Source organism: Chiloscyllium punctatum, chromosome 36 (genome assembly GCF_047496795.1).
Source record: "Chiloscyllium punctatum isolate Juve2018m chromosome 36, sChiPun1.3, whole genome shotgun sequence".
NCBI lineage: Eukaryota > Metazoa > Chordata > Chondrichthyes > Orectolobiformes > Hemiscylliidae > Chiloscyllium > Chiloscyllium punctatum.
In genome coordinates, this window is record NC_092774.1 from 59,879,115 (window position 1) to 60,023,293 (window position 144,179).

The window sequence follows — 144,179 nt, forward strand, 5'->3', positions numbered from 1 at the left end:
GGCTCGGAGGGCGATGGCCCCGGTGTAGGAGAGCTCGTTCCTCGTGACATGGATGTGCCTGCAGATGGTGGGATCAGACTGTCCCATGTCTCCATAATGAATGTCCAAGGCTTTATTATGGAAAAGTAAAACTGATAGAAGACAATGGTAATTTTGGGCGGGGCGGGTTGAATTATGAATAGAATAGTAGGTTCCTCAAAGACACTTTGGCGGCAGCGTGGGGACCTGTCTCTGTGGCGCAATTGGTCAGCGCGTTCGGCTGTTAATCGAAAGGTTGGTGGTTCGAGACCACCCAGGGACGGAGTGTCTCTTGTTCCCGCTCCTACCGCTTTCTTGGCTCCGGAGATGCACGTTTTTAATGGTTTCAGGAAAATGTTTCCCAAACGGAAATCTTTTCCACTGAGGCAGCACAAAGGGGTTTCTGAATTTATTGAATTTCTAACGTAAAGGACTGCGGATGCTGAGAATCCGAGACAGAAAGAGAAACTGCTGGAAAAACTCAGCAGGTTTGGCTGTACTTGGATGAGGAAAAAAACGAGTTCTGAAATATTGTCTCTGATTCTCTTTCCACAGATGCTGCCTGACCTGCTGAGTTGCTCCAGCAATTTCTGTTTTTAACTGAACGTCCATTTCATCTTTCGGGATGAAACACCCAGACTCGCCATTTGCAGATATTTAACCCTTTCGAAACCTGTGAAGTGATTGGATTCAAACAAACTCTGCAATGATTTACTCTTTCGCAGCTCCACAGGCAGAGAGACCTGGGAAATGCAGCTGTCAGTGTGGTTCTGTATTGGTGGGCCGATTGGTGAATGCGATGGACATGAAATCCATTGCGGTTCCCCCACGCAGGTGTGAACCCTGCCGACTACAGTTGAGAAACGACATCAAAAGAAAAGGGAGATTGCTCCACGGTTTTTTTTAAAATGCAATCAGTGGACGGGTTGAAGTATTTCAATCACATTGGGACTGGTCGGGAATCTGTAGCCCACTCCCTGTCAGGATGGAACAAGCAGATACCCACAGAGCTGCCATTGAGGCGATGAGCCAAGAGTTTGGAAATGAGACTAGAACAGTGAGGGGCGTGAAGTCGTGATCGAAGTTATGCAGGCACCTGAGGACAAAGGTGTTTTATTTGCCAGTGAAAGATAGTGCTTCACAAAGTTGGGCCTGTGGAAGGGAATCAGTGACGGTGATTATCTTTGGTTGTTCACTTTGTGAATGAACCCATTGCTGCGCATGTCCGTAGTAACGTCAGAACTCTGCAGCATGGTGGCGTTAGATACGCACAGGGCCGGGGCGCAATGGATGATGCATCTGACTCCACCTCCCTGTTTGAAATGCAGCTCAAAGTTTCTTCACACACCCCAATTAATCTTCTCATTGTCCTGAAGCCGGCATACGGTTTGAATTCCTGATCTGCGGGAATGAGAATCCTTTCACTGTCTCGCATCAGGAAATGTCCCTGAGAACATCAGAGTCAAGTCACAGCGCTGTCAGAGGAGGGGAAGCTGAAATAGCCCCACACGCTGCTCACGGGCACATTTCACTTTCCCCAACTCACCGCCCCAACCACTGCGGCTCCTGGGAGTGGAAAGGGAACAAACACCAAAACTCAGTCTCACCTTTGTAAATCTTCAGGAAATAAGAAAACTGTTCATCCCTTCGGATCTTCCATCCTGGGCTGACAGCGTTGATTTTAAATGGCTGTCCAGTCAGTGCCGATTCGTTTTGGCTGAAAAAAATCTTCCTTATCTCATCCCAGCATTTCTTGCCACAGAGACCTGTGTGGCAGAGTTCATGTATATATTTCCTTGTATGGTATTGTGTAAATAACATTCGTTTGCTGGTTGTTTGTATCGGGTATTTCAGGTTCATTAGCCGCTGTTTAAGTGTGTTGGGAGGTTTGTGGGCTACCATGATGCTGAGAGGGTTGAGTTGTCTGGACATCATTTCCCAGATGTCTTTAATGTAAAGTAATGTGCTAGGGTTTCTGTAGACGTTGTGTCTACTTGTGTCAGTTTGTTGATGTGAAATCGGCACACTGGGTTTATTGGGTAGGCAAAAGTGAGGACTGTCGATGCTGGAAACCAGAGTTTAGATCAGAGTGGTGCTGGAAAAGCACAACAGGTCAGACAGCTTCCGAGGAGCAGGAAAATCGACGTTTCGGGAAAAAGCCCTTCATCAGGAATAGAGGCAGGACGCTTCCAGGGTGGCGAGATAAATTGGGGGGTGCTGGGCCAAAGGTAGCAAAGAGTACAATAGGTGAATGGGGGTGGGGATGCAGGTGACAGGTCAGAGAGGAGGGTGGAGCGGATAGGTGGGAAGGGAGATTGACAGGTCCTGAGGACAGCGCTGAGCTGGAAGGTTGGAACTGAGGTAAGGTGGGGGGAGGGGAAATGAGGAAACTGGTGCAGTCCACATTGATGTCCTGGGGTTGAATGTATCCGAGGCAGAAGTTGGGGCGTTCTTCCCCCAGACATCGGGTGGGGAGGGAGGGGCGATGGAGCAGGCCCAGGTCCTGCATGTCCCAGGCAGAGTGGGAGGGGAGGTTGAAATGTTGGGCCACAGGGCGATGGGGTTGATTATTGCGGGTGTCCTGGAGATGTTCCCTCAAACGCTGTGACTTGACTCTGCGAGGAGGCTCCAGTCTCCCCAATGTAGAGGAGACCGCATCGGGAGTAATGGATACAAGAAACAACTTTGGTGGAAGCCTTCTAAATACCGTGACCCGGGTTCGATTTCCGGGCAGGGAAGCAATTTTCAGTAGAGCTGTCAAACTTCGCTGCCGTCTCCCTGGTGGTCTAGTGGTTAGGATTCGGCGCTTTCACCGCTGCGGCCCGGGTTCGATTCCCGGTCAGGGAAGCAATTTGCAGTGTGTTTTTTTGGCTCCCCATTCTCCTTAAATGCGCTGTAGAGTTCCTCATTGGTCTTCGGAGTCACTGGGTGCTGCACTGTGTTGTGGTTCGTTGAAACAGTGTCCTCGTTCAGATTTGTTTGTAGGTGTAGGGATGATTACTTCTGTAGCTAAGTACTTGGTTCGCGTGTGTTGCTTTCCTGCAGAGGCTGTTTTGAATTTACCATTGACTGTTCGCTCTACTGTGACATCTAGAAATGGCACTTTGTTGTTGTTCTCCTCTTTTGTGAATGTTATGCCAGGAAGGAGATTGTTGATGGTGTTGTAGGTTTCCTCTAATTTGTTTCATTTTTTGATGACAGAAGTGTTTCATGGGCGTTTCGTTGATTTGTTTGTAGGGCTTGTTACTGAATATAAAGTGGGTGGTAAGGCACAGTTCCACGAGGTTGACAGTGTTATCTTTGCTGCTGACGTTGGTTCTGTGTTTTTGTCTTTAGTTCTTCGAGTAGTGTCTTCAGTTTTCTTTGGCCACGTTGATGTTAATGGATGTGAACAGGGCTGTTATGTCAAAGGACAACATTATTCCATCCTCTTCTATCTTCGTGTCTTTGGTGTTCAGGAATTCTTGGATGGAGTAAATGGAGTGGCATGAATCTTCTACTCGGTGTTTTAGTCCTCAGTGGAGGCCTTTGACGAGTCTGTATATTGGTGTTCCAAGTAATGAGACTATGGCCTGACGGGGGCTCCTAGTTTGAAAAAGAGGAGAACAGCAATAAACTGCATTCTTAGATGTCACAGTAGAGCGAACAGTCAATGGGGAACTTCAAACTAGCATCTACAGAAAAACAACACACACAAACCAAATAACCACAGAAGCAATCATCCCAACACCCACAAACGAAGCTGCATCAGGACATTATTTCAACGAGCCACTACACACTGCAGCACAGAGAAACTACGAAGACCACAAGAGAAATACGTATATAGTGTATTTAAGGAGAACGGGTCCCCAATAAACCCATTCCGCCGGTTTCTCAGTGATGCTTCCAAGCTCACTGTCAAAACTTCGGTTTGTCCCTCCATTCTTTCCTGTTTGTTTTTTGTGGGTTTTGAAAGCGTTCCCAATCCTCTGACTGAGTATTGGAGTTGGGAAGGTAAAAACAATGACTGCAGATGCTGGAAACCAGATTCTGGATTCGTGGTGCTGAAAGAGCACAGCAGTTCAGGCAGCATCCAAGTAGCTTCGAAATCGACGTTTCGGGCAAAAGCCCTTCGTCAGGAATAAAGGCAGTGAGCCTGAAGCATGGAGAGATAAGCTTATGTCTCCATGCTTCAGGCTCACTGCCTTTATTCCTGACGAAGGGCTTTTGCCCGAAACGTCGATTTCGAAGCTGCTTGGATGCTGCCTGAATTGGAGTTGGGAAGTTATGTTGTGGCTGTACAGGACATTGGTGAGACCACTTTTAGAATATTGTGTGCAATTCTGGTGTCCCTCCAATCAGAAGGATATTGTGAAATTTGAAAGGGGTTTGAAGCACCAATGGGTCCACAGAGGGGAAGAGGCCCTTCTGCTGCCCTGAGTGTGGGAAGGTCTTCAGTGATTCCTCTGCCCTGCTGACGCACCAGTTGGTCCATACCGGGGAAGGCTGTTCTCCGGCCCCAAGTGCGAGATGGCCTTCAGCAGTTCTTCCCACCTGTTGAGACACCAGTGGGTCCACACTGAGAGGCCGTTCTCTGCCCCAACTGCAGGAGGGGCATTGCTCTTTCCTCCGACGTACTGGCCCATTGGTGTGTCGAAATGGTAGAGAGGTCGTTCAGTTGCCCTATGTGCAGGAAGCCCTTCAGCAGTTCCTCTGCCCTGCTGAGGCACCAGTCCATCCACACCGGGGAGAAGCCGTTCTCCTGCCCCGAATGTGGGATGGTCTTTACCTGCTCTTCCACACTGCTGAATCACCAGCTGGACCACACGGGGGTTTGGGGGGGGGGGGGGGGGGGGGGACAGTGGCGGAGGAGGCGAGGCCATTCTGCTGCCCTAAGTGCGGGAAGGCCTTTAGCAATTCCTCTGCCCTACTGAAGCACCAATGTGCCCACACCTGGGAGATGCCCTCCAGCTGGACCGAGTGTGGGAAGAGGTTCATGTTTTCCAACAACTTGTGGAAGCACCAGCGGGGGCACCAGCGCTCCCAGCAATCTGATGCTACCAGTGATGATGCCTTCAGTCACCTCCCAGGACTCAACCTCCTGCCAGTTCTGACAGTGGGTGCAGTGGGAGAGTAGGTGGGCTGTTTTAGTCTTCTGCTGGACTGCAATTGCCTTCCTGACACCCCACAATCACAACTCCATGGTGGCTCAGGGTTAGCACTGCTGCCTCATGGCATCAGGAACCCAGGAATAATTCCACCCTTGGGGCTCTGTGTGCAAGTTATGGAGGGTAGGAAAATGGATCTGAGTGGGTTAGTTTGCGGAAGATCAGTGCAGATGTGTTCGGCTGAAGGACCTGTTTCCACATTGTGGGGGTTCTATGATTCTATAAGCTTTGCCTTCAGTGGACACTGTTGCTCATTGAGCCCGGGACTGCACATTGCCAATGAAATGATCCAGAGAAACCTAAGACCGCAAGACCATCGGAGAAGAAGTTTGGCCTACTCTGCCATTCGTTCGTAACAAAAGTATTGGATGAGATTAGCTACAGTGTGGAAACACGCCATTTGTCCCAACAAGTCCACATCGACCCTCCGAAGAGTAACCCATCCAGACCCATTTCCCTCTGACTAATGTACCTAACTCTATGGGCAATTCAGCATGGCCCATCCACAGGACCTGCACATCTTTGGTTTATGGAAGAAAACAGGACCACCCAGAGAAAACTCACTCAGACATTGGGGGAAAGTGCAAATTCCTCACAGACAGCCACCCTAGGCTGGAATCAAATCTGGGTCCCCGGCACTGGGAGGCTGCAGTGGTAATCACTGAGCCACTACATATTGCAACCCGAAGTTGGCAAGCCGGGGGTTGGGAGAATACAGCAAGCCAGGCAGCACCAGGATGTGGAGTAGTCAGTATTTTGGGTATTAACCCTTCTTCATGACTGAAAGAGTGACTTATCTATGAGAAAAGATTTACATGAACGTTGCTGGGGGTTGGAGGGTTTGAGCTGCAGGGAGCGGCTGAATAGCGTGGGGTTGTTTTCACTGGAGCATCGGAGGCAGAGAGGTGACCTAATACCGGTTATAAAATCATGAGGGGCATGGACAGGGTAATAGACAAGGTCTTTTCCCTGGGCTGGGGGAGTCAAGAACTAGAGGGCATAGGTTTAGGGTGAGAGGCGAAACAAATTAAAGGGCCAACATCTTCATGCAGAGGGTGGTACATATATGAAATAAGCTGCCAGAGTATACGGGTCAGGTGCAGTCAAATGGGACTAGATTAATATAGGATATCAGGTCAGCATGGACAAGTTGGACCGAAGGGTCTGTTTCCATGCTGTACGTGTCTCTGACTACTAGTCCTGATGTAAGTTTAAAATATAGTCCAAGTAACTTTGAATAGTTCAATCTTGTTGAGCTCACCTCCTGAAAAGTTTCAGATGAATCCCTCTGAGAGATACTGTTTAAACATGCTGAGTTGGACAAAGTATCCCATCAAGTTCAACACAAACCCAGAGTTGAAGAAGTCAGAAGTCGGAACATCAAGGGGACCAAAACTGATCACAATATTCCAGGTGCAGCCTCATCAACGTCCTGTATAACTACAACATAACTTGCCAACATCTATACTCAATTCCCTAACTGATGAAGGCCAGTGTGCTGAAACCTTTCTTCACTGCCTTGTGTACCGATGTAATCAGAGATATAGGACCTACTTTAAACTGATCCACGATCCAGCTGCTGGGAGCACAGAAGTAGAGTAGTGCTGCGTGAGTGTGCTGGGTAGATAACCCAGAGGTCGATGGGTAAAAACCATGTGATTCTATGGCTCAATGTCTCTGTAAGCTACTTTCATATACAAAGATTCTCTGTTCTGCATCTTGCCTTTGTATCTGCTTCCCAAAGCTTCTTCAGTGGAGGCGTGGCCGCTGGAGCCCAGAAGTTCAACAATCCCCCGGCGCTGGAGGAAGGTCCAAGCTCCAAGAAGCGAGAGGGGGTGGGGGGTGGGGGGTTAAGGCTGGAAGCTGGATTTGCTCAATGCTTGTATTTTTAACTCATTTAAATGGTACCTACTGTATGGGGCTATGGTTTACATTAAAACCGAAGGATCATATCAGAGTGTTTATATTTAGCAGTGGTGGTTGGTAAAATGCACACTCTGGGGGAGCACTTTCTATGATGCTGCATTTCTCGCCTTCTGCCCTTCCCCCATTTCTTATCTCCCATCTTGATTTTATATTTTTTTGGTCAAATTTAATTTCAGATTAATCAGACTTGCAATTCACTGTGTGATATTAATTTGTTTGTTCGAATATTTCAAGTCAAAATTAATGCTGTAATTTAATTTCTGATGTCAGAGTTTGACATTGAATGTGCAGATGTGAATACCAGTAAGTTGTGAAAATAAATCAAGAACTTGTGGTTTTAACAAAAAGAGCAGTTCACTGATATTCATGGCATCGTCTCATTTGGGAGTGATGATTCAAATCTGACCAACAAACCGTTTCATGCAGTCATCCAATTGAATAAAAAATTTCTTTAATTTAATAAAAGAAAATAATTCTGGCAGGCTAAGACTTATGCAATCTAATTTATAAGATTATGTCCATTGCTCGCAATATGGTCTCAACCACATTGGGGAAACTGGATGCCAACTAACCGAATATTTCAGGTAACAACTCTTGGACTCTAATTCTAACCGACACACCGCCCTGTGGCTGAACACTTTATCCCACCCTCCTCTAGCTTATCTCTCCACGCTTCAGGCTCACTGCCTTATTCCTGATGAAGGGCTTTTGCCCGAAACGTCGATTTCGCTGCTCGTTGGATGCTGCCTGAACTGCTGTGCTCTTCCAGCACGACTATTCCAGTATTTGGTTTTCAACATATGCAGTCATTGTTTTTCCACTTTAACATCCCCTCCCATTCCACCAAGGACATGCAAGTCCTGGGCCTCCTCCACTGCCAACCTCTTGCTCCCCGAGACTTGTAGGAAAAACACCTAAACTTCTGCTTTAGGACCCTCCAACTTCATGGTATCAATGTAGATTTCATCAGTTTCCTTATTTCCTCTCCCCCACCTTGTCTCAAATCCAACCTTCCAATTCTACACCAACCTCTTGACCTGTCATACATGTCCACCTTGCTTCTCACCTATTTACTTCACCCTCATCTCTGATCTATCACCATCAATTCCTACCTCCATCTACCTATTGCACTTCCAGCTGGCTTCCCTACAGCTCCACTTCCTTCCCATTTATCTCTCAGCCCCCTTGGGCCATCCTTTATTCCTGATGAAGAGCTTCTGCTCTAAACCAAGACTGCGATGAAGCAACATCCTCAACAAATAGGAAATAGCTCCCAAGTCAGATTTCATCCCCTCTTCTGTTTCCCAGTTCTTTCAGAAATAAGGAATGTCTTTTTCTTCCACTAGAAAGTGGTCTTCCACTTTGTGCTGTCTGAAGTGTTATGCCACACCATTACTTCAGCCACCTTTCAACCTGTTTTTCCAACAATTGTGGAGGTGACCAAAAGCAAACATTTCACTCCTCCTCAATGTCCCATTTCTCCTCCTATGAGCCATTTTGTCCTGTTGTCTATGTTACAAGCAGCCGAGTGCACTTGGTTTCTGAATTGAAATTTGGCCATTGAAGTGAACAGGATTAATATTTGTCGATGGCTAGCTGTGTTTGCACTAACTGTAATTATCCACCAATACGATGTCTTTTGTTCCACCAAAACTGGAAACAATGATCTGTGTTTATATTGCAGTCGGACGTAGAAAATCATCCCAGCAATCTTCACGTTATTATAGTTTACTGAGGCCAGAACATCATTACGTGGCAGTTTGATGTGACTAAAACCTGGATGGCAATCTCTAGATTATGTTGTAAAAATATCGGTATGTTATTCACACTGCGCTGGCACAAACTGAACGAAGCGGTTGGGTGTTTAAATCCGTGATGAACAGTTTGTGTTCGACTTCTCACATTGCGGGGAGCTGAGCATTTCCCCAAACAATGGGCACACCACCTCACCTCCCCGACACAGTGGTCACAAATCAAACTGACAGCAAAGATTCACGTGTGATCAAAAGTTTCCGCAAAGAACTTTCGATACAAGGAGCGAACGTACTCCTTTCTTCATTTGAAATGTTAGATGTTGATTGCAGTGAGCCTGACGTGATTTGAACACGCAACCTTCTGATCTGGAGTCAGACGCGCTACCGTTGCGCCACAAGCTCACGAATAGCTATAAGCCTCTATTCATGCTTAAGAGAAGTGATCGCACTACAATGATTTTACGTTCATGTCTGTTCTGTTTCTCCCCCTTCTCCTTCTGTCTCTCGAAACAATTTCCAACTCTCTCTCAATAAAAATCTGAAAGAACTGCGGATGCTGTATATCAGAAACAAAAAACAGGAGTTGCCGGTGACCCTTCCACAGAACAGATGGTGATTGGGAACATGTCGTTTATATGCAGGAGATATTGTGGGAGGAAAGCGGAGATCAGGACAGAGCCCAAAGAGAAGGAAGAACTGTTGGACAGAAAAAGGAGTTGATAACGATCTGCGTGGAGTGGGGTGGCGGGGGGGGAAATAACTGTTAATGGACACTGTTCGTGTTTGAGGAGTGTGGAATGACAGACTATGTGATAACAAGGCTTGGCGTGTGCGGCAGGGACGAGGATACCATGGAGTTCAGGCCCTAGAATTATTGAATTCGATATTGGGACCGGAGGGATGCAATGTCCCCAAGTGTAATATTCGGTGCTCTTCGTTCTGCTGGTGCTGAGCTTGGCTGGAACACAACAGCAAACCTGAGACAGAGATGTTGGACAGGGAACAGGGTGGGGTGTGGAATTGGCAGGCAACTGGAAGCTCAGGGTCTTTTTTGCAGGCAGAACGTAGATGTTCTGTGCAGCAGTCACCCAGTTTACGGTTCGTTTTCCCCAATGTAGATGAGCCCATATTGTGAGCAGCAAATGCAGTAGACTGGGTTGTGGGTAGTGCAGGTAAAGTACCCCTTCACCTGGAAAGTATGTTTGGCCCCTTGGATAGCGAGGAGGGAATAGGTAAATGGGCTGGTGTCACACATTCGGCACTTGCAGGGGAAAGTGCAATTCAACCTGCAAGTTTACTTTGAGAAAATCCTGGACTTGAACTCCCAAGTCTCTTTGCATTTCGGATTTCTGCATTTTCTCCCCATAATCTTCTGTCCCAACAATGACGATCTATGTCAGGGCAGCACCAGTGATTTCCTGACATATGGATTGTATTTGGGGATATCAAGGAACGTCAGGATCTGTGAGTATCTCAGGAGCAATCGTTATTCCTGGGGGAGGCAGAGAGGAATGTGGTGTGGTCCTGTAAAATCCAGAACTTTGATAACTTCATGAGTTAGCAATAACTCCTTCTGGACCAAGAAACGAAAGGGCCAATGAGAAACTGCTACAAGGGAGTTAACAAATAACATACATTAACTATCGCTGGGAAGGAGGAGGCAAAACAATGAGCAGTTCCTTTGGACAGATGAGATAATGGTGTTTAATAACTGTGTGACAGAAGGACAATTAATTCTGCCTGTAGAAGGAACGCCTTGGCATAAAGGGGTTAATTGCAGGACAGGCTGTTTCAAACAGGTGGAAAACCCTCAAGGATAAGAAGGCAAGCTACAGACCTGAGGTCTCCAGACGTGTGGGGAGGTGGTGTCAAAATCTAAAGCCTAGCACACTCACGCAGCATTACTCTGCTTCTGTGCTCCCAGCAGCTGGATCGTGGATCAGTTTAAAGTAGGTCCTATATCTCTGACAACATCGGTACACAAGGCAGTGAAGAGAGGTTTCAGCACACTGGCCTTCATTGGTTAGGTAATTGAGTACAGATGTTGGCAAGTTATGTTGTAGTTATACAGGACGTTGATGAGGTCGCACCTGGAATATTGTGATCAGTTTTGGTCCCCTTGGTGTTCTGACTTCTGACTTGTTCAACTCTGGGTTTGTGTTGAACTTGATGGGATACTTTGTCCAACTCAGCAAGTTTAAACAGTATCTCTCAGAGGGATTCATCTGAAACTTTTCAGGAGGTGAGCTCAACAAGATTGAACTATTCAAAGTTACTTAGACTCTATTTTAAACTTACATCAGGACCAGTAGTCAGAGACACATTCAGCATGGAAACAGACCCTTCGGTCCAACTTGTCCATGCTGACCTGATATCCTAAATTAATCTAGTCCCATTTGACAACACCTGACCCATATACTCTGGCAGCTCATTTCATATATGTACCACCCTCTGCATGAAGAAGTTGTCCCTTTTTATATATTTCGCCTCTTACCCTAAACCTATGCCCTCGAGTTCTGGACTCCCCCAGCCCAGGGAAAAGACCTTGTCTATTACCCTGTCCATGCCCCTCATGATTTTGTCACCTCAATTAGATCACTCCGCTGCCTCCGATGCTCCAGTGAAAACAGCCCCAGCCTATTCAGCCTCTCCCTGTAGCTCAAATCCTCCAACCCCCAGCAACATTCCCGTAAATCACTTCTCACAGAGAAGTCAACGTTTCAGTCCTGAAGAAGGGTTAAGACCCAAAACGTTGACTACTCCACACCCTGGTGCTGCCTGGCTTGCTGGCTCCCAGCCTCCTGCTTGCCTACCTCGGTTGCAATATGTAGTGACTCAGTGGTTACACCTACAGCCTCACAGCGCCAGGGAACCAGGTTTGATTCCAGCCTTGGGTGGTTGTCTGTGAGAAGTTTGCACATTCTCCCAGTGTCTGCGTGGGTTTTCACTGGATGATCCTGTTTTCTTCCATAAACCAAAGATGTGCAGGTCATGTGGATGGGCCATGCTTAATTGCCCATAGAGTTAGGTACATTAGTCAGAGGGAAATGGGTCTGGATGGGTTACTCTTCGGAGGGTCGATGTGGACTTGTTGGGATGAATGGCCTGTTTCCACACTGTAGCTAATCTCATCTGCACTACTTTTGTCTCTAACTAATGGCAGAGTAGACTCGTCCGGCCCATTGGCCTAACATCTGCTCTGATGGTCTTGCGGTCTTAGGTTTCTCTGGATCATTTCATTGGTAATGTGCAGTCCCGGGCTCAATGAGAAGCAGTGTCCACTGAAAGCAAAGCTCATAGGATCGTAGAACTCCTATAACGTGGAAAAACAGGTCCTTCAGCCGAACACATCTGCACTGATCTTCCGAAGACTAACCCACTCAGATCCATTTTTCTACCCTTCATAAATTGCACACAGACCCCCAAGGGTGGAATTATTCCTGACTTCCTGGTGCCATTAGGCAGCAGTGCTAACCCTGAGCTACCATGTTGTTGGGTTTGTGGGGTGTAAGGGGGGCAATTGCATTCTAGCAGAAAACAATAACAGCCCAACTACTCTCCCACTGCACCCACTGTCAGAACTGGCAGCAGATTCAGTCCTGGGGGGTGACCGAAGGCAGCGTCACTGGTGGGATCTGATTGCTGGGAGTGCTGGTGCCCCCGTTGGTGCTTCCGCAAGTTGCAGGAAAGCATGAACCTCTTCCCACACTCGGGCCAGCTGAAGGGTCTGTCGCCAGTGTGGACACACTGGTGCTTCAGCAGGGTGGAGGAATTGCTGAAGGCCTTCCCGCACTCAGGGCAGCAGAATGGCCTCCCACTCCCCCACCCGTGTGGACCAGCTGGTGCTTCAGCAGTGTGGAGGAGCGGGTAAAGCACTTCCCACACTCGGACAGGAGAACGTCTTCTCCCCGGTGTGAACGGACTGGTACCTCAGCATGGCTGAGGAATTGCTGAAGGCCTTCCAGCACTTCGGGCAACTGAACGATATCTCCCCCATGTGGACCCACCAATGGTAGATTTACTTAGATATAACTGCGTGACTTTACATATTAAGATATCCCTTTGAATGTGCCCACATCCCTTTGAAATGTAATCTCGTCCATTTAAACGTCTTTATTTGCAGAAATACCCATTAAAATGTCCACGTCCGTTTAAAATGCAGATTTCCCCCTTTAGATATGACGCCGTTCCGTTATATGTCGGGATATCTGTTTAAATTGAGCCGTGAGCTTTCCCAATGTAGACAGGGCTCCTCGAAACGTGGTAGTGTCCCCCCTGCAGCTGCAGAGCGAGACAGGAGAGTTTGTTTTTGTGAATGAGCAGTTGTAGCGCGAGGTGGCTGTTGCTTGGTGACGGTGAGGCTCCCCCGGCCCCGCCCATCCCCCTGAGCTGACGTCACGCGGGGGTGAAGGCGGTTGGGAGGAGAAGTCGCTCGAGCGGGGAAGGGGCGGCCGTTAGGAAAATGGCGCCGTGCGGCCCCGGGGCAGACACCCGTCACTGGGCACCGCCGCCTTCCTGGTGCAGCTGCTGTGTCACGGCCACACCGCCCGGCTGTACAGCAGGCAGGAGCCGGTGACCATTCTGGAGGCGGATGGGGTTAAGGGCCTGTTTGGGAACCCGTCGGCCGCCTGGGTGGTGGAGTTCTACTGGTCGTGGGGCGGCCCCTGTGTCAACTCTGGGGCCACCTGGAAGGTACTGGGCCCGGGAGGTGAAAGGTGAGGCAGGTTGGGGGGGGGGGGACGGAGGGGAAGGAATGTGGGGCCTGTCCTGTCATAGTCACATTTTACACTCACTTTCCATCTGATTTTACTGGGGCTTGTGCTGTTTACCCCCCTCACTGTTTGTTTCATCCTTGTGCTGTTTACCCCCCTCACTGTTTGTTTAATCCTTGTGCTGTTTACTCTTTGCTGTTACTTGTGCAATTCCCTAGGGTAGTGTGTAAATACTAGTGAAGGAGATTATGTACCAGCATGTCTATGTTCCTCAGTCATTGAAGGGGCAGGACCTGTTGAGAATGGTTGGTCAAGTATGTGGTGTACTAAACCTTGTTAATATGGATATAGTTATGATTTGGAGATGCCAGTGTTGGACTGGGGTGTACAAAGTTAAAAATCACACAACACCAGTTTATAGTCCAACAGGTTTAATCACCTGATGAAGGAGTGTCACTCTGAAAGCTGGTGTGCTTCCAATTAAACCTGTTGGACTATAACCTGGTGTTGTGATTTTTAACTGGGTATAGTTTGTTATTTGGTAAAATATACTTTATATTATTTAGAGTCATAGAGATGTACAGCACGGAAACAGGCCCATTCGGTCCAACCTGTCCATGTCAACCAGATATCCTAAATTAATCTCGTCGCATTTGTCAGCACTTGGCTCATATCCCTCTAAACCTTTCCTATTCATATACCCATCCAGATGCCTTTTAAATGCCGTAATTATACCGGCTTCCACTACTTCCTCTGGCAGCTCATTCCATACATGCACCACTCTCTGCATGGAAATGTTGCCCCTTAGGTACCTTTTATATCTTTCTGCTCTTACCCTAAACCTATGCCCTCTAGTTGTGAATCTCACCCCAACACTGCGGAAAAGACATAAAAACATTGAGCAGCCACACAAATGCAAAAGCAATAAAATATCAAGCCATATGGGGAAAATAATTATGGCTCTACCCTTTTTGTTCTCCGATAGACATTTAGACATTTAAGATTTGTCAATCACACCAGGATCGCCACAGAGCATATTGTGTAAACTCCTCAATGTCAACAAGCAGGGCACCAGTGTCACCAAAACATTGGGCATGTTCCTCATTGTCGGCAGAAAAGGGGCAAAACCTACTTTTGATGGACAAATAAGGAGCACTGGAGGACCAGAAGGAGACTTGTCCTCCTGCCATTCAGAGCTCCCCTATTGGTGAATGCGGACGTTGGGCCATGAGGTTCTGAAGCTCCTGCTCCTCCTCTCTCTCATTGAAGATTGAGCTTCACCTCAGACTGCAACTTCCTTCCTCTGTCCAACATCTGTGAGTACGGCACTCTTTTCTCACCCCCTTTTCCATTTACGTTTCATTCTAGGGAACAATTGTTGACTTGGAGCAACTGAAAGGAATAGGAGTGAATCCAACGATGGGACAGACTTGGAAAAGTTAGTCCAGGCCTTTGTCTCAATTGGCAAAATAGATAGGCAGGAGATTGGAAGAATGCAGCAAGCCAGGCAGTATCAGGAGGTGGAGAAGTCGAGGTATCTGGTGCACCCCTTGTTCAGGACTGGGGGTGGGTATAGGGAGAGCTGTGGAACAAGGGTGTACTGGGAGCAGGGTGATGAAGTGGGGATAGGTGGAGACAGGTAGAGGGTACGACCTGGTTGGTGAATGGGAGGAAGGAATCTAGTTGGTGTCAGGGAGGAGTTAGAAAGGAGGGGAGGGCCTGGGAAGGGAGTTTGTGATGGAAAGGGGGGTTATTTGAAACTGAACAACTAAGTGTTGAGTTCTCCGGGCTGTGGACTGCTCGGACGGAAGATAAGGTCTTGTTTCTCCAATTTGTGGTTGGTTTGTTGTGGTAATGGAGGAAGCCAAAGATGGTTATGTCAGAAAGGGAGTGGGAAAGGACTTTAAAATGGGTTGAGACTGGGAAGTCCACTTGGCCTTTTATGGATGTTTACGAGGAAGGCAAGAAAATGGTTATAGGACTAGTATAGGACCGAGTTACAGAGCCATACAGCACAGAAACAGACCCTTCAGTCCAACTAGTCCATACTGACTGTGTTCTCAAACTAAACCAGTCCCACCTGCCAGTGTTTGGCCCATATCCCTCCAAACCTTTCCTATTCATGAACCTATCCAAATGTCTTTTAAACGTTGTTACTGTACCTGCATCCACCACTTCCTCTGGACATTCAGTCCACACGTGAACCACTCTGTCTAAAAAAATTGTGCCCATCGACCTTTTTTTTGAAAATCTCTTTCTCCTCTCTCACCGTCAAAAATTTGCTCCCTAATCTTGAAACCCCCACCCTCGGGGAAGGACACCCACTGTTCTCCTCATCTCTCCCCTTGTGATTTTATAAACCTTGATAAGGTTACCTCTCCACTTCCGATTGTCCAGTGAAATAGTCCCAGCATATCTGCCCAGATGAAGGTAGATCCATATCCAGTCATTATCTGTTCAATGCTAGTCCCAATTCTCAGTGTCCAGGACAGCAACAGACCACACAAGACGAAGGAGCAGAAATTAGGCCATTCAGCCCATCAGGTCTGCTCATTCCATTCATTCGTGGCTGATCAGTTTCTCAATCCCGTTCTTCCGCTTTCAGTAAAGTGAAAATGGAGGGAGAGAGTGTGGGATGGAGATTTTCAGCTTCCAGGGAATAAGAGAGGAAAGAGTTCACTATAAATTTGAATATACGGGCTCGGCTGATGAGCCAAAGAGAGTCAATTGGAGTTTAATTTAGAGAAATCAGAGGTTTACATTTTGGTCAAGCAATCCACGCAGGACTGACACAGTTTAGGGAAGTGTTGCAGAATAGAGAGACCTTGGAGTGCAGGTTCATAGTTCCTTGAAAGTGGAGTCTCAGGTGGACACAATAGTGAAGAAGGCGTTTAGTTTGCTTTCCTTGAATCCTCAGAGCATTGAGTTCAGGAGTTGGGAGGTCATGTTATACACCCTTCACTCTCCAGTGTGTTACCTAACTGCTTCATTGTTTTTAGTGAATATAGTCCACACCTCCCGCTGCTGCCATAACGTGGTTTGTTTGGAAGCACTAACTTTCGGAGTGATTAGATTTATTTTAGATTTTATTACTTAGAGTGTGGAACAGGACCTTCAGCCCAACAAGTCCACACCGACCCTCCCAGCAATCCACCCAGACCCATTCCCCTACATTTACCCTTGCACCTAACACTACGGGCAATTTAGCATGGTCAGTTCACCTAACCTGCACATCTTTGGACAGTGGGAGGAAACTGGAGCACTCGGAGGAAACCCACACAGACACGGGGAGAATGTGCAAAACACACATTGACAGTTGCCCGAGGCGGGAATTGAATCTGGGTCTCTTCACTGTGAGATAGCGGTGCTGCCGAGTGCTGCTCCTTAATCAGGTGGTTGTGGAGAATAAGATCATGATTAGACTAAAGGAGTCCAGTGTCATGGAGATGTGATACATTAAACAATTTAAATTAAATCTTCCAACTTTTTTCGAATTGGGTTCTGTTCTTTGGTACGTTAATCCCAGAACCTGTTTCAAGTAACTTTCTCAAGAACGTAATTTAAATGCAGAGCTTTTCTATCAAAAATGTCAGGCTGACTTGACATTGGGACACAGACAGAATTCACACCTATTGAAGGGTAGGCTGGGACTTTTTTCACTGGAGCACAGGAGGTTGAAAGGTGAAGGTGTCGGGTGCCTCATGAGCAAGTTTGCAGATGACACTCAGATTGATGGACTATCAGATAGTGAAGGGGACTGTCAGACGATACAGCAGAATATAGATTGGAGAGTTGGGAAGAGGAGGAGGTTGGGGGGGAGGGGGTACTTGATTGAGGCCTATAAAACCATGAGGGTTGTAAATAGGGGTGGATAGGAAGAATTTTTTTCCCCCAGAGGGGAAGACTTAATTACTAGGGGTCACGAGTTCAAAGTAAGAGGGGAAAGGTTTGAGGGAGATATACATGGAAAATCCTTCACACAGAGGGTGGTGGGCGCCTCAAATGCATCGCCAGCAGAGGCAGTAGGGGTGGGATCGATAGCGCATTTAAGATGTATCTAGACAGAGACATGAATGGGCAGGGAGCAGAGGGATAGAGATCCTTAGAAAATAGGCGGCAGGTTTAGAGGATCTCGATCAGCATAGCCTTGGAGGGCTGAAAGGCCTGTTCCTGTGCTGTAAGGTTCTTTGTTCTCTTTATAGAGGTTAACAAAACTATGAGGGGCAAAGATAAGGTGAATGGCATGTGTCATTTCAAGACTAGAGAGCAAATTAAGGTGAGAGGAGAAAGATTTAAAAACATATGAGGAGCACCTTTTTTTAAGAGTGGTTTGTGTGTGGAATGAATGTCCAGAGGAAATGGTGGATGCAGGTTGAGTAACAACGTTTAAAAGACATTTGGATAAGTACATGAATAGGAAAGGTTCAGAGGAATATGGGCCAAACACAAGCAGGTGGGACTAGTTTAGTTTGTGAATATAGTCAGCATGGGCTAGTTGGGCTGAAGGCTCTGTTTCTGTGCTGTATGACTCTGTAACTGTTCTGTACTGGTCTTAAAATCATTTTACTTGCCTTCCCCCATAAACATCCACTTCTTTGTTGTTCTAAAATCAGATGAACTCAGCCTTGAATAGATTCAATGACCCCCTAACTGCAGGAAGAGTTCTGAACTCAATTCCTCTCACTAATACACCTCTTGCCTTGCTGATTACTTGCTGCATCCGTCTGACAACTGGCGGTGACTGGTGTGGAAGGATGCTGAGGCCACTTTTTACATCCACACATCATTCCTGATACTGGGCTTATGCCTGAAACGTCGATTCTCCTGCTCCTTGGATGCTGTCTGACCTCCTGTGCTTTTCCAGTGCCACACTTTTCAACTCTGATCTCCAGGATCTGCAGTCCTGACTTTCTCCACATCCCAATATATCACCATTTAAACAACACACCTCCTTTCGGCAGTTATTTTTTCATAACCGAGACTATAACTTCACACTGTGGGACTGCGTTTGCCAAATGAGATACAGACCTGGACCAACGTTTCCCGACTCTGTCCCCTCCCTGGGTTCAGTTGCTTTCTTTTCATTTGCTGCAAGTCAACAATTTAACCCCAGAATGAAAAAATTGAAATGGAAAAGAGGTTAAGAAAAGAGAGTGCCGTACTCTCAGATGGTGGATAGAGGAAGGAAGTTGCAGTCTGAGGTCAAGCTTGATCTTCATTCGGAGAGGAGGAGGAGCAGCAGCAGCTTCAGAAGCTCATGGTCCACCTTCTGCATTCAGAAAATAGCGAGGGCTCTGATTGGCAGGAGGATCAGGCTCCTTGTCTGACTTCTCATTGGTCCATTTGAAGAAGGGTTCACGCTGTTTCTGCAGACAGCGAAGAGCATGTGCGGCTTTTGCTGAACCAGCATAGAGTAATAGAGATGTACGGCATGGAAACAGACCCTTCGGTCCAACTCGTCCATGCTGACCAGATATCCCAACCCAATCTAGTCCCACCCCTCAACACCCGGCCCATATCCCTCCAAACCTTTCCTATTCATATACCCATCCAAATGCCTCTTAAATGTTGCAATTGTACCAGCCTTCACCACTTCATCTGGCAGCTCGTTCCATACATGTACCACCTCTGTGTGAAAACCTTGCCCCATAGGTCTATTTTACGTCTTTCCCCTCTCATCCTATACCTATGCCCTCTAGTTCTGGACTCCCAACCCAAGGGAAAAGACTTTGTCTATTTAACTTATCCATGCCCCTCATAATTTTGTAAACCTCTATAATGTCACCTCTCAGCCTCTGACACTCCAGGGAAAACAGCCCAGCCTGTTCAGCCTCTCCCTCTACTGCAAATCCTCTAACCCTGGCAACATCCTTGTAAATTTTTCTGAACCCTTTCAAGTTTCACAACAGGTTTCCAATAGAAAAGAGACCAGAATTGCACGCAATATTCCAACAGTGGCCTAACCAATGACCTGTACCGCCGCCGCATGACCTCCCAACTCCTGTAATCAATACTCTGACCAATAAAAGAAAGCATACCAAATGCCGCTTTCACTATCTTAACTACCTGCGACTCCACTTCCAAGGTGCTATGAACCTGCACTCCAAGGTGTCTTTGTTCAGCAACACTCCCTAGGACCTTATCATTATGTGAATAAGATCCTGCTAAGATTTGCTTTCCCAAAACACAGCACCTCACATTTTTCTGAATTAAACTGCATTTGCCACTTCTCTGCTCATTGGCCCATCTGGTCAAGATCCTGTTGTAATCTGAGGTAACCCCTTTTGCTGTCCACTACACCTCCAATTTTGGTGTCATTTGCAAACCTACTAACTGTACCTCTTATACTCGCATCCAAATTATTTATGTAAATGACAAAAAGTAGAGGACCCAGCTCCGATCCTTCTGGCACTCCACTGGTCACAGTGGAGATCCTCCAGTCTGAAAAACAAACCTCCACCACCACCCTCTGCCTTCTACCTTTGAGCCAGTTCTGTATCCAAATGGCTAGTTCTCTCTGTATTCCGTGAGATCTAACCTTGCTAATTAGTCGCCCATGGGGAACCTTGTTGAACGCCTTACTGAAGTCCGCATAGATTACATCTACTGCTCTGCCTTCCTCAAAAAACTCAATCAAGTTTGTGAGACATGATTTCCCACGCACAAAGCCACATTGACTATCCCTAATCAGTCCTTACCCCGTTTCAAATACATGTACATCCTGTCCCTCAGGATTCCCTCCAACAACGTGCCCACCATCGACATCAGGCTCACTGGTCTATAGTTCCCTGGCTTGTCCTTACCACCCTTCTTAAACAGTGGCACTACGTTAGCCAACCTCCAGTCTTCTGGCACCTCACCTGACATGCGCACTATGCTGTATGGAGATGCTGTTCCTGACGGATTTAAAGTGTCCAATTGCCACGATTTCTCCCTTCGTCACTTGGCATAACCGCGCACGCTCCTCGTTATTTTTGATGTTCATCTTCCCTATAACCCTCATTTTATAAATCCCAAATGAGGTCACCCCTCAACCTCCTGTGCTCCAGTGAAAAGAGTCTCAGCCTCTCCTTATAACTCAAACCCTCCAGTCTTGGTAATATCCTGGTAAATCTTTACTGAACCCTCTGTAATAGTATTCTTCCTATTACAGGGCCACCAGAAGCGTTCTCAATACTCTACAAGTGGCCTCACCAACATCCTGTACAACTTCAACGTGATGTCCTAGCTCCTTTATTCAATGGGGTGTGAACAAATGGTAAGTGTGCTGAATGCCTTCTGAAGCACCCTTCCAACCAGTGCTGCAACTTTCAATGAAGTATGTACCTGAACCCCCCCCCCCCCACCCCCATATCCCTCTGTATAAGCCCTACCCTTCCTTATTTTAGGAAAATGCAATCCCTCACTTTTATCTATACCCCTCTCATACACACACACTCTCTCTCAGACATACACCGCCCCCAACACACTTCCCCTCTCACAGGCTTCCCCTCCATCATACATGCACTCTCTCATACACACACACATATAACGATGGGGTGAATTTGAATTTGCAGATATATTCAATTTAGCAGAAAAAGCGCACAACATGCAGGTAGTCAATCCATGTAATATTTTATAAATTCCAAGTTTGGAAAAAGAACCAGTCCGATTTAAGATTGGGATACTGACACAACTTTCATGCATTGTCTGGGCTGAGATGTCACCAGTTTAAAAATAAAACCTTAAATGATCTCTAGAATATGACTTATTAGTAGCTCTGGGATGTACGCATTAATGAACTAAAACCTGCAACCCATTCTAAAAGATGAAAGACTTAACAGCAATGTACATTTGATAAATATATGAAATCAGTTGCATGACACTGAGACCTTTTACTATAAACTGTGTCTTCTGATCCTGCACCACAGCTTCCCGATGAAGTAGTGATTCCAAATTAACCTGTTGAATTATAACCCAGTGTTGTGATTTTTAAACTTTGTCCAACTTAGTCCAACACCAGCACCTCCACCACCTCGTTTCTAGTGAACACATCCCACACCTCGCCGTCCTCCAATAATCTGCCGATGAAACGATGCAGTGCCTGCACTCCTGAAAAATTTACAATTTCTAACAATATTAGCTAGTAATTCACTGCTTCATCTGATACACGACATTAGAAACTCAATGCAGGAGTCTGCAAGAAATGAGCAGCTTTAAAACAAAAACCGCTTGGAGCGCAAAGCTTTCGATGAGAGCCTGAGCCTGGCAGTATGTTCAGGTAACCTTTATTGTGACCCAAGTTTGTTACAGCTTCAGATCCCCCCCAGCAAAAAGGCAGAGAAAGAGTAGTTGATTTTGTTTTTAAACAGCTCAGGATCAAAGCGCATACACTCCTGCCCCGTCCCACCCGCCACCTCACTTCCTTAACTATTGGTCAGTACAGAGTTGTCCCTTTGTAATTGGAGGAGAAAGTGAGGACTGCAGATGCTGGAGATCAGAGCTGAAAATGTGTTGCTGGAAAAGTGCAGCAGGAATCCTTTGGAATTGGATCCTTCGTACAACCATAACCCATAGGAAATACTGCCTCACTCAGCAATTTGAACCCATTTCATGTCTCCAAGTAAGCTTCTCTCCGTGCATTTGCCTGTTCTGGGGCAGTGTAAAGTCAACCACACTGCTGCGTGTCTGGAGTCACACGTAGGCCAGACTGGGTAAAGGATGCAGTTGGGATGACTGAGTGATTCTTTTTCCCCCAACGGCAGTTTCCTTCACGAAAAAGGATGTTAGTGAATCGGATGGGGGTTTTCTCCCAACACCACACCTCCCTCCATCCCCTGAAAATGGTTTCAACGATAGATTCCGAACTCCAGATTTCTGACCGTATTCCAATTCCGCCATCTGCCACAGCGGGATTCAAACCCGGGAGTCCCCTAAACTGGGTTGACAGTCCAGTTGATTATGGCACTGAGCCGTCGCTCCTTCAATTCCCCTGCAGTGGCACGTGAACTCGCTGGTGCTTCCACAGGTGGGAGGACTGGGTAAAGCCCTTCCCGCACTCGGTGCAGCTGAAGGGCCTCTTCTCCCGTGTGGACCTGCTGGTGGGGCCAGCAGAGGGGATGAAGTGCTGAAGGTCTTCCTGCACCTGAGGTAGGAGAATGGCCTCTCCCTGGTGTGACTGCGCCAATGAGTCTCCAGGGCAGATGGAACACGGAAGCCTTTCCCGCAGTCGACATACTTCCATCTTTTCTCCACGGGGTGGGATTCCTCTGGTTTTTCCATGGCTGAAGCTTCTGCTGCACACGAACACGTATAGAGCCCCTCCACGCCGTGAATTCCTCTGTCCAGGCCGTATAACTGTTTCAGGCTCCACACACAGTGCACTGCAACAGTAGGGTCTTCATTCAGTCCCACTGATGCTGAAAACAGTCAGACTGGAACCAAAAAGCTTTGCTACTTTTCACAGAATCATAGTCCAAAATCCTTGCTGTCCCAATGGATTGAGTGACAGTCAGACGTCAAAGTGAGGACTGCAGACATTGGAGAGTCAGTGTTGAAATGTGCAATGCTGAAAAAACACAGCAGGTCAGGCAGCATCCGAGGAGCAGGAGAGTCGACATTTCAGTCCTCAGCCCTTCATCTGTTAATCTTGAAACTTCTGTCTTCAGATCTTCAAATACTCTGTAAAAAGAGATTACAAAAGTCAACCCTTTCAGACCAGGGTAGAAAAGAAAAGACAAAGTAAAAACAGAAAAGAGATCTACTCCACCTCCTTTATCCTTCCATCCCTCCACAGCCGAGTAATTAAGACACATATCTGAGTTTTCAGAGTCTGCTCCCTCCCTCAATTCACTCCAGTTGCATCAAGTGAACAGACATCGCCCCACCCTTCCCCCTCTCTCTCCCTCCCAGGATGAAGAGTTGCCCAGAGGGAGCAACCTTCACTCCGAAATTCACAGGGCCATTGTGACGCCAACAAGGGGTGGGCAAGAGGGGGAAGGAGCATGAGGCGGGGCAAGGCCAGCAGCAAGCCCTCGCAACATGCCTGCTTTGCCTTGCACAGTTTGCAAAAGTCCGTTCCTCTTCAGAGAATCCCCACAGTATGGAAGCAGGCCACTCGGCCCAAAAACTCCACACCGACCAAACCAATGTCCAGTAAACCGCAACCTGACCTCCTAACTCCTGTACTCAATACTCTGACCAATAAAGGAAAGCTTTTCCAAATGCTTCCTATTGACCTGTGACTGCATTTTCAAGGAGCTATGAACCTGCACTCCAAGACCTCTTTGTTCAGCAACACTCCCTGCGACCTTACAATTAAGTGTACAAGTCCTGCTAAGATTTGCTTTCCCAAAATGCAGCACCTCACATTTATCTAAATTAAACTCCATTTGCCGCTTCTCAGCCCATTGGCCCATCTGATCAAGATCCCATTGTAATCTGAGGTAACCTCCTTCGCTGTCCACTACATCTCCAATTTTGGTGTCATCAGCAAACTTACTAACTATACCACTTATGCTCACATCCAAATCATTTATATAAATGACAAAAAGTAGTGGGCCCATTATCTATTGTCAAAGTGGAATTTACAAAATATTACATGTATTGACTGCCTGCAGATTGTGCAGTCTTTGAGCAAAGTAGAATGTATTTGCAAACGTCATGCTGCAAATACAAACTCACCCCCGTGGATGATCTATCTCATGTGTGCATGAGATGGAGAAAAAGTCTATTTCTGTGCTCTATGCCTATTTGATAACAGATGCTTTATTTCTGTTGGTGTAAATGTTATTGGAAATCATAGCTGGGTACTAATAGATGTAAGGGTGACAGAATTCCTCAAGTAGGGCAGTGTAAGATTCCTGGGAGACCCCTGTTTCTGGTTTACTTCTTTAAGAGCTGAGAACAGATCGACATCTTAGTCTGTGGGAACAGGGCGATCAACAGAGGACAGAGAAATCAGGGCCTGAAACCCAAGCTGACACCAGACCACCCTGTGATCAGTGCTTTGATTAGCAGTGCCAACCCTCTACCTTTAACTTTACCTTGCTTCCCATTTAACTAATGTCTCTCTGTTCAGGATCTAATCCTTGTCATCCTGAAGCCATGCCTCTGTCAGGAGTCTCAGATCATAATTATTCTCTTCAATTTGTGCAGTCAATTTTGTTACAATGCAGCACACATTCAGACACACAATTTTTAGTTTAAATTTTTGTGATCTTTAGAATCTAGTTTTGATTGCTGGTATATTTACTCTCCTTGTCCCTTTCTATGTTCTCTGATGTTCATTTTCCACATCACTACATTACTCACCGGCCTTGATTTGGATTGGCCGTGCTAAATTGCCCACAGTGTCCAGGGATGTGTGGGTTAGGTGGGTAAAATTCCGTAGATTGACTACTCTCTGGGAAAAACAGTTCTTCCTCATCACTATCCTAAACTTACTCCCCCTCACCTTGAGGCCTTGTCTCATTCACTAGCAGAAATGATTGGATAGGGTATGGCTTCATCCCCACAGTGCAATGAATTTCCACTGTGCACCAAAATCTCAGATGTACTCCCTTACTCAGTTGCTGTCTCATAAAAGAAAGACTTCATTATAACCTCTTTTGCTCCCAGTATTTTGATTTGAGTATTACAGCACAGAAAAAGACCCTTCAGCCCAGCTCGTCAGTGTCGACCAGATATCCTAAACTAATCTTGTCTCAATTGTCTACACATGGCCCATATCCCTCCATACTTTTCCTATTCATTTACACATCAAGATGGGTTTTAAACGTTGCACTTGTTCCAGCCTCCACCACTTCTTCTGACAGTTCTATAAATGTACCACTCTGTGTGAAAAGGTTGCCCCTCATGTCCCTTTCCCCACTCACCTAAAAGCTATGCATTTTAGTTCTGGACTCTCCTATCCTGGTGAAAAAACCTTGGGTATTGACTCACTGACCCTTATAAAGGTTAACCCTCAGCATCCGATGTACAGAAAGTGAGACCTGCAGATGCTGGAATCAGAGTCTAAGAGTGTGGTGCTAGAAAAGCACGGCAGGACAGGCAGCATCTGAGGAGCGGGAGAGTTGACATTTCAGGCATGAGCCCTTCATCAGGAATGATGTGTGGATGGACAAAGGGGCCTCAGCGTCCTTCTACACCAGTCACTGCCAGTTGTCAGACAGGTGCGGCAAGCAATCAGTAAGGCAAGTGATATATTAGAAGTGGGGATGTCCTCCTGCAGTTAGGGGGGTCATTGAATATATTCAAGGCTGAGTTCATCTGATTTTTGAACATCAAAGTGTAGATTTTTATGTTGTGTACATGAGGTGGCTTTGTTTGAGTGGTTTACGTGTTGGATGCAAGTATAGTAACAACGTTTAAAGTGGAAGGCAAGAAAATGATTTTCAGACCACAACAGAACAGTTACAGTCAGATAGCACACAAACTGACCCTTCAGTCGAAGTATTCCGTGCTATGTTCTCAACCTAAACTAGTGCCACTTGCTGGTGTTTGCCCCATATCCCTCCGCACCTTCCCTATTCATGTACTTATCCAAATGTCTTTTAAAGGTTGCATCGAAACGTGCATCGACGACTTCCTCGGGACATTCATTCCATACATGAACCACTTTCTGTTTATGAAAACCTTTTCCTGATTCTGTCTACTCCGTGGATTAATTTCCTTTTCTGTTCGGTTGCTGCAAGTCAAAAATTGAAGCCCAGCATGAAAAAAATGAAAAAGGAGTTGATAAAGAGAGTGGCGTACCGGCGGAGTAAGGAGGTTGCAGCCTGGAGCAAACTCGATCTTCATTCAGGGAGAGCAGCAGCAGCTTCCGAAGCTAGTGTTCCAACTTCTGCATTCAGACCACAGGAAGGCTCTGATTGGCAGGAGGACAGTCCGCTTCCGGTCCTCCAGGGCTTCTGAGTGGCCCACCAAAAGGAAGTCGTGAAGCGTGTGTTGCGTGCAGCGAGGAGCATGAGCATTATTATCTCTGGCGACGCTGCTGTCACTGATGGTATTTGGACATTTTAGAATTTAAGTAAAAAAGGGCAGATTCACTATTTCCCCCCCTGTGATATTTACCTTTCCTGCACCACCCATGATTTTATAAATCGAAATAAAGTAACCTGTCAACCTGTGGTCGTTAATAGGGCGACCAAAAGTGTACTCAGCACTCTAAAAGCGGTCTCACCAATATCCTGTACAACCACAACATGATGTCCCAACTCCTACACTGAACGGTGCGAACAATGAAGGCAAGTGTGCTGAACGTCACTTTCACCACCCTGTCTCCCAATTATGCAATTTTCAAAGAACTATGTACCCGGTTTGGCGTTGCCGGTGTTGGACTGGGGTGTGCAAAGTTAAAATTCACACAACACCAGGTGATACTCCAACAGGCTCATTTGCAAGCATTAGCTTTCGGAGCGCTGCTCCTTCATCGGGTGGTTCTATCTGATGATCCTGTTCCACAAACATACCAAGCAGCGCTCCGAAAGCTCGTGCTTCCAAATAAACCAGTTGGACTATAACCTGGTGTTCTGAGATTTTTAACTTTATCCACCCCAGTCCAACACCGGCAGCTCCACATCGTTTCCAGTGGACACAGCCCACACCTCCCAGTGCTACCAGGAAACTGTATAATGACAATGGGATGATGCAGTACCTGCACTCCTGAAAAATTTACAATTTCTAACAATACTGGCTACTCAGTGACTGCTGGAACCAATACACAACATTGGAAACATCGTCCAGGAAGCTGTCAGAAATGAGCGCAGCAGGTCAGGCAGCATCCAAGGAGCAGGAAAATCAACCTTGCCCGAAATGTCGATTTTCCTGCTCCTCGGACGCTGCCTGACCTGCTGTGCTTTACCAGCGCCACTCTCATCTTGATTCTGATCTCCAGCATCAGCAGTTGTCACTTTCACCTGAAAGAAATGAGCAGTTTTAAAACAAAAACCTGTTGCAGTTCAAAGCTCTCAATGAGAGTCTGAGCTCAGCGTGAAGTTCAGATAATCTTTATTATGACCCAACTTTGTTACAGCTTCAGAATCTCCCAGCAGAAAGGCATAGAAAAAGTAGCATTTTTTTAAAAAACAGCTCAAGGTCAAAGTGCACACATCCCCTGCAACTCCTCACTTTCTTCATTATTGGTCACCACCAAGTTGTCCCTTTGTAATTGTTTCCTTGGTACAGCCTTAACCCGGGGGAAGTATTGCCTCACTCAGCAATTTCAACCCGTATCCTGTATCCAAGTTCGTTGGATGGGCAGTGTAGAGTCAACCACACTGCTGTGGGTCTGGAGTCACGTGTAGGCCAGATCGGGTAAAGGATGCAGCTGGGACGACTGAGTGACTCTTCTCCCACGATGACAGTTTCCTTCCCTAAAAAAAGAACTGAGTGAATCAGATGGAAGTTTTCTTCCACCCCCATCCCACCAAAAATAGTTTCATTGTTAGATTCTGAACTCCAGATTTATGACCAAATTCTGATTGCACCATCTGTCGCGGTGGGAATCGAACCCAGAATCCCCAGAAGTGGGTTGATAGTCCAGTCGATAATGGCACTTGGCTGTCATTCCTTCAATCCCCCTGCGAAGACACGTGAACCCGCTGGTGGCTCTGCAGGTGGGAGGAGCGGGTGAAGGCCTTCCCGCAATCGGTGCAGCTGAAGGGCCTCTCCCCTGTGTGGATCCGCCGGTGCCTCAGCAGGTCAGAGGAATTGCTGAAGGCCTTCCCGCACTCGTGGCATGGGAATGGCCTCTCCCCCGTGTGGAGCTGCCGGTGCCTCAGCAGGCTAGTGTAATTCCTGAAGGCCTTCCCGCACTCGGTGCAGCTGAAGGGCCTCTCCCCGGTGTGGACACGCTGGTGGCTCCGCAGGTGGGAGGAGCAAGTGAAGCCCTTCCCGCACTGAGAGCAGGTGAACGGCCTCTCTCCCGTGTGGACCCGCTGGTGCCTCAGCATGTGGTAGGAGCAGATGAAGCCCTTCCCGCACTGAGAGCAGGTGAACGGCCTCTCCCCCGTGTGGACCCGCTGGTGCCTCACCAAGTGGGAGGAATTGCTGAAGGCCTTCCCGCACTCAGGGCAGCTGAAGGGCCTCTCCCCCGTGTGGACGCGCTGGTGGATCTGGAGGTTAGTGGAATCGCTGAAGCCCTTCCCGCAGACAGGGCAGGGGAACGGCCACTCCCCAGTGTGGCTGAGCCGATGAATCTCCAGGGCAGACGGGAAACGGAAGCCTTTTCCGCAGTCGCCACATTTCCATGGTTTCTCCTCGGGGCGGGATACCTCTGGTTTCTCCATGGCCGAAGCTTCAGCTGCACACTAACATGTGCGGAGGCTCTCCCCACCGTGAATTCCTCTTCCCAGACCGTATAACTGCTTCAGGCTACACACTCAGTGCACTGCAATGGTAGGGTCTCTCATCCAGTCCCACTGATGCTGAAAACGTACTGACACAGGAACCAAAAAACTTTGCTCCTTCTCATAGAATCATACTTGAAAATTGTTGTGGTCCCGATGGACTGAGTGACTGTCAGACATTGACGTCAAAGTGAGGACTGCAGACGCTGGTGAGTGAGATTCGAAAAGTGTGGCGCTGGAAAAGTACAGCAGGTCAAGCAGCATCTGAGGAGCAGGAGAGTTTCAGGCATAAGCCCTTCATCTGTTCATTTTGAAACTTCCGTCATCAGATCTTCAAATACTCTGTAAAAAGAGATTACAAAAGCCATCACTGTCAGTGCAGGGTAGAAATTCTGAACAAGGAATTCTACTTTCTGTGGAATATTCTTTTCTTTTGTTATTCCACAAAATTGAAAGCACAATCCCACTCTCTTTCCACCCCACCCCCCTCCCCCCCACCTGTTCTCACTCCGCTCTAACTAATTCCCCTGAAGGTGCTGATTCTTACAGGGGCAGAAAAGCAAAAACGTCAAGACTGACATCTCTCTGCATTTTGGATAACTCCACAACACTGGGATACAGTTGACAGTGAGCAGGTCTGATTCTGGGAAGCAAATACAAGTGTGTCAATTCATGGGATAACCTGCAAAGCAGCTATTTGTGGACCAAAATGGTAAATGTCCCCAGGAAGGTGGGAGCAAATTGAGACATCAAGGCATTAACACCGACACACCTCAGTGAAACTCTTCTGTTCCCAGTCAGAGCAAAACATCTTTGAAAGTTGCTCTGAAAGTCCAGTCTTCACAACCACACTTCTGCTTTCACCGAAGACAATCAGTCATACAGCACAGAAACAGGCCTTTTGGCCCAACTTGTCTGAGCTGACCAGGTATCGTAAATTAATCTAGTCATATTTGCCAAGACTTGGCCCCAATATGGACTGGCACCTGGACTAAATTGGGTTGGCTATCTGTTCGGCAAGAACAAGTTAGACTGAAGGGTCTGTTTCATGCTGTACATCTCTATGACTCCAGTCGCATGTACCGTCACTTGGCCCCGATCCACTGAACCCTTCGTATTCATACGCCTATCCACATGCTTTTTAACTGTTGAAGTTGTACTAGACCCCACCACCTCCTCTGGCAGCTCATTCCATAGCTGCGCCACCCTCTCCATAAAAAGAAATTTGCCCCTGAAATCTCTTTTACATCCCCCCATGCCTCCCCCCACTCCACCGCCCTCACCTGAAACCTATTACCCTCTCATTCTGGACTTCCCCCATCCAAAGGAAAAGACCTTGAGTATTGACCCTATCCATACCCCTCAGGATTCTATAAAAAGTCCGTAATGTCACCCTTCAGACTCTGGGGAAAACAGCCCCACCCCATCCTTCCGTCTCTCCTGGCCCAAGTAATTAAGAGTTTGCAGAGTCTGCTCCCTCACTGGATTCACTCCAGCTGCTACAAGTGAACAGATTCCCCCCCATCCTCTCCTTCCCAAGATGAACAGTTGTCCAGAGGGAGGGAGTTTCACTCTGAAACTGACAGGGCCACTTCCGCATTGTGATGCCCTGCAGTTTGCAGGAATTCCTTCCCTTCAGAGAATCCCAAGTGTGGAAGCAGGCCACTCGGCCCAACGAGTCCACACCCACCCTCCAAAGGGTAACTCACCCTCAACCATTGCTCAATATTAATCCTCCTGACTAATACACCTAACCTACACATCCCTGGGCACTATGGGTAATTTAGAACTGCCAGTCCACCCTAACCTGCACATCCCTATGCACTATAGATAATTTAGTATAGGAAATCACCCCTAAAATGGATAAAGTTAACAATCACACAACACCAGTTTGTAGTCCAACAGGTTTGTTTGGAAGCACTAGCATTTGGAGCGCTGCTCCTTCATTAGGTGGTTGTGGAGAATAAGGTCATAAGACATAGAATTTATGGAAAAACACAACAGTGTCCTGCCACTGAAATGACCTGTTAAACAAACCTGGATTGTGAAGTCTTTCATCTTTTCGAATGGGTTGCAGGTATTATTAACATGCAAATCCCAGAACTACCTGTAAGGCACCTTCTCAAGAGAACTTAAAGTTTTATAACAAAAAGTGACATTTTAGCCCAGCTCTGCAAATATAATTCTGCAAACATACACAAACAAGTCCACGGGAGTGAATGTATGTGTGTGCACGCGCATGAGAGAGAGAAAACGTCTATTTCCATCCTGTATGTCTCTGTCTATTTGAGACTATATGCCTTCTGTTGGGGTAAGCATTGTTGTAAATCATAGCTGGGTACTAATAGTTAGATATAAGGGGAAAGAGAATTCCTCAAGTAGGGCAGTATCAGAATCCTGGGAGATCCCCATTTCTGGTTTACTTCCTAATGAACAAACATTAAACACAAGCACCTATTTATTTCAAATTTGGTTTCATTTTTCTTGTTTGATTCCCTGCTGTGACTACACTGTGCCTGGATGGTTGACAGGCTGGGAGATTGTGGGTTGGGGCTTGATTTACTGAATGTTTTATTGTTCCAGAAGGTGTAGAAGAGAACAGAGGACAGAGAAATCAGGACCTGAAATCTGAGCTGACACCAGACTACCCTGTGATCAGTGCTTTGATTAGCAGTGCCAACCCTCCACCTTTACCGAGCTTCCCATTTGAGGACACCCTCAATATTCAGGATCCAATCCTTGTCATCCTCAAGCCATGTCTCTGTAGGGAGTGTCAGATCGCAATTATTCTCTTCAATGTGTGTCGTCAATTCCTTCACTTTTGTCACAATGCAGCACACATTCAGACACACCATTTTTAATTTTTGTGATCTTTAGAATCCAGTTTTGATTGCTGGTACATTTACTCTCCTTGTCCCTTTCAATTGTTCTCTGATGTTCATTTTCCACATCACTACATTACTCACCAGTCTTGATTTGGATTGGCCATAATGTCCAGGGAGGTGCACGTTAGGTGGGTTAGCCATGGGAAATGCAGGGTTAGAGTTTCAGAGTAATAGAAGCAGGAGTAGGCCATTTGGCCCGCCCAGCCGCTCCGCCATTAATTAAGATTACAGCTGATCTATCCATTGTCTCTGGTCCTCCCCTCCCTGCATTGTCCCAACTAGCCTTAATTCCTTGGACAGAGAATTCCAAAGATTCACTACTCTCCAGGAAAAGCAGTTCCTCCTCATCCCTGTCTTAAATTTACTCCTCCTAATCTTGAGCCTGGTTTCAGTCACCAGCAGAAATGACTGGATAGGGTAAAGTTTCATCCCCACAGTGCAATGATATTCCACTTTCCACCAAAACCTCAGATGTACCCACTCACTCGGTTGCTGTCTCACAAATGCAAAATTTCATCGTAACTTCTTCTGCTCCCATTAAGGGCAAAACATCTTTGAAAGCTGTTCTGAAACTCTAGCCTTCACAATCACACTTCTGCTTTCACCAAAGAAGATTAGAGTCATGCAGCATGGAAACAGACCCTTTGGTCCAAGTTGTCCAGCCAAACAAATATCCTAAATCAACCTAATCCAATTTGCCTGCATGCGGCTCATACCCCTCAAAACCCTTCCTTTTCATGTACCCATCCAAATGCCTTTTAAAATTCCCCCTCACCTCAAACATATACTTTCTAGTCTTGGACTTTTCTACTTTGGCGAAAGTAACTTGGGTATTCACCCTATCCATTCCCCTTACGAAAGTCTATAAGGTCACCCCTCAGCCTCCAATGCTCTAGGGAAAATATCCCCAGCCATTTCAGCCTCTCCCCGTTACTCGAACCCTCCAACTCTGACAGCAGCCTTTTAAATCTTTTCCGACCCCTTTCAAAGTTTCACAACATATTTCCTAGAACAGGGAGACCAGAAATGAATGTAGTCTTCCAAACGTGGACTAACCAATGTCCTACACAGCTCCAACATGACCTCCAAATTCCTGTACTCTCTGCTCTGACCAATAAAGGAAAGCATACCAATGCCTCCTTCACTATCCTGTCTACCAGTGATTCAAGGAACTATGAACCTGCACTCCAAGGTCTCTTTGTTCTGCAACATCCCCTTAACTGTGTCAGTCCTGCCTGGATTGGATCAAAATGCAAACCACACATTTCTCTAAATTAAACTGCCACACCTTGGCCCATCAGCCCACCTGATCAATTCTCATTCATAGTGAACTCTCTTTCCTCTCTTATTCCCTTGAAGTTGAAAATCTCCACCCCAGACATTCTCAGTTTGCTCAACGTAATCTCTGCTGTACCTCATCCTAAAGGGTCTGGGCCATGCTGATTAACAGGCCCACACTCGGGGCATTCTAATTGAAACAAAGAATACTGAACAGCCTGGACAGAGTGGAAGTTGGGAAGGTGTTTCCATTGGTTGGAGAGACTAGAATCAGTGGGCACAGCCTTAGAGTAAAGGAAAGACCTTTCAGAATGGAGGTAAGGAGAAACGTCTTCAGCCAGAGAGTGGTGAATCTATGGAATTCACTGCCACAGAAGGCTGTGGAGGCCAGGTCACTGAGGATATTTAATACTGAGATAGAGATGTTCTTGAGTATCAAGCCAACGGAGGGTTACAGAGACAAAGTGGGCAAATGTAGCTGAGGAACCTATCAGCCATGATTGAATGGCAGAGCAGACCTTGAATGGTCCAATTTCTGCTCCGCTGTCTTATGTTCTCTTGCTGTCCTGGACACAGTGTGAGAGAATTGGAAGCAGGAATAGGCCATTTGGTCTTTCAAGCCAGCACCAACATTCAACAGATTATCAGCAGATTCACAACCATCGAGATGAATAGGTTGGGACTTGTTCACTGGATCACAGGAGGTTTGGAGGTGACCTGACAGGTTTATAAAATCACAAGGGACAGAGATGAGGTGACCGCTGGGTATCCTTTCCCTAAGGTGGGGGTATGAAGATTAGGCAGCAAATTTGAAGGTGAGAGGAGAAAGACTTTAAAAAGGCAGGAGGGGCACCTTTTTGTTTTAAACATTACGAGTGGTTTGTGTGTGGAATGAATGTCCAGACACGGTGGTGGATGCAGGTACAGTAACAACGTTTAAAAGGCATTTGGATAAGTACATCAATAGGAAATGTTCAGAGGGATATGGGCCAAACACAGGCAGGTGGGACTAGTTTAGTTTGTGAATATATTCAGCATGGATTAGTTGGACTGAAGGGTCTGTTTCTATGCTGTATAACTTTACAACAGTTCTGTATTGGTCTTAAAACCATTTTCTTGCCTTCCCCCAGAAACATCCACTTCTTTGTTGTTCAAAAATCACATGAACTCAGCCTTGAATATTTTCAATGACCCCCTAACTGCAGGAAGATATCCCCACTTCTGAACTCAACTGGCGCTGATTGGTGTAGAAGGATGCTGAGGCCCCTTTGCACATCCACACATCATTCCTGATGAAGTGCTCGGGACTGAAATGTCGAGTCTCCTGGTCCTTGTGTACTGCCTTTTTCCAGCACCACACTTTGACTCTAATCTTCAGCATCTGTAGTTCTCACTTTCTCCACATCCCAATATATCACCATTTAAACAATACATCTCCTTTCTGCTTTTTGTTTCACAGCAATGGCTATAACTTCACATTGAGATACTGCATTTGCCACGTGTTTGTAAATTGTGGTCTTCTCTACATCGGGGAGACCGAGCGTAAACTTTGCAAACAGTTCACCGAGCGTCACAGCCAGGTCTGCAGAGGATGTCCGGACCTCCCGTTTTAATTCCCCTTCCCAGTCCCTTCCTGACAAGAACATCTTAGGCTTCCTCTATTACCACAACGAACCAAACTGCAAATTGGGGGAACAACATCCCATCTTCCCCCCCGGGCAGCCTACAGCCTGCAGGACTCAACATTGAGTTCTCCAATTTCAAATAACCTGCCTTTACACCCCCGACTCCCTTCTCAGACCCATGCCCCTCATTTCCACTCCTTCCTGCCACCAACCTGATTTGTTCCCCCAATTGACTAATCAGGCCATACCCTCTCCCTCTCTTCACCTATCCCCACTTTAGCCCCAGCCCCTGCCCCTGCCCCAGCACCCACCCCCAGTCCTGAAGAAGGCTTGCACCTGAAACATCGACTTTTCCACTTCCTGATGCTGCCTTGTTTGCTGTGCCCTTCCAGCCTCCTGTCTGTCTATGTTGCCAATTGAGACACAGACCTGGACCACGTTTCCATAGTCTGTCCCCTCCCTGGGATCACTTCGTTTCCTTTCAGTTGATGCAAGTCAACAATTGAACTCCGGAAAGAAATAGAAATGCCAAAGGGGGCGAGAAAAGAGAGTGCCGTACTCACAGATCTTACACAGAGGAAGGAATTTGCAGTCTGGGTGAAGTTCAATGTTGATTCAGAAAGAGAGGTGCAGGAGTAGCAGCTTCAGAAACTCGTGGTCCAACTTCCGCATTCAGACAATGCAGTGGCTCTGATTGGCAGGAGGACCAATTTCGTTCTGGTCCTCCAGGGTTCCCCATTGGGCCATCAAAGGAAGGTCGCGCGCCATTTTTTGCGGAAAGCGATGAGCGTGCCCTAAATTTTGCTGATGGTGGGCATGCGCACTGTAGTGCTGACACTGGAAAACATGCGTACTATGTTCACTGGGGATGCTGGTGTTCCTGTCAGATTTTAAGAGTCCAAATGCCAATAGGAAAAAAGGGGTATAGGCACAATTTATTTTTCGCTGTGATTCGACATTGTATTGCTTTTACATTCTGTCTGGCTACTCAACTTTTCTATGTCTTTTCCCCAGGTTGTGGGGCGAGACCAGAACTGGAGTACATGGGTTTCGGGTGAGAGGGGAAAGATTTCTGTGGGGCAACCTGTTTGCACAGAGGGTGGTGCGTGTATGGAATGAGCTGTCAGAGGAAGTGGTGGAGGCTGGTATAATGATAATATTTAAAATGCATCTGGATGGAGATATGAATAGGACAGATTCAGAGGGATAAGGGGCAAAATACTGGAAAATTGGTCATTAGATTAATTTAGGATATCTGGTTGGTATAGACCGAAGGGTATGTTTCTGTGCTCTGTGACGCTATTTCGAGATAGTTGGAACCAACTTCACAAGACTAGGACTAGGCCATCCGCCCCTTCCAGCCTATCCTGAGCTGTGGCCTGACTGTGCTTATTTCAGTGAAAGTTTCAGAAAGATTTCAGCAGTTCTTTTAAAAACTTGAACATGCTTTCTGACTTTAACAATATTTCTGAATATATCATTTTAGGTATTCTCAATTTTGAAGATCAGCCATTTCTCACCCCTCCCGACTCCCAAGCAGAGTCATCACCATCTATTTTTTCTCTCTCTGTCCTTTGAAGGGCTTGATACAGCGGTCAAAGCTAGTTCGAGGCTCAAAAAAGGACGGGTGTGGTGGGGGCTGGGGAGAAAAGAGACCGAATGGATGGGGGACAGAGAGAGAGAAAATGGACGGGGGCAGAGGGTGGGGGTAGAGAGACTAGGGGGTACAGAGAGAGAGAATAAGTGGGGTTGATAGACTGGGCGGGGGCAAGAAAGTGGGCGTGGTGAAGAAGTGGGAGATGGCACAGGGCAGGGTGACACTATGCACACGGATACACGAGATGGCCACTGAGCAATCAGTTGGCCAACTTGACACACGAGATGGCCGCTGGATCACAATACGGAGAGAAACCGCAGAGCTGATACAGACACTGCTTGGGGCCACCAGAATACCAGCACAATGGACTCAGAACCCAGTTAATTAGTTTAAGGCGGGTGGGGGAGACAATACTCATGAGTAATGAACACTGCCCGCCGAAGTGTCTGGGTCCAGCCAACACCTCTTATAGAAGTGCTAACAGCTTGATACAGACTCAATACCAAATGCTAATAGCCAGGGCTGCAGGAATCCCCCTTCTCAGGAAGAGCAATTAGCGCCCATTACTACAACAATGGATTTCCATGCAGACATTGAAATGGACAATGTCTGCACTGAAACTGACAATGGCTGTGCGGAAATTAACAAAGGCTGTGCTGGAACTGACAAAGACTGTATCGACACTATCAACAATTCTACAATGATTACCATAAACAAATCATGTTACAAAGACAATAATCTCATTCCTGACCGATTGTATCACAAGATGTATAAAAGTTTCTTGACGTGTGCTCCGGGTCGAGAGAAGACTCGCAGCTGACAATGTGCTGTTGGTGTCTTTCTCTCCCCGGAGCCCCGGTATTTCCTTGTGCAATAAACTCTATCATTGAACCTCAATTCTGACTCCGAGCCTGGTGTTTTTCCCCACAACAGGGGAGAGAGAATGATGCAGGGAGTGGCAGATGGTGGGGGGAGTGAGAGAGAGAGAATGGATAGAGAGGAGATGGTGGAGGCCTGGAAGAATAGAAATGGGACAGAGGGTGTGGTAAGAGAGAATAGATGGGGGCAGACGGACAGGACAGCAACAGGGTGAGGAATGAAATGACAGGGGTGCAGAGGGTTGCATGAGAGAGAATGGACAGGTTGTTTGAAGTATAGAGGGAGAATGGACAAGAAGCTGGGGATGGAGAGAGAATGGTCAAGGGGTGCTGTTATTGGCGGGGGGATTGGACAGTGGGAGCTGTGGGTGGTGGGGAGAATGGATGTGGGCACTGCGTGTGGCCAAGATCAACAAGGTTAATGACAGTCAACACTTATTAAATTGTTTCTGGAACAGAAAAACTTGCACTGGAGACTCCCAGAAGAGAGGTGTCTCATATGTATTCCTTCAATTAGTTTTGAAATATTGTTGTGTATCTGAATTGTTCAGGGATACTTGGCACATAGAGAGATGGCTGTGGTTGTTGGAGGTCAGTCATCACAGTTCCAGAATGTCTCTTCAGGAATTCATAGGGTAGTGTCTTAGGCTCAACCATCTTCATCAATGACCATCCTCCATCATAAGGTCAGAGGTGGAAATATTTGCCAATAATTGCACAATGTTCAGCACGATTCACAACTCCTCGTAAACTGAAGCAGTTCAGTTTGAAATGCAACAAGATCTTAACAATATCCAATGGGCTGATGAGTGACAAGTAACATGTTTGCCATGCCAATGCCAAACAATGACTCATCCCCAAAAGAGATAATCTGCCCACTGCCCCATGATATTCAACAGTGTTACTGTCACTAAACACCCCACTGTCCATTGACCAGAAACTCACTGAGGACGAACGATCAGTCCTCAGCAAAGGACTCACCTTCATCCCCCTCCATCCCCGCATCAATGAATTTAATACATGCCGTGATGTCAAATACTTCTTCCGCCGCCTCTGCCTCCGAGCTTATTTTCACAATCAGGACTCCCTTCCACCTTCCGAGGACCCCTTCGCCCACCTCGAACACACATGCATCCACCTGGACACCTCGCACTGGCCTATTACCCGCTTTCGACCTCTTCATTTCCAACTGCCGCCGGGACATTAACCGCCTTAACCTGTCTACCCCCCTCCCCTCCTCCAACCTCTCACCCTCACAACACGCAGCCCTCCAATCCCTCTGCTCCAATCCCAACCTCACCATCAAGCCAGCAGATAAAGGGGGCGCAGTGGTAGTGTGGCGCACTGACCTCTACACCGCTGAAGCCAAACGCCAACTCGAGGACACCTCTTCCTACCACCCCCTCGACCATGACCCCACCCCCATCACCAAACCATCATCTCCCAGACGACACAGAACCTCATCACCTCAGGAAATCTCCCACCCACAGCTTCCAACCTTATAGTCTGGCAACCCTGCACTGCCTGGTTCTACCTCCTTCCCAAGATCCACAAGCCTGACCACCCTGGCCGAACCATCGTCTCAGCATGCTCCTGCCCCACTGAACTCATTTCTACCTATCTCAACACTGTCCTATCCCCCATTCCAGGAATTCCCCACATATGTTTGAGACACCACCCACGCCCTCCACCTCCTCCAAGACTTCTGTTTCACCGGCCCCCAATGCCTCATCTTCACCATGGATATCCAATCCCTCTACACCTTCATCCGCTATGACCAGGGGCTCCAAGCCCTCCGTTTCTTCTTCTCCGAATGTCCCCAACAGTACCCTTCCACCGACACTCTCATTCGTTCGGCTGAACTGGTCCTCACCCTTAACAATTTCTCCTTCGAATCCTCCCACTTCCTCCAGACCAAAGGGGTAGCCATGGGCACCCATATGGGCCCCAGCTATGCCTGTCTCTTTGTGGCCATGGAGAACAGTCGATTTTCCATAATTACACCAGCACCACTCCCCACCTCTTCCTCCGCTACATTGATGACTGCATTGGCGCCACCTCGTGCTCTCGTGAGGAGGTTGAGCAATTTATCAACTTCACCAACACAGTCCACCCTGACCTTAAATTTACCTGGACCATCTCTGACACTCCCTCCCCTTCCTAAACCTCTCCATCTCCATTATTGACGACCGACTTGATACCAACATTATTTACAAACCCACCGACTCCCACAGCTACCTGGACTACACCTCTTCCCATCTTACATCCTGCAAAAATGCCATCCTGTATTCCCAACTCCTCCGCCTCTGCCGTATCTGCTCCCAGGAGGACCAGATCTACCACAGAACACACCAGATGGCCTCCTTCTTTAGAGACCGTAATTTCCCTTCCCACGTGGTTAAAGATGCCCTCCAACGCATCTCATCCACATCCTGCACCTCCGCCCTCAGACCCCACCCCTCCAACTGTAACAAGGACAGAATGCCCCTGGTGATCAGCTTCCACCCTACCAACCTTCGCATTAACCAAATCATCCGCTGACATTTCCGCCACCTCCAAACAGACCCCACCATCAGGGATATATTTCCCTCCCCACCCCTTTCCACCTTCCGCAAAGACCGTTCCCTCCATGACTACCTGGTCAGGTCCATGCCCTCCTTCAACCCACACTCCCATCCTGGCACCTTCCCCTGCCACCGCAGGAATTGCAAAACCTGTGCCCACACCTCCTCCCCCACCTCCATCCAAGGCCCTAAAGGAGCCTTCCACATTCATCAAAGTTTTACCTGCACATCCACCAATATCATTTATTGTATCCATTGCTCCCGATGCGGTCTCCTCTACATTGGGGAGACTGGACACCTCCTAGCAGAGCACTTTAGGGAACATCTCCAGGACACCCGCACCAATCAACCACACCGCTCTGTGGCCCAACATTTCAACTCCCCCTCCCACTCTGCTGAGGACATGGAGGTCCTGGGCCTCCTTCACCACCGCTCCTTCACCACCAGACGCCTGGAGGAAGAATGCCTCATCTTCCGCCTCGGAACACTTCAACCTCAGGGCATCAATGTGGACTTCAACAGTTTCCTCATTTCCCCTTCCCCCACCTCACCCCAGTTCCAAACTTCCAGCTCAGCACTGTCCCCATGACTTGTCCTACCTGTCTATCTTCTTTTCCACCTATCCACTCCCGACCTATCACCTTCATCCCCTCCCCCACTCACCTATTGTACTCTATGCTACTTTCTCCCCACCCGCATCCTCCTCGCACTTATCTGTCCACCCTTCAGGCTCTCTGCCTGTATTCCTGATGAAGGGCTTTTGCCCAAAACATCGATTTTACTGCTCCTCAGATGCTACCTGAACTGCTGTGCTCTTCCAGCACCACTAATCCAGAATCTGGTTTTCAGCATCTGCAGTCATTGTTTTTACCCAGAAACTCAACTAGCCTAATCACAGACACAATGGCAACAAGAGAAGGCAACAGGTCAGGAATACAGTGACTCCCCAAACCCTGTCCATCTTCTACAAGACAAAGTCAGCAGTGTAATGGAATCCTCTCCCACCAGCTTGGATGGGTGCAGCTTCAACAACATTCAAAAAGCTTGATACCATCCAGGACAAAGTCGCCTGCTTGTTTGGCACCATCTCCACATACATTCACTTCCTCTGCCCCACTGTTCAGAAGCAGTAGTGTGTATGATCTACAAGACCCAACACAGAAATTCACCAAAGATCCTTAGAAAATGCCTTCCAAACCAACAACCACTTCTAACTAGAAGGACCAGAGCAACAGATACTTGGGAACACAACCTCTTGCAAGTACCCCTCCAAGCCACTCACCATCTTAACTTGGAAATATATTGTTGTTCCCTCAGTGTCCCTGGGTCTAAATCCTGGAATTTACTCCCTAAGGACATTGTGGGTCACCGTACCATTATGGATCACAGCAGTTGAAGAAGGCGGGTCACCATCACCTTCTCAAGGGGAACTAAATGCTGGTTATCCAGCGATGCCCATTCACCATGAGTAACTTTTAATAAATGGTTGAAACGGAGGGATGGAACCTGCAAATTGAAAAAAAGTCAACGTTCAGGAGGAACAGATGTCGGGCTTTGATTTGATCCTTATTTGAGGACAGATAAAGAGCATTATACTGGAAAAAGAGAGTTAAACATCTGTGGTCTTTCACTCAGTGTATCAATCGAAAATCGATTAAAGATTAGCTATTGACGCATTCGTCACCAACACATGAAAAAGGACGGTTAAAACGGCATAAAGGACCCTTGAGTTCATCTTTTTAATGGCTGCTATACTTCCCACAATCCCTTGCGAACCAGATATCGCTCTATTTACCGTGAACAGTGTTCATGTTGCGCATGTGTGAGATCGAAATGGGGCCCCGCACCCCGTCGTTCTGATGGATGGGGAAACCAATTTTATGGAAACCCTGGAGGACTGGAAGGGGCCTGGTCCTCCTGCCAATCAGAACACCCCCACCCCCACCAAATATCTTCTGAGCATGAGATATCGTCGACCATGAGCTTCTGAAGCTGCTGTTGCTCCTCTCTCTCTCTGAATGAAGATTGAGCTTCAGTCCAGACTGCAACTTCCTTCCTCTGTTTAACATCTGGGAGTACCGCACTCTCTTTTCTCATCCTTGGGTTCAGCTGTTAGTTTGTAGGAGCTGAGGGAAAAAGAAAGTCAATCGAGGTGAAGGGACAGACTCTGGAAAAGGTTGGTTTAGATCTGTGCCTGTTAATGTTTGACAGGCTTTGTTTCCTGAGCTTGATACATTCACTTGTCTGGCAAAAAAGGATGGCCTCTTGATCCATGTTGGGGATGGAAGTGGATTATGCTGTGGGTGACTTGCTCGTAGTAGTCCAATAAGTATTGGATACGTAATCATGACTCACAAACCTTGAGTTATTGACTGTTTATTCGGGAGCTCACGGGGAGAGCCAAGTCGACCTAATAGTCACAAGTCACTCCGACGAGAAACAGAGAGTTGTGTGATTATATAGGTTACAGTCATTTAACAATTAGTAAACTGTTAATTGCAGGAATTTGAGCAAACTAAGTCACTTTGCCCAGCGACGCAGTGTCTGGACAATGTTGGTTAGTAGCTGATAAGTATACAATAGGTCCTTGCAAAGAGAAGAATATTCCCATGCAAGTAAATAATTAGGTAATAATTCGGAAATTATCAGGTAGCAGTACAGTTGCAAGGCCGAGTATCTCTGTTGAGTCTGGGAATTAAGGGTAATTGGGACAATGCAGGGAGGAGGAGCTCAGACAATGGATAGATCAGCCATGATCTTAATGAATGGCAGAGCAGGCTGGATGGGCAAAATGGTCTACCCCTGCTTCTATTACTGTGAAACTATAACCCTGCATTTCCCATGGCTCACCCACCTAACCTGCACGTCCCTGGACATGATGGCCAATCCAAATCAAGGCCGGTGAGTAATGTAGTGATGTGGAAAATGAACATCAGAGAACAAAGAAAGGGACAAGGAGAGTAAATATACCAGCAATCAAAACTGGATTATAAAGATCACAAAACCTGAAACAATACATGGTGAGTCTGAATGTGTGCCGCATTGTAACAAAAGTGATTGAAGTAACTGCACACATTGAAATGAATAATTATGGTCTGAGACTCCTTACAGAGACATGGCTTCAGGATGGCAAGGATTGGATCCTGAATATTGAGGGGGGAGTCAGATGGGAAGCTCGGTAAAGACAGAGGGTTGGCACTGCTAATCAAAGCACAGATCACACGGTAGTCTGGTGTCTGCTCGGATTTCAGGGCCTGATTTCTCTGTCCTCTGATCTCCCTGTTCCCACAGAGTAAGATGTCGGTCTGTCCTCAACCTTTCTGGACTTCTGTTTTACAGCTTCCAGAACAAGAAAACATTCAGTTAATCGAAAGCCAACCCACAATCTCAGCCTGTCACCCATCCAGACAAGAGTGTAGTCACAGCAGGGAATCAAACAAGAAAAATGAAACAAAATCAGAAATAAATAAACGCTTAATGTTTGTTCATTAGGAAGTAAACCAGAAATAGGGGTCTCCCAGGATTCTGAGAGTGCCCTACTTGAGGAATTCTCTCTCCCTTCGATGTAACTATTAGTACTGTTGGGGCAAAGTAACTCGTGTGTCAAATCGTTTAAAGCAAAGTCGTCAGGAGAGGAGACCTTGAGCAATTAACTAGCTTTATTTGTTGCCATGGGGAGTTCCTCTTAGTTCAAAACAAAGTCTAATGTATTCTAATGTAATACAGAATGTTACAAGTCTTATGGTAAATCACAAGCCCCACTTTCCATTAATTATACAACTGAGGGGCAGTCGTAAGTTTCGCATACATTGTCCAGACCTACGTTTCTTAATGTCTACAAACCTGAATGTTATCTTATACTGCAGGTCCAGCTAGGCTCGAATTACCGATAAGGGACAGAGAGAACCAATCCATCATTCTATGAAGCAGCACAGTCTAATGGCCTGAGGAGCAGAGACAGCCCGCAGCTGCAAGGTCAGGCGATCAAAACAGAATTCCTTAGCCAGGGCTCAGACAGCATTATGTTAACAAGCTACATTTTTCTGCAAACATTGCTTTGTGAGAAAATGGCTTCCATGCAGTTTTATGAATTTTGTTCAAATTCTCCCACAATGCCTCCTTTTTTATTAAAAATCAGAGATTATGGGCATCAGCAAAAGAGGAATTATACCCAGAGCCAGGGGTGGTGGTTGGAGATCAGACATATAGTCCTCGGGTTCAGTAAGGACAGGGGCAGAAGACTCCAGCAATTGGGAATCATCATCAGGGGTTTCATCAGGAATGGGAAATCTCAGCATCTGGGAGATCACTGGAGAGGAGGCCCACAACAGTGAACTGAGCCAAGCACAGGATTGTCTTCAGGGTGACTTTGATTTCCAGTTAAGCAGTTCCAAAGGCAGGGGGAAAGAAAGCTGCAAGTTGCTCAAACTCCATAAGGTCTCACTTGGAACGGGTTCGGGATGGATGGGGATAATGGGTACATACTCAGCAGCTGGAGTGGTTGACCTACTGTGTATACAGAAAAGCATTAAAGTGTAATTCCCGTTTACTAGAGGTTATCAGGCCCAATCAAACAGAGTTAGTGAAAGAAAGGTAAGAAAGAGTGTAGTGAAAGACAGAAAGATCAAATTAAAATTTACAAGTTAAACACACTTCAGCTCTTTTCCTCGCTGCTTTCTGAAAATCCAGGTGCCACCAAGTTTGTAACAGAGTATTAACCATTCCCTCCCTGCCCAAGTGTGTACAATAATGCACATAATCAACTAAAATAGGCAGCAGCAAAGAAGGAACACAAACCAGTCCAGCAGGGGTCACCCAGATTTTGGTTTGGGTGTGGAGGGAGTACCCTATTTGAGACCATAGTTTGTGTTCTTCAGCAGGGGCTTCCCCTGTGATTTCAGTGTCAGACCCAGGCGAATGTGCATTCAAACCAGACTACAAAGTGTTAACCTTTCTGCAAGCTGCAGGGTGTTGGCACTGAGGCAGTCTCTCCCTGTCAGTCTGTCTCTCTGCCCCCCTGCATGTGTGTCTTTCTCTCTCTCTGCCTGCCTGCGCCCTCTCTCTTTCTCTTTCTCTCTGCCTGCCTGCGCCCTCTCTCTCTCTCTCTCTCTCTCTCTCTCGCTGCCTGCCTGCATCCCCCCTCTCTCTCTCTGCCTGCCTGCATCCCCCCTCTCTCTCTCTGCCTGCCTGCATCCCTCTCTCTCTCTGCCTGCCTGTGCCCGTCTCTCTGTCTGCCTGCCTGAGTCCCCCTCTCTCTCTGCCTGCCTGCGCCCCTCTCTCTCTCTCCCTGCCTGCCTGCACCCCTTTCTCTCTCTGCCTGCCTGCGTCCCTCTCTCTCTGCTTGCCTACATGTGCCCCCCTCGCTCTCTGTCTGCTTCCACCCCTCTCTCTGCCTGCCTGCTCCTCTCTCTTTCTCTCTCTCTCTGCCTGCACCCCTCTCTCTCTCTCTCTCTGCCTGCCTGCACCCCTCTCTCTCTCTCTCTCTCTGCCTGCACCCCTCTCTCTCTCTCTCTGCTTGCCTGCCATCCACCGCTCACTGCCTGCCTGAGCCCCTCTCTCTCTGCCTGCCTGCTCCTCTCTTTGCCTGCATCTCTCTCTCTCTCTCTCTCTCTCTCTCTCTCTCTCTCTTCTCTCTCTCTCTCTCTCTCTCTGCCTGCGTCTCTCTCTCTCTGCCTGCGTCTCTCTCTCTCTCTCTCTCTCTCTGCCTGCGCCCCTCTCTCTGTCTCCCTGCCTGCCTGCGCCTCTCTCTCTCTGCCTGCATGCGCCCCTCCTTCTCTCTCTCTCTGCCTGCCTGCACCCCTTTCTCTCTCTGCCTGCGTGCGTCCCTCTCTCTGCCTGCCTGCACCCCTCTCTCTCTACCTGCCTCCCTCTCCATCTACCGGCCTGCGTCCCTCTCTCTGCCTGCCTGTGTCCCTCTCTCTCTACCTGCCTCCCTCTCTCTCTACCTGCCTGCGTCCCTCTGTCTGCCTGCCTGCACCCTTCTCTCTCTACCTGCCTCCCTCTCTCTCTGCCTGCCTGCGCCTCTCTCTCTCTGCTTGCCTGCATGTGCCCCCCTCGCTCTCTGTCTGCTTCCACCCCTCTCTCTGCCTGCCTGCTCCTCTCTCTTTCTCTCTCTCTGCCTGCATCTCTCTCTCTCTCTCTCTCTGCCTGCGTCTCTCTCTCTCTCTCTCTCTCTCTGCCTGTGTCTCTCTCTCTCTGCCTGCGTCTCTCTCTCCCTGCGTCTCTCTCTCTCTGCCTGCACCCCCCTCTCTCTCTCTCTCTGCCTGCCTGCACCCCTCTCTCTCTCTCTCTCTGCTTGCCTGCCATCCCCCGCTCACTGCCTGCCTGAGCCCCTCTCTCTCTCTCTGCCTGCCTGCACCCCTCTCTCTCTGCCTGCCTGCGCCTCTCTCTCTCTCCCTGCCTGCCTGTCTGTGCCCCCTCTCTCAACCTGCCTGCGCCCCTTCTCTCTCTCTCTCTGCCTGCCTGAGTCCCCCTCTCTCTCTGCCTGCCTGCACCACTCTCTCTCCCTGCCTGCCTGCGCCCCTCTCTCTCTCTGCCTACCTGCACCTCTCTCTCTCTCTCAGCCTGCCTTCCTGCGCCCCTCTCCCTCTCTCTGCCTGCCTGCACGCCCCTCTCTTTCTACTCCCTCTGCCTGCCTGCACCCCTCTCCCTCTCTCTGCCTGCCTGCACCCCCTCTCTCTCTGCCTACCTGCGCCTCTCTCTCTCTCTCAGCCTGCCTTCCTGCGCCCCTCTCCCTCCCTCTGCCTGCCTGCGCCCCTCTCCCTCTCTCTGCCTGCCTGCCTGCCAGCGCCCTCTCTCTCTCTCTCTGCCTGTGCCCCTCTCTCTCTCTTTCTGCCTGCCTGAGCCCCTCCTTCTTTCTCTCTCTGCTTGCCTGCACCCCCTCCTCGCTCGCTGCCTGCCTGCACCCCTCTCTCTCTCTCTCTGCTTGCCTGCACCCCCTCCTCGCTCGCTGCCTGCCTGCACCCCTCTCTCTCTCTCTCTCTCTCTGCTTGCCTGCCATCCACCGCTCACTGCCTGCCTGAGCCCCTCTCCCTCTGCCTGCCTGCACCCCTGTCTCTCTGCCTGCCTGCTCCTCTCTCTCTCTCTGCCTGCATCTCTCTCTCTCTTTCTTTCTCTCTCTCTCTCTCTCTGCCTGCGTGTCTCTCTCTCTCTGCCTGCGTCTCTCTCTCTCTCTCTCTGTCTGCGTCTCTCTCTCTCTCTCTCTCTCTCTCTCTCTGCCTGCGTCTCTCTCTCTCTCTCTCTCTGCCTGCACCCCTCTCTCTCTCTCTCTCTCTGCCTGCCTGCACCCCTCTCTCTCTCTCTCTGCTTGCCTGCCATCCCCCGCTCACTGCCTGCCTGAGCCCCCCTCTCTCTCTCTCTCTCTCTCTGCCTGCCTGCACCCCTCTCTCTCTGCCTGCCTGCACCTCTCTCTCTCTCTCTCTGCCTGCACCCCTCTCTCTCTCCCTGCCTGCCTGTCTGTGCCCCTCTCTCTCAACCTGCCTGAGCCCCTCTCTCTCTCTCTCTCTGCCTGTCTGCACCCCTCTCTCTCTGCCTGCCTGCGCCTCTCTCTCTCTCCCTGCCTGCCTGTTTGTGCCCCTCTCTCTCAACCTGCCTGAGCCCCTCTCTCTCTCTATCTGCCTGCCTGCACCACTCTCTTTCCCTGCCTGCCTGCGCTCCTCTCTCTCTCTCAGCTTGCCTACGACCTCCTCTGTCTCTCTGCCTGCCTTCCTGCGCCCCCTCTCTCTCTCTGCCTGCCTGCACCCCCTCTCTTTCTACTCCCTCTGCCTGCCTGCGCCCCTCTCCCTCTCTCTGCCTTCCTGCCTGTCTGCGCCCCTCTCTCTCTCTCTGCCTGTCAGCGCCCTCTCTCTCTCTCTCTTTCTCTGCCTGCCTGCGCCTGCCTCTCTTTCTCTCTCTCTCTCTCGCTCTCTCTTTTTCTCTCTCTCTCACTCTCTCTCTCTCTCTCTGCCTGAGCCCCTATATCTCTCTGCCTGCCTGTGCCCCTCTCTCTTTCTCTCTCTCTCTGCCTGCCTGTGCCCCTATCTCTCTCTGCCTGCCTGCGCAACTCTCTCTGCCTGACTGCGCCCTCTCTCTTTCTCTCTCTCTCCCTGCCTGCCTGCGCCCCTCTCTCTCTCTGCCTGCCTGCATCCCTCTCTCTCTCTCTTTCTCTCTCTCTGCCTGCGTCTCTCTCTCTCTCTCCCCCTTCTGCCTGCCTGCACCCCTCTCTCTCTGCCTGCCTGCGCCTCTCTCTCTCCCTGCCTGCCTCTCTGTGCTCCTTTCTCTCAACTTGCCTGCGCCCCTTCTCTCTCTCTGCCTGCGCCCCTCTCTCTCTCTCTCTCTCTGCCTGCCTTCGTCCCCCTCTCTCTCTCTCTCTCTCTCTGCCTGCCTGCACCCCTCTCACTCTCCCCCTGCCTGCCCACGCCCCTCTCACTCTCCCCCTGCTTGCCTGCGCCCCTCTCACTCTCTCTCTGCCTGCACCCCTCTCTCTCTCTCTCTGCCTGCCTGCACCCCTCTCTCTCTCTCTCTCTCTCTCTCTCTCTCTGCCTGCACCCCTCTCTCTCTCTCTCTCTGCCTGCACCCCTCTCTCTCTCTCTCTCTCTGCTTGCCTGCCATCCACCGCTCACTGCCTGCCTGAGCCCCTCTCTCTCTGCCTGCCTGCTCCTCTCTCTGCCTGCATCTCTCTCTCTCTCTCTTTCTTTCTCTCTCTGCCTGCGTCTCTCTCTCTCTGCCTGCATCTCTCTCTCTCTCTCTCTCTCTCTCTCTCTGCCTGCGCCCCTCTCTCTCTCTCTCTGCCTGCCTGCGCCCCTCTCTCTCTCTCCCTGCCTGCCTGCGCCTCTCTCTCTCTGCCTGCATGCGCCCCTCCTTCTCTCTCTCTCTGCCTGCCTGCACCCCTTTCTCTCTCAGCCTGCCTGCGTCCCTCTCTCTGCCTGCCTGCACCCCTCTCTCTCTACCTGCCTCCCTCTCCATCTACCGGCCTGCGTCCCTCTGTCTGCCTGCCTGTGTCCCTCTCTCTCTACCTGCCTCCCTCTCTCTCTACCTGCCTGCGTCCCTCTGTCTGCCTGCCTGCACCCTTCTCTCTCTACCTGCCTCCCTCTCTCTCTGCCTGCCTGCGCCTCTCTCTCTCTGCTTGCCTGCATGTGTCCCCCTCGCTCTCTGTCTGCTTCCACCCCTCTCTCTGCCTGCCTGCTCCTCTCTCTTTCCCTCTCTCTGCCTGCACCCCTCTCTCTCTCTCTCTCTCTCTCTCTCTGCCTGTGTCTCTCTCTCTCTGCCTGCGTCTCTCTCTCTCCCTGCGTCTCTCTCTCTCTGCCTGCACCCCCCTCTCTCTCTCTCTCTCTGCCTCTGCCTGCCTGCACCCCTCTCTCTCTCTCTCTCTCTCTCTCTGCTTGCCTGCCATCCCCCGCTCACTGCCTGCCTGAGCCCCTCTCTCTCTCTCTGCCTGCCTGCACCCCTCTCTCTCTGCCTGCCTGCGCCTCTCTCTCTCTCCCTGCCTGCCTGTCTGTGCCCCCTCTCTCAACCTGCCTGCGCCCCTTCTCTCTCTCCCTCTGCCTGCCTGCACCCCTGTCTCTCTGCCTGCCTGCTCCTCTCTCTCTGCCTGCATCTCTCTCTCTCTTTCTTTCTCTCTCTCTCTCTCTCTGCCTGCGTGTCTCTCTCTCTCTGCCTGCGTCTCTCTCTCTCTCTCTGTCTGCGTCTCTCTCTCTCGCTCTCTCTCTCTCTCTCTGCCTGCGTCTCTCTCTCTCTCTCTCTCTCTGCCTGCACCCCTCTCTCTCTCTCTCTCTGCCTGCCTGCACCCCTCTCTCTCTCTCTCTGCTTGCCTGCCATCCCCCGCTCACTGCCTGCCTGAGCCCCCCTCTCTCTCTCTCTCTCTCTCTCTGCCTGCCTGCACCCCTCTCTCTCTGCCTGCCTGCACCTCTCTCTCTCTCTCTCTCTCTGCCTGCACCCCTCTCTCTCTCCCTGCCTGCCTGTCTGTGCCCCTCTCTCTCAACCTGCCTGAGCCCCTCTCTCTCTCTATCTGCCTGCCTGCACCACTCTCTTTCCCTGCCTGCCTGCGCTCCTCTCTCTCTCTCAGCTTGCCTACACCCCCCTCTCTCTCTCTGCCTGCCTTCCTGCGCCCCTCTCTCTCTCTGCCTGCCTGCACCCCCTCTCTTTCTACTCCCTCTGCCTGCCTGCGCCCCTCTCCCTCTCTCTGCCTTCCTGCCTGTCTGCGCCCCTCTCTCTCTCTCTGCCTGTCAGCGCCCTCTCTCTCTCTCTTTCTCTGCCTGCCTGCGCCTGCCTCTCTTTCTCTCTCTCTCTCTCGCTCTCTCTTTTTCTCTCTCTCTCACTCTCTCTCTCTCTCTGCCTGCGCCCCTATATCTCTCTGCCTGCCTGTGCCCCTCTCTTTCTCTCTCTCTCTCTGCCTGCCTGTGCCCCTATCTCTCTCTGCCTGCTGCGCCCTCTCTCTTTCTCTCTCTCCCTGCCTGCCTGCGCTCCTCTCTCTCTCTCAGCTTGCCTACGCCCCCCTCTCTCTCTCAGCCTGCCTTCCTGTGCCCCCTCTCTCTGTCTGCCTGCCTGCACCCCCCTCTCTTTCTACTCCCTCTGCCTGCCTGCGCCCCTCTCCCTCTCTCTGCCTTCCTGCCTGCCTGCGCCCCTCTCTCTCTCTCTGCCTGTCAGCGCCCTCTCTCTCTCTCTCTCTGCCTGCCTGCGCCTGCCTCTCTTTCTCTCTCTCTCTCTCGCTCTCTCTTTTTCTCTCTCTCTCACTCTCTCTCTCTCTCTCTGCCTGAGCCCCTATATCTCTCTGCCTGCCTGTGCCCCTCTCTCTTTCTCTCTCTCTCTCTCTCTGCCTGCCTGTGCCCCTATCTCTCTCTGCCTGCCTGCGCAACTCTCTCTGCCTGACTGCGCCCTCTCTCTTTCTCTCTCTCTCCCTGCCTGCCTGCGCCCCTCTCTCTCTCTGCCTGCCTGCGTCCCTCTCTCTCTGCCTGCATCTCTCTCTCTTTCTCTCTCTCTGCCTGCGTCTCTCTCTCTCTCTCCCCCTTCTGCCTGCCTGCACCCCTGTCTCTCTGCCTGCCTGCGCCTCTCTCTCTCCCTGCCTGCCTGTCTGTGCTCCTTTCTCTCAACTTGCCTGCGCCCCTTCTCTCTCTCTGCCTGCGCCCCTTCTCTCTCTCTCTGCGCCCCTTCTCTCTCTCTCTCTCTGCCTGCCTTCGTCCCCCTCTCTCTCTCTCTCTCTCTGCCTGCCTGCACCCCTCTCACTCTCCCCCTGCCTGCCCACGCCCCTCTCACTCTCCCCCTGCTTGCCTGCGCCCCTCTCACTCTCTCTCTGCCTGCGCCCCTCTCTCTCTCTCTCTCTGCCTGCGCCCCCCTCTCTCTCTCTCTCTCTGCCTGCCTGCGCCCCTCTCTCTCTCTCTCTCTCTGCCTGCACCTCTCTCTCACTCTGCCTGCACCCCCTCTCTCTCTCTCTCTCTCTGCCTGCCTGCGCCCCTCTCACTCTCCCCCTACCTGCCTGCGCCCCTCTATCTCACTCTGCCTGCGCCTCTCTCTCTCTCTCTGCCTGCCTGCACCCCCCTCTCGCTGCCTGCCTGCACCTCTCTCTCTCTTTTTCTCTTTCTCTCTCTCTCTCTGCCTGCGCCCCATCTCTCTCTGCCTGACTGCGCCCTCTCTCTTTCTCTCTCTCTGCCTACCTGCGCCACCCCTCTCAGTCTGCATATGCCCTTCTTTCTTTTTCTCTCTCTGCCTACCTGCCTGCGCCCCCTCTCTCTCTGCCTGCCTGCGCCCCCCTCTCTCTCTGCCTGCCTGTGCCCTCTCTCTCTCTCTCTGCCTGCCTGCACTCCCCCTCTCTCTGCCTGCCCCCCCCCTCGCTGCCTGCCTGCGCCCCCTCTCTCTCTCTACCTGCCTGCACACCTCTCTTTCTCTCTGCCTGCCTGTGTCCCTCTCTCTCTCTCTGCCTGCCTGCACCCCCCTCTCTCTCTCTGCCTGCCTGCGCCCCCCTCTCTCTCTCTGCCTGCCTGCGCCCCCCCTCTCTCTCTCTGCCCGTCTATGCCCCCCTCTGCCTGCGCCCCTCTCTCTCTGCCTGCCTGCACCTCTCTCTCTCTGCCTGCCTGCGCCTCTCTCTGCCTGCCTGTGCACCCCCTCTCTCTGCCCGTCTATGCCCCCCCTGCCTGCGCTCCTCTCTCTCTCTCTCTGCCTGCCTGCGCCCCTCTCTCTCTCTGCCTGCCTGCGCCACTCCCCCTCTTTCTGCCTTCCTGCGTCCCTCTCTCTCTGCCTGTTTATGCCCCCCTCTGCCTGCGCGCCTCTCTCTCTCTCTCTCTCTGCCTGCCTGCGCGCCTTTCTCTCTGTAACACTCTTCAACTTTCTACATGTCTCAGTTCATAGTTGCCCAATGTGTCCTGTATGCCAAATTCATTCAAGTCTGGACGTCCTGAAGCGAGCAATTATACTTCAGATTTCTACTCACCAATTAAAACTAATGTTGTGCACTCAAACAGGTCGGGGGCATCTTGAAGCATGTCACGGACCTCAGTGTGGGTCCAGGGCTTATCAAATAAGGTTTCACCTCTCAAAACCCTGGGGCAAGCAAATTCATTATTACTAACTTTGTAAAGCACAAGTGCTCTCTGTCTCTCTCTCTCTCTGCCTGCGCCCCTATATCTCTCTGCCTGCCTGTGCCCCTCTCTTTCTCTCTCTCTCTCTGCCTGCCTGTGCCCCTATCTCTCTCTGCCTGCCTGCGCAACTCTCTCTGCCTGACTGCGCCCTCTCTCTTTCTCTCTCTCTCCCTGCCTGCCTGCGCCCCTCTCTCTCTCTCTCTCTCTCTCTCTCTGCTTGCATCTCTCTCTCTCTCTCTCTTTCTCTCTCTGCCTGCCTGCACCCCTCTCTCTCTGCCTGCCTGCGCCTCCAGACGCTAGGACCCTGTTGAGTTCTCTCACTAGTATCTTATGGCTGAGTAGGGAGAATTGTATCAACATTTCTAACAGCATTTTTGTCCCTGGCCAGCTTTCCTCTTTATTTTGGACACTCATCTCTCAAAGGATATCGACCGGTGACCTGAGAGGACCAGTGTATCTCCTGCCTGACTCGCCAACTGTGGGGGATGGAAATAAAGCCCCATGTCAGGAAAGAATTTGTTTATCAGGAAGCAGTACAGCTGCAAGGCCAACCGTCTCCGCTGAGCCTGGGAAACACAAGCTTTAGCAAGCAGGCACTAAGCTGAGATTCAAAATGGTTTCCAGGCTCTAATATGTGACAAAATGGCTGACCCAAATCTAACAATTCTCCCACATCATCGCAGGGAATAAAACAAGAAAAATGAAACCAAATGAGAAATAAATAGGGGATCGTGCTTAATGTTTGTTCATTACGAAGTAAACAAGAAATAGGGGTCTCCCAGGATTCTTATGGTGCCCTACTTGAGGAATTCTGTCCAACAAGTTTAAGTGGAAGCACTAGCTTTCCGAGTGCAGCTCCTTCATCAGTGGATTGTGGAATATAAAATTGTAAGACACAGAATTTATAGCAACAGTTTATAGTGTGATGTAACTAAAATTATATACTGAAGAAGACCTGGATTGTTTGTTAAGTCTCTCATCTGTTCGAATGACCATGATAGTTTCAGTTCTTTCAAATGTAAATCACAAAACCTTTTAAAATAGTTAAATCCTCAAGTGAACTTTACCAATTACTGTCGCGTCAGCCCAGATAATGTATTGAAAGTGTGAGCTCCCCTGTGTGAGACTGTCTGTGCCACAATGGTTAAACTGATTTACAGAATCTTGCATGGATTCATGCAGTTTTTGAGCAAAGACATAATTCTGCAAGTACGAATTCACCCAACTGGTGCGTGTGTGTGTGCATGTGTGTGTGTGTGTGTGGTGGGGGTGGGATGTATATTTGCAAATACATTCTATGTGCATTTTTTAAAGCAAAAATCTGCAGGCAGTCAATACATGTAATAGTTTGTAAATTTGACTTTGGAAATAGAACCAGTCTGACTCAAATTGGGATACAGGCAGACTCTGACCTCACGCCTTTAATGCATTGTCTGGGTTGAGATGTGAGCTTTTGCTATAAAACCTTGTTATCTTGAGAAGGTGACAACAAGAAATTCTGGGATTTACATTGTAATGAGACCTGCAACCTATTTGAAAAGGTGGAAGACTTAACAATCCAGGTTTGTTCAATATACCAGTTCAGTGGCAGGACGCTGGAATGTTTTGCTCTAAATTGTGTCTTAGGATCTTATCCTCCACAACCACCCGATGAAAAGGTAGCACTCCAAAAGTTACTGTTTCCAAAGAAGTCTGTTGGACTACAGCCTGGAGTTGTGGGATTCTAGAATCTGGTTTCCATCATCTGCAGTCCTTGTTTTTACCTCATTGATTTTAACCCTACTATGAATCCTCTTGCAAGGATACCTGCCTTGAAGAAGTTTTCCTCCTCTCTCTATAAGAATCTCAGGCAGTCCCTCTCCCACTGCAACTCCCAGGTCATTTCCTCTGCCCTGAAGCTCTTCAACCATGTCCTGAAACAGACTCGCTACCACAGCCACATTTGCTTCGTCAGTGCCTGCCTCCGTAACCAACTCATCCCACACGGACTCCGGACCACCTTTAAACCAGCAGAGTTCGGATCCGAACAGGCCATTCCACCCTCCTGTCTGACCTATCACCTTCATTCCCACCTCCATACTCTTTGCTACCTTCCCTCACACTCCTCCCTGACCTATCCCCTCCATCCCCACCCCCATTCACCTATTGTACTCTATGCTACTTTCTCCCCACCCCCACCCTCCTCTCATTTATCTCTCCACCCTGCAGGCTCTATTTCTCATGAAGGGCTTTTGCCCGAAACGTCGATTTTCCTGCTTCTCGGATGCTGCCTGAACTGCATGCTTTTCCAGCATCACTCTAATCAAAAGTGGATTGGCCATGTTGAATTACCCATAGTGCCCAGGGATGTGAATGTTAGGGTGGATTGGCCATGCTAAATTACCCATAGTGCTGTGAGAAACGAACCCCACTTAATCAATAATTTTCAGTCTGAGTCAAAGAGTTCTGAAGCAGCACATTTATTCCAACATGTTGCAAGATGGGTGTCTGTATGAAGAGAGACATATCCGACAGTAAAATACAGAGCTTTTTATACTTTTCTGAGGGCTCTCTCGACACCCCTACACTGACCAATAAACCTATTATAAGTGTCTATTTCATTCTATCCCTTTATTTGGTTATTATTTGCGCCCGTTATTCCTTCATTTTGTAATTCCCTGCACCCAAGCCTTTCATACTTATTAATTACTTCACTTGTTTTTCTTTAAATCTGCCTTATTTGGCTGTCCTTGTTCAGTACAACCTTCCTGTTATTTTGTCCAGTTCCTCTTATCTTATCTAACCGTCTGACTTCTGAGATCATCCTTTACTATCTTGATAGTCCAAAAAGCGGACCTACAAACTATGAGCTTATTTAGAGTGCCCCGCTGCCCTTTTTTTGTGGTCAGCTACAAATAATTTCTTAGCTTAAAACTATTTCTTAAAAGACCCTTAATATTCTTTAAAATCAACATACACCTGACAACCTGAAATTTATCTCTCTCAATCCCCACCCCCACCCTGCAGGCACTCTGCCTCTATTCCTGATGAAGGGCTTTTGTGCGAAACGTCGATTTTCCTGCTCCTCGGATGCTGCCTGACCTGCTGTGCTTTTCCAGTACCACTCTAATCTAAAGTGGATTGGCCATGCTGAATTACCCATCGTGCCCAGGAAAGTGCAGGTTAGGGTGGATTGGCTATGCTATATTAGGCATAATGTGCAGGTTAGGTGCATTACTCAGGGTTAAGTGTAGAGCAATGGGTGTGGGTAGGTAACCCTTGGGAGGTTCGGTGAGGCCGAGTGGCCTGCTTCCACACTGTGGGGATTCTCTGAAGGGAGGGGTGTTTTTGAAAAGTGTGTTCTCGTCCTCGTCTGCTGCAGGCGCAGCGCATGCGCAGTGCGGTTTCCCTTTGTCGGTCATGCCCCATCCCCCCAACCGTCACTTTTCCTCGCCCCGCCCCTAGTTCCTTTGTCACGTCACAACGCGGAAGTGGCCCTGTCAGTTTCAAAGTGAATCTCTCGCCCTATAGACGACTCTTCATCCTGGGAGGGAGACAGAGCTGGGAGGAGGGGAAATTGGTCACTTGTAGCAACTGGAGCGAATGTAGGGAGGGAACAGACTCGGCAAACTCCGGTATGTGTCTTAATTATCCGGGTGAGGAGGGACTGAAGAATAGAGATTGGGAACGGGGAAGGCTGGATATCTTTTCTGTTTTAATGTTTAAAATGCATCCGATTCCCACAAGTAAATGCAACAGGTACAAATACAGCACATGCAATGTTCCTCATTGCAGCTTCAAGCCGGTTTTGCATCCTCTGTTCTTCCTGCACCTTGCTCCAGCACATTCAGCTTCTTTCCCTCATTCACATTCTCCCCTTCCCCTCCCCCCGCCCTGATGTTCCAAGCTGACCCTCAAAAGATCGGTTTGTCCCTCCATTCTTTCCTGGTGGCGCCCATTACTCTTGTTTATTTCTTGCCTTACCCGGCCTTGTGCGTGAACAAAGTGTTAGCGTCTATCCTCTTTCACTGCCAGCTGCTTCCTTGCTTGCGAAAGCAACATTTCCTCCCATTTTTCGCCGACGCTGAGCCTTCTGACCTCTTTGATTTTTTTTGTTTTGCAGAAGCAGGAAACAGATGCTTATAACTGTTTGTACGAGCATTATCTAGCTTAACCTACACCCCCTCCCCTCACAGCACCTTATCTGTTTGTCTGTAACATCTACCATTGTTTGCAGGCACATTTCATTCTTGTATGCACATTTTAGCTAATACAAAAGCAATTATATATTTCCTTCACATAGCTTTCATTCTTGTTAACTCCACTCTTGGCTGAAACAATTATACACTGGCGTTAGTTCATTGACCTTGCAGAAGCAATTATGGTTGCAGAAGTAACACTGCTTTACCTATATCCTACAGGGGTGACCCTACAACCTTGCATAAAATAATGTGGGGCATGGCGAGGGTAAATAGACAAGATCTTTGATCTGGGATTGCTCATAGGTTTATGGTGAGGGTGAGATTTAAAAGAAACCTAAGGGGCAACTCCTATATACAGAGGGTGGTGTGTGTAAAGAATGAGCTGCCAGAGGAAGTGGTGACTGCTGGTACAATTACAACCTTTAAAAGGTATCTGGATTGGTATATGTTGGGAAGCATTTAGAGGGACGTGGGCCAAGTGCTGGCAAATGGGACTAGATTGATTTAGGATATCTGGTCAGCATGGATGAATTGGACTGAAGGGACTGTTTCTGTGCTGTACATCTGTGATTCTGGCTTGCACTTAATGTTTGTCACATCTGTATGTTCAGGTTCTCCCTAGTGTTGGTGTTAATGCCTTGATGTCTTATTTTGCTCCCCACATTCTGGGGACATTAACCATTTCCTATCTGGTTGTTCTTATCTGGACTGCTATCCGGATCTTCGGATTTCTGGGATTGGTCAATAAACACACCTGGAAGTGACTCTTTTGTCAATCACACAAGCAATAGTTTATTCTTTGATACGGCCGGGTCAGTAGACTGTGATCAGCCCAGAAGGATTAGATTAGACTAGATTCCCAATAGTGTGGAAACAGGCCCTTCAGCCCAACCTGTCCACACTGACACTCCAAAGAGTAACCCACCCAGAACCATTTTCCCTCTGACTAATGCACCTAACACTATGGGCAATTTAGCACAGCCAATTCACCTAACATGCACATCTTTGGACTGTGGGAGGAAACCCACGTAGACACGTGGAGAATGTGCAAACTCCACACAGACGGTCACCCAAGGCTGGAATCGAACCTGGGACCCGGGTGCTGTGAGGCAGAAGTACTAACCACTGAGCCACTGTGCCACCCTAGGCTAAGTCAAAAATGCACAAGGACCTTGCGGGATCTGATTGGTTGTTACTATGTGATCATGCTCAATGTCTGACTCTAAACAATGTATATAAGTTCTATCCAAACTCTGTAAAAGTCGGCAGATTCTTCTGGCACTCTAGGTGTACTCATCAGTGGCCCAGTGGTTAGCACTGCTGCCTCACAGCCCCAGGTTCGATTCCAGCCTTGGGTGGCTGTCTGTATGGAGTTTGCACATTCTCCCTGTGTCTGTGTGGGTTTCCTCCCACAATCCAAAGATGTACAGGTTTGGTGAATTGGCCATGCTAAACTGCCCATAATGTTAGGTGCATTAGTTAGAGGGAGATGGGTCTGGGTGGACTACTCTTCAGCGGGTCATTGTGGACTGGTTGGGCTGAAGGGCCCGTTTCCACACTGTTTTTTTCACCAGATTTACATCAGTCTGTGGTTTCTTGTTTGTTCTGAGTCATGAGTATATGCCTGACTGAGTTCTGACTGAGTTAACCAAGCAGAAGCCATTTTGTCCTACCTCCCATGTTAAATTGGAGATTTGAGGTGGCCCAGGGAATCCTTTGAGAACTCAGACCTGTAAAGCCTCTCTCTTGGTTTGTCCTGGAGATCATACTCTTTTAGAAGCCTGGAATAAAAATCTCTCATCATAAAGTCCCAAAATGCAATTCAATTCAATCCATAGCAGAGAAGCACCAAGAGTTAATTTTCTACGGGATCCAACAGCCTCAGCACTAAAATAGTCTCACAAGGGAATGGCTGTGAATGTTATCACTTGGTGTCCTGTTCACACGGATTCACCGATGCTGAGGCAAACGTTCGTAATTGCCTCACAGCATCCTGTTATCACTTGGTGAGCCCAGGTGTCCCTAACTTTAAGTTCTCTCCTCTTTCTGAGCCTTCCTGTCTGTTTATTTTCTAGTGCAGTAAATGTATTCAATAATTCAGCATTACATTTTAGTCTGAATGTTTAAAGAGAAGTTTTAAGGCTCTAGACTTTATCACCCAGATGCCCACACCCTCATTCCTCCCTTTGATTACACCGCGATCACTGAAAGAGAAGGCTAGTCCAAACGAATCCCTTCAAGGTGGTCCAGCCATCAACATCCTGCAGAGCGGTACCACCATCTTCGCAGCTCATCTGGTCATATTTATCATCGCCATTGACCCGTGTGGGTGAGCCATCAGATCGCAAAAGCAGCATCTTCTGGGGCAAAGCTATATCACTAAGGGACCTCATAAGCCTAGCAATTAAATACCTAAGAATACCAATACCGACAAACAGACATAGCTGAATTGATAAGCCAATTGTACCATTAGCCCGATCTGCAGTTTGTCCAACTGGTCCCTTCAGTCATTCTGTCAAGGAATACCTGGATCTCTTCTTGTATCTCAGTAATATTGCCAGTGAGATCGGGAATGCCCATAGTGCATTTATCTTGGACAATCGTGCAGACCTCACCCTCCTGGGCAAGTATATAATCTAAGGCATACCAATTCTGATCCTTCCAACCTCAGGGTACTCTGGATTCCCCAGCCTATCGGGTGTCCTGTATTGTCACCCAGTCCCTTGGGATCCTTCCAGTTGGAGCAAGGTTGGCTGAGACCGATCGATGCATCCTCCTCTGATGGAGGTTCCATCGACTTGTCCACTGCCCAGGACATGGTACTGTTGTGGGAACAAGGGCTCCAATAGTGACCTTATAAGGGACATCTTTGCCATCAAGGAAAAGGAAATTGGTAGCTTTACCTTAGCTGAAGAAATAATAGTCTGGTTTGGTGTATATTAGGGAGAGTTTGTCAAAATAGGTTACTGAAATGTTACAGCAGGGGGTCTAGTCAGGTCTACAAGAGTAAAGGGTCGACGTTTTGCAAGAGGAGTTGCTTGAGCGCTGTAAAAAATGGGCCAAGTGACTCGAGCACTCGCACTGTATGGGAGACAATGGTCCTCAGAATGCTGTTCCCATTGGGATCTCCCTTAGCTTGATTGTACATGGTCTTGGTGACAGTATCAGATTCTGAAAAGAGAAAAGGCCTATAAATGCGCAAGGGAAGGGTTCCATTCCAGGTCCATGTGCCGCATAAGGCCTGCTGTACCCCAGCCAGTGTTACACCAGCTGTTTGTATACACAGACCGGAGGTATTGGAAAGTGATATTTCTCTTCGCAGGGTCGGCAGTAGGAATTCTGATGAAAAGATTGGAATCGGGACTGGGGACGGGGCAAGTAAGTCATCTCCCGATAGAGAGAAGTAACATACTACTGCCTCTGGGGTGAAGAGCATTCTGTGGGCCTGTATAAATAAGTTGTTTGTGGATTGAGGAGTTTCCCCTATCAGGCTTCCCTTTTCTTCAGTCGGCCCGTCCTGCAAAAAGGAATGGAGTTCCTGGCCGCCCTTAAAATATTTACCATACTAACAGGGTTGATCATTTTTATCCTCACCAGGCTTGCGTCTGCAGGTAAAATCAAAAAGACATGTTCGGTAACGACATGGTAACTCCCACTGATTTCTACTGTCCAGATGGACCATCTGGTCTTTCTGATGTAAGAGTCCATTGCAATAATCAATCTTAGGCAGGGAGGAAAGGGTCGTGTGAGGGAGCCGTGGTTTAATAAGGAGTTGGAATCCCTTGTTAAATGGAAGAGGGCGGCCTTTGTAAAGATGAGGCGTGAAGGTTCAATAGGGGCAATTGAGAGTTATAAGGTAGCCCGGAAGGACCTGAAGAGAGAGCTAAGAGCAGCAAGGAGGGGACATGAAAGGTCCTTAGTTGGTAGGATTAGGGAAAACCCTAAGGCTTTCTATAGGTATGTTAGGAATAAAAGAATGACTAGGGAAGGAATAGGTCCAATCAAGGATAGTAATGGGAAGTTGCGTGTGGAGGCTGAAGAGATTGGGGAGGCGCTGAATGAATACTTTTCGTCAGTGTTCACTCAGGAACAGGACATTGTTGTCGATATGAATACTGAGGCACGAATAAGTAGAATGGATGGCTTTGACATATGTAGAGAAGAGGTGTTGGAAATTCTGGCAAGGGTGAAAATAGATAAGTCCCCTGGGCCTGATGGCATTTATCCTAGGATTCTCTGGGAAGCAAGGGAGGAGATTGCAGAGCCATTGGCCTTGATTTTTGTGTCCTCTTTGTCGACAGGAGTAGTGCCAGAGGACTGGAGGCTAGCAAACGTGGTTCCCTTGTTCAAGAAGGGGAGTAGGGATAATCCTAGTAACTATAGGCCAGTGAGTCTCACTTCTGTTGTGGGCAAAGTCTTAGAGAGAATTGTAAGGGATAGGATTTATGCACATCTGGATAAGAATGATGTGATCAAGGATAGTCAGCATGGTTTTGTGAAGGGCAGGTCGTGCCTCACAAACCTTATTGAATTCTTTGAGAAGGTGACTAAGGAGGTAGATGAGGGGAAAGCGGTAGATGTGGTATATATGGATTTTAGTAAGGCGTTTGATAAGGTCCCCCATGGTAGGCTACTGCAGAAAATACAGAGATATGGCATTGAGGGTGAGTTGGAGGTTTGGATTAGGAATTGGCTCTCTGGAAGAAGACAGCGGGTAGTAGTTGATGGCAAAGGTTCATCTTGGAGTGCCGTCACTAGCGGTGTTCCGCAAGGATCTGTTTTGGGACCATTGCTGTTTGTCATTTTTATAAATGACCTGGAGGAAGGGTTAGAAGGTTGGGTGAGCAAGTTTGCGGATGATACGAAAGTCGGAGGAGTTGTAGACAGTGAGGAAGGATATGGCAGGTTACAGCAGGATATAGAGAAGCTGCAGAGCTCGGCAGAAAGGTGGCAAATGGAGTTCAATGTAGCTAAGTGTGAAGTGATTCACTTTGGTAAGAGTAATAAAAAGATGGATTACTGGGCTAATGGTAGACTACTTGGTAGTGTGGAAGAGCAGAGGGATCTTGGTGTCCATGTACACAGATCTCTGAAAGTTGCCACCCAGGTAAATAGTGCAGTGAAGAAGGCATATGGCGTACTGGCTTTTATTGGTAGAGGAATTGAGTTCCAGAGTCCTGAGGTCATGCTGCAGTTGTATAAGACTCTGGTGCGGCCGCATCTGGAATATTGTGTGCAGTTTTGGTCGCCATACTATAGGAAGGATGTGGAGGCACTGGAACGGGTGCAGAGGAAGTTTACCAGGATGTTGCCTGGTATGGTAGGAAAATCCTATGAGGAAAGGCTGAGGCACTTGGGGTTGTTTTCATTGGAGAAAAGAAGGTTTAGGGGTGATTTGATAGAGGTGTACAAGATGATTAGGGGGTTAGATAGGGTTGACAGTGAGAACCTTTTTCCACATATGGAGTCAGCTATTACAAGGGGGCATAGCTTTAAATAAAGGGGGGTAGATATAGGACTGATGTTAGGGGTAGGTTCTTCACTCAGCGAGTCGTAAGTTCATGGAATGCCCTGCCAGTAGCAGTAGTGGACTCTCCCTCTTTATGGGTATTTAAGCGGGCATTGGATAGGTATATGGAGGATAGTGGGTTAGTGTAGGTTAGGTGGGCTTTGATCGGCGCAACATCGAGGGCTGAAGGGCCTGTACTGCGCTGTATTCTTCTATGTTCTATGTTCTATGTTCATCATGTTCCATACATCAAAGGTGTCTGGTCCGGTGCACTGGACGACATCTCCTCAGCATGGGTGGTGGATAATCTGATTATTCCTGGTCGCATGAATACTTAGTGGCTTTCCCCATCAGGATGTTGTACGTGATCAGAAAGGTGAGGAGATAAGCGATCCCCCACATGTCCCTCCTCTTACTTCAAGTATCTGTAATAAGATTAACATTAGAACAACAGCAAAATTCAAAAACCAAACTGGACAGGTTCCACTCCTTTTGTTGGGATTCCAGTATTCTCTCCTCCTCTTCCCCTCTTTTGATTGGTGTGGTCAATCAATTTACAATGGTGCAGTTGGACCCAAGCTGAGCGCCCAGCGACTTTGACCGCTGTAGGGGTGGGAAGTAAAATCTAGAAGGGGCCATCCCAACGAGGTTGGAGACCTTTGCGAGTCCAGTTCGTGAGAAGCACCAACGAACCAGGCTCTACCTGTGATGAGGCTGAAAGGGAGGGAACATCGCTGTAGGCCGCACGCTCCTGGGAGTAAAAGGCACGCATAACACTAGTTAGAGCAAGAACATAACCAATGATTGCTTTGGTCACGTGGTGGAAGTGGACTGAGAAGGGAGCCGAATCGTTCCAAGGGGTACGGAGAGGGTGACCAGAGAGACTCTCAGCTGGAGACAGTCGTGTCTTGCCCGCAGACACGGATTGCATCTGGAATAAAGCCACAGGGATTAGCATAACCAGGACAGGCCAGACTTCACCATTAATTTGACAAGTTTAGTCTTGAGTCTGGTTAAAACATTGAACAAGGCCGGCCGCCTGAGGATGATAAGCACCATGCAGTTGCCGACAAATACAAAGCTGGCAGAGTTCTCCGTTAATATTACCTACAAAGTGTGGTCCATTGTCCGAGCTAATGCACGCAGGTATACTGAAGCGGGGAATTATTTCCTTAAACAAAATCTTCACCACAGTCTCAGCAGTAGCGTTAGGAGGAGGGTAGGCTTCAATCCACTTAGAAAAGACATCAACAATAAGCAAAACATATTTATAGCACTGACATTTCTACAACTCAATGAAGTCCAGTTGAAGTGTCTCCAAGGGACCCTCCAGCAAGGGAATTCTCATAGAGATACTTGAACTAAGAGGTTGGGGATTGCCTACCCACTGACCTTCTTGATCACATACAACATCCTGATCAGGAAAGCCACTGACTGAGTATCGATGCAATCTGGAACGATCTGAGATTATTCTGATGTCATCTGGTGCACCAGACCAGACGCTTTCAATGTGGTGTCGCTTGAGCGATGGCATGAGCTGCCAGAGGAAGTGATGGGTGCTGATGTGATGACAAGTTAATAGGCTCCTGGATGGACATCTGAATTTGAAGGGTTCAGATGGGTCAAGGCCAAGTGATGGTTAAACTGGAGTCATAGAGATGTACAGCACAGAAACAAACCCTTCGGTCCAACTCGTCCTTGCTGACAAGATAGCCAACCCAATTTAGTCCCAGCTGCCAGCATCCGGCCCATATAGGGGCCAAGTGATGGCAAATGTGACTAGATTAATTTAGGAAATCTGGGCAGGTTGGGCCAATGGGTCTGTTTCCGTGCTGTGTGACTCTAATTGTCTTCAGTGAAAGCAGAAGTGTGGTTGTGAAGACTGGACTTCCAGAGCATGTTTTGCCCTGACTGGGAAGCAGAAGAGTTTGACTGAAGTGTATTGGTGTTAATGCCTTGATGTCTCATTTTCCTCCCACCTTCCCGGGGTCGTTAACCATTTTGTGTCTGGTTCTTCCTCAAGAAGCTGCATTGCAGGTTCACCCTGAATTGACACACTTTTATTTTGCTTCACAAAAATCAGACTTGCTCACTCTCAGCAGTATCCCAGTGTTGTGAAAGATATTAACTTTCAGGCGGAGGTATCCAAAATTCAGAGAGATGTCAGTCTTGATGTTTTTGCTTTTCTGCCCCTGTAAGATCCTGAATCAGCACCTGCAGGGGAATTAGTTAGAGCGGAGTGAGAACAGAGGGGAAGGGAGAGTGGGATGGTGCTTTCAATTTTGTAGAACAACAAAAGAAAAGAATATTCCACAAAGTAGAATTGCTTGTTCTGAATTTCTACCCTGCACTGATAGTGATGACTTTTGTAATCTGTTTTTAACAGTGTATTTGAAGATCTGAAGACTGAAGCTTCAAAATCAACAGAGGAAGGGCTTATGCCCGAAACATTGACTTTCCTGCTCCTCTGATGCTGCCTGACCTGTTGTGCTTTTTCAGCGCCACACTTTTCAACACTGACTCTCCAGCGTCTGCAGTCCTCACTTTGACGTCAACGTCTAACAGTCACTCAATCCATCGGGACCGCAACGGTTTTCAACTATGATTCTGTGAGAAGGAGCAAAGCGTTTTGGTTCCTGTTTGAGTACATTTTCAGCATCAGTGGGACTGGATGAGAGACCCTACTGTTACAGCGCAGTGTGTGTGGAGCCTGAAACAGTTATACGGCCTGGAAAGAGGAATTCACGGTGGGGAGGGGCTCAACACGCATTTGTGTGTAACTGAAGCTTCAGCCATGGAGAAACCCGAGGAATCCAGCCCAGTGGAGAAACGGTGGAAGTGTGGCAACTTCGGGAAAAGCTTCCATGTCCCATATGTCCTGGAGGTGCAGTCACACTGGGGAGAGCCCGTTCCCCTGTCCCGTCTGCGGGAAGGGCTTCAGCACTTCCTCCACCCTGCTAACCCACCAGTGGATCCACACTGGGGAGACGCCCTTCAGCTATTCCTCCACCCTGCTGAGACACCAGCGGGTCCACATGGGGGAAGAGGCCCTTCATGTGTCCCGAGTGCGGGAAGAGTTTTACCCAGGCCTCCAACCTGCTGACCCACCAGCGGATCCACACAGGAGAAAGGCCCTTCAGCTGCCCCCTGTGCGGGAAGGGCTTCACCAGCTCTACCAATCTCCGGAGGCACCAGCGAGTTCATTTACCATCGCAGGGGGATTGAAGGCGCGATGGCTGAGTGGCAGTATCAACTGGACTATCAACCCAGTTCCGGGGGCTCCCGGGTTTGAATCCCAGTGCAGATGGTGCGATACAGGGTATGGGTTGAAATTGCTGAGTGAGGCAACACTTCCTCTGGGTTAAGGCTGTACCAAGGATCCAATTACAAAGAGACAACTTGGTGGTGACCAAAAGTAAAGAAGTGAGGTGGGTTGGGGGGTGATGGGGTAGCGTGTGTGCTTTGACCGTGAGCTGTTTAAAAAGCTGCTACTTTTTCTCTGCCTTTTTGCTGAGGGGGTTTGAAGCTGTAACAAAGTTGGATCTCAATAAAAGTTACCTGAATTTACCCCCTGGCTCAACTCTCATTGAAAGCTTTGAGCTCCGAGAATACTTGGGTGAGAGCCAAGATATGCAATATCTCCATGTATAATAATGAAGTAGCTCATTTATTCTGAAATTATTTCAATTAGTTGGTCAATTGCCAAATAATAGCTGCATAACTGTTGTCAATATTGATACCCAGGAAAGCTATTTTGTTTAGTATATTTCCTTTGTAAAGATCTTATCTAAATTATAAAATGAATGTATTTTCATCTGAAATAAAATTTGCAGTGTTTTATTAAATGGTGAAAGTAACTTTGCACTTAATTGCTCCGTTTGGGATTAAACATTATGACTTAAATTATGAAAGATCACTTTTATCTATGGTGAGTCTATTAACAAACAAATGTTGCCATTTGCTCTCAAGTTAGCTCAGATTCAATTTGAAATTCTTGAATGAGTTGAATAAGGGGTAAAAAATAAATATTTATTGCACTTTTCTGAAATTCTCTGCACTGCCATTGTATTTGGTTAAATAAATTATGTATCTCTCTTCGTAACTTTGATATCACCACAAATCTTAGGAACCCCATCCAGGACAAACATAAGTAGAAAGTAGGAGACAACAGCTTCGCTTCACTTGGAGGTCACCACTGATGTTCCCTAGCCAGGTAATGAAACGTCTGGATATCAAACCTACAGCTCAGTGAGCAAACCTACACCCTAAACATTCTACTTTGCTGAAAGACTGCACAATCTGCAGGCAGTCAATACATGTAATATATTGTAAATTCCACTTTGAAAATAGATAATAGGTCCACTACTTTTTGGATGTGAGCATAAGTGGAATAGTAAGCAAGTTTGCTGATGACACCAAAATTGGAGGTGTAGTGGACAGCGAAGGAGGTTACCTCAGATTACAATGGGATCTTGATCAGATGGGCCAATGGGCTGAGAAGTGGCAAATGGAATTTAATTTAGATAAATGTGAGGTGCTGCATTTTGGGAAAGCAAATCTTAGCAGGACTTATACACTTAATGGTAAGGTCCTAGGGGGTGTTGCTGAACAAAGAGACCTTGGAGTGCAAGTTCATAGCTCCTTGAAAGTGGAGTTGCAGGTTGACAGGATAGTGAAGATGGTGTTTTGTATGCTTTCCTTTATTGGTCAGAATATTGAGTACAGGAGTTGGGAGGTCATGTTACTGCTGTACAGTTGGAATAGTACAATTCTGGTTTCCTTCCTATCAGAAAGATGTTGTGAAACTTAAGGGTTCAGAAAAGATTTACAAGGATGTTGCCAAGACTGGAAGATTTGAGCTATAGGGAGAGACAGAACAGGCTGGGGCTGTTTTCCCTGGAGCGTCAGAGGCTGAGGGGTACCCTTATAGAGGTTTATAAAATCATGAGGGGCATGGATAGGATAGATAGAAAAAGTCTTTTCCCTGGGGTGGGAAAGTCCAGAACTAGAGGGCATAGGTTTACAGTGAGAGGGGAAAGATATGAAAGAGACCTAAGAGGCAACCTTTTCACTTAGAGGGTGGTACGTGTATGGAATGAGCTGCCAGAGGAAGTGGTGGAGGCTGGTACAATTACAACATTTAAAAGGCAACTGGATGGATATGGGCCCCGAGCTGGCAGGTGGGACTAGATTGGGTTGGGATATTGCGCACAGGGATGTGCAGGGTAGGTGCATTAGTCAGGGGTAAATGTTAAGCAATAGGGGTAGGGGAATTGTGTGGGTGGGTTTACCCTTCGGAGGATCGGTGTGTAGTCTTTGGGCTGAGTAGCCTGTTCCCACACTGGGGAGTCTCTGAACGGGAAGGGATTTTTGTAAACTGTGCAAGGTAACGCAGGCGTAGTGCGGGGGCCTGCTGTTGGCCTTGCTCCGCCCCTTGCTCCTCCCCCTGTTGTTGAGCTGTCTAACAAACAGCTACTCTTTCTCTGCCTTTTTGCTGGGGGGATCTGAAGCTGTAACAATGTTGGGACGTAATAAAGGTAACCTGAACGTTCTGCCGGATTCAGGCTCTCATTGAAAGCTGAGAGCTCCAAGCGGTTTTTGTTTTAAAGCTGCTCATTTCTTGCAGCCTCCTGCACTAAGTTTCCAATGTTGTGTATCAGATGGAGCAGTGACTGAGTAGCTGGTTTCGTTAGAGAGAATGGCCAATTCACCGAGAGAGAGAATTGGGACCAGCGTTGAACAGATCATGACTGGATATGGGTGGATGGGCTGAGACTTTTTCACTGGCACATAGGAGGTGGAGAGGTGACCTTATCAGGGTTTACAAAATCATGAGGGGAGAGATGAGGTGAACGACGGGTGTCCTTCCCCTAGGGTTGGGGTTTCAAGATTAGGGAGCAAATTTTGATGGTGACAGGAGAAAGAGATTTTAAAAAGACTTGAAGGCCACAATTTTTTTTATACAGAGTGGTTCACATGCAGACTAAATGTCTAGAGGAAGTGGTGGTTGCAGGTACAGTAACAACGTTTAAAAGACATTTGGATAAGTTCATGAATAGGAAAGGATTGGAGGGATATGGGCCAAAATACTGGCAGGTGGGACTGGTTTAGTTTGAGAACATAGTCAGCATGGACTAGTTGGACTGAAGGGTCAGTTTCTGTGCCGTATGGCTCTGTAACTCGGTTCTATACTGGTCTTAAAACCATTTTCTTGCCTTCCCCATAAACATTCACATAAAAATCAGATGAACTCAGCCTTGAATATATTCAATGACCCCCTAACTGTAGGAAGACATTCCCACTTCCGATCAGAATTCCTCTTGCTAATACACCACTTGCCTTGCTCAGTACCTGCTGCACCTGTCTGACAACTGGCACAGAAGGACACTAATACCCCTCTGAACATCCACACATCATTCCTGATGAAGGGCTCATGCCCAAAACTTCGACTGTCCTACTGCTGCTTGACCTGCTGTGCTTTGCCAACTGAGGTCTTCTCTACATCGGGAAAACAGAGTGTAAACTCGGGGAACGGTTTGCTGAGCATCGCATAGGCTGAGCGGACTTCCCAGTCTCCACCCATTTTAATGCCCCTTCCCACTCCCCTTCTGACATGACTATCTTTGGCTTCCTCCATTACCACAACAAACCAAACCACAAATTGGAGGAACAAAACCTCATCTTCTGTCTGAGCAGTCAACAGCCTGGAGGACTCAACACTGAGTTCTCCAATTTCAAATAATCTCGATTCCCATCCCCCAACTCACTTCCCAGCCCCTTCCACTCTTCCCTGCCAACTAGATTCCTTCCTCCCATTCACCAACCAGGTCGTACCAGGTTGTGGGGATAAGGCAGCAACAGGATACTGATTGAGGATGATCAGCCATTATCACAATGAATGGTGGTGCTGGTTCGAAGGGCAGAATAGCCTACTCCTGCACCTATTGTCTATTGTACCCTCTACCTGTCTCCACCTATCCACACTTCAATACCCTGCCCCAGCACACCCTTGTTCCACAGCTCTCCCTATACCCACCCCCCAGTCCTGAACAAGAGTTACACCAGATACCTCGACTTCTCCACCTCCTAATACTGCCTGGCTTGCTACATTCTTTCAGTCTCCTGCCTGTCTATTTTGCCAATTGAGAACAAAGGCCTGGACTAACTTTTCCAGAGTCTGTCCCCTCGCTGGATTCACTCCCATTCCTTTCAGTTGCTCCAAGTCAACAACTGAACCTCAGAATGAAGTGTAAATGGAAATGGGGGTGAGAAAAGAGAGTGCCGTACTCTCAGATGTTGGACAGAGGAAAGGAGTTGCAGTCTGAGGTCAAGCTCAATCTTCATTCAGAGAGAGGAGAAGCAGGAGCTTCAGAACCTCATGGTCCAGCTTCCACATTCACCAATAGGGGAGCTCCGAATGGCAGGAGGACAATTCTCCCTCCGGTCTTCCAGTGCTCCTTATTTGTCCATCAAACGTAGGACTCACCCCTATTCTGCTGACAGCGAGGAACACGCCCAATGTTTTGGTGACACTGGCAAACATGTGCCTGCTTGTTGACACTGAGGAGTGTACACAATATGCACTGTAGCAATGCTGGTGTTATTGACAGAACTTAAGTGTCCAAATTCCTATGGGAGAACAAAAAGGGGAGAGCCATTTTTTTCCATGTGGCTCAATATTTGATTGCTTTTGCATTTGTCTGGCTGCTCAATGTTTTTATGTCTTTTCCTCAATATGCTCTGTAGGAATGCTGGTGTTATTGACAGATTTTAAGTTTCCAAATGCCTATAGGCTAACAAAAAGGGTACAGCCATAATTTTTTTCTCCCCCATGTGGCTCGATATTTGATTGCTTTTGCATTTGTGTGGCTGCTCAATGTTTAAGTCTTTTCCTCAGTGTTGGGGTGAGATTCACAACTAGAAGGCATAGGTTTAGGGTGAGACCACAAAGATACCTGAGGGGCAACATTTCCATGCAGAGGGTGGTGCGTATATGGAATGAGCTGCCAGAGGAAGAAGTGGAAGCTGATATAATTACAGCATTTAAAAGGTATCTGGCTGGGTATATGAATAGGAAGGGTTTAGAGGGATATGAGTCAAGTGCTGGCAAAGGGGACTAGATTAATTTAGGATATCTGGTTGACATGGACAGGTTGGACCGAATGAGTCTGTTTCCGTGCTGTACATCTCTATGACTCTAAATAATAAAAAGTCTACTTTTCCAAATAACAAACTATATCCATGTTAACAAGGCTTAGTGCACCACATAATTTATTAACCATTCTCAACAGGCCCTGCGCCTTCAATGACTGAGAAACATAGACATGCGGTGCAAAATCTCCTTCACTAGTATTTACACACTACCCTCAGCAATTGCACAAGTAACAGCAAAGAGCAAACAGCACAAGGATTAAACAAACAGTGAGGGGGTAAACAGCACAAGCCCCAGTAAAAGCAGATGGAAAGTGAGTGTATAATGTCACTATGACAGTACAGGACAGGCCCCACATTCCTTCCCCTCCGTCCCCCCCCCAACCTGCCTCACCTTTCACCTCCCGGGCCCAGTACCTTCCAGGTGGCCCCAGAGTTGACACAGGGGCCGCCCCACGACCAGTAGAACTCCACCACCCAGGCGGCCGACGGGTTCCCAAACAGGCCCTTAACCCCATCCGCCTCCAGAATGGTCACCGGCTCCTGCCTGCTGTACAGCCGGGCGGTGTGGCCGTGACACAGCAGCTGCACCAGGAAAGCGGCGGTGCCCAGTGACGGGTGTCTGCCCCGGGCCGCACGGCGCCATTTTCCTAACGGCCGCCCCTTCCCCGCTCGAGCGACTTCTCCTCCCAACCGCCTTCACCCCCGCGTGACGTCAGCTCAGGGGGATGGGCGGGGCCGGGGGAGCCTCACCGTCACCAAGTAACAGACACCTCGCGCTACAACTGCTCATTCACAAAAACAAACTCTCCTGTCTCGCTCTGCAGCTGCAGGGGGGACACTGCCACGTTTCGAGGAGCCCTGTCTACATTGGGAAAGCTCACGGCTCAATTTAAACGGAAACGAGCAGCTTTAAAACAAAAACCCCTTGGCGCTCAAAGCTTTCAATGAGAGTCTGAGCCCGGCAGTAAGTTCAGGTAACCTTTATTGCGACCCAACTTTGTTACAACTTCAGATCTCCTCAGCAAAAAGGCAGAGATAAAGTTGCTTGTTGAACAGCTCAAAATCAAAGCGCACACATTTCGCCCCACCACTTTCTTTACTATTGATCAGCACTGAGATGTCCCTTTCTAATTGGGTCCTTGGTACAGCCTTAACCCGGAGGAAGTGTTGCCTCACTCGGCAATTTCAACCTGTACTCTGTATAGCGCCATCTGCTGCAGTGGGATTCAAACCCGGGAGCACCTGGAACTGGGTCGATAGTCCAGTCGATAATGACACTCAGCCGTTGCTCCTTCAAACACCCTGCGATGGTAGGTGAATGCGCTGGTGCCTCTGGAGGTGGGAGGAGCGGGTGAAGTCCTTCCCGCATTCGGGGCAGCTGAACGGCCTCTCCCCCGTGTGGACCCGCCAGTGGGTCAGCAGGGCGGAGGAATTACTGAAGGCCTTCCTGCACTCGGGGCAGCTGAAGGGCCTCTCCCCCGTGTGAATCCGCTGGTGCTTCAGTAGGTTTGAGGAATTGCTGAAGGCCTTCCTGCACTCGGGACAGCTGAAAGGCCTCTCCCCTGTGTGGACCCGCCGGTGCCTCAGCAGGTTGGGGGAATTGCTAAAGGCCTTCCCACATTCGGGGCAGCTGAAGGGCCTCTCCCCACTGTGGGTCCGCTGGTGGGTCAGTAGGGAAGAGGAATCGCTGAAAGCCTTCCCACAATCTGGGCAGCTGAAGGGCCTCTCCCCAGTGTGGACCTGCTGGTGCCTCAGCAGGTTGGGGGAATTGCTGAAGGCCTTCCCACACTCGGGGCAGCTGAAGGGCCTCTCCCCAGTGTGGACCTGCTGGTGCCTCAGCAGGTTGGGGGAATTGCTGAAGGCCTTCCCACACTCGGGGCAGCTGAAGGGTCTCTCCCCTGTGTGGGACCGCCGGTGGGTCAGCAGGTTGGAGGCCTGGGTAAATCTCTTCCCACACTCAGGGCAGGAGAACGGCCTCTCCCCTGCGTGGGCCCGCAGGTGCCTCAGCAGGTGGGAGGCCTGGGTAAATCTCTTTCCGCAGTTGGGGCAGCTGAAGGGCCTTTCCCCCGAGTGGGACCGCTGGTGCCTCAGCAGGTCGGAACAATTACTGAAGGCCTTCCCGCACTCTGGGCAGGGGAATGGCCTCTCCCCGGTGTGGGTCCGCTGGTGCCTCAGCAGGGCGGAGGTCTGGGCAAAGCCCTTCCCACACTCAGGGCAGGAGAATGGCCTGCCCCCTGTGTGGATGTGCTGATGAATCTGCAGGGCAGACGGGAAATGGAAGCTATTCCCGCCATCACTGCACTTCCACCGTTTCTCCACGGGGCGGGATTCCTCGGGTTTCTCCATGGCCGAAGCTTCAGCTGCACACAAATATGTTTCCAGCCCCTCCCTGCTGTCAATTCCTGCTGCTACATGCCCCACACTCAATGCGCTGCAACAGTAGGGTCTCTCATCCAGTCCCACTGATGCTGAAAACGTACTCAAACAGGAACCAAAACGCTTTGCTCCTTCTCACAGACTCATAGTTGAAAATTCTTTCCGGTCCCGATGGATTGAGTCATTGACGTCAATGTGAGGACTGCAGACGCTGGAGAATCAGTGTTGAAATGTGTGGTACTGGAAATGGCCAACAGGTCAGGCAGCATCCGAATAGCAGGAGAGTCAACATTTCGGGCATAAGAACTTCATGCGTTGATTTTGAAACTTCTATCTTCAAATCTTCAAATACACTGTTTAAAAAGAGATTGCAAAAGTCATCACTGTCAGTGCAGGGTAGAATTCAGAACAAGCAATTCTACCTTCTGTGGAATATTCTTGTTTCTCCACAAAATTGAAAGCACCATCCCACTCACTCTCCCCCTCTGTTCTCACTCCAATCTAACTAATTCTCCTGAAGGTGCTGATTCAGGATCTTACAGGGGCAGATGAGCAAAAAATATCAAGACTGACATCTCTCTGAATTTTGGATAATTCCACCTGAAACCTAATATCTTTCACAACACTCTTCTGCTTCCAGTCAGGGCAAAACATCCTCTGAAAGTCCAGTTATCACAGCCACACTTCTGCTTTCACTGAAGACTATTAGAGTCACACAGCACAGACACAGACCCTTGGGCCCAATCTGTCCGAGCTGACCAGATTTCCTAAATTAATCTAGTCACATTTGTTATCACTTAGCCCCTATATGGGCTGGGTGCTGGGACTAAATTGGGTTGGCTATCTGGTCGGCAAGGACAAGTTAGATCGAAGGGTCTGTTTCCGTGCTGTACATCTCTATGATTTGCCACCACTTGGCCCCTCTCCATCTGAACCCTTTGCATTCATCCGCCCATCCAGATGCCTTTTAACTGTAGGAATTGTACCAGCCCCCACCACTTCCTCTGGCAGCTCATTCCACATACGCACCACCCTCTTCATGAAAAAGTTGCCCCTGAGGTCTCTTTTACATCTCCCCATTGCCGTCACCCTGAACCTATGACCTTCCAGTTCGGGACTCCCCCATCCCAAGGGAAAGATCTTGTCTATTTACCCTATCCATGCTCCTCATGATTTTATAAAAGTCTATAATGTCACCTCTCAGGCTCTGGTGTGATGGGGAAAACAGCCCCACGCTATCCTTCCGTCCCTCCTCACCCGGGTAATTAAGACACATACCTGAGGTTGCAAGCCTGCTCCCTCCCTGGATTCACTCCCAACTGCCACAAGTGAATAGATATCCCCCCTCCCCTCCCAGGACAAAGAGTTGCCCAAAGAGAGGGAGTTTCACTCAAACTGACAGGACCACTTCCGCGTTGTGACTCCATCAATGGGTCGAGGGTGGGGGAGGGGGGAGGGTGAAGGGGTGAAACAAAAGGGGCGGGGCGAGGTGAGGTGCACAGTTGCAGGAATCCCTTTCCTTCACAGAATCCCCACAGCGTGGAAGCAGGCCACTCAGCCCAACGAGTCCAAACCAACCCTCGAAGGGTAACCCACCCACACCCATTCCCCTACACCTCTTGCTCTACTCACTGACTATCACACCTAACCTGCACATGTGGGCGACACGGTGGCAAAGTGGTTAGCACTGCTGCCTCACAGCGCCGGAGACCCGGGTTCATATCCCGCCTCAGGCGACTGAATGTGTGGAGTTTGCACGTTCTCCCCGCGTCTGCGTGGGTTTCCTCCGGATGCTCCGGTTTCCTCCCACAGTCCAAAGATGTGCAGGTCAGATGAATTGGCCATGCTAAATTGCCCGTAGTGTTAGGTAAGGGGTAGATATAGATGTAGGGGTATGGGTGGGTTACGCTTCGGCGGGGCGGTGTGGACTTGTTGGGCCGAAGGGCCTGTTTCCACACTAAGTAATCTAATCCCTGGGCACTATGGATAATAGGTTTATTTAGAAGCACTAGCTTTTGGAGCGCTGTTCCTTCATCAGGTGATTGTGGAGAATAAGATCATAACACATAGAATTTATAGAAAAAGATGACAGTGTCCTGACACTGAAATGATACATTGAACAAACCTGGATTGTTAAGCCTTTCATCTTTACAAATGGGTTGCAGGTTTCATTAATATGCAAATCCCAGAAATCCCTGGAAGGCACCTTCTCCATATAACTTAAATTTTGATAACAAAAAGTGACATTTCAGCTCAGCTCTGCAAATATACATTCACTCCCGTGGACTTGTGTGTGTGTGCGCATGAGAGAGAAAATGTCTATTTCCATCCTGTACATCTTTGTCTATTTCGGTTGGTGTAAATATTGTTGTAAATCATAGCTGGGTTCTCATAGATAGATGTAAGAGAGAGAGAATTCCTCAAGTATGACAGTCTCAGAATCGTAGGAGACCCCCATTTCTGGTTTACTTCCGAATGAACAAACATTAAACACGAGCACCTATTTGTTTCAAATTTGGATTCATTTTTCTTGTGTGATTCCCTGCTATGATTACACTGTGTGTCTGGATGGTTGACAGGCTGGGAGATGTGGGTTGGGGCTTGATTGGCTGAATGCTTTATTGTTCCGGAATGTGACAAAAAAAAGTGGGGGGGGCAAAGCTTCAGCAGAAATCCAGCAGAGCTGACAACAGACCCGACATCTTACTCTGTAGGAACAGGGAGATCAACAGAGGACAGAGAAATCAGGACCTGAAATCAGAGCTGACACCAGACTACCCTGTGATCAGTGCTTTGATTAGCAGCACCAACCTTGTACCTTTACCTCGCTTCCCATATGACCAAACCCTCGATATTTCAGATCCAATCCTTGTCATCCTGAAGCCATGTCTCTGTAAGGAGTCTCAGATCATAATTATTCTCTTCAATGTGTGCAGTCAACTCATTTACTTTTGTCACAATGCAGCACACATTCAGATACCATTTCTGGTTTCAATTTTTGTGATCTTTAGAATCCAATTTTGATTGCTGGCATATTTACTCTCCTTGTCCCTTTCTCTCATTCTCTGAAGTTCATTTCCCACATCACTACATTGCTCACTGGCCTTGGTTTGGATTGTTCATGCTAAATTGCCCAGAATGTCGAGGTTAGGTGGGTTAGCCATGGGAGATGCAGGTTTGTAGTTTCATAGTAATACAAACAGGAGTAGGCCATTTGGCCCATCTAGCCTGCTGCACCATTCATTAAGATCATGGCTGATCTATCTATTGTCTCAGCTCCTCCTCCCTGCATTGTCCCAACTACCCTTAATTCCCCTACCATGCAAAAACCACCTCCAACTGTGTCTTGAATATACTTAATGAAGCTGCCTCTACTGATTCCTTGGGCAGAGAACTCCACAGATTCACTATTCTCCAGGAAAAACAGTTATTCTTCATCTCTGTCCTGAATCTACTCCTCCTAATCTTGAGGCCTGGTTTCATTCACCAACAGAAATGATTCAATAGGTAGAGCTTCATCCCCACAGTGCAATGAATTCCCACTTTCCACCAAAATCCCGGATGTACTCACTCACTCAATTGCTGTCTCACAAATGCAGGATTTCATTGTTACTTCTTCTGCTCCCATTAAGGGCAAAACATCTTTGAAAGCTGCTCTGAAACTCCAGCCTCCATAATCACACTTCTGCTTTCACCGAAGGAGATTAGAGTCATACAGCATGGAAACAGACCCTTTGGTCCAACTCGTCTGGCCAAACAGATATCCTAAATTAATCTAGTCCAATTTGCCTGCATGTGGCCCACATCTCTCTAAACCCTTCCTATTCATGTACCCATTCAGATGCCTTTAAAAATTCCGACTAATCTCAAACGTATGCCTTCTAGTTTTGGACTCTCCTACCTTGGGGAAAAGACCTTGGATATTCACCCTATCCATGCCCCTTATGAACGTCTATAAGGTCACCCCTCAGTCTCCAATGCTCTCGGGAAAATATCCCCAGCCATTTGAGCCTTTCCCTGTCACTCAAACAGCAGACTTGTAAATCTTTTCCGACCCCTTTCAAAGTTTCACAATGTCTTTCCTATAAAAAGGGAGACCAGAAATGAATACAGTTTTCCAAACGTGGACTAACCAATGTCCTACACAGCCACAACATGACCTCCCAACTCCTATATTCAATGCACTGACCAATAAAGGAAAGCATACCAAATGCCTTCTTCACTATCCTGTCTACCGGTGACTCTGCTTTCAAGGAACTATGAACCTGCACTCTAAGGTCTCTTTGTTCTGCAATATCCCCCTTTACCATGTCAGTCCTGCCTGGATTGCTTAACCAAAATGCAAACCACACAATTCTCGGATTTAAACTCCATCTACCACACTTTGGACAATCAGCCCACCTGATCAGTTCTAATTTATAGTGAACTCTCTTTCCTTGCTTATTCCTTAGAAGTTGAAAATCTCTATCCCACACACTCTCCCTCCATTCTCAGTTTGCTGAACCTAATCCCTGCTGTAACTCATCCTGAAGGATGCAGTTGACGCTGGTTAATAGGCCCACAAGCTGGGGTGTCCTAACTGAAACGTAATGAATACTGAATGGCCTGGAAAGAGTGGAAGTTGGGAAGGTGTCTCCATTGACTGGAGAGACTAGGACTAATGGGCACAGCCTCAGAGTAAAGGGAAGACCTTTTAGAATTGAGGTAAGGAGAAACATCTTCAGCCAGAAAGCGGTGAATATATGGAATTCACTGCCACAGAAGGCTGTGGTGGAGGCCAGGTCACTGAGGATATTTAAGACTGAGATAGAGACATTCTTGAGCATCAAGATGATGGAGGGTTATGGAGACAAAGTGGGAGAATGTGGTTGAGAAACCTATCAGCCATGATCGAATGGCAGAGCTGACCTTGAATGGCCAATTTCTGCTCCGATGAATTATGTTCTCCTGCCGTCCTGGACAGAGGGGGCGAGAATTGGAAGCAGGAGCAGGCCATCTGTGTGTTCAAGCCTGCACCAGCATTCAACGAATCATAACTGGATATGAATCTACCGACATCTAGGTCCAACCTAGAGGGCATCGGTTTTGGGTGATAGGGAAAACATATATTTCAGACTGAAGAGACAACCCATTCACACGGAGGGTGGTGTGTATATGGAATGGGCTGCTGGAGGAAGTGGTGGAGGCTGGTACAATTACAACATTTAAAAGGCATCTGGATGGGGACATGATTAATGATGATTTTGAAGGATGTGGATCAAATACTGGCGAATGGGTCATTAGATTAAGTTCGGATATCTGAACAGCCTGGACTGAAGGGTTTGGTTCTGTGCTCTGCAACTCCGTGACTCTATTACTACATAGTCGGAACCAATTTCACAACACCCGAAATAATCTATTCACCCCTTATAGCCTGTCCTGAGCTGTGGCCTAACTACACATATTTCAGTGCAAGTTTCAGAAAGATTCCATCAGCTCTTTTAAAAAATTGAACATGCTTTCAGACTTTAACAACGTTTGTGAATATATCATTTTTGCTATTCTTAAAAGATCAGCTATTTCTCTCCCCTTCCCCCCACACTGCAACCTCCTCCATCCCCCCACCAGTCTCCCACGTAGAGTTAGCACCATCCATCTCCCTCATCTTCAAAAGGGCTTGAAACAGTGAGCAAAAAGGGCTTGAGGCACAAGAAAGGATGGAGGCTTTGGCAGTGAGAAGTGAGAGAGAGAATGGACAGGGTGGCAGAGGGTGAGGGCAGGGAATACAGGGGAGAATACAGAGAATGGGGGAGGGAGCAGAGGGTTGGGGGGAGAGTCATTCAGCACAGGAACAGACCCTTCAGTCCAACTAACCCATGCTGACTATGTTCTCAAACTAAACTAGCCCCACCTGCCAGTGTTTGGCCCATATCCCTCCAAACCTTTCCTAGTCACGTACTTATCCAAATGTCTTTTAAACATTGTAACTGTACCTGCATCCACCACTTCCTCTAGACATTCATTCCACACACAAACCACTCTGTGTAAAAAGAAAAATAGAGCCCCTCATTTCTCTTTTGAATCTTTCTCCTCTCACCTTCAAAGTTTGCACCCTAATCTTGAAACCGCCACCGAGGGAAATGACACCCACCATTAACGTCATCCATATCCTTCATGATTTTATCAACCTCAATAAGGTCACCCTCTCAACCTCCCATGGTCAAGTGAAAAAGTCCCAGTCTCTCCACCTAGATGTAGGCAGATTCATATCCTGTTATGATGTGTTCAATACTGGTGCAGGCTCAAAAGACCAAATAGCCTTCCCCTGCTCCCAATTTTCTCACTCTGTGTCCAGGACAGCAAGCGACTGAAGACAGAGGAGCAGAAATTATGCCATTCAGCCCATCAAGTCTGTTCATACCATTCAATCGTGTCTGATAAGTTTCTCAACCCCATTCTCCCACTTTCTTCCCGTAGCCCTCGATCCCCTTGATACTCAAGAACCTATCTGTCTCAGTCTTAAATATACTCAGTGACCTGCAGCCTTCTGCAGCATTAAATTCCATAGATTCACCGCTCTCTGGCTGAAGGACTTTCTCCTTATCTCTGTTCTAAAAGGCTTTCCCTTTACCCTTAGGCTGTGTCCTCAGGTCCTATTCCCTCCTACCAATGGAAACATCTTTCCAATGTCCACTGTGTCCAATTGGATGTCACTTGAGTGTGAGCCTGTTAATCAGCATGAGGTACAGCAAAGTGAAAATAGTGAAAATGGCGGGAGAGTGTTTGGAACTGGGGTGAGGTGGAGGAAAGGGAAATGAGAAGACTGTTGAAGTCCACATTGATGCCCTGGGGTTGAAGTGTTCTGAGGCAGAAGATGAGCCGTCCTTCCTCCAAGCGTCCGGGGATGGGAGGTGTCAGGGGTGGGAGGGGGGGTTGAAATGTTGGGCCACAGGGCGGTGTAGTTGATGGGTGCAGGTGTCCCAGAGATGTCCCCAAAAGCACTCTGCTAGGAGGCATCCAGTCTCCCCAATGTAGAGGAGACTGCATCGGGAGCAACGGATACAATAAATGATATTGGTGGATATGCAGATAAAACTTTGATGGATGTGGAAGGCTCCTTTAGGGCCTTGGATGAAGGTGAGGGTGCAGGTTTTTCAATTCCTGCAGTGGCAGGGTGGGTTGTAGGGGGGCGTGGACCCTACCAGGTAGTCACGGAGGGAACGGTCTTTGCGGAAGGTGGAAAGGGGTGGGGAGGAAAATATATCCCTGGTGGTGGGATCTTTTTGGAGGTGGCGGAAATGTCGGCAGATGATTTGGTTTATGCGAAGGTTGGTAGGGTGGAAGGTGAGCACCAGGGGCGTTCTGTTAGAGGTGTGTGGTCTGAGGGCAGAGGTGCGGGGTGTGGACGAGATGCATTGGAGGGCATCTTTAACCATGTGGGAAGGGAAATTGTGGTCTCTAAGAACGAGGCCATCTGGTGTGTTCTGTGGTGGAAATAGTCCTTCTGGGAACAGATACGGCAGAGGAATTGGGAATACGGGATGGCATTTTTTGCAGGAGGTAGAGTGGGAAGAGGTGTAATCCAGGTAGCTGTGGGAGTCGGTGGGTTTGTAAAAAATGTCGGTGTCAAGTCAGTCATCATTAATGGAGATGGAGAGGTCCAGGAAGGGGAGGAAGGTGTCAGAGATGATCCAGGTAAATTTAAGGTCAGGGTGGAATGTGTTCGTGAAGTTGATGAATTGCTCAACTTCCTCGCGGGAGCACGAGGTGGCGCCAATGCAGTCAATGTAATCCTGATGCCTTTTAAGTGTTGTAATTGTACCAGCCATCACCACTTCCTCTGGCAGCTCATTCTTTGCACGCACCCTCACCCTAAAACTATGACCCATCCAGGGAAAAGACCTTGTCTATTTACCCTATCATGCCCCTCCTGATTTTATAAAAGTTTGTAGGGTCACCCCTCAGCCTCTGGCGCTCGAGAGAAAACAGCCCCAGCCTATTCAGCTCAAACCCTGACAACATCCTTGTCAATCTTTTCTGAACCCTTTCAAGTTTCCCAACATCCTTCCTCTAGCAGAGAGACCAGAACTGCACACAACATTCGAAAAGTGGCCTAACCAATGTCTGGTGCAGCTACAACATAACTTCCCAACTCTTATAATTAGAGGATTGCGAAAGTTTTCAAAACCCACAAAAAAGAATGGAGAGACAAACACATCTTTTGAGGGTCAGCTTGGAACATCAGGGCGGGGTGATGGGAATGAGGGAAGGAAGCTGAATGTGCTGGAGCCAAGGCGTAGGAAGAACAGAGCATGCAAAACCGGCTTGAAGCTGCAATGAGGAGAATTGCATGTGCTGTATTTACACCTGTTGCAGTTAGTGGTGGGAATCGGGTTCATTTTAAAGATCAAAACAAAAAACTATCAACCCCTCCGCCTTCCCAACATCGATTCTTCAGTTCCTCCTCACCCGGATAATTAAGACACATACCGGAGTTTGCGGAGTCTGCTCCCTCCCTGGATTCACTCCGGTTGCTACAAGTGAACAATTTCGCCTCCTTCCATCTCTGTCTCCCTCCCAGGATGAAGAGTTGTCCAGAGGGAGGGAGATTCACTTTGACAGGTCAACTTCCGCGTTGTGACGTCAATAAAGGAACCAGGGGCGGGGCGAGGAAAAGTGACGGCAAAGGGGGCAGGGCAAGACCGACAGCGGGCCCCCGCGCTGCGGCTGGAGTGACGGAGAACACACTTTCCAAAGCCCCCTCTCTCCAGTGTGGAAGCAGGCCACTCGGACTCACCGACCCTCTCACGGGTCACCCACCCACACCCATTGCTATACATTTAACCCTGAGTAATACACCTGATGCCGAATTTAGCATGACCAATCCACCCTAACCTGCACATCCCTGGGCACTATGGGTAATTTAGCATAGCCAATCCACTTTAACCTGGACAAAGTTTAAAATCACACAACTCCAGGCTGGAGAACATCAGGCTTCTTTGGAAAATGTAACTTTGAATGATTTGCGTTCAATTCCCGCTTCGAGCAATTGTCTGTGTGGTGTTTGCACATTCTCCCCGCGTCTGAACGGGTTTCCACCGGGTGTTCCGGTTTCCTCCCACAATTCAAAGATGTGCAGGTTAGGTGAATTGGCCATGCTAAATTGCCCCGTAGTAAGTGCATTAGTCAGGGGTGAATGTAGGGGAATGGGTCTGGGTGGGTTGCTCTTCGGAGCGTTGGTGTGGACTTTTTGGGCTGAAGGGCCCGTTCCCACACTGTCTGGAATAATTATATAAAATGCCCCCAATCCATTCGAGTGCCCGACGTTAGTTTTAATTGGGTACTAGAAATCTGCAATAAGTATAATTGCTCGCTTCAGGACATCCAGACTTGAATTAATTTAGCAAACAAGTCACATTGGGCAACTATTAAAGACTCTGTTGGATTTCCCCTGGGTTGTGGACTCATGCAGAGACACAAACAACTTGCTTTGTAAACAGTGTTCGATTTGCAAATGGAACGGCTGACAGATATTGAGAGTTTGCACCGTTGGTTAAGCAGCTGTGTGTCATAGCCAGGATTTGTGAGGCTCAACTCCCTAATTTGGACTGTTCTGGAAAGTGTGTGCTTCGCTAGCCTTGGAAGGAAGGAAGGAATAAACAAAAGCTGAAAAACAGATATGAAGCAAGTTGGAAAATGTTACAGAGAGACACACACACAGGTAGAAGTTTGCAGAAAAGTTAACACTTCATAATCTGATTTCAATGCACATTAGCCTGGGTATGGGACTGATATCACAGGGGCCTCAAAAAGGGTAATCCCTCAATACTCAAACCAAAATGTGGGTGATCACTGCTGGACTGGTTTGTGTTCATTCTTTGCTGCTGCCTATTTCAGTTGATTGTGTACATTATTGTTAACACTCACAAACCTGGTGGCACCCAGATTTTTGGAAAGCAGTTAGGAAAAGATCTGAAGCGTGTTTAATTTGTAAACAAACAAGATGCATACTCTAAGAGGGATGCCCTGGGTTTGCTAACCACCTCCTTGCCTGGTCGGCCTTTTTAAATTGTCTACAACTTGCTTATATAGAATTACCTCGTGTACATTGTCATGGATATTGTCTAATAAGAGTAGATGAATCAAAACCATCCCAATGATGAAACAGCTGACACTGTATGTTGGACAAGTGGGAAATATTTGCATCAGTTAACCAAAGCACTTCAAAGTTTACTGTCATGGGTATGTCAAGTCGAAGACTTAGGACCAGGGCATTTTGGAGCCTGCTTCCTTGGGCAGAGAATTCTGCAGATACACTACTCTCTGGGAAAAGCAGCAGCCCTCACTTCCTCCTCCTCATCTCTGTCCTAAACCTACTCCCCCAAAGCTCAAGGCCTAGTCTCAGCCACCAGCAGAAATGACTGGATAAGGTAGGGCTTCATCCTTGAAGTGCAATGAATTCCCACTTGCCCCCAAAATCCCAGATGTACTCACTTAGTTGCTTGCTGTCTCACAAATAAAAGATTTCATTGTAACTTCTTCCGGTCCCAGTAAGGGCAAAACATCTTTGAAAGCTGCTCTGAAAGCCCTGTCTTCACAACCACACTTCTGCATTCACCGAATACAGTAAGAGTCATACACCACACAAACAGATCCTTCCACCCACCTCATCGATGCCAACCATATATCCAAAATCAATTTGCCAGCATGTGGCCCATATTCCTCAACACCCTTCCTATTCATGTACCCATCCAGATGCCTCTTAAATGTTGTAATTATACCAGCCTCCACCACTTCCTGTCAGCTCGTTCCATACATGAAAAACCCTGAGAGAAAAAGTGGCCCCTCAGGTCCCTTTTAAATCTTTGCCCTCTCAGCTCAAACCTCTGCCTTCTAGTTTTGGACTCCTCTACCCGGAGGAAAAGACCTTGGCTATTCAACCTATCCATGCCCCTTATAAACTTCTATAATGTCACCCCTCAGCCTCTGACACTACAGGGAAAACAGCCCCAACTTATTCAACCTCTCCCTCTCGCTCAAACCCTCCAACTCTGACCCCAGCCTTATAAACCTTTTCCAAATCCTTTCAAGTTTCACAACATCCTTCCATAGGATGGAGACCAGAATTACACACAATATTCCAAAAGTGGCCTAACCAATGTCCTGTGCAGCCACAATATGACCTCCCAACTCCTTCACTCAATGCTCTGACCAATAGAGAAAAGCATACCAAACATCATCTTCACGATCCTGTCTGCCTGCAACTCCACTTACAAGGAACTATGAACCTGCACTCCAAGGTCTCTTTCTTCTGCAACACCTCCCCTGTGTAAGTCCTGCCTGCATTGCTTGACCAAAATGCAACACATCACATTTCTCCAAGTTCAACTCTCTCTGCCCCTCCTCGGCCCATCAGCACATCCAATCAATTCTAAGTTATAGTGAACTTTCTTTCCTCTCTTATGCCTTAGAGGCTGAAGATCTCCATCGCACACACTCTCCCTCCATTTTCAATTTGCTGAACCTAATCCCTGCTGTACCTCATCCTGAAGGGTCTGGTTCATGCTGATTAACAGGGCCATACTCAGGGGAGATCTAACTGAAACATACAGAAGACTGAACAGCCTGGACAGAGTGGATGTTGGGTAGATGTTTCCATTAGTATGAGAAACTAAGAACCGAGGGCACACTTTTAGAGTAAAGGGAAGACTTTTTAGAATGGAGATAAGGAGAAACTTCTTCAGTCAGAGTGGCGAATCCATGGAATTCATTGGCACAGAAGACTGCAGAGGCCAGGTCACTGAGGATATTTAGACTGAGATAGCTAGGTTCTTGAGTATCGAGGGGGACAGGGAGAAAGCAGCAGAATGGTACTCAGAAATTGATCAACTACGATTGAATGGTAAGAGCAGACCCGATGGGCTGAATAGCCCACTTTCTGCTCTTATGTCTGTGGTCTCTTGCTGTCCAGGACAAAGCATGAGAATTGGGAGCAGGAGTCGGCCATTTGGTCTTTCAAGCCTGCACCAGCATTGAACAGATCACAAATGGATACGGATCTCCCTACATCTAGGTGCAGAGGCTGGGACTTTTTTCACTGGAGCATTGGAGGTTGAGAGGTGTCCTTCGAGAGGTTTAAAGACTCATGAGGAATATAGGTGAGGTGAACGGCAGGTGTCATTTCAAGATGAGGGCGCAAACTTTTAAAGTGAGAGTAGAACGATTCTAAAGACATGAGGAGCACTTTTTTTCTTAAAATAAAAAGAGAGTGGTTTGTGTGTGGAATGAATGTCTAGAGGAAGTGGTGGATGCAGATACAGTTACAATGTTTAAAATACATTTTGATAAGTACGTGAATAAGAATGGTTCAGAGGGAAATGGGCCAAACACAGGTAGGTGGGATGAGTTTAGTCAGTCAGCATGGACTAGTTGGACTGAAGGGTGTGTTTCTATGTTGTACAGCTGTTACTGCTCTGTACTTAAAACTATTTTCTTGCCTTCCCCAATAACCATCCACTTCTTTGTTGTTCAAAAATCATGTGAACTCAGCCTTGAATATATTCAATGACCCACTAACTGCAGGGAGACATCCCCACTTCTAAACTCAATTCCTCTTGCTAATATAACACTTGCCTTGCTGATTACTTGCTGCACCTGTCTGACTGGCATAGGAGGACGCTGAGGCCCCTTTGTACGTCCACACATCATTCCTAATGAAGGGCTCGTGCTCAAAACGTCAACTGACCTGCTGCTTGGCTGCTGCCTGACCTGCTGAGTTTTTTGGTGCCACACATTGCAACTCTGATCTCCAGCATTTGCAGTCCTCACTTTCTTCACTTCCCAATATACCACCATTTAAAAAATACACCTCATTTCTGCTTATTTTTCCCCCACAGTAAAGACTATAACTTCACCCTGTGGTACTGCATTTGCCATATGTTTGAGGCACAGACCGGGACCAGCTTTTCCAGAGTCTGTCCTCTTTCTGGATTCACTCCCTTTTTCAGTTGCTGCAAGTCAACAATTGGATCCCAGCATGAAAATAAAAGAAATAGAAAAGGGAGTGAGAGAAGAGTGTGCTGTTGGACAGAGGAAGGAAATTACAGTCTTGGATGAATCTCAGTCTTCATTCAGAGAAAGAGGAGCAGCAGCAGCTTCAGAAGTACATGGGTCAAGATTAGAAAAGCACAGCAGGTCAGGCAGCATCCAAGGAGCAGGAAAATCGACGTCTCAGATTCAGACAATAGGGCTGTTCTGAATGGTAGGAGGACCAGGCTCCTCCTTCCGGTGTTCCAGTGCTCCTCATTGGGCTGGCAAATTAAATTCATGCACCATTTTTACAGACAGATAGAAGCATGTGCAGTTTTTATTTGCAGACTCCGGCGAACATGCGCAGCGCTTGCTGACACCGAGGGGCACGTGCAGTAGACTTTGTAGATATGCTGGTGTAACTGACAGATTCAACTGGCCAAATGCCAATACGAGGAAAAAAAGGTAGAGCCACAATTTTGTTTCACCTCCCCACCCCGACTCTACATAACCGCACATGCTCCTCGCTATTCTCCTTACCCTCACCCCTCATGATTTTTCAAATCTCAATAAGGTCATCCCTCAACCTCCTCCACTCCAGTGATAAAGTCCCAGCCACTCCCTATAACTCAAACCCTCCAGTCCTGGCAATGTCCAAGTAAATCATTACCGAACCATCTCTAAAATATTCCTCCTATTACAGGGCGACCAGAACTGTACCCAGTACTCCAAAAAAAATAGATTCACCAACATCCTGTACAGCCTCAACATAGAACAAAGAAAATTTACAACCCAGGAACAGGCCCTTCAGCCCTTCAAGCCTAAGCCGATCCAAATCCCCTGTCTAAACCTATCGTGCAATTCCTGAATCTATATCCCTCTGCTCTCCACCTACTCATGCATCTGTCCAGATGCACTTTTTTTTAAAAAAGATATTTTTATTGAAAATTTAACGTTTTTACAAGTTTACAAATAAAAAAAAACACAAGTACAAACATTAATATACAATTAAATCTTAAATAATAGCCAAAACCTGACAAAGAAAAAGAAAAAGACAAATCTCAACTAACTACTAATCTAACCCATAACTAACCAGAGTGTATGATCAAATAAATTACATTATTCAAGAGAAAACAAGGATAATATAGTAATTAAGTAGTGAAGTACATGCTTGGAATTAGTGAACACCAAGTCATAATAAAACCCGTATTCATGCGGGATTCCTCTCCCAAGGGGCCCCGGACCAGCCAGAACCGTTACCTCAACTAGATGAAAGTCCTTGATAGAATGGCCAAAATATCTGTATCTATGAAATTCAAAAAGGGCTGCTATATGTTATAGAATAATTCAGTTTTTTGTTGCACCATATTTGTAAGGAAGTCAAGGGGAATATATTCCATGATTAATCTATGCCAATTTGGAAGTCCTGGAAGGCCCTCAGCCACCCAGTTTATTAAGATATTTTTCCTTGCACAGAAGGAGAAAATGGAAAATAATTTGCTCCCGTGCACATCCAAAGAAGGTAAGCTCGAGAAGCCCAGAAGAAGAGATACTGGATCTACTGTAATTTACGTTGCCAAGATGTCTGTCAGGGCGTTTACTACTTTGGTCCAGTATTTGAGGATCTTATGGCATGTCCACAAGCGGTGTGTAAGAATGCCCACCTCTGTTTTACATTTGGGACACATTGCAGATTCTCCTGCCCTAAAGTTTGCCAATCGTTCTGGTACCATATGGGCCCTATGAAATTTCTTTACCTGAATGGCCTGGGTTCTGTTACAAATGGAGATTGTTTTTGGCATTTTCCCAGATGTCATTCCACTGTTCTGTAGAAATTTCCAGCCCCAAATTCTGATCCCATGTTCTAAGCAGACGGTCCATATCTTCCGACATTTCATCACGTAATAAATGATAAAGAGTGCTGACCGAGGGTACACCCATTGGCCACAACACTCTATTTTCTCTATCTGATTTATAGAGACTATCTAATAGCATAGCCTTCTTCTGTATGACGTCTCGAATTTGGAAGTATCGAAAGAGGTCTCCATTAGGTCATCCAAATTTCTGATGCAGCTATTCAAAAGACATCAGGACCCCTCCTCAAACAGATCCCCTAAACAGGAGATACCCCTGGATCTCCAGGATTTGAATATGGCATCTGTAAGCTCCAGTTGAAAACCCCATGCCCCCACTATCGGAGTATAGGGGGATGTTTTATGTGAATTACCCTCGTTTTGCCACATTATATTCCAAGCTTTAATTGTGTTTCGTACTGTAGTGTTTCTACAGTGGTTCGTGATGATTTATATTTTATCTAAAAATAAGAGGTTAATAAGAGGGCACTGTACTTGAGAAGCCTCGACGTCCATCTAGATTGATTGCAGATCAGACGAGACCCAATTGGCTATGTAGCTGAACAAGGAACTTAACTGAGACTTCCTAAAGTCTGGAAAATCCAGCCCTCTCCCCTTGCCTGTGGAAGCTGTAGCTTCCTTAACTTAATGAGAGGCCGTCTAGGATTCCAGATGAAAAAACCCAGCCAATGATACAGTTTACGCAGTGCCATACTCATCAGCATCACCGGAAGCATTCTCATAGGGTATAAGAGGGAGCAAGACATTCATTTTAATTAGGGCTATTCTACCTAGCCAGGAAATTGGAAGGCCTCCCCAGCGTTGAAGGTCCTGCCTTACCCTTTCCAATAGACGCACAAATTGGCTTTATACAGTTGGCCAAACACTGGGGTGATAAAAATGCCTAAGTGTAAGAAACCCCCCAGAGACCACCGAAAGGGGAAGTGGGATCCGTCCAATAAGTGGGACATATTAGTGAGGCCACCCATCGGCATGGCCTCCGATTTTGAAAACTTAATTTTGTAGCCTGAAAATGAACTAAATGTATTAATAACTTGGATGAAGAGAGGCATGGACATCAGAGGATTATTAAGAAAAAGGAGATCATAATCTGCGTATAGGGTAATTTTATGTTTACCTGCACCAACCCTCGGGGCCGTTATAGAACATAGAACATAGAAGAATACAGCGCAGTACAGGCCCTTCGGCCCTCAATGTTGCGCCGATCAAAGCCCACCTAACCTACACTAACCCACTATCCTCCATATACCTATCCAATGCCCGCTTAAATACCCATAAAGAGGGAGAGTCCACCACTGCTACTGGCAGGGCATTCCATGAACTTACGACTCGCTGAGTGAAGAACTTACCCCTAACATCAGTCCTATATCTACCCCCTTTTAATTTAAAGCTATGCCCCCTTGTAATAGCTGAAATATTAGCTATGCCCCCTTGTTATATTAGAGTAAGCCCATATCGCTTCCCGCCAGTGGCTCAATTATTAGCGTGAATAGCAACGGTGAGAGAGGACATCCCTGACGGCAGCCCCTATCCACACTGAAGCTGTCCAAACCTAATCCATTGGTGATCACAACTGCTTTGGGATCATTATACAGTGTTGAGAGACATTTGGCAAATACGTTTCCAACCCTAAACCTTTCCAATGTATAGAACAGGTATGACCATTCAACCCTGTCGAATGCCTTCTCTGCGTCCAATGAGACCACTATTCCTGGTATTCTTTCCTGATGACAGACTTTATTCACATTCAAGACCTTTCTAATATTATTAGATGATCCACGGCCCTTAATACATCCAGTCTGCTCCTCTTATGATATATGGCAGTACCCTCTCCAGCCTCAATGCTAATGTTTTAGAGAGAATTTAAAAATCTACAGTTAGCAAGGATATTGGTCTGTATCGTGCACAATCTTCTGGATCCTTTCCTTTTTTGAGAATAAGGGAGATATTCACCTCTTTCAGTAAAGGCAGGAGGCAGCCCTGACTATTTGTGTAGTTATATATGTCCATAAGTGGGCCAGCTAATACTCCTGTGAACTCTTTGTAAAATTCAACCTGAAAGCCCTCTGGGCCAGGTGCCTTACCGCTCTGAAGTTACCTGATTGCACCAAGTATTTCCTGGGTTGTTAGGGGAGCATTCAGGACCGATACCTATTCCGGGATTAAGTCCGGAAAGGCCAGGCTTTTAAAAAAGGACTGCATCCTCCTGGCTCTATCTTCACAATCCTGTGATCAGAATAAAACTTTCTGAAGATTGTGTTGATCCCTTTATGATGTGAATCAGAGTACCAGCACTTTCCCTGATAGTTGTGATAGTTTGAGGGGCCCTTTTGTTTTCCTTGCAAGAAATGCTAAGCATCTACCAGGTTTATCGCTAAATTCATATAATCTTTGTTTTGCAAATAACATTTCCCTCTTTGCCGTTTGAGTGAAGACGGTATTCAGAGCTGTCCTAAGGGTCATAATACTTTGTAATTTGGCAATAGAAGGTCTGTCAGCGTATGCTGTTTCAGCTGCTTTTAAGCGAGCCTCAAGTAGACGCTGTTGTTCTTCTTTTAATTTTTTCCGGGTCACCGAGTATGAAATGATCACAACTCTCGCATAAGCTTCAATAGTCTCCCACATCATTGATGGGTTACTAGCTGTACCTGAATTAATTTCCAAGAAAGCTTTAAATTCTTGAGAAAAATATTTTGCAAATTTACTATCCTTCATTAAGAAGGAATCCATACGCCAATGTCAGGAAGATGCCTCATTGTTCCTAGCCTTGATTTCCATGTACACAGCAGCGTGATCAGAAATGATCATATCACCTATTTTACAGGACTATATGGAATTTTAAAAAGTCGAGGGGATAAAAAACATGTCAATTCTCGTGTGACATTTATGTGGATTAGAGTAAAAAGAGAAATCTCTGCCTTGCGGGTGGAGGAACCTCCACACATCTATTAATTCTAATTCTTGATTCAAATTCGCCAATTGTCTAAATCTGGGGGATACACCTGCAGTATTCTTGGGTATCCTGTCTATTTCCGGCTCCATAATGCAATTAAAGTCTCCCCCTATAATTGTATGATGAGCACAGAGAGCCATCAGTTTGGAGAAGGCTTCCGTTATAAATTTGAAAGGATGCGTCGGGGGACAATACTGGTTTAAAATCCCATATTCCTCTCCATTTATAAGGGCTTTAATTAGTATATATCATCCAGATTCATCTTTTATCTGACTTAGGATTTTGAAAGGGAGATTCTTCCAAATAAGAATGACTACTCCCCTACATTTTGAGCTGAAGGAAGAAAAGAAGGCCTGATCAAATCCACCCTGTTGTAATTTTAAATCTCCTTTATCCAATAAATGGGTCTCCTGTAGAAGAGCTATATGAACCCTTTCTTTTTTGAGGTTTGATAATATTTTCTTCCTTTTGATTGGAGAATTACTCCCCTTGGCATTCCAGGTGCACTATTTAAGCGAATGACTCACCATAATCATCCAGGCAAGTCCAAGACCCCCTGGGAGGAGAAACAGCATCCAAAACGCACCTGGGCAGTACGGTGGCACAGTGGTTAGCACTGTTGCCTCACAGCGCTAGAGACCCAGGTCAATTCCCGCCTCAGGCGACTGACTGTGTGGAGTTTGCACGTTCTCCATGTCTGCGTGGATTTCCTGCGGGTGCTCCGGTTTCCTCCCACAGTCCAAAGATGTGCAGGTCAGGTGAATTGGCCATGCTAAATTGCCCGTGTTAGGCAAGGGGTAAATGTAGGGGTATGGGTGGGTTGCGCTTCGGTAGGTCGGTATGGACTTGTTGGGCCGAAGGGCCTGTTTCCACACTGTAATGTAATCTAATCTAAAAGATTAGACCATAGAAAATTCACAAAAATTGAGATTCTTTATTACACTCACACCAATAAAATAAAAAAAACTATTTCTAAATAAAACAATATAACATATTTAAATGGAGATTTTTCCCGTTTCCGGGGGAATCACTTCCTTTCCGAAAACCCATCATATCCTCTCCCGACCAGTGCCCCACCCTCGACCAAGGCACCCCATAATAAAGTGAAGAAAATTCAAGTGTACGACCAAGCTAAAGTTAACAATGAGTCCCCTACCCTCCTCCCCCTCCCCACCCACACATCAACACCTAGATATATTTGGTGATGTTAATACCACATATAAACATATAAAACTATAAAATTACAGTCTCAGCAGATAATAATTAATTATGGTAATACAAAATAACAGGGGGAAATAACCCCGTTTTAAGAGACAAAATAAGACAAAACAGAGACCCCTCCTCACCTAAATCTACTAGACCACCCGGCCTATATATATTTACAAAAAAAGGAGAAAATCGCAGAGTGGAGAACAAATAAGCCCCCCCTCCCTACTTCCCGGAGATAATATTAAGCAATAAAGTAATAAAAGAGAAAAAAAAAGGTGAACCAGAGAAGGGGAGGGCAGAACAACATCATTCACCACACGGGTTAACTCTTACAATTTATCTAAGAGACTCCAAAAATTCTTTGGCCTTCTCCGGTGATCCGAAGTTATACATGGACCCTTCATGGCTAAAACGAAGCGTCGCTGGGTAGCACAGGGAGTACTGAATGTTTAAATCCCTTAAACGCCCTCCTCTTTTGGACCAGAGCCAGGGAAAAGTCTTGAAACAGCATAATCTTGGATCCTTTGTAAATCATGGCTTGGGGATCTTTCCCAAGAATTCTGGAAGCTTCCAGGAGCATCTGCTTCTCCTAAAAGCACTGCAGCCGGAACAGGACCGGGTGGGGGCGCTGGTCCAAGCCGGTGGGCCCATTCTACCCTGACCTGGCCTGATCCACCCTCCAGATTTAATAACTGCGGAAACCACTGCTCCAGAAACGTTGTAAGCTGGCCTTTCTCTTCCCATTTGGGAAGGCCCAGCAAACGAATATTTTCTCGACCACCTCGATTTGAGGTATTTGATGTGATCTTCCAAGGCCCAGACTCACTGTTCGAGAGTCCAGACCCGACCCACGGCTGATTCTGCAGCAGCCTGGGAGGTCGCGGCCATTAGCTCCGCCCCTCCGACTCGATGTTCGATTCTTTCAATATCTTGGTCGTGCTTCTGCAGCGCAACCGAGAGCGACTCCCACCTGCTCTTCTATGAAGGTGTCGATCTTCTCTTCAAGCTTAGAAATCACTGCAACAAGGCTCGCCACCATAGTTAAGGCCCCTGGGGCAGCTGCAGATGCCTCTGCTGCAGCTGGGGAAGGGTTCCTATGTGGTGCGAGCTGCGGGCATTCTTTCCTTTCGTCATTTTAACAGGGCACTAAACTGCTCAAGTTTGGTGCAAAATAACTAGTGTATTTAAATAAAAGCTATTTTAAATGATTTGGCAGGTGTGGTGGAGGCAGGCAGCCCACTTTGCCTGAGTCTTGGACAGAGCACTACAGACTCAGACTTGCTGGGTCGCCACCATCTCCCCCACCCAGATGCACTTTAAATGAATCTACCATCCCTGCCTCTACTTTTCCTGACAATGCATTCCAGATATCTATCACCCTCTGTGTGCATCTCCAACATGATGTCCCAACTCCTGTACTCAGCATGTGAACAATGAAGGCAAGTGTGCGAAACACCTTCTTCACCCCTGTCTACCAGTGATGTAACTTTCAAGATCAATAAACCTGAACACCTCCGGGTCTCTGTTCTACAACACGACCCAGGGCCCTACCATTACCTGTTCAAGTCTTGCCCGTCTTTATTTTAGCAAAATGTAACCCCTCACTTCTATCCATACCTCTGTCATACATGTGGTCTCTCAGACATACACATACACCACGCCCTCAACACTCTCACCCTCTCACAGGCTCATACTCCATCACAATCACAATTTATCAAGCATGCACACATGCAAATACACTCACCAACGCGTAGTCTTATACACAAACTCACATGCACACACACACACACTTTCCTGATGAAGGGCTTTTCCCTGAAACGCCGATTTTCCTGCTCCTCGGATGCCGCCTGAGTTGCTGTGCTTTTCCAGAACCACTCTAATCTAGACTATTCCATAGATTCACGACCCTCTGGGAAAAGCAGTTCCTCCTCATCTCTGTCTGAAAGCTACTCCCTCTCACCTTGAGGCCTAGTCTCACCCAGCAGCAGAAATGACCAGATAGGGTAGGGCTTCATCCCCACAGTGCAATGACATTGGGAAGATGTTTCCATTGGTAGCAGAGACTAGGACCAGAGGGCACAACTTTAAGAATAAAGGGAAGACCTTTAGGAACAGAGATAAGCGAAGTCGCCTTTTCTGCCGACAGCGAGGAGCATGGACCATGTGTTGGTGACACCAGCGAGCAGGCGTGCTGTTGTTCACACCATGGAACAGACATTATGTCGTGAAGCTGGTGTTATTGACAGATTTTAAGTGTTCAAATGCCAATAGGAAAAATAAAGGGTAGAGCCACAGTTCTTTTTCCCCATGTGGCTCAACATTTTATAGCTTTTGCATTTTGTCTGGCTGCTCAACTTTTTTAATGTCCTTTCCTCAGTGTCGGGGTGAGGTTCACAACAAGAGGGCATAGGTTTAGGGTGAGAGCAGAAAGATATTAAAGGTACCTAAGGGGCATCTTTTCCATGTAGAGGGTGGTGCATGTATGGAATGAACTGCCAGAGGAAGTAGTGGAGGTCAGTATAATTACAGCATTTAAAACACATCTGAATGGATAGATGAATAGGAAGGGATTAGTGGGATATGAGCAAAGTGCTGGCAAATGGGACTAGATTAATGTAGGGTATCTGGTTGGCATGGAGAGGTTGGACCGAATGGGTCTGTTTCCATGCTGTACATCTCTATGACTCTAAATAATAAAAAGTATATTTTGACAAATAACAAGCTATATCCATGTTAACAAGGTTTAGTGCACCACATACTTTACTAACCATTCTCAACAGGTCCTGCCCCTTCAATGACTGAGGAACATAGACATGCTGGGGCATAATCTCCTTCAATAGTATTTACACACTACCCTAGGGAATTGCACAAGTAACAGCAAAGAGTAAACAGCACAAGGATTAAACAAACAGTGAGGGGTAAACAGCACAAGGATTAAACAAACAGTGAGGGGGTAAACAGCACAAGCTCCAGTAAAAGCAGATGTAAAGTGAGTGTAAAATGTCACTATGACAGGACAGGCCCCACATTCCTTCCCCTCCGTCCCCCCCCCAACCTGCCTCACCTTTCACCTCCCGGGCCCAGTACCTTCCAGGTGGCCCCAGAGTTGACACAGGGGCCGCCCCACGACCAGTAGAACTCCACCACCCAGGCGGCCGACGGGTTCCCAAACAGGCCCTTAACCCCATCCGCCTCCAGAATGGTCACCGGCTCCTACCTGCTGTACAGCCGGGCGGTGTGGCCGTGACACAGCAGCTGCACCAGGAAGGCGGCGGTGCCCAGTGACGGGTGTCTGCCCCGGGCCGCACGGCGCCATTTTCCTAACGGCCGCCCCTTCCCCGCTCGAGCAACTTCTCCTCCCAACCGCCTTCACCCCCGCGTGACGTCAGCTCAGGGGGATGGGCGGGGCCGGGGAGCCTCACCGTCACCAAGCAACAGACACCTCGCGCTACAACTGCTCATTCACAAAAACAAACTCTCCTGTCTCGCTCTGCAGCTGGGGGGGGGGGGGGGGGGGGGACACTGCCACATTTCGAGGATCCCTGTCTGCATTGGGAAAGTTCACGGCTCAATTTAAACAGATATCCCGACATATAACGGAACGGCGTCATATCTAAAGGGGGCAATCTGCATTTTAAATGGACGTGGACATTTTAATGGGTATTTCTGCAAATAAAGAGGTTTAAATGGACGAGATTACATTTCAAAGGGATGTGGGCACATTCAAAGGGATATCTTAATATGTAAAGTGACGCAATTATATCTAAGTGAATCTACCATTAGTGGGTCCACATGGGGGAGATGTCGTTCAGTTGCCCGAAGTGCTGGAAGGCCTTCAGCAATTCCTCAGCCATGCTGAGGTACCAGTCCGTTCACACCGGGGAGAAGACGTTCTCCTGCCCGAGTGTGGGAAGTGCTTTACCCGCTCCTCCACACTGCTGAAGCACCAGCTGGTCCACACGGGTGGGGGAGGGGGAGGGGGAGGCCATTCTGCTGCCCTGAGTGCGGGAAGGCCTTCAGCAATTCCTCCACCCTGCTGAAGCACCAGTGTGTCCACACTGGGGAGAGACCCTTCAGCTGGCCCGAGTGTGGGAAGAGGTTCATGTTTTCCTGCAACTTGCGGAAGCACCAGCGGGGGCACCAGCGCTCCCAGCAATCAGATCCCACCAGTGACGCTGCCTTCGGTCACCCCCCAGGACTGAATCTGCTGCCAATTCTGACAGTGGGTGCAGTGGGAGAGTAGTTGGGCTGTTATTGTTTTCTGCTGGAATGCAATTGCCCCCCCTACACCCCACAAAACCAACCCCATGGTTGCTCAGGGTTAGCACTGCTGCCTCATGGCACCAGGAACTAAGGAATAATTCCACCCTTGGGGGTCTGTGTGCAATTTATGAAGGGTAGGAAAATGGATCTGAGTTGGTTAGTCTTCGGAAGATCAGTGCAGATATGTTCGGCTGAAGGACCTGTTTTTCCACATTGTAGGAGTTCTACGATCCTATGAGCTTTGCTTTCAGGGGACACTGCTGCTCATTGAGCCAGGGACTGCACATTGCCAATGAAATGATCTAGAGAAACCTAAGACCGCAAGACCATCAGAGCAGATGTTAGACCAATGGGCCGGACGAGTATACTCTGCCATTAATTAGAGACAAAAGTAGTGCAGATGAGATTAGCTACAGTGTGGAAACAGGCCATTCATCCCAACAAGTCCACATCGACCCTCCGAAGAGTAACCCATCCAGACCCATTTCCCTCTGACTAATGTACCTAACTCTATGGGCAATTAAGCATGGCCCATCCACATGACCTGCACATCTTTGGTTTATGGAAGAAAACAGGATCATCCAGAGAAAACCCACGCAGACACTGGGAGAATGTGCAAACTCCTCACAGACAACCACCCAAGGCTGGAATCAAACCTGGTTCCCTGGCGCTGTGAGGCTGCAGGTGTAACCACTGAGTCACTACATATTGCAACCCGAGGTAGGCAAGCAGGAGGTTGGGAGCCAGCAAGCCAGGCAGCACCAGGGTGTGGAGTAGTCAGCGTTTTGGGTATTAACCCTTCTTCAGGACTGAAACGTTGACTTCTCTGTGAGAAACGATTTACGGAAATGTTGTTGGGGGTTGGAGGATTTGAGCTACAGGGAGAGGCTGAATAGGCTGGGGCTGTTTTCACTGGAGCATTGGAGGCAGCGGAGTGATCTAATTGAGGTTACAAAATCATGAGGGGCATGTACAGGGTAATAGACAAGGTCTTTTCCCTGGGCTGGGGGAGTCCAGAACTAGAGGGCATAGGTTTAGGGTAAGAGGCGAAATGTATAAAAAGGGACAACTTCTTCATGCAGAGGGTGGTACTTATATGAAATGAGCTGCCACAGGATATGGGTCAGGTGTTGTCAAATGGGACTAGATTAATTTAGGATATCAGGTCAGCATGGACAAGTTGGACCGAAGGGTCTGTTTCCATGCTGTACGTGTAACTTACTACTGGTCCTGATGTAAGTTTAAAATAGAGTCCAAGTAACTTTGAATAGTTCAATCTTGTTGAGCTCACCTCCTGAAAAGTTTCAGATGAATCCCTCTGAGAGATACTGTTTAAACATGCTGAGTTGGACAAAGTATCCCATCAAGTTCAACACAAACCCAGAGTTGAAGAAGTCAGAAGTCAGAACACCAAGGGGACCAAAATTGATCACAATATTCCAGGTACGGCCTCATCAACGTCCTGTATAACTACAACATAACTTGCCAACATCTATACTCAATTCCCTAACCAATGAATGTCAGTGTGCTGAAACCTCTATTCACTGCCTTGTGTACCGATGTTGTCAGAGATATAGGACCTACATTAAACTGATGGGCAATCCAGCTGCTGAGAGCCCAGAAGCAGAGTAGTGCTTCGTGAGTGTGCTAGGCTTTAGATTTTGACACCACCTCCCCACACTTCTGGAGACCTCAGGTCTGTAGCTTGCCTTCTTATCCTTGACGGTTTTCCACCTGTTTGAAACAGCCTGTCCTGCAATTAACCCCTTTACGCCAAGGCATTCCTTCTACAGGCAGAATTAATTGTCCTTCTGTCACACAGTTATTAAACACCATTATCTCATCTGTCCAAAGGAACAGCTCATTGTTTTGCCTCCTCCTGCCCAGCGATAGTTAATGTATGTTATTTGTTAACTCCCTTGTAGCAGTTTCTCATTGGCCCTTTCGTTTCTTGGTCCAGAAGGAGTTATTGCTGACTCATGGAGTTATCAAAGTTCTGGAGTTTACAGGATCACACCACATTCCTCTCTGCCTCCCCCAGGAATAACGATTGCTCCTGAGATACTCACAGTTCCTGACGTTCCTTGATATCCCCAAATACAATCCATATGTCAGGAAATCACTGGTGCTGCCCTGACATAGATAGTCATTGTTTGAACAGAAGATTATGGGGAGAAAATGCAGAAATCCGAAATGCAAAGAGACTTAGGAGTTCAAGTCCAGGATTTTCTCAAAGTAAACTTGCAGGTTGAATTGCACTTTCCCCTGCAAGTGCCGAATGTGTGACACCAGCCCATTTACCTATTCCCTCCTCGCTATCCAAGGGGCCAAACTTACCTTCCAGGTGAAGTGGCACTTTACCTGCACTACCCACAACCCAGTCTACTGCATTTGCTGCTCACAATATGGGCTCATCTACATTGGGGAAAACGAACCGTAAACTGGGTGACTGCTGCACAGAACATCTACGTTCTGCCTGCAAAAAAGACCCTGAGCTTCCAGTTGCCTGCCAATTCCACACCCCACCCTGTTCCCTGTCCAACATCTCTGTCTCAGGTTTGCTGTTGTGTTCCAGCGAAGCTCAGCACCAGAAGAACGAAGAGCACCGAATATTACACTTGGGGACATTGCATCCCTCCGGTCCCAACAGCGAATTCAATAATTCTAAGGCCTGAACTCCATGGTATCCTCGTCCCTGCCGCACACGCCAAGCCCTGTTATCACATAGTCTGTCATTCCACACTCCTCAAACACGAACAGTGTCCATTAACAGTTATTCACCCCCACCCCCCCCACTCCACGCAGATCGTTATCAACTCCTTTTTCTGTCCAACAGTTCTTCCTTCGGTTTGGGCTCTGTCCTGATCTTCCCTTCCTCCCACAATATCTCCTGCATATAAACCGACATTTTCCCAATCACCATCTGTTCTGTGGAAGGGTCACCGGCAACTCCTGTTTTTTGTTCCTGATATACAGCATCCGCAGTTCTTTCAGATTTTTATTGAGAGAGAGTTGGAAATTGTTTCGAGAGACAGAAGGAGAAGGGGGAGAAACAGAACAGACATGAACGTAAAATCATTGTAGTGCGACCACTTCCCTTAAGCATGAATAGAGCGCATGGGCTATCAGTGAGCTTGTGGCGCAACGGTAGCGCGTCTGACTCCAGATCAGAAGGTTGCGTGTTCAAATCACGTCAGGCTCACGACAATCAACATCTAACATTTCAGATAAAGAAAGGAGTACGTTGTATCGAAAGTTCTTTGCGGAAACTTTCGATCACACATGAATCTTTGCTGTCAGTTTGAGTTGTGAACACTGTGTCAGGGAGGTGGTGTGCCCATTGTTTGGGTAAATGCTCAGCTCCCCGCAATGTGAGAAGTCGAACACAAACTGTTCATCACGGGATTTAAACGCACAGCCGCTTCGTTCAGTTGGTGACCGCGGGGTGTGAATAACATTATACCGATTTTTTTACAACATAATCTAGAGATTTCCATCCAGGTTTTAGTCACATCAAACTGCCACGTAATGATGTTATGGCCTGAGTAAACTATAATAACGTGAAGATCGCTGGGATGATTTTCTACATCCGACTGCAATATAAACACAGATCATTGTTTCCAGTTTTGGTGGAACAAAAGATATCATATTGATGGAAAATTACAGTTAGTGCAAACACAGCTAGCCATCGATAAATATTAATCCTGTTCACTTCAATGGCCAAATTTCAATTCAGGAACCAAGTGCACTCGGCTGCTTGTAACATAGACAACATGACAAAATGGCTCATAGGAGCAGAAATGGGACATTGAGGAGAAGTGAAATGTTTGCTTTTGGTCACCTCGACAATTGTTAGAAAAACAGGTTGAAAGGATTCTTAAAAGGTGTCTGAAGTAGTGGTGTGGCATAATACTTCAGACAGCGCAAAGGGGAAGACCACTTTCTAGTGGAAGAAAAAGACATTCCTTATTTCTGAAAGAACTGGGAAACAGAAGAGGGGATGAAATATGACTTGGGAGCTATTTCCTACTTGTTGAGGATGTTGCTTCATCACAGTCTTGGTTGAGAGCATAAGCTCTTCATCAGGAATAAAGGGTGACCCAAGGGGGCTGAGAGATAAATGGGAAGGAAGTGGGGCTGGAGGGAAGGCAGCTGGGAGTGCAATAGTTAGATGGAGGTAGGGATTGATGGTGATAGGTCAGAGATGAGGGTGAAGCAAATAGGGGAGAAGCAAGGTGGACAGGTATGACAGGTCAAGAGGTTGGTGTCGAATTGGAAGGTTGGATCTGGGACAAGGTGGGGGAGAGGAAATAAGGAAACTGATGAAATCTGCATTGATACCATGTGGTTGGAGGGTTCTAAAGCAGAAGTTGAGGTGTTTTCCTACAAGTGTCGGGTAGCAAGAATTTGGCAGTGGAGGAGGCCCAGGACTTGCATGTCCTTGGTGGAATGGGAGGGGGAGTTAAAGTGTTCCACCACAGGGCGGTGTGTCAGTTAGATTTAGAGTCCCAGAGTTGTTCACTGAAATGTTCCGCTCGTTGGCGTCCAGTTTCCCCAATGTGGATGAGACCATATTGCGAGCAATGGACATAATCTTACAAATAGATTGCATAAATCTTAGCCCGCCAGAGTTATTTTCTTTAATTAAATTAAAGAAAATTTTTATTCAATTGGATGACTGCATGAAACGGTTTGTTTTTCAGATTTGAATCATTACACGCAAATGAGACAATGCCATGAATATCAGTGAACTGCTCGTTTTGTTAAAAACCAGAAATTCTTGATTTATTTTCACAACTTCCTGGTATTCACACCTGCACATTCAATGTCAAACTCTGACATCAGAACTTAAATTACAGTATTAATTTTGACTTACAATATTCGAACAAACAAATTAATAGCACACAGTGAATCGCAAGTCTGATTAATCTGAAATGAAATTTGACCAAAAAATTATAAAATCAAGATGGGAGATAAGAAATGGGGGAAGGGCAGAAGGCAAGAAATGCAGCATCACAGAAAGTGCTCCTCCAGAGAGTGCATTTTACCAACCACCACTGCTAAATATAAACACTCTGATATGATCCTCCGGTTTTAATATAAACCATTGCCCCATTCAGTAGGTACCATTTAAATGAGTTAAAAAATACAAGCCTTGAGCAAATCCAGCTTCCAGCCTTACCCCCCCCCCCCCCCCGCTTCTTGGAGCTTGGACCTTCCTCCAGCGCCGGGGGGTTGTTGAACTCCTGGGCTCCAGCGGCCGCTCCTCCACTGAAGAAGCTTTGGGAACCAGATGCACAGAACCTTTGTATATGAAAGCAGCTTACAGAGACATTGAGCAATAGAATCACATGGTTTTTTCCCATCGACCTCTGGGTTATCTACCCAGCACCCTCATGCATCACTACTCTACTTCTGTGCTCCCAGCAGCTGGATCGTGGATCAGTTTAAAGTAGGTCCTATATCTCTGATTACATCGGTACATAAGGCAGTGAAGAAAGGTTTCAGCACACTGGCCTTCATCAGTTAGGGAATTGAGTATAGATGTTGGCAAGTTATGTTGTAGTTATACAGGACGTTGATGAGGCTGCACCTGGAATATTGTGATCAGTTTTGGTCCCCTTGGTGTTCTGACTTCTGACTTCTTCAACTCTGGGTTTGTGTTGAACTTGATGGGATACTTTGTCCAACTCAGCATGTTTAAACAGTATCTCTCAGAGGGATTCATCTGAAACTTTTCAGGAGGTGAGCTCAACAAGATTGAACTATTCAAAGCTACTTGGACTCTATTTTAAACTTACATCAGGACCAGTAGTCAGAGACACGTACAGCATGGAAACAGACCCTTCGGTCCAACTTGTCCATGCTGACCTGATATCCTATACTAACCTACTCCCATTTGACAGCACCTGACCGATATACTCTGGCAGCTCATTTCATATTTGTACCACCCTCTGATTGAAGAAGTTGTCCCTTTAATATGTTTCGCCTCTTACCCTAAACTTATGCCCTCTAGTTCTGGACTCCCCCATCCTAAGGAAAGGACATTGTCTATTACACTGTCCATGCCCCTCATGATTTTATAACCGCTATTGGGTCACTTCTCTGCCTCCGATGCTCCAGTGAAAACAGCCCCACGCTATTCAGCCTCTCCCTGTAGCTCAAACCCTCCAACCCCCAGCAACATTCCCGTAAATTGTTTCTCATGGAGAAGTCAACGTTTCAGTCCTGAAGAAGGGTTAATACCCAAAACGCTGACTACTCCACATCCTGGTGCTTCCTGGCTTGCTGTGTTCTCCCAACCTTCTGCTTACCAACTTCGGGTTGCAACACGTCGTGGCTCAGCCTCACAGTGTCAGGGACCCAGGTTTGATTCCAGCCTTGGGTGGCTGTCTGTGAGGAATTTGCACTTTCTCCTTATGTCTGCGTGGGTTTTCTCTGGGTGGTCCTGTTTTCTTACATAAACCAAAGATGTGCAGGTCATGTGGATTGGCCATGCTTAATTGCCCATAGAGTTAGGTACATTAGTCAGAGGGAAATGGGTCTGGATGGGTTACTCTTCAGGGGGTCGGTGTGGACTTGTTTGGACGAATGGCCTGTTTCCGCACTGTAGCTAATCTCATCCAATACTTTTGTTACTAAAGGATGGCAGAGAAGGCCGAATGGCCTAAGTTCTGCTCCGATGGTCTTGCGGTCTTAGGTTTCTCTAGATCATTTCATTGGCAATGTGCAGTCCTGTGCTCAATGAGCAGCAGTGTCCACTGAAAGCAAAGCTCATAGGATCGTAGCACTCCTACAATGTGGAAAAACAGGTCCTTCAGCCGAACACATCTGCACTGATCTTCCGAAGACTAACCCACTCAGATCCATTTTCCTACCCTCCATAACTTGCACACAGTTCCCCAAGGGTGGAAGTATTCCTGGGTTCCTGGTGCCATGAGGCAGCAGTGCTAACCCTGAGCCACCATGGATTTGTGGTTGTGGGGGGTGGGGGAGGCAATTGTAGTCCAGCAGAAAACAAAAACAGCCCACCTACTCTCCCACTGCACCCACTGTCAGAACTTGCAGGAGATTCAGTCCTGGGGGGTGACTGAAGGCAGCGTCACTGGTGGGATCTGATTGCTGGGAGCGCTGGTGCCCCCGCTGGTGCTTCCGCAAGTTGCAGGAAAACATGAACCTCTTTCTACACTCGGGCCAGATGGAGGGCATCTCCCCGGTGTGGGCACATTGGTGCTTCAGTAGGGCAGAGGAATTGCTGACGGCCTTCCCGCACTTAGGGCAGCTGAATGGCCTCGCCCCCCTCCACCACTGACACCCCCAACACCCCCGTGTGGTCCAGCTGGTGATTCAACAGTGTGGAGGAGCAGGTGAAGACCTTCCCACATTCGGGGCAGGAGAACGGCTTCTCCCCGCTGTGGATGGACTGGTGCCTCAACAGGGCATCGGAATTGCTGAAGGCCTTCCTGCACATCGGGCAACTGAACGACCTCTCCAACATGTGGACACACCAATAGGCCAGCAGGTTGGAGGAAAGAGCAATGCCCTTCCTGCACTCGGGACAGATGAACGGCCTCTCAGTGTGGACCCACTGGTGTCTCAGCAGGTGGGAAGAACTGCTGAAGGCCATCTCGCACTTGCGGCTGGAGAACAGCCTTCCCCGGTGTGGACCAGCTGGTGCGTCAGCAAGGCAGAGGAATCACTGAAGGCCTTCCCACACTCAGGGCAGCAGAAGGGCCTCTTCCCCTCTGTGGGCCCATTGGTGCTTCAGAACCCTTTCAAATTTCACAATATCCTTCTGATAGGAGGGAGACCAGAATTGCACACAATATTCCAAACGTGGTCTAACCAATGTCCTGAACAGCCAAAACATAACTTCCCAACTCCAATACTCAGTCAGAGGATTGGGAAAGCTTTCAAAACCCTTCAAAAAACAAACAGGAAAGAATGGAGGGTCAAACCGAATTTTTGAGAGTCAGTTTGGAAGCATCAATGAGAAATCGGCGGAATGGGTTTATTGGGGACGCGTTCTCCTTAAATTTACTATATACGTATTTCTCTTGTGCTCTTCATAGTTTCTCTGTGCTGCAGTGTGTAGTGGCTCGTTGAAATAATGTCCTGATGCAGCTTCGTTTGTGGGTGTTGGGATGATTGCTTCTGTGGTTAAGTATTTGGTTTGTGTGTGTTGTTTTTCTGTAGATGCGAGTTTGAAGTTCCCCATTGACTGTTCGCTCTACTGTGACATCTAGGAATGGCAGTTTATTGTTGTTCTCCTCTTTTTCAAACCAGGAAACCCCCTCAGGCCATAGTCTCACGACTTGAAACACCAATATACAGACTAGTCAAAGGCCTCCACTGAAGACGAAAACACCTAGTCGAAGATTCACTCCACTCCATTTACTCCATCCAAGAATTCCTGAATAACAAAGATACTAAGATAGAAGAGGGTGGAATAATGCTGTCCTTTGATATAACAGCCCTGTTCACATCCATTAACATCAACGTGACCAAAGAAAACTGAAGACACTACTCGAAGAACTAAAGACAAAAACACAGAACCAACTTCAGCAGCAAAGATAACACTGTCAACCTCGTGGAACTGTGCCTTACCACCCATTTTATATTCAGTAACAAGCCCTACAAACAAATCAACGAAATGCCCATGAAACACTTCTGTCATCAAAAAATGAAACAAATTAGAGGAAACCTACAACACCATCAACAATCTCCTTACTGGCATAAAATTCACAAAAGAGGAGAACAACAACAAAGTGCCATTTCTGGATGTCACAGTAGAGCGAACAGTCAATGGTAAATTCAAAACAGCATCTACAGGAAAACACCACACGCGAACCAAGTACTTAGCTACAGAAGTAATCATCCCTACACATGCAAGCAAATCTGAATAAGGACACTAGTTCAACGAACCACGATACACTGCAGCACCCAGTGACGACGAAGACCAATAAGTAACTATACAGCGCATTGGAGGAGAATGGGTTGCCAAAAAAACGCACTAAAGATTGCTTCCCTGACCGGGAATCGAACCCGGGCCGCAACGGTGAAAGCGCCGAATCCTAACCACTAGACCACCAGGGACATATGGGCAAAGTTTGACAGCTGTACTGAAAATTGCTTCCCTGCCCGGAAATCGAACCCGGGTCACGGGACTGAGAAGGCTAACACCAATGTCATTTCTTGTATCCATTGCTCCCGATACGATCTCCTCTATGTTGGGGAGACTGGAGCCCCATCACAGAGTCAAGTCACAGCGTTTGAGGGAACATCTCCAGGACACCCGCAACAATCAACCCCATCGCCCTGTGGCCCAACATTTCAACCTCCCCTCCCACTCTGCCAGGGACATGCATGTCCTGGGCCTCCTCCACCGCCGCTCCCTCCCCACCCGATGCCTGGAGGAAGAAGGCCCCAACTTCTGCCTCGGATACATTCAACCCCAGGACATCAATGTGGACTGCACCAGTTTCCTCATTTCCCTTCCCCCCCACCTTACCTCAATTCCAACCTTCCAGCTGAGCGCTGTCCTCATGATCTGTCTTACCTGCCAATCTCCCTTCCCACCTATCCGCCTCACCCTCCTCTCTGACCTGTCACCTCCATCCCCATCCCCATTCACCTATTGTACTCTTTGCTACCTTCAGCCCAGCACCCCCCAATTTATCTCTCCACCCCTGGAAGCGTCCTGCCTCTTTTCCTGATTAAGAGCTTTTGCCCGAAACGTCGATTTTCCTGATCTTCGGAAGCTGTCTACCTGCTGTAATTTTCGAGCACCACTCTGATCTAAACTCTGGTTTCCAGCATCTGCAGTGCTCACCTTTGCCTACCCAATAAACCCAGTGTGCCGATTTCACATCAACAAACTGACACAAGCAGACACAACGTCTGCAGAAACCCTAGCCACATTACTTTACATCAAAGACATCTGGGAAATGATGTCGGGACAACTCAACCCTCTCAGCATCATGGTAGCCCACAAACCGCCCAACACACTTAAACAGCGGCTAATGAACCTGAAATACCCGATACAAACAACCAGAAAACGAATGTTATTTACAAAATACCATACAAAGAAATATATACATGAACTCTGCCGCACAGTTCTCTGTGGCAATAAATGCTGGGATGAGATAAGGAAGATTTTTTGAGCCAAAACGAATCGGCACTGACTGGACAGTCATTTAAAATCAACGCTGTCTGTCCAGGATGGAAGACCCGAAGGGATGAACAGTTTTCTTATTTCCTGAAGATTTACAAAGGTGAGACTGGGTTTTGGTGTTTGTTCCGTTTCCACTCCCAAGAGCCGCAGTGGTTGCCAATAGCCAGGCGGTGAGTTGGGGAAAGTGAAATGTGCCGGTGAGCAGCGTGAGGGGCTATTTCAGCTTCCCCTCCTCTGACAGCGCTGTGACTTGACTCTGATGTTCTCAGGGACATTTACTGACGTGACACAGTGAAAGGATTCTCATTCCCACAGATCGGGAATTCAAACCGTATGCGGGCTTCAGGACAATGAGAAAGATTAATTGGGGTGTGTGAAGAAGCTGTGAGCTGCATTTCAAACAGGTAGGTGGAGTCAGATGCGTCATCCATTTCGCCCCCGGCCCTGTGCGGACCTGACATAGCCATGCTGTCGAGTTCTGACGTTAACACGGACATGCGCAGCAATGGGAACATTCACAAGAGGAACAGCCAAAGATAATCATCGTCACTGATTCCCTTCCACAGGCCCAACTTTGTGAAGCAGTATCTTTCACTGGCAAATAAAACACCTTTGTCCTCAGGTGCCTGCTTAACTTCGATCACGACTTCACGCCCCTCACTGTTCTAGTCTCATTTCCAAACTCTTGGCTCATCGCCTCAAAAGCAGCTCTGTGGGTATCTGCTTGTTCCACCCTGACAGGCAGTGGGTTGCAGATTCCCGACCAGTCCCAATGTGATTGAAATATTTCAACCCGTCCACTGATTGCATTTAAAAACAAACCGTGGAGCAATCTCCCTTTTCTTTTGATGTCGTTTCTCAACTGTAGTCGGCAGGGATCACACCTGCGTGGGGGAACCGCAATGGGTTTCATGTCCATCGCATTCACCACTTGGCCCATCAACACAGAACCACACTGACAGCTTCATTTCCCAGGTCTGTCTGCCTGTGGAGCTGCGAAAGAGTAAATCATTGCAGAGTTTGTTTGAATCCAATCACTTCACAGGTTTCGAAAGGGTTAAATATCTGCAAATGGCGAGTCTGGGTGTTTCATCCCGAAAGATGAAATGGAAGTTCAGTCAAAAACAGAAATTGCAGGAGCAACTCAGCAGGTCAGGCAGCATCTGTGGAAAGAGAATCAGAGACAATATTTCAGAACTCGTTTTTTTCCTCATCCAGGTACAGCCAAACCTGCTGAGTTTTTCCAGCAGTTTCGCTTTCTGTCTCGGATTCTCAGCATCCGCAGTCCTTTACGTTAGAAATTCAATAAATTCAGAAACCCCTTTGTGCTGCCTCAGTGGAGAAGATTTCCGTTTGGGAAACATTTTCCTGAAACCATTAAAAACGTGCACGTTCGCAGCGAAGAAAGCGGTAGGAGCGAGAACAAGAAACACTCCCTCCCTGGGTGGTCTCGAACCACCAACTTTTCGCTTAACAGCCGAACGCGCTGACCAATTGCACCACAGAGACAGACCCGAGCGCCAGGCCCACAGTGTCTTTGCGAAACCTACTATTCAATTCATAATTCAACCCGCCCCGCCCAAAATTACCATTGTCTTCTATCAGTTTTACTTTTCCATAATAAAGCCTTGGACATTCATTATGGAGACATGGGGACAGCCTGATCCCACCATCTGCAGGCACATCCATGTCACGAGGAACGAGCTCTCCTACACCGGGGCCATCGCCCTTCGAGCCTTTCAGTGTTTTGCCTCTTCCCGAATTTTCTCATTGGCCCCGAGCCGAGAATGGGTTTGAATTCCTGATGTGCAGAGAATTTTTTCAATGTCTCGGGTCAGTTCATCTCCCGAGAATATCAGAGTCAATCAGCCTCTGAAACAAGGGGACAGTGTCTGGACTGTCTCTCCTCAGTCGGACAGTTCATCTTTCATTCTCCTCTAATTCCACTTCCCAAAGAGTTTCTAAAGATTCACAAAGCTGGAGACTGGGATTTGTGTTTTACTTCCTGAACATTTTTCCACCTGCTAACTGACAATATTTTGCCAAAACCTCTTCCCCATTGTAACACATGCATCATGTTCAGGGATGAGCAATTTCCATTTTGTGGAGACATTCCCAAGTTTGGGAATGCTCTCTTTGGAGCAAAGATGGTTAACTGGAGATTTCCAGGGGCTGTTGGCAATGATGGGAGAAGACGTGGTGTTTTCGCTGCTCGTTGGATGCTGCCTGAACTGCTGTGCTCTTCCAGCACCACTAATCCAGTATTTGGTTTTCAGCATCTGCAGTCATTGTTTTTACCTTGTTGATTTTACCCCAACTGCGAATCCTCTTGCAAGGATGCCTGCTTTGATGAAGTTTTCCTCCTCTCTCTACAAGAATCTCAGGGAGTCCCTCTCCCACTGCAACTCCCAGGTCATTTCCTCTGCCCTGAAGCTCTTCAACCATGTTGTGAAACAAACTCGGTACCAGAGCCACATTTGCCTAGTTTCAAACTTCCAGCTCAGTTACTGTCTCCTTGACGTGTCCGACCTGCCTATCTTCTTTTCCACCTATCCACTCCACCCTCTCCTCCTTGACCTGTCACCTTCATCTCCTCCCCCACTCACCCATTGTACTCTATGCTACTCTCTCCCCACCCCCACCCTCCTCTAGCTTATCTCTCCATGCTTCAGGCTCACTGCCTTTATTCCTGATGAAGGGCTTTTGCCCGAAACGTCGATTTCGCTGCTCGTTGGATGCTGCCTGAACTGCTGTGCTCTTCCAGCACCACTAATCCAGTATTTGGTTTTCAGCATCTGCAGTCATCGTTTTTACCTTAATGATCAGAAGAACCTATTGCCACTGACTAGCGTCAGTTACCAGAGGACAGGGATTGCAGTTCTTTAATGGAAAGCAGCATTTGTGTAGACCAAACACAGCGAATACTGCAGAAAGCCGAGGAGCATCTGTGGAAAGGTAAACAGAGCCGACGTTTTGAGTGTGCTACGGTTTTTGTTCAGAACTCAGTGTTTTGCCTCTTCCCGAAGTTGGTCCAGGTCTGTGTCTCAATTGGCAAACACATGGCAAGTGCAATGCTGCAATGTGAAGTTATAGCCTTTGCTGTTTAAAAAAAAGCAGTGCATTGTTGAAATGGTGACATATTGGAATGTGGAGAAAGTGAGGACTGGAGGTGAAAGTCGAAAAATGTGGCACTGGAAAAGCACAACAGGTCAGGCAGCATCTGAGGAGCAGGACAGGGAACGTTTCGGGCACAAGCCCTTCATCAGGAATGATGTATGGATGTACTAAGGGGTCTCAGAGTCCCTCCACACCAGTCAATGCCAGTTGTCGGGCAGATGCAGCAGGCAATGAGCGAGGCAAGTGATATATTACGAAGAGGAATTGAGTTCAGAAGTGGGGTCATCGAACATATTCAAGGCTAAGTTCATCTGAGTTTTGAACAACAAAGAAGTGGATGCTTATCGGGGGAGGTAAGAAAATGGTTTTAAGACCAGTAAAGGTCAGTCACAGAGTCTGACAGCATTGAACAGACTCTTCATCCAACTAGTCCGTGCTGAGTATGTTCTCAAACTAAACTCGGCCCACCTACCAGTGTTTGGCCCATAAACCTTCGAAACTTTCGTATTCATGTACTTATCCAAATGTCTTTTAAACGTTGTAACTGTACATGTATAAAATCATGAGGGGCATGGATAGGATTAATAGACAAAGTCTTTTCCTGGGGTGGGTGAGTCCAGACCGAGAGAGCATGGGTTTCGTGTTAGAGGGGAAAGATACAACAGAGACCTCAGGGGCAACTTTATCACGCAGAGGATGGTACGTTTATTGAATGATCTGCCAGAGGAAGTGGTGAAGGCTAGTACGATTGCAACTTTTAAAATGCATTTGGGTAGGTGTTCCCACAGAGTTAAATGTTGTCTGTTCTCAGCTCTGCTCGATTTCTGTTGAAGCTTTGACCCCCTTTTACACCTTCTGGAGCAATAAAATATTCTAAGCCTCCTGGGAATGACACCTTATCTATACCCCTTCTGATTTTAAAAATCTCTATTAGGTTAACTGTCAACTTCCTCGGCTCCATTGGAAAAATGTCCCAGATTCTTATTAACTCAAACCCTCCATTCCCTGCAACACGCTGGTAAAGTCGGGAATAGGGAATTGCATCAAATCACATAAATGTACTGTCTGAAACAATCTAGCTGTGTTCTGGCCTGAGATATTGAGAGTCCCTGGTGTAAGTAATTACGAATGCAATAATTTTGGTCACAGAATTGAACAATCATTTTGCAACAAAGGGGTCTACTTTGATAAGGAGGTTTGGTCATTTCTAGGGTAAGTGAACAGTTTGGAGATCAGGGAGATGAAGTTCCAGACACTTGGGAAGGGCAAGAAATGAATTTGATAAATAAGACAAAGAACTGTGGATGCTGGAAATCTGAAACAAAAACTGAGAACACGGGAAAAACTCAGCAGAACTGGAAGCGTCTGTGGAGAGAAAGCAGAGTTAAAGTTTCGAGTCCAACAACTCCTCTTCGGGATTCTGAAATAGTTTGTGAGAACCCCTTAAGTCATCTGCCCAGCTTTAAGGCCATAATACACAGGAGCAGGATGAGGCCATTTGACCCATCGAGTCTGCTCCACCAGTCGATCATGGCTGATATGTTTCTCAATCCCATTCTGCTGCCCTCTCCTCATAACCCTTGACCCCTTACTAATCAAGAAACTATCTCTGTCTTAAATGCCCTCAATGACTTGGCATCCTCAACCCTTCTCCGAGTGGAAACATCATCTCCACATCCACACTATCCAGTCATAGAGTAGCACAGCGCTGCCTGACCCACTGTGATCTCCAGCATTTGTTGTTTTCAGGAAGGATTCCAGCATCCACAACAACGCGCTTCTAAATTTTGTACCCAGTTGTTTAGCTGTCCCTGGACCCCGCGAGATTTAATCTTACTCAACAATCCACTGTGTGGTACAGTTAACAAAGTTCCCAGCCCCTAACTCTTTCTGCACACATGGGCCGCACGATGGATCAGTGGTTCGCACTGCTACCTTACAGCGCCAGGGATCCGTTTTCGATTCCAGCCTTGGGGCGACTGTCTGTGTGGAGTTTGCACATTCTCCCTGCCGTGTCTGCTGGGTTTCACCCGGGTGCTCTGGTTTCCTCCCAAAATCTAATGATGTGCAATTTCGGGAGAAGTGGCCATACTAAATGGGTCCATAGTGTGCAGTAAGTGTAGTGGAATGGGATAGGGGAATGTGTCCGCATGGGTTACGCTTTGGATGGTCGGTGTGGACTTGTTGGGCTGAATGGCGTGTTTCCACATTGCAGGAATTCTGCGTGGCATTCCCCCAACTCCATGGTCTCAGCACTCTTGGCATTTCCCATGGAGAGTGTGGGGGAGGGAAACAATGTTTTACACGGGAGTAAAGTTCAGTGCGTGTGAAGCTAAAAGTAAACGCATTGCTTCAGCTGTTTTCCCCGGTATACCAGAGGTTGAGGGGTGATCTTACAGATGTTTATAGAATCATGAGAGGCATGGATAGGATAAATAGACAAGGTCATTTCCCTGGGATGGGAGAAGTCCAGAACAGGAGGTTAATATGTTTGAGGTGAGGGAGGCAAGTGTAAGGAATGATCTGCCGGAGGAAGTGGTGGATGTAGGTCCAATAATAACATTTAAAAGGCATCTGGATGGGTATATGAATAGGAAGAGTTCAGAGGGATATGGGCCAAGTGCTGATAAATGAGACGAGATTAATTTACGCTATCTGGTCGGCACAGATGAGTTGGACAGAAGGACCTGTTTCTGTGCTGTGTATCTCTGTGACTCTGGCTTGCCTGTAATGTTTGCCCTGCCTGTGTGTTCAGTTTCTGTCTGGTGTTGGTGACAATGCCTTGATATCTCATTTCCTCCATCTCCCCACTTCCACCACCCCAGATGTTAACCATTTCGTGTCTGGTTGTTTCTCAAGAAGCTGCATTGAAGGTTCATCCTGAATTGACACTTTTTTTTGCTTCCCAAAATCAGACTTACTCACTCCTACATATCGTGAAAGATACTAACTCTCAGGTGGAGGTATCCAAAATTCAGAGGTGTCTGTCTTGATGTTTTCACTTTTCGGTCTCTGTAAGATCCTGAATCAGTACCGTCGGGAGGATTAGTTTGAGAGGAGTGAGAATAGAGGGGTGAGAAGGGGTGGGATGGTGCTTTCAATTTTGTCGAAAAAGAAAAGAATGTTCTGCAGAAAGTAGAATTGCTTGTTCGGAATTTCTAACCTGGACTGACAGTTATGACTTTTGTAATCTCTTTTTACAGATTATTTGAAGATCTGAAGACGGAAGTTTCAATATCCATCGATGAAGAGCTTTGCCTGAAACATTGACTCTGCTGCTCCTCAGATGCTGCCTGATCTGCTGTGGTTTGACTCTGACTCTCCAGCATTTGCAGTCCTCAATTTCACGTCAATGTCTGGCAGTCACTGAATCCATCGGGACGATAACAATTTTCGACTATGATTCTGTGAGAAGGAACCAAGCTTTTTGGTTCCTCTTTCAGTACGTTTTCAGCATCAGTGAGACTGGAAGAGAGACCTGACTGTTGCAGCACTCTGATTGTGGAGCCAGTAAAAGTTATACGGACTGGGAAGAGGAATTCACGGCAGGGAGGTGCTGTACACGCGTTTGTGTGCAGCTGAAGCTTCGGTCATGGAGAAACCCAAGGAATCCCGTCCCGTGGAGAAACCATGAATATGTGGGAACTGTGGGAAAGGCTTCCGTTTCCCATCTGACCTGGAGACTCATGGGCGCAGTAACACCGGGGTGAGACTGTTCTCCTGCCCTGAGTGCGGGAAGACCTTCAGCAATTCCTCTGTACTGCAGAGGCACCAGGGGGTCCACACAGGCGAGAGGCCATTCTCCTGCCCCGAATGCGGGAAGGCCTTCAGCTATTCCTCCTTCCGACTGACCCACCACCGGGTCCACATATTAGAGAAGCCCTTCAGCTGCTCTAAGTACGGGAAGGCCTACAACGATACCTCTGCCCTGCTGAACCACCAGCGGGTCCACACCGGGGAGAGCCCGTTTCCTGCCTCAAGTGTGGGAAGGGCTTTACCCAGCCATCCCACCTTCGGGTCCATACGGGGGAGAGGCCCTTCCCCTGCCCAGAGTGGGGGAAGGCCTTCAGCAATTCCTTCCACCTGCTGAGGCACAGGTGGGGCCATACCGGGGAGAGGCCGTTCACCTGCCCCGAGTGGAAGCGGAGGTTCTCATCATTCTGCACCTTGCAGAAGCACCAGCGGACACACCAGTGCTCCCCACAATCTGATTCTGCTGGTGAAACTGCAGTGGGTCACTGCGAGGACTGAAACCCTGCACATTCTGACAGTGCTTATAATGGGAGAGTCAGTCGGATTTTTTTGTTTTATGCTGTCGTGCTCCACCACCCCTGCAACTTTGCTTCCAGTGGGAGCTGCTGCTCATTGAGACCAGGCGCTGTTCTCTTCAGTTTTTTTTGTCCAGTTAAACAATTATTGACTCTGACTAGGAACGAGCTCCAGTCTGTAAGAAATAGCTGAATACTCCAGGGTGTCCATTCGCATTCATCTGTGACTTAGAAATTAAATTTATGGTTATGTGCCTGTGAAGAACTCATCATTGAAGGATTGCCCAACGGCTTGGCAAGCCATTGTTGGAAACTGTTTGCTTGAATTGATAATTTTAAAAATTCTCTTCCTTAATTTACCCTTCAAGTTTCTGCCTCTGAGATGGTGGAGGACTTGATCAAAGAGATTAAATCATTGCTATTAACTGGATTATCTTGTTTAACTTTGCCTGAGTAAATTTGTGGTATTCGTAATTGTTTGTTTTTGTTTAAATTATAATTCTGGTGTGCAAGATCTGTTCATCAAGTGTGGTTCTCTTGATGGAACTGCTGTGGGTAACTCCCAGTACTGAGCCCCTGTGATTTCTGACAGTGTGTGTGAAGTGGGAGAGTCAGTGGGCTTTTTTGTTTTATGCCCTTGCCCCACCTAGCCCTGCCGCCAACTGATTCCATTGGGCGTTGCTGCTTGTTGAGCCCAGGAGCTGTTCTCTCGAGATTCTACTGTCCAGTTAAAGAATTGTTGGCTCTTTCTGGGAATGAGTCCCAGCCTGTAAAAAAATGGCTGAATACTTTGGGGTGTCTATTCACATTCAGCAGTGACTTTTAAATTAGATTTACAGTTACGTGTCTGTGAAACAGTCATAGTCCAACGATTGCACAAAGGTTTGGCAATACATTGTTGGAAACTGTTTGCTTGAATTGGTAAGTTAAAAAATTCTTTTTCTTAATTTTCCACTTAAGTTTCAGTCTCTGAGATGGTGGGGTACTTGATCAAAGGGTTTGAATCATTGCTATTAATTAGATTATCTTCTTTAACTTTGCCCTAGAAAATTTGCCATATTTATACTTGTTGGTTTTTGTTTAAATTATAATGTTGATGTGCAACATCTGTTCTTCATCAAGTCTGGTTCAGAACAGTTGAGAAATTGAGGGATATTGCATGTTTTAATTTCACTGTGTTGTGAATCTAGTGGCAGTGACAGTCATTTGTATTGGGTTGATTACCCTTAGTTGTAGTGTCTTCCACCCCAACTATTCACTATGGTAGTGAGTTCCGCAGTCTCACCACACTCTGAGGTTTTTCATGAAATCCTTAGTAGAGAATTGTAAGGGGAAATGTTGACGAGGGCAGAATATAGGGTCTTAACTGCAAAAGCCAGGAAGACATTCGACAAAGTAAAATCATGACTATGTAGGGACAAATAAGGAACTTTGACAGCAATGAAGAGGTCACACGTCAGAGGTCAAGATAATGGTCGTGACAAAAAGAAAAAGTACTCTGCAGATATTCGATATTGTAATTAAGCAAGTTTCTAGATGCTGCAGTTGGTTGAATACGATAAGGTAAAAGATGAAATAACCAAAACCACGAATGTAATTTGATGTCGGTCACCAGAAAACAAGTGTATTCTGTTGATTGATATAGGCCAATTGCATGCAAGTAGGCCATTCAGGCCATCGAGTCAACATTGACTGACCATCCTACCCAGACCCAGTTCGTTACCCAATCCCTGTAACCCTGCATCTCCCATGGTCAGTCTACCCTCAACTGCACGTCCTTTGGACTGTGAAGGAGGCCAGAGCACCAGAGGAAACCCACGCAGACACAAGGGGAGAATGTGCAAACACCACACAGACAGTCGGCCCGAAGGTGGGATCAAATCCAGGTCACTGATGCCGTGAGGCAGCAGTGCTAACCACCGCGCCACCACCACATGCTGGTCTTTAAAGAAGTGAATTTCAAAGACTCGAGAACACTTGTGAGAAAAACAAAACTTTCCTATCTTAAATGAGAGACTAGTCTCTGGCTAGAATTGAGTTGACATTACATTTACATTAAGTACTCTCCAGATGTTATACAGCTCCATCGGATCATCTGTTTCTGCTAAACTCAAACTGATACAAGCCCAGCCTGACATCCCCTTGTCCCCGCTTATAAGTTGAGTAAATGAGCGACCCTCGACCTCACTGGCATGACAAAGGATGCCCTCAATCCAAGTTGATCTTAACTGTCTAACCTCTTGACCCCCACGCCACAATGTGGTCAGCTGCAACTCAGCCCTGAACGAGAGCAGAGGAACTGAATACACAGCAGTGAGGTGGACATTGCATTCCCAGAGAATATTGTTCAAGTGTGAATTTTGTTCAGCTCACATTCGGATCACTGCAGGGACTATGTCTCCTGTCATTTAAATGTCTTTGATCCCAATAACAGTCTAGTTTTGTTGTACATTTTGTGTGTTTTATCTGTGTTTCACCACATGATTTTCTGTTGCTGTCATTCCCATTAGGATGTGTGAATTCAGTACCAGATAATACTTCAGTTCTGAATTTTCCTTGAGGATTGTGTAGGACGTACTAAGTGTCAGTCAGAATGGAAGAAGGTCTACTGTTTATTTAACCCTTTGCTGTCCTTCTCCTGGGACTGTATGAATGGGGAAGTGTAGAGGAAGTTTTACTCTGTATCTAACCCAATGCAGTTTCTGTCTTGGCAGTGTTTGTTGGGGACAGTGTTGAGGTAGCTTCACTTGAAATTTAAGAGTAGAGGAAGCTTTATTCTGATCGTCATCCCATGCTGTCCTTGTCCTGGGAGGTTTAGATGGCATCTATAATTGAAGTGAATGCAGACTTGGCTGTGGGAGTGGAGGGTACTTCTACCTGAGCACACCCATCTTTGAGATTGCTGTGCTGATCAAGACAATCTCAGACACCTTCATTCACTTTTCCAACCAACCACAGGGTGGTTAAGGATGGATATAAATGCTAGCATTGCCAGGGATGCCCACACCCCATGCATGAATAAATACTTTATGTTTAAATGTTACATTCACGTTCCAAACCCTCTAATGTATGATTACTTACATGGAAAATTCCTGTCTGCTAGAATTTCATTTTAAAACATAGGATTGTGTCAACCATGTAGAAATATAACAAGAACAACAAATGGAGAAGTTAACAGGTAATGAGCAGGACCAGAATGCTGAGTCAGCCTGACCCCGAAGGCTGAGAGAGTTCTCCCAGATGTTGAAGTTACACCAGTGCCTTTTACTCTTGCAGCATCCCCAACGGTTTGTCCCTGATGTAAGATCATTCAATGACCCGAAGTATGAACTGTTTTTATCTCCATAGCTGGTGCCAGACTTGCTGAGTAATTCCAACCCTTCTGCTCTTCCCTTTCATGGGATTTGAGCTTCCCTAAGTCAATGTAATGAAGAACTGCAGATGCTGGAGATCTGAAAAACAAAAGTGCATCAAATGCTGGAGAAACTCAATAGGACTGGCAGCACATGTGGATAGAGAAGCAGAGTTAGCATTTCAAGTGCTGTGACCCTTCTTCACAACTGTTCTGGACTCAGGCCAGGATATTGTCTTTGTTTCTTTCTCTCTCTCTCCACCGGTGTTGCCAGACTGGCTGAGTTTCTCCAGCAATTTCTGTTATGACACTTTTATAAGGTTGATGTTTGTTATCCATCCCGAAGTGCAAGGTATCTTGCTTGTGCCAATTCAGAGGGCAGTTTAAGAGTCAACCACATTGCTGTGGGTCTGGAGTCACATGTAAGACTGACCATGCAAGGATGGCAGTTTCCCTCCTGAAAGGACATTGGTGAACATGGGATTTATGACAATTGTCGTCAGTGCCATCGATACCATACTGAGACTAACTTTGTGTTCCCCATTTATGATTTGAATTATTCACATCTCACCTCTTGCTGTGTTCATCCTGTGACATTATGACTACACTGTTGTTTCCCATTCTTTGCTATTTTGTGTTTGCTGTGCACGTCTTTGTCTTCTGATGTTTGGGAAATTGAACCTGTTTAAAAGATTGCCCTAAACCTGGACCTTTGACCTAATCTTTGGTCACCTGTCCTAATCTGTGCTCCGGTCTTGTGATTTTTAAAGGAATTCTCATTATGTTCATTTGAAGCACTGTGACATAGTTCACTGTACCACAGGTATTATTTGATTGCTGCTTGTGTCCCTATCTTAATATCTGAAAGTACAGGGTCATATTTTAAATGTAGAAGACAAAAATGAGGATGATTTCTTTTCTTTCTGAGGGTTGTGTGTCTTCTTCAAAAGGCAGTGGATTCAAGATCATTAAGGCAGAGGTAGATAGGTTCTTGATAACCAAGTGGATGAAAGATTGTCGGGGATGTGTTGGAATGTAGAGTTGAGGTTGAATTCAGATCAGCCATGATCTTATTGAATGTTGCAGCAAGCTCAAAGTGCCGATTGGCCTACTCCCGCCCCTTATATGTTTGTATCAAGCAGTCTGTGTCTCCCCTCTTATAGCTATGAACTGGGTCATTCCTTTCCAATATTGCCCCTTGTAGACAGTTAATTTCACACCAGATGGCCCCCTATTGGGAGCAGGCACATTGTAGCAATTGCAGTATTCCTTGTGTTAATTTTGTTGCTTCTTACTCAGTGTTGCTGAGAAACTTCTAAATAAAAACCAAAACACTTGTATTATTATCGCACCAATGGAAGTGTAGGTTTGGATGTATCATTGTTGAATTAGCCATTCCCATCTTTTCCAGAATTCTGTGTTTAAAGCCCTCGAGTCTGGTTTCCACCCCTGAAACAGTTCTTATCAAGGTCATATTTGACATCCTTTGAAACGGTGATAGCGATAAACATTCCCTCGTCGACCTGCGGACAGCCTTGATCAGAGTTAATGACAGTACTGACCCTCTCCAGCATCACTCTATCCTCTGGGAGGGTCTGGTTTTAGCGTCTTCCATTCTGATTTGTTTTAACGTAGCTGCTGGTGTTGGCATCTATACTGATAATATCCAACTGTGCCTGAACACCACTTCTCTCCCGACTCCTCTATCATTCATAATTTACAAATAATTTCATCTGAATGCCTGCCCAATTTCCAGCATTGGATAACCGTAGACATTCCCTTAGTTAAATATTGTGAAGTGTGAAGCCATTGTTTTAGTCCCCAAGTTCGACCTGAGCCCCCGTCCCCCCCCACCCCCGTCCCCACCCCAGTAACTCTGTTGACAGCCTTCATGTCACTTTAAAACTCGGATCGATAGATTCGTGAAGAGTTGGGGGATGAACAGTTGCAGGAAAAGGGCAGGAAAGTGAATGTGGGGAATGCCAGATCACCCAGAATCCTACTGAATGGAGAAGCAGGCTCAAGGGGCTGAATGGCATATTCCTGTTCCTATTTCTTATGGTTCCCGAGCCCTTCCCTCTGATACAGGACACTGACTTCAGTGTGTGCCATTACTGAGAGTGCTGATGTTCCCTTGTGTAATATCAACAACTTAGCAGCTGCTAAAACCTCTTGCTCCTTTATTACCTCCAAACACAATATGCCAATGTGTTCAGGGGAGGCGATGGCCGACTTTATTGTCACCAGACTATTCACCCAGGTAATGTTCCGGGGACTTGGATTCACAACCTGCCCCGGCAGACGGTGGAATCTGAATTCAATATAAATCTGGAATTAAGAGTCTAATGATGAAATCGTTGTGGTTTGTTGTAAAAACTTATCTGGTTTCCTGCTGTCGGAAACTGGTCTGATCTACATGTGATTCAGATCAACTGTCAGATGGTTGAATCTTCACTGCCCTTTCAATCAAAACCTCCACGATAACCTCCCTACTTTTATACTCCATTTAAAGGCCACTCTCCCTTCTGCCTTCCCTATTAGTCACTGTGCTCCCAGAAGCAGGATTGTGGATCAGTTTAAAGTAGGTCCTATATCTCTGATTACATCGGTACAAAAGGCAGTGAAGAAAGGTTTCAGCACACTAACCTTCATCAGTTAGGGAATTGAGTATAGATGTTGGCAAGTTATGTTGTAGTTATACAGGACGTTGATGAGGCTGCACCTGGAATATTGTGATCAGTTTTGGTCCCCTTGGTGTTCTGACTTCTGACTTCTTCAACTCTGGGTTTGTGTTGAACTTGATGGGATACTTTGTCCAACTCAGCATGTTTAAACAGTATCGCTCAGAGGGATTCATCTGAAACATTTCAGGAGATGAGCTCAACAAGATTGAACTATTCAAAGTGACTTGGACTCTATTTAAAACTTACATCAGGACCAGTAGTCAGAGACACATACAGCATGGAAACAGACCCTTCGGTCCAACTTGTCCATGCTGACCTGATATCCTATATTAATCTAGTCCCATTTGACAGCACCTGACCCATATACTCTGGCACCTTATTTCATATATGTACCACCCTCTGAATGAAGAAGTTGTCCCTTTAATATATTTCGCCTCTCACCCTAAACCTATGCCCTCTAGTTCTGGACTCCCCCAGCCCAGGGAAAAGACCTTGTCTATAACCCTGTCCATGCCCCTCATGATTTTGTAACCTCTATTAGGTCACTCCTCTGCCTCCGATGCTCCAGTGAAAACAGTCCCAGCCTATTCAGCCTCTCCCTGTAGCTCAAACCCTCCAACCCCCAGTAACATTCCTGTAAATCGTTTGTCATGGAGAAGTCAACGTTTCAGTTCTGAAGAAGGGTTAATACCCAAAACGCTGACTTCTCCACATCCTGGTGCTGCCTGGCTTGCTGTATTCTCCCAGCCTCCTGCTTGCCTACTTCGGGTTGCAATATGTAGTGGCTCAGTGTTTACCACTGCAGCGTCACAGCGCCAGGGACCCAGGATTGATTCCAGCCTTGGCTGACTGTCTGTTAGGAGTTTGCACATTGTCGCAGTGTCTGCGTGGGTTTTCACTGGGCGATCCTGTTTTCTTCCATAGTCCAAAGATGTTCAGGTCATGTGGATTGGTCATGCTTAATTGCCCATAGGGTTAGGTATATTAGTCAGAGGGAAATGGGTCTGGATGGGTTACTCTTCGGAGGGTCGATGTGGACTTGTTGGGACAAATGGCCTGGTTCCACACTGTAGCTAGTCTCATCTGCACTACTTTGTCACTAATGAATGGCAGAGTCGACTCGACGGGCCGAATGGCCGAACTTCTGCTCCGATGGTCTTGCGGTCTTAGGTTTCTCTGGATCATTTCATTTGGCAATGTGCAGTCCCTGGCTCAATGAGCAGCAGCTTCCAATGAAAACAAAGCTCATATGATGGTTGAACTCCTCCAGAGTGGAAACAGGTCCTTCAGCCCAACACATCTGCACTGATTCTCCGAATGGCAACCTACTCAGATCCATTTTCCTTACCTACATAAATTGCACACAGACCTCCAAGGGTAGAAGTATTCCTGGGTTCCTGGTGCCATGAGGCAGCAGTGCTAACCCTGAGCCACCATGAGGTTGTGGTTTCGGGGGGTGGGGGAGGCAATTGCAGTCCAGCAGAAAACAAAAACAGCCCACCTACTCTCCCACTGCACCCACTGTCAGAACTGGCAGGAGGTTCAGTCCTTGGGGGTGACTAAAGGCAGCGTCACCGGTGGGATCTGATTGCTGGGAGCGCTGGTGCCCCCGCTGGTGCTTCTGCAAGTTGCAAGAAAACATGAACCTCTTCCCACACTCGGGCCAGCTGAAGCGCCTCTTCCGGTGTGGACACACTGGTGCTTCAGCAGGGCGGAGGAATTGCTGAAGGACTTCCCGCACTCAGGGCAGCCGAAAGGCCTCCCCCCTCCGCCCCTTCCATCCCCCCATGTGGACCAGCTGGTGATTCAGCAGTGTGGAGGAGCAGGAGAACGGCTTCTCCCCGGTGTGGACGGACTGGTGCATCAGCAGGGCTGAGGAATTGATGAAGGCCTTCCTGCACTTAGGCAACTGAACGATCTCTCCCCCATGTGGACCCACCAATGGGCCAGTAGGTCGGAGGAAAGAGCAATGCCCTTCCTGCACTCGGGGCAGATGAACGGCCTCTCAGTGTGGACCCACTGGTGTCTCAGCAGGTGGGAAGAACTGCTGAGGGCCATCTCGCACTTGGGGCCGGAGAACAGCCTTCCCTGGTGTGGACCAACTGGTGCGTCCGCAGGGCAGAGGAATCACTGAAGGCCTTCCCACACTCAGGGCAGCAGAAGGGCCTCTTCATCTCTATGGACCCATTCGTGGTTCAGAACCCTCTCAAATTTCACAATATCCTTCTGCAAGCAGGGAGACCAGAATTGCACACAATATTCCAAAAGTGGTCTAAAAACTGTCCTGTACAGCCACAACACAACTTCCCAACTCCAATACTCAGTCAGAGGATTGCGAAAGCTTTCAAAACCCAAACAAAACAAACAGGAAAGAATGGAGGTATAAACCGAATTTTTGCGAGTCAGCTTGAAAGCATCAATGAGAAATCGGCGGAGGGGGTTTATTGGGGACCCGTTCTCCTTAAATACACTACATCCGTATTTCTCTTGTGCTCTTCGTAGTTTCTCTGTGCTGCAGTGTGTAGTGGCTCGTTGAAATAATGTCCTGATGCAGCTTCGTTTGTGGGTGTTGGGATGATTGCCTCTGTGGTTTAGTATTTGGTTTGTGTGTGTTGTTCTCCTATAGATGCTAGTTTGAAGTTCCCCATTGACTGTTCGCTCTACTGTGACATCTAGGAATGGCACCTTGTTGTTCTCCTCCCCTTCAAACCAGGAGCACCACCACCACCACCCCCACCCCCTCTGACCATAGTCTCACGACTTGGAACACCAATATGCAGACTTGTCAAAGGCCTCCACTGAGGACTAAAACAGCAAGTCGAAGATTCACTCCACTCCATTTACTCCTACCAAGAATTCCTGAACACCAAAGACACGAAGATAGAAGAGGATGGAATAATGTTGCCCTTTGACAGAACAGCCCTGTTCACATCCATTAACATCAACGTGGCCAAAGAAAACTGAAGACACTACTCGAAGAACCAAAGACACAAACACAGCACCAACTTCATCAGCAAAGATAACACTGTCAAGCTCGTGGAGCTGTGCTTTACCACCAACTTCATATTCAATAACAAGCCCTACAAACAAATCAACGAAATACCCATGATACCACCAGCAGCATCAGGATTCCGAGCAGAAGCAATAATGCAGAGACTCGAACAAATAGCCCTTCCAACGATCCACCCCAAACTTTGAGTCCGCTACAGCGATGACACATTTGTCATCAAAAAATGAAACGAATTAGAAGAAACCTACAACACCATCAACAATATCCTTACTGGCATAAAATTCACAAAAGAGGAGAACAACAACAAAGTGCCGTTTCGAGATGTCACAGGAGAGCGAACAGTCAATGGTAAATTCAAAACAGCGTCCACCGGAAAACAATGCACACGAACCAAGAACTTAACTGCAGAAGCAATCATCCCTACACATACAAACAAATCTGAATCAGGACACTATTTCAACGAGCCACTACACACTGCAGCACCCAGAAACTACGAAGAACAAAAAAAAACTGTAGTGAGCATTTAAGAAAAACGGGTAGCCTATAGACCCCCTGAAAATAGCTTCCCAGACTGGGAATCAAACCCAGACCGCAGCGGTGAGAGCACCGAATCCTAACCACTAGATGCAGCCCTGCCTTGATAGATCTACTGAAAATTTCTTCCCTGCCCGGAAATCGAATCCGGGCCGTGGTCGGTCGAAGGCTGTCACCTGTGTATCCAACAATGTCATTTCTTGTATCCATTGCTCCCGATGCGGTCTCCTCTACATTGGGGAGACTGGAGACTCCTCGCAGAGTCAAGTCACAGTGCTTGAGGGAACATCTCCAGGACACCGGCACCAATCAACCCCATTGCCCTATGGCCCAACATTTCAAACCCCCTCCCACTCTGCCGAGGACATGCAGGTCCTGAGCCTCCTCCATCGCCGCTCCCTCCCCACCCGATGCCTGGAGGATGAACGCCTCATCTTCCGCTTGGGGTCAATTCAACCCCAGGCCATCAATGTGGACTTCATCAGTTTCCTCATTTCCCCTCCCTCCGCCTTGCCTCAGTTCCAACCTTCCAGCTGAGCGCTGTCCTCAGGACCTGTCCTACCTGCCAATCTCCCTCCCCACCTCTCCGCTCCACCCTGCTCTCTGATCTGTCACCTCCATCCCCACCCCCATTCACCTATTGTACGTTTTGCTACCTTCGGCCCAGCACACCCCACCCCCAATTTATCGCTCCACCCTGGGGGAGGAGGAGGGGGTCCTGCCTCTATTCCTGATGAAGGGCTTTTGCCCGAAACGTCGATTTTCCTGCTCCTCGGAAGCTGTCTGACCTGTTGTGCTTTTCCAGCACCACTCTGATCTAAACTCTGGTTTCCAGCATCTGCAGTCCTCACTTTTGCCTACCCAATAAACCCAGTGTGCCAATTTCACATCAACAAACTGACACAAGTAGACACAACGTCTGCAGAAACCCTAGCCGCATTTCTTTACATTGAAGACATCTGGGAAATGATGTCCAGACAACTCAAACCTCTCAGCAGCATGGTCGCCCACAAATTTACCAACACATTTAAACAGCGGCTAATGAACCTGAAATACCCGATACAAACAACCAGAAAAGTTTGTTATTTATAAAATACCTTACAAGGAAATATATACATGAACTCTGCCACACAGGTCTCTGTGGAAAGAAATGCTGGGATGAGATAAGGAAGATTTTTTTCAGCCAAAACGAATCGGTACTGACTGCACAGCCATTTAAAATCAACGCTCTGTGTTGGGAAAGTGAAATGTGCCCGTGAGCAGTGTGTAGGGTCTTTCAGCTTCCCCTCCTCTGACAGCGCTGTGACTTGACTCTGATGTTCTCAGGGACATTTACTGATACGAGACAGTGAAAAGATTCTCATTCCTGCAGATTAGGAATTGTACCCATACGCCGGTTTCAGGACAATGAGAAAGATTAATTGGGAGGTGTGAAAAAGCTGTGAGCTGCATTTGAAACAAGTAGGTGGAGTCAGATACGTCATCCATTGCCCCATGGTCCTGAGAGTACCTAACGCCACCATGCTCTGACGTTAACGCGGACATGCGCAGCAATGGGTTCATTCAGAAAGTGAACAACCAAAGATAATCACCGTCACTGATTCCCTTCCACAGGCCCAACTTTGTGAAGCAGTACCTTTCACTGGCAAAGGAAACACCCATGTCTTCAGGTGCCTGCTTTATTTCGAACTCTATTTCAAGCCGCTCACTCTTCCAGTCTCATTTCCAAACACTTTGCTCATAGTCTCCAAAGAAGCTCTGAGGGTATCTGCTTGTTCCACCCGAACAGGCAGTGGGTTGCAGATTCCCACCAGTCCCAATTTGAGTGAAATGTTTTTGCCCCTCCACTGATTTGAATCTTAAAGAAGAAGCGGGGGAGCAAACTCTCTTTCTTTTCGACGACATTTCTCATTTTGTACTCGGCAGGGTTCACACCTGCGTGGGGAAACCGCAATGGATTTCAAGTCCATCGCATTAACCACTCGGCCCACGATTCAGAACCACACTGACAGCTTGACTTCCCAGGTCTGTCTGCCTGTGGAGCTGAGAAAGAGTGAATCATCGCAGAGTTTGTTTGATTCCAATCACTTGACAGTGATTCGAAAGGGTTAAATATCGGCACATGGTGTTTGCAGATATTTAGGTGTTTCTCCCGAAAAGATGAAATGAACTTTCAGTGAGAAATTGCAGGAGGAACTCAGCAGGGCAGGCAACATCTGTGGAAAGAGTATCAGAGGCAACATTTCAAAATTTGGTTTTCTCCGACAGGTACTGTCAAACCTGTTGATTTTCTGTTTGGGTCTCGTCTTCTCAGCATACGCAGTCCCTTAGGTTAGACATGAAGTCAATTCGAAACCCGTTTGGGAGAAGATTTCCGTTTGGGGAACATTTTCCTGACCCCATTAAAAGCGCACAGCATCGAAGCCAAAGGAGAACAGCGAACACCCCGCCCCTGGGTGGGCTCAAACCACCAACCTTTTGGTCAACAGCCGAACGCGCTGACCAATTGCGCCACAGAGACAGGCGCAGATGCGGGCGGCACCATCGCTTAGTGATTTTATAATTCAGCCTCCCCGCCTAGAATTACAATTGTCGTCTATCAGTTTAACTTTTCCATAATCAAGCCTGGGAGATGCATTCTGGAGATACCGGGGGCTGTCTACAGACACATCCATGTCACGAGGAACTAGCTTTCTTACTCCGGGGCCGTCGCCCTTCCAGCCTTTCAGTGTTTTGCCTGTTCCCGAGTTCTCTCATTGGCTCGGAGGCGAGGAGGGGTTTGAATTCCTGATGTGCAGGAACGACAATTCTTTCAATGTTTCAGATCAGTTCGTGTGCCGAGAACATCAGAATCAACCTCCCGGCCTCTTCAACAAGGGGACGGTGTCTGGACTGTCGGACAGGTCATCTTTCATTCTCCTCCAAATCCGCTTCCCAAAGTGTTTCTAAAGGTTCACAAAGCTGGAGACTGGGATTTCTGTTTTGCTTCATGAACATTTGAACATTTTTCCATTTCCTAACTGACAATATTTTGCCAAAATCTCTTCCCAATTGTACGCCTTGTCTCATGTCCAGGGATGAGGAATTTCCATTTTGGGGAGACATTCCCAATGTTGAGAATGTTCGCTTTGGAGCAAACAAGGATAACTGGAGATTTCCTGGGGCTGTTGGTAATGATGGGAGAAGAAGCGTTGGGAATGGGCAGATTAATGATCAGAAGAACCAATTGCCACTGACCAGAGTCAGTTACCAGAGGACAGGGATTGAAGTTCTTGAATGAAAAGCAGCACTTGTGCCTAATAAACACAGAGAATACTGCAGAAAGCCAACAGGTCGAGCAGCATCTGTGGAAAGGGAAACAGAGCTGACGTTGTGAGTCTGGTACGTTGTTTGTTCAGAACCCGAGTTTCCTGCATGGCAATCAATTCCCAGACATGAGAAAACGGGTCTTTATTGAGATGGGTTTGGTGAAGTTTGAGCGATAATGCAACCAACAGGAAGTCATTTAAAATCGCCAGCGAAGAAAGCATAGCCAGCAGGTTAGCACCCTGGGCGGGGAGCCCCAAATGATCTCTACGCCAACACCTTAAGTGTTCGGCCACAACTACACGCCCAAAGTTGTGCTCTAAACTTTCTCATGGAATAGTTCTAACAGGAAAGGTGAGTATTGGGCTTGTCCTGTCCGCGCCATAGCCCCAACGTTTCCTGTTCCCCTGGATTTGATCAGGACAGAGGAGGCTGATGGGAGATCGAATTGAACTACACACATTGATGAAAGATAGAGCGGGAGGGAAGGATCCATTCCCATGCGTAGAGAGATTAATAATCAGGGCCAAAAATAAGGAGCCACTTCAAGAAATTTGGGGTTCATTCAGCAAAGCTAATGTAGAACTGTTCACAGAAAATTATGATGAAAGTCTCTCGAGTTATTTTGATGAGAAGTGTTGATGATGCTAATACAATCGATAGGATGAACGTAGATTGGTAAATGTATTTGGTGACAGTTCTGTTCTAGCCCTGTGAGCGAAACCTGGATCTGAAGGAGTATAAGGGACATTAACAACATCGATCTGAAATTGGACACGTGACAAGGAACAGAGCCATCATTAACAGTTGGCTTTTGAACTGGAGAGGGTTTCTCGTGAAATTAGCTTGAGGCTTGAGGTATGCAAGGTCAAGATAATTTCGGTAAAACATGGAAACACTATCCTCATTAGCAGACAGTGAAAGGATTACAAGACACAAATTAAACATTTTCGACAAGTGATACAGGGAACTGGGAAGATAAGTATTAGAAACTGGCAACAACAAAGTTCTGCAGCACAACACTGACATTCAAAGACCGAAAACATCCAGGTCCTGATTAATCAGATGGCATTGTGGTGCTTTTCTGCAAAACATCTACTTGCAATGTCCTACAAAAGAGTGACAAAACCCATCGCTGTCAGTCTAGGATAGAAAATCCGAAGGGATGAACGTTTGCTGATTTTCTGACGATTCACAGAGCTTAGACTGGGTTTTGGTGATTGTTTCTTTTCCACTCCCAGGAGCCGCAGTGGTTGAGGCGTTGAGTTGGGGAGAATAAAATGTGCCCGTGAACAGCGTGTGGGACTATTTCAGCTTCCCCTCATCTGACTGCGCTGTGAGTTGACTCAGATGTTCTCAGGGACATTTACTGACGCGAGACATTGTAAGGATTCTCATTCCCGCAGATCGGGAATTCAAACCGTATGCCGGCTTCAGGACAATGAGAAAGATTAATTGGGGTGTGTGAACAAGCTGTGAGCTGCATTTCAAACAGGTAGGTGGAGTTTGGTGCGCCAGTCCCTGTGCGCATCGAACGCCACCATGCTGCAGAGTTCTGACGCCAACACGGACATGCGCAGCAATGGGAACATTCACAAGGTGAACAACCAAAGATAATCACCGTCACTGATTCCCTTCCACAGGCCCAACTTTGTGAAGCAGTATCTTTCACTGGCAAAGGAAACGCCTTTGTCCACAGGTACCTGCTTCATTTCGATCACGATTTCAAGCCCCTCACTCTTCTTGTCTCATTTCCAAACACTTTGCTCATAGCCTCCAAAGAAGCTCTGAGGGTATCTGCTTGTTCCACCCGAACAGGCAGTGGGTTGCAGATTCCCACCAGTCCCAATTTGAGTGAAATGTTTTTCCCCCTCCACTGATTTGAATCTTAAAGAAGAAGCGGGGGAGCAAACTCCCTTTCTTTTCGACGACATTTCTCATTTTGTACTCAGCAGGGTTCACACCTGCGTGGGGAAGCCGCAATGGATTTCAAGTCCATCGCATCAACCACTCGGCCCACGATTCAGTACCACACTGACAGTTTGACTTCCCAGGTCTGTCTGCCTGTGGAGCTGAGAAAGAGTGAATCATCGCAGAGTTTGTTTGACTCCAATCACTTCGCAGTGATTCGAAAGGGTTAAATATCTGCACATGGTGTTTGCAGATATTTCGGTGTTTCTCCCGAAAAGATGAAATGAGAAATTCAGTGAGAAATTGCAGGAGGAACTCAGCAGGGCAGGCAACATCTGTGGAAAGAGAATCAGAGGCAACATTTCAGAATTTTGTTTGCTCCGACAGGTACTGTCAAACCTGTTGATTTTCTGTTTGGGTCTCGTCTTCTCAGCATACGCAGTCCCTTAGGTAAGACATGAAGTCAACTCGCAACCCCCCTGTGTGGAGAAGATTTCTGTTTGGGGAACATTCTCCTGACCCCATTAAAAGCGCACAGCTTCGAAGCCAAAGGAGAGCAGCGAACACACCGCCCCTGGGTGGGCTCGAACCACCAAGCTTTCGGTTAACAGCCGAACGCGCTGACCAATTGCGCCACAGAGACAGGCGCAGATGTGGGCGGCACCATCGCTTAGTGATTTTATAATTCAGCCTCCCCGCCAAGAATTACAATTGTCGTCTATCAGTTTAACTTTTCCATAATCAAGCCTGGGAGATGCATTCTGGAGATAGCGGGGGCTGTCTGCAGACACATCCATGTCACGAGGAACTAGCTTTCTTACTCCGGGGCCGTCGCCCTTCCAGCCTTTCAGTGTTTTGCCTGTTCCCGAGTTCTCTCATTGGCTCGGAGGCGAGAAGGGGTTTGAATTCCTGATGTGCACGAACGACAATTCTTTCAATGTCTCAGATCAGTTCGTGTGCCGAGAACATCAGAATCAACCTCCCGGCCTCTTCAACAAGGGGACGGTGTCTGGACTGTCGGACAGGTCATCTTTCATTCTCCTCCAAATCCGCTTCCCAAAGTGTTTCTAAAGGTTCACAAAGCTGGAGACTGGGATTTCTGTTTTGCTTCATGAACATTTGAACATTTTTCCATTTCCTAACTGACAATATTTTGCCAAAATCTCTTCCCAATTGTACGCCTTGTCTCATGTCCAGGGATGAGGAATTTCCATTTTGGGGAGACATTCCCAAGGTGAGAATGTTCGCTTTGGAGCAAACAAGGATAACTGGAGATTTCCTGGGGCTGTTGGTCATGATGGGAGAAGAAGCGGTGGGAATGGGCAGATTAATGATCAGAAGAACCAATTGCCACTGACCAGAGTCAGTTACCAGAGGACAGAGATTGAAGTTCTTGAATGAAAAGCAGCACTTGTGCCTAATAAACACAGAGAATACTGCAGAAAGCCAACAGGTCGAGCAGCATCTGTGGAAAGGTAAACAGAGCTGACGTTGCGAGTCTGATACGTTGTTTGTTCAGAACCCGAGTTTCCTGCATGGCAATCAATTCCCAGACATGAGAAAACGGGTCTTTATTGAGACGGGTTTTGTGAAGTTTGAGCGATAATGCAACCAACAGGAAGTTATTTAAAATCGCCAGCGAAGAAAGCATAGCCAGCAGGTTACCACCCTGGGCGGGGAGCCCCAAATAATCTCTACGCCAACACCTTAAGTGTTCGGCCACAACTACACGCCCAAAGTCGAGGTCTAAACTTTCTCATGGAATAGTTCTAACAGGAAAGGTGAGTATTGGGCTTGTCCTGTCCGTGCCATAGTCCCAACGTTTCCTGTTCCCCTGGATTTGATCAGGACAGAGGAGGCTGATGGGAGATCGAATTGAACTACACACCTTGATGAAAGATAGAGCGGGAGGGAAGGATCCATTCCCATGCGTAGAGAGATTAATAATCAGGACCGAAAATAAGGAGCCACTTCAAGAAATTTGGGGTTCATTCAGCAAAGCTAATGTAGAACTGTTCACAGAAAATTGTGATGAAAGTCTCTCGAGTTATTTTGATGAGAAGTGTTGATGATGCTAATACAATCGATAGAATGAACGTAGATTGGTAAATGTATTTGGTGACAGTTCTGTTCTAGCCCTGTGAGCGAAACCTGGATCTGAAGGAGTACAAAGGGACATTAACAACATCGATCTGAAATTGGACACGTGACAAGGAACAGAGCCATCAGTAACAGTTGGCTTTTGAACTGGAGAGGGTTTCTCGTGAAATTAGCTTGAGGCTTGAGGTATGCAAGGTCAAGATAATTTCGGTAAAACATGGAAACACTATCCTCATTAGCAGACAGTGAAAGGATTACAAGACACAAATTAAACATTTTCGACAAGTGATACAGGGAACTGGGAAGATAAGTATTAGAAACTGGCAACAACAAAGTTCTGCAGCACAACACTGACATTCAAAGACCGAAAACATCCAGGTCCTGATTAATCAGATGCATTGTGGTGCTTTTCTGCAAAACATCTACTTGCAATGTCCTACAAAAGAGTGACAAAACCCATCGCTGTCAGCCTAGGATAGAAAATCCGAAGGGATGAACGTTTGCTGATTTTCTGAAGATTCACAGAGCTTAGACGGGGTTTTGGTGATTGTTTCTTTTCCACTCCCAGGAGCCGCAGTGGTTGAGGCATTGAGTTGGGGAGAATAAAATGTGCCCGTAAACAGCGTGTGGGACTATTTCAGCTTCCCCTCATCTGACTGCGCTGTGAGTTGACTCAGATGTTCTCAGGGACATTTACTGACGCGAGACAGTGTAAGGATTCTCATTCCCGCAGATCGGGAATTCAAACCGTATGCCGGCTTCAGGACAATGAGAAAGATTAATTGGGGTGTGTGAACAAGCTGTGAGCTGCATTTCAAACAGGTAGGTGGAGTTTGGTGCGCCAGTCCCTGTTCGCATCCAACGCCACCATGCTGCAGAGTTCTGACGCGAACACGGACATGCGCAGCAATGGGAACATTCACAAGGTGAACAACCAAAGATAATCACCGTCACTGATTCCCTTCCACAGGCCCAACTTTGTGAAGCAGTATCTTTCACTGGCAAAGGAAACGCCTTTGTCCACAGGTACCTGCTTCATTTCGATCACGATTTCAAGCCCCTCACTCTTCTAGTCTCATTTCCAAATACTTTGCTCATAGCGTCCAAAGAAGGTCTGAGGGGATCTGCTTGTTCCACCCGAACAGGCAGTGGGTTGCAGATTCCCACCAGTCCCAATTTGAGTGAAATGTTTTTCCCCATCCACTGATTTGAATCTTAAAGAAGAAGCGGGGGAGCAAACTCCCTTTCTTTTCGACGACACTTCTCATTTTGTACTCGGCAGGGTTCACACCTGCGTTGGGAAGCCGCAATGGATTTCAAGTCCATCGCATTAACCACTCAGCCCACGAATACAGAACCACACTGACTGCTTCCTTCCCCTTGTCTGTCTGCCTGTGGAGCTGAGAAAGAGTGCATCATCGCAGAGTTTGTTTGACTCCAATCACGTCACAGTGATTCGAAAGGGTTATATATCTGCATACGGCGACTCCAGTTGTTTCATCCCAAAAGATGAAATGAACTTTCAGTAAAAAACAAAACTAGAAATTGCAGGAGAAACTGAGAAGGTCAGGCAACGTCTGTGGAAAGAGAATCAGCGACAACATTTCAGAATTTTGTTTTCTCTGACAGGTACTGTCAAACCTACCGAGTTTCTCTTTTGGTCTCGGCTTCTCAGCAGACGCAGTCCCTTACGTGAGACATTCATTCAATTCAGAAACCCCTTTGTGGAGAAGATTTCCGTTTGGGGAACATTTTCCTGACCCCATTAAAAGCGCACAGCTTCAGCGTCCGGGCATGTGTGAGCTTGTGGCGCAACGGTAGCGCGTCTGACTCGAGATCCGAAAGTTGCATGTTTGAATCTCAAATGGCTCCATAACGTCGTCTCCTTACGTTTCAAATCACGACAGGAGTCCGTTGACTCCGTGTATCGTTTGGCCAAGTCTTGCCGTTTGCGTATAATGAATCTGCCTTTTTGTGATTTACTGACCCCAACCACTCCCTTTACAAAAGCGTTCTTCGTAATGCCACTTTTGTTTCTTTTCCTCATGTCTTTTAAACTCTGCCGAATCGTTGCCGATCCTTTCAGACGTGGGAACATTTTGACGACATTACTTTCTCTGTCTAGACTTTGCATGACTTGAAAAGCTTCAATCGGGCCAGATTTCAAACTTCTGTACTCCGAAGAGAGCTCTCCCAAATTTCCAATCGACCCTCATCGCTGACATCCCTCAAACACTGCACCACTCACGTCAACCTCTTCAACGCTATCTCCAATCATTTCACTTCGCTGCTTTCTGTCCCATTGGTTCTCCAGGGAGCCCAACCTCGTTTTACGAAGGTGCTTTTTGAGGAAATTAAACAGCACTTTCGCACAAGTCATGAAACGCGGGCTCCTCCGCGATTTGAACCCTGGATCTCTCGAACGCCTGCGTCAATGAATACCCAAAGCAAAAATCACACCCCGACACCAACGAGCCACACGGATAGCGCGCTGGCGCCCCTGCCCCCACCCTACCTCTTGAACCAGCTGAGTCTTGCTCAGAGGAAAGTCCAGTTGACATTGAACAGGCTGGGGCTGTTTTCTCTGGAACGTCGGAGGTTGAAGGGTGACTTTATGGAGGTTTATAAAATTATGAGGGGCATGGATAGGATAAATAGGCAAAGCCTTTTCCCTGGGGTCGGGGAGTCAAGAACTAGAGGGCATAGGTTTAGGGTGAGAGGAGAAAGATATAAAAGAGATCTAAGGGGCAACTTTTTCACGCAGAGGGTGGTGCGTGTATGGAATGAGCTGCCAGAGAAAGTGGCGGAGACTGGTACAATTGCAACATTTCAGAAGCGTTTGGATGGATATATGAATAGGAAGGGTTTGGAGGTATATGGGCCGGGTGCTGGCAGCTGGGACTAGATTGGGGTGGGATATCTGGTCGGCATGGACGGGTTGGACCGAAGGGTCTGTTTCCATGCTGTACATCTCTATGACTGTATGAACAGCTGCTTCTCATTCTGTCTCTCTGCTGCCGTTTGCCCGTCCCCAGGAACCGGGCCCTCTCTACTGCCAGAAGATTAACCCGTTTTCTGTCTAAACTTTTCTCTGACACCGGAGTGACCAGTGACAAGTATTGCCCTCCTCAACATAGGGTACAGAGAACAGGAGAAGACCCCGCAGACCTCCACGGGTGTGGCATCTCAACTCTGCATACTGGGCCTATGTATCAATATTTACGTCGAAGTTTTTTGGGAAGCAGATGAGAAGGCGAGGTGCACAACAGTGCGCCGTTATACGGGAAAGCTGCTAAACTCGACATTGAGTGAATAGGGAAGATGGTTTCCCTTCTGGGTTATGCTCCCATCGCGTACCGGCAGACATATCGGCGACGAACAAATATTAACTCTGTCTAAATTGCCACATTCTGTTTTTACGAACCGTGATTTCACTCAGAAGCACAATTTACCTGCTCCCTCCTGGATATCCTTCCAGGTGAAGCAGCTCTTTACCTGTACATTTGCTGCTACCTCGTCGACTGCATTCGCTCGTCCTCGTGACTTTAAATCTCTGCCGAATCACTATAGATCATTTCAGGCATGGGAGCATTGTCACAGCATTATTTCCTGTTTCTCGGCCTCTACTGACTTGGAAAACTTCGGTTCTCCGAGGAGAGCTGGCCCAATATTTCAATTTACCTTTATTGCTGACATTCCGCAAACACCGCACCACTCACGTCAACCTGTTCAACGCGATCTCCAACCATTTCACTTCCCTGTTTTCTGCCTCATTCGTATTCGTGGCAGCCCAACCTCGTTTCACGAAGGTGGTTTTTGAGAAAATTAATGGGTTATTTTTGCCCAAATCAAGTTAAGTGACGCAGCCTCGTCTGGGATGTGAATCCAGGACCGCACACAAGTCTGCACTGTTAAAGACTCTACCTGGGATCATGCCCCTAGACCAACAAGCCAAACAGCGATTCGTTCCTCATCCACCACACACCTCTTGAGCCAGCTGAGACTTGCTTAGTGTGAAATACATTTGACATTGTTCTAAGAATTGCAAGTGACAAAGAGTTTCCAGAACAGCTGCTTCTCATTCTGTCTCCCTGCTGCTGTTTGTCCCGTCCCCAGGAATCGGACTCCCTCCACTGTTTCGAAACTTTTCTCTGACACCAGAATAGCCAGTGACAAGCATTGCCCTCCTCAACATAGGATACAGAGAACAGGAGACCACTCAGAGGTTGTCACCTTAACTGTACACATTGGGCCAGTATATCATTGTGAAATATTTATGTCGAAGCTTTTTTGGGAAGCGGAGGCAAGGTGCAGAACAGAGCGCCATTATACGGGAAAGCTGCTAAAGACGACGTTGAATGAATAGGAGAGAATGGTCTCTCCTTTGGGTTCTGGTTCCAACACGCACGCGTTGTGCCATTCTCTTGCATTGCTCGGCAGTTTTTCCACAGAAGTATTCAGCTTTTCATCTGGCGTGTGGCAGGCACGTTTGAGAATGAGGTCAGAAGATCTTCACTGCTGTCGTGTCATATGCTGTTGTGCAGACATATCGTCGATGTGCAAAAATAAACTCAGTCTAAATACCCACATTCTGTTTTTCGAACTGTGATTTCGCTCAGAATCACTAATTTTCAAAACTCGCGATATTCAAACTTTAACAAAGTGCTCATAAAAATGATTAGTGAACACCTGGAAGAAATTCTTCCAAACTTACCTGGGGAATTTCGCTTTGAGGGGTCTTGAACTTTGTGGAAGGAAGGGAAATTTGCCTCGAGGCTGTTTAATGTGGAGATGTGTTCTCCATGTAAACTGATCGTAGTTGACCATCCCAGTGCTTCCCGATGCAGGGCTGCCTGACCCCCAGGGAGGTTTACTTGAAGCAACTGGAGAGAATCCAGAGAGGGAGCAGATTCTGCAAAGGTGCTCAAATACTTTCTATCTCTCTTTTAGGTCTTTTCCTTGTGTATTCCCTCAGTTTAGCACGTATGCAGTTTGCACCCTGGAAAATGATTGCTTTTTTCCTCATGTTCACAATTAAATGTGTAGTTTCGCTTGGAACTGATCCGCATTGACAGGATTGGCATATTGATATATATATATGTACACGTATTTAGTTTAAGATTAGATTATATTTGAATGAAGTTATCCTCTAAACACACCTAAGCCTATCTGGCTGCATGAGGGATTTCAGGTTTCTGTGTGCTGGGTATTATGTGATCAGCAGGCATCTGGCAAACTACAGGAACTGTCACCTATGTTATGTTCGTTTAAGTATACTGACAATGACCACTTATTTTGTGACTTTTTTTTGCAGGAAGACGTGCCGAAAGAAATCTGAAAACAAATGATACATCAACTTCTGACAGAGCCGCTTGATTCATTGGGACTTGAATATCAGCAGCCATTCCAATCAAGAAGACATGGTTGCTTTTGTTTGCTTGAGAGATTTTGGACACTGGTGCGGCAGGAAGAATACTGAGACACCGAGTGAGGGAGATTCAGTGCGCTGACTGTGAAAAGTGCTTTACACCATTTACTCAGCTTGGGGGTATCAAAGTCTCATCCCTGACAGTGGGGATAGACTATGTCCCCGTTCTGATTGTAATTTCAAACCCAGACCAACACAAGGAAAGCTCCCCCAATGGGAAACTGTGGAAATGTGGGGACTGAGGGAAAGGATTCCCTTCCCCATCCGTGTTGGAAACCCACAGACGTAATCACAGCGGGGAGAGGCCATTCACCTGCTCGGTGTGCAGGAAGGGCTTCATTCGGATCAGCCAACTGGAGACGCACGAGTGGGTCCACAAGTGAGAGAAGCCATTCACGTGCCCCATGTACGGAAGGGGGTTCACTCAGTCAGCTGCACTGCTGACCCACCAGTGGGTCCACACCCACTGATACATTGAAGAAACCTGTTAAGTCTTTCATCTTTTAAAATGGGTTCCAGATTTCGGTTCATTAATCTGTAAATCCCAGAACTTCTTTTTAGTAATATTCTCCAGGTACAATAATGTTTTATAAAGGGAGGTGACACCTGAGTTCAGATAACGCATGAAAGCTGTGAGTTTAGAGTCGTTCTGTATCACAGTCTTGAGTCAGACTTTTTCTATTTCCAAACATATAATCCTGCAAATGCAATTCACCCCAAAGACTTCTATGTGTGAGTGCATTCATGAGACAGAGCGTCTGAGTGTGTCTGTGTGTGTTTGCATGCTGGGTAAAGTGTGCGTGTAATGGTGTATAATTGTGTGAGAAGGTGTGTGCATGGATGAGAGTGTGAGGGATGTATCCATGTGTGTCTGAGAGAGACCCCTGTCTATCAGAGAGGGTCTGCACGACCGTGTGAGGACTTGTGTGTGTGTGTGTGTGTGTGTGTGCGTGTGTGTATGAGAGAGAAGAGAGAGAGAGAGAGAGACAGATTCAGAGAGAGAGATAGGGTTTGTGTGTATTGTGGAGCTGGTTCTCCTGTAGTGAGACATGAATCCAAGGTTTCAGCTGAGGTCATTCTCGTGTGTTCCAAACTTGTTATTAGCCTCTGCTCGGCCACTAGAAATGATTAAGCAGTTAAGCAGTTTCACAACACACACTAGAGAGGGCAAGGTGAAGGGCTGATGTCTGAAACGTTGACTCCCCTGCTCCTTGGATGCTGCCTGACCTGCTGTGCTTTTTCAACACAACACTCTCGACTCTGATCTCCGGCATCTGCATTTCTCACTTTCTCCTCATGGGCGAGGTGGGACTTGTCTTTTATTCACTCATTCACTCTTACAGCCTGTCCTTGGTTGTGGTCCAACTATGCATTCCTGAAGAAGGGCTTATGCCCGAAACGTCGATTCTCCTGTTGCTTGGATGCTTCCTGACCTGCTGCGCCTTTCCAGCAACACAATTTCACCTCTGATCTCCAGTATTTGCAGTCCTCACTTTCTACTCAGAGAATAGGGCCCGTCAAAGATCAGAAAGGCGGTCTTTGTGTGGAGCCACAGAAAATGGGGGAGATACTAAATGAATACTTTGCATCAGTATTTACTGTGGACAAGGATATGGAAGATATAGACTGAAGGGAAACAGATGGTGACACCTTGCAAAAAGTTCAGATTACAGAGGAAGAAGTGCTGGATGTCTTGAAACGGTTAAAGATGGATAAATCCCCAGGACCTGATCAGGTGTAACCAAGAACTCTGTGGGAAGCTAGAGAAGTGATTGCTGGGCCTCTTGCTGAGTTATTTGTATCATCAATAGTCACAGGTGAGGTGCCGGAAGACTGGAGGTTGGCAAATGTGGTGCCACTGTTTAAGAAGGGCGGTAAAGACAGTACAGGGAACCATAGACCGGTGAGCCTGACCACGGTGGTGGCCAAGTTGTTGGAGGGAATCCTGAGGGGCAGGATGTACATGTATTTGGAAAGGCAAGGACTGATTCGGGATAGTCAACATGGCTTTGTGCATTGGAATTCATGTCTCAGAAACTTGATTGAGTTTTTTGAAGAAGTAACAAAGAAGATTGATGAGGGCAGAGCAGTAGATGTGATCTATATGGACTTCAGTAAGGCGTTCGACAAGGTTCCCCATGGGAGATTGATTAGCAAGGTTAGATCTCAGGGAGAACTAGCAATTTGGATACAGAACTGGCTCAAAGGTAGAAGGCAGAGGGTGGTGGTGGAGGGCTATTTTTCTGGCTGGAGGCCTGTGACAAGTGGAGTGCCACAAGGATCAGTGTTAGGCCCTCTACTTTTTGTCAATTACATAAATGATTTGGATGCGAGCATAAAAGGTACTGTTAGTAAGATTTCAGATGACACCAAAATTGGAGGTGTAGTGGACAGCAAAGAAGGTTACCTCAGATTACAACAGGATCTGTACCAGATGGGCCAAGGAGCTGAGAAGTGGCAGATGGAGTTTAATTCAGATAAATGTGAGGTGCTGCATTTTGGGAAAGCAAATCTTAGCAGGACTTATACAATTAATCGTAAGGTCCTAGGGAGTGTTGCTGAACAAAGAGACCTTGGAGTGCAGGTTCATAGCTCCTTAAAATTGGAGTCGCAGGGAGATAGGATAGTGAAGAAGGCGTTTGGTATGCTTTCCTTTATTGGTCAGTGTATTGAGTACAGCATTTGGGCGGTCATGTTGCGGCTGGACAGGACATTGGTTAGGCCATTGTTGGAATATTCCGTGCAATTCTGGTCTCCTTCCTATCGGAAAGCTGTTGTGAAACTTGAACGGGTTCAGAAAAGAGTTACAAGGATGTTGCCAGGGTTGGAGGATCTGAGCTACAGGGAGAGACTGAACAGGCTGGGGCTGTTTTCCCTGGCGCATCAGAGGCTGAGGGGTGACCTTATAGAGGTTTACAAAATTATGAGGGGCATGGATAGAATAAATAGGCAAAGGTTTTTTCTCTGGGATTGGGGAGTCCAGAACTAGAGGGCATAGGTTTAGGGCGAGAGGGGAAAGATAGAAATGAGACCGAAGGAGCAACTGAATCACGCAGAGGGTGGTACGTGTTGGAATGAGCTGCCAGAGGAAACGGTGGAGGCTGGTACAATTGCCACATTTAAGAGGCTTTTGGATGGCTATATGAATAGGAAGGGTTTGGAAGGATATGGGCTGGGTGCTGGCAGGTGGGACTAGTTTGGGTTGTGATATCTGGTCGGCATGGATGGGTTGGACCAAAGGGTCTGTTTCCATGCTGGACATCTCTGTGACTCTATGATTTTGTCTGGCAGCTCAACGTTTGTCTATCTATTCCCCAGGGTGGAGGAAGTCCCAAACTAGAGGGGTTTAGGCTGAGAGGGAAAAGGGTTAAAAGGGACCGAACGGGGGAACTTTTTCACACAGAGCGTGGCATGTGTTTGGAATAAGCTGCCAGAGGCAGTGGTCGAGGCTGGTAGAATTACAACATTTAAAAGGCATCTGGATGGAGGCATGAATAGGAAGGGCTGAGAGAGATATGGGCCAAATGCTGGCAAATGGATCACTAGGTTAATTTAGGAAATTATGTTGTCGGCATGGACCGAAAGGTTTGTTTCTGTTCTCTGCAACTCTATGACTGTATTTCTACATATTCTGAACCAATTTCACAAGACTAGGAATCGGCCATTCCAAGCTTACCAGCTGTCCTCAACTGTGGCCTAACCGCACAGATTTCAATGCAATTTTCAGAAAGATGTCTGCAGCTTTTTTAAACATTTGAATGTACTTTCAGACATTACTGATGTTTCTGAATACATTATTTTAGCTATTATCAATGTTAAAGGTCAGACATTTCTCACGCTTCCCTTCCCCACCCCCACCCAAGGTCGCCATCACCATCCATTCTCTCTGTCTATCATTAGAAGGGTTTAATACAGCGATCAAAGAGGGCTCGAGGCACGAGAAAGGACGGAGTGAGGGTACTCAGAGTGAGATTGGAGGGGGGGGGGGCGCGGAGACTGGGGGAAGAAAAAGAGAGAAAATGGGCAGGAGACCAGAGCATCGGGGGTAGAGAATGCATGGGGTACACAGGGTGGGAGCAGACAGAGAGAATGTGGTGAAGAGGATTGGGGAGGAGAGAGAAAATGCGGAGTTGAAGAATGTGAAGCGAAAGAAATTGGTTGCAGAGTGTGGGGAGAGAGAATGGACGGGGCAGTGGGTGGGGAGAGAATGGACGGGGCAGTGGGTGGGGAGAGAATGGACGGGGGCAGTGGGTGGGGAGAGATTGAACGGGGAGCAGTGGATCATGACAGAATGGAAACGGGGCAGTGGGTGGGGAGAGAATGGACAGGGGTCAATGGGTGGGGAGAAAATGGACGGGGATAGTGGGTGGGGAGAGAATTCATGGGGCAGTGGGTGGGGAGAGAATGGACGGGGGAAGTGGGTGGGGAGATAATTCATGGGGCAGTGGGTGGGGAGAGAACGGAGGAGGGCAGTGTGTGGGGAGAGAATTCATGGGGGCAGTGGGTGGGGAGAGATTGAACGGGGAGCAGTGGATCAGGACAGAATGGAAACGGGGCAGTGGGTGGGGAGAGAATGGACAGGGGTCAATGGGTGGGGTGATAATGGATGGGGATAGTAGGTGGGGAGAGAATTCATGGGGCAGTGGGTGGGGAGAGAATGGACGGGGCAGTGGGTGAGGAAAGAATGGAGGGGGCAGTGGGTGGTGAGAGAATTCATGGGGGCAGTGGGTGGGGAGAGATTGAACGGGGAGCAGTGGATCAGGACAGAATGGACGGGGCAGTGGGTGGGGAGATAAAGGACGGGGATAGTGGGTGGGGAGAGAATGGACGGGAGCAGTAGATAGGGAGAAAATGGACGGGCGGCAGTGGGTGGGGAGAGAATGGACGGGGCAAAGGTTGAGGTGAGAATGGTCGGGGTAGATGGTGGAGAAAGAGAGCAACAATGAATGGCGGGACAAGGTGGGGGAGAGAAGGAATGGATGGGGGCAGCGTGTGGGAGGTGAGAGAAAATGAGTGTAAGGGAAGGGACTGGATTGGGGAAGGCAGAGGGTGGAGCGATAAAGGGAATGGATGGGGACAGAGGGTGGATGAGGGACTGGACAGAGGGCAGAGAGGCAGCGATAGAATGGACGGGGTGGGGAGAGTGGCAGGTGTGGGAGAGAGAGAAGGGACTGGTAGGTTAGGGTAGAGAGAGAGAATGGACAGGGGATGCTATGGGTGGCAGTGAAGGAATGGACAGGGGACGCTGTGGGGATGATTGGATGGGGAGGTGAGAATGCATCCCACCCACTCACAGCATCCCCTTCTCTGCACATGTGCAGTGCAGACTTTTCTGAATGACACGAGAGACGAGTCTGGAACACTGTGTGAGTGCAGTCACCCTCACATCCTGGCATCAGCAAACCACTGCCTTTCTGTTTTAAAAACTAAATCACGATGTGGGCTATATACTAAGGATGGCGAGACATGGCTGAGAAACTGAACAGAGGGTCAGCACTTTCAGGAGAGGGGAGCTGGGCAAAGGCAGGAGGATGGAAGGATGAATTTGGGTTGGAATACATTGAAAGATTTAGGAATTGAGAGACAGAGATTTCGGGTAGAAGAAAGAGAAGGCTGTTCTGTTCAAACCAAAATTCTCTCATCCTATTTTCTGCCTTGCACTGACAGCAGTGATCTGTTTTCTCAAGTTATTAGCAGAGGAGGATTTGCTTTTCAGGCATGGACAAGAAATTTAGTCAGGGCCTGAATATCAGCAGTGTTTGAATCCAGGAGGGGTAATGTTTGTCTGCAGGAAATGAATTCAAATATCAACATGCATTGAGAATCCCCGTGAATACACGCAGCCTGCGTGGGAGTACTCAAGGGTTCTAATTGCGGAGAGAACTTTAATTTTTCAGCGAAATGTGGACCAGTGTTCTCGCTATAGACGAGCCCTTCATTGGATCGTTGAATCTGCCGAGTAACAACGACCCCTGCCCCGTGGAAACTTTGTGGAAGCAAATTGAATTCCTCAAACTAATTGGAGTGTCACCAGGATTGGGGAGAAGCCAATTGATTGCCGAGAGCTGGAGAGGGGATTCCTCGCAGCGCCAGGGACCTGGGTTCAATCCCACCCTCACAGTGACTGTGTGGATTTTGCACTTTCCTACCCCTCCCCCAACCCCTGTCCGCGTCGGTTTCCTCTGGGTGCTCGGGTTTTCTCCCATGTTCCAAAGATGTGCAGGCTAGAGTGGATTGGACGTTCTAAATTCAGGGATTAGCTGTGGGGTTATCGGGTGGGTCGGGGGGGGGGGGGTGGGGGTATGTTCTTCGGAGGGTCAGTGTGGACTTGGTGGGCCAAACGGCCTGTTTCCACAGTGAATCCCCCAACGTGTCTGCAGCCTGGCTTCCAGCTCCATCTCTCTGTGCCGAAGGTCCTCCAGTATGTGTATTCCTTCGTTTCCAGCACCCAGAAAGTCCCACCTTCTGCAAATCGAAAAACAAGTCCCACCCTGCCCACTCCAATGTGTGTTGTGTAACTGCTTAATCATTTTTAGTGGCCCAGCAAAGGCTGATAGCCAAGTTCGGAAACCAGGAGGATGGCCTCAATCGCTACCATGGGTTCATGTCACATGACAGGTAACCCCACTTCACTGTTACGCTCTCTCTGTCTCACTCTCACACACGCACATATTCACACGCTCGTGCAGTGCCTTTCCGACAGGCATGGTCTCTCTCAGACACACACTAATACGCCCCCCACACTCACACCCACGCATACATCTTCGCACATGATTACACTCCATCACACACACACTTTACCCAGCCTGCACGCGCACATACACACTGTCTCTCTCATTCATGCACTCACACATTTGGGGTGAATTTGCATTTGCAGGATTATATATTTGGAAATAGAACCAGTCTGACTCAAGATTGGGATACAGACAGACTCTCACCTCACAGCTTTCATGCGTTGTTTGATGTGAGGTGTTACCTCCTTTTATAAAACATCAAGTTTCCTGGAGAACGTGACTTAAAAGAAGTTCTGGAATGTACAAATTAGTGAACCGAAATCTGCAGCCCATTTTAAAAGATGAAAGATTTAACAGTAATCTCGGTTTCTTCAATATGTCACTTATGTTGCATGACAGTCTAATGTTTTTGCGATATATTCTGTGTCTTGTGATTCTACACCACAGCTACCTGAAGAGGGAGCAGCACTTCGAAACCTAGTGTTTCCAAATAAACCTGTTAGAATATACCCTGGTGTTTGTGAGATTTTAAAACTTTGTTTCCAGTGAATACAGCCCACACCTCCCACTGTTGCCAGTAAACTTTGCAATTTCAATGAAACAATGAACCAGAAGTCCTGAAAAAATATACAGTTTGGAACAATATTAGCTACTCATTCACTGGTCCTTCTGAGACATGACATTAGTGCTGGAGGCTGAAAGAAATGAGCAGCTTTAAAACAAAAACCTGTTGGACCTCACAGAGTCTAAGCCGGGCGGTAAGTTCAGGTAACCTTTACTCCGACCCTATTTTGTTACAGCTTCAGATTTCCCCAGGAAAAAGGCATACAAAAAGTAGTTTTTAAAGAAAACACCTCCAGGTCAAAGTGCACCCAGTCCCCCCACCCCACTTTCTTTGTTGGTCAGCTGAGTTGTCCGTTTGTAACTGGATCCCTGGTACAGCCCGGTAAAACATGCAGCTGGGATGACTGAGTGAACTCTTTCCCGCAACGGCAGGTTCCGTCACTAAAAAGGACATCAGTGAATCAGATGGTACTTTTTCCCCCTAAAAGTGGTTTCATCCTGAGATTCTGAAGTCCAGATGACTGACAGAACTCCAATTCTGCAATCTACCGCAGTGGGATTCGAACCTGGGACGCCCCAGTGCTGGGTTGATCGGAGCACTTGGCCATCGCTCCTTTCATGTCCTTGCGCTGGCACGTGAACTCGATGGCGCCGCCGCAGGTGGGAGGAGCAGATGAAGCCATTTTGGAACTTACAGCAGGTGAATGGCCTCTCTCCAGTGTGGACCCACTGGTGGGAGGGTAGTGCAGCTGACTGAGTGAACTCTCCCCAGCACATGGGGCACGTGAATGGCTTCTCTCTGACTGAACCCCTTCCTGCACACTGAGCAGGTGAACGTCCTCACCCCATTCTGAATCCGTCTGTGGGTTTCCAGCACTGATGGGGAAGGGAATCCTTTCCCACAGTCCCCACATTTCCACGGTTTCCCCATTGGGTGGAGCTTTCCTTGTGTTGCTCTGGGTTTGAAATTACAAACAGAGCGGGGACATTGTCTTTCCCACTGCGAGGGGTGTGATTTTAATTCCCCAATCTGAGTAAATGGTTTAAAGCACTTTTCACAGTCAGCGCACTGAATCTCCCTCACTCGGTATCTCAGTATTCTCCCTGCCACACCAGTGTCCAAAGTCTCTCAAGCAGACAAAAGCAAACATTTCTTCAGGACCATGGGGGCAATGGATGACGTATCTGACTCCACCTACTTGTTTCAAC

At 47.5% G+C, this 144,179-nt stretch overlaps 1 protein-coding gene, 2 long non-coding RNA genes and 6 other non-coding genes across 9 annotated transcripts; 4 read left to right on the top strand and 5 right to left on the bottom strand.

Moving 5' to 3' along the window:
• Positions 1 to 227: 227 nt before the first annotated feature.
• trnan-guu (transfer RNA asparagine (anticodon GUU)) lies at positions 228 to 301 on the top strand. The gene has a single exon. It is a non-coding gene; the product is annotated as a tRNA-Asn (tRNA).
• A 2,492-nt stretch (positions 302 to 2,793) lies between these two features.
• Positions 2,794 to 2,865, top strand: trnae-uuc (transfer RNA glutamic acid (anticodon UUC)). Its single transcript has one exon. It is a non-coding gene; the product is annotated as a tRNA-Glu (tRNA).
• Positions 2,866 to 9,175: 6,310 nt separating this feature from the next.
• On the bottom strand, positions 9,176 to 9,247 carry trnaw-cca (transfer RNA tryptophan (anticodon CCA)). Its single transcript has one exon. It is a non-coding gene; the product is annotated as a tRNA-Trp (tRNA).
• A 3,984-nt stretch (positions 9,248 to 13,231) lies between these two features.
• Positions 13,232 to 26,694, top strand: LOC140460554 (uncharacterized). The gene is made up of 3 exons (XR_011954188.1): positions 13,232 to 13,560; positions 20,711 to 20,815; positions 26,097 to 26,694. It is a non-coding gene; the product is annotated as an uncharacterized lncRNA (long non-coding RNA).
• An 857-nt stretch (positions 26,695 to 27,551) lies between these two features.
• Positions 27,552 to 94,867, bottom strand: LOC140460553 (uncharacterized). Its single transcript, XM_072555139.1, has 3 exons — positions 94,590 to 94,867; positions 71,474 to 72,834; positions 27,552 to 28,688 (listed from the first exon to the last, which is right to left on the bottom strand). The coding sequence occupies exons 2-3, from the start codon at positions 72,449 to 72,451 to the stop codon at positions 28,110 to 28,112; spliced, it is 1,557 nt and encodes a 518-aa protein (XP_072411240.1). The 5' UTR covers positions 72,452 to 72,834; positions 94,590 to 94,867; the 3' UTR covers positions 27,552 to 28,109.
• On the bottom strand, positions 63,990 to 70,987 carry LOC140460555 (uncharacterized). Its single transcript, XR_011954189.1, has 2 exons — positions 70,497 to 70,987; positions 63,990 to 64,165 (listed from the first exon to the last, which is right to left on the bottom strand). It is a non-coding gene; the product is annotated as an uncharacterized lncRNA (long non-coding RNA).
• Positions 94,868 to 98,918: 4,051 nt separating the features above from the next.
• trnaw-cca (transfer RNA tryptophan (anticodon CCA)) lies at positions 98,919 to 98,990 on the top strand. Its single transcript has one exon. It is a non-coding gene; the product is annotated as a tRNA-Trp (tRNA).
• A 5,822-nt stretch (positions 98,991 to 104,812) lies between these two features.
• trnae-uuc (transfer RNA glutamic acid (anticodon UUC)) lies at positions 104,813 to 104,884 on the bottom strand. Its single transcript has one exon. It is a non-coding gene; the product is annotated as a tRNA-Glu (tRNA).
• Positions 104,885 to 128,713: 23,829 nt separating this feature from the next.
• Positions 128,714 to 128,787, bottom strand: trnan-guu (transfer RNA asparagine (anticodon GUU)). Its single transcript has one exon. It is a non-coding gene; the product is annotated as a tRNA-Asn (tRNA).
• Positions 128,788 to 144,179: the final 15,392 nt, after the last annotated feature.

Coding starts and splice junctions, on each gene's coding strand:
- LOC140460553 (XM_072555139.1), bottom strand. CDS start 72,451: ATGGAGAAACCCGAGGAATCCCGCCCCGTGGAGAAACGGTGGAAGTGC. Junction 28,689..71,473: donor GGCCGTTCAGCTGCCCCGAA/TGCGGGAAGGAC, acceptor CCCTGCCCTGTC/TGCGGGAAGGGCTTCAGCGA.